The 144,179-nt window shown below is 37.2% G+C and overlaps 1 protein-coding gene across 1 annotated transcript; it reads right to left on the bottom strand.

Moving 5' to 3' along the window:
- Positions 1-74,938: 74,938 nt before the first annotated feature.
- On the bottom strand, positions 74,939-141,701 carry LOC150081305 (dehydrodolichyl diphosphate synthase complex subunit DHDDS-like). Its single transcript, XM_090379103.1, has 6 exons — positions 141,520-141,701; positions 126,580-126,722; positions 96,877-96,993; positions 85,659-85,760; positions 82,053-82,275; positions 74,939-75,323 (listed from the first exon to the last, which is right to left on the bottom strand). The coding sequence occupies exons 1-6, from the start codon at positions 141,697-141,699 to the stop codon at positions 75,117-75,119; spliced, it is 972 nt and encodes a 323-aa protein (XP_090235229.1). The 5' UTR covers positions 141,700-141,701; the 3' UTR covers positions 74,939-75,116.
- Positions 141,702-144,179: the final 2,478 nt, after the last annotated feature.

The raw sequence follows: 144,179 nt of genomic DNA, 5'->3' as shown, positions 1-144,179 counted from the left end.
TTTTTTGATTTGGTAGTTGTTGGCGCATCGGCTTCTGTGGCCATATTGCACCTCCCAAGGTTTTTGCAGTACTTTGATCCAAGCCCGAGGCGGGAATTGAACCCGCGACCTTTTGGTTGCCGGGCAGGTACTTTACCCACTCGGCTAGCCCGGTCGGCTTTTATGTAGCTGAATTTATTTGCTAGGTTATAGATGAAATCGAAAAGCGCAGTATGGAGAATGATATTGTTATTCAAGAATTCTTCCCGGAATAAAAGAATATGAAAAAGAAAGACTATATCTGGGTTGTTGTAAGGGTTTAGGTCCATGAGTCCTGACTGTTTTTAAGAAAGGCCTCATCTGAAAAACCAGACTACATTGTAGAATTCTAAAAAAACCAGAAATTGAAATTATTTAATATTAGGGCAGTATCATGAACAGTTAATATAAAGTCCATTACTACTTAACTAGTACTAGTTAAAGTGACCATATAAAAATATATATATTTTTTTTTTAACGTAAACAGAAAACTTTTTTTTTGGGATTATAAGAATGCATGTCAAAATTCATGTGTAACTACAAAAACTATACAGCTCATAGTGAGTGAGAACTATTGAATGCACAACCAAACAAAGGGATTAGGTGTTAATCAAATATTTTATCTCAGTTCACATCAATCAACAACTTGAATAATGCACTCTTCTAATTATTATCTAAACGGTATATTTTAATTTTATCTCTAATTTTATAATGCATTCTTCTAATTACTATCTAAACAGTTCTTTCCTATATACATATTGTGATCACAATCATTATAGTTGTACATGTTGGCACTAATAATATTAAGAGTAGGAGACCGGCAGAATTACTTAACAAGTACAGGTCACTGTTGAACAAAAGCCGTGAATTAGGGTTGAATTTGAAAGTGTCTGCAATTCTGGCCAGACACGATAGGAGGGAGTATATGATGACAACCTTTATCAATTCGGCCCTGGAAAGATTGTGCAAGGCTCAATGGGTAGAATTTTTTTCAGCCTGGTCTGTACTTGTTAACAGGAGAGATTGCCTCTACAGGGATGGGATACACTTAAATAGAAAGGGTGCAAGAATATTTGCTGATGCTATCGAGGCAGTTTTAGGTGGGTCGAAAAACTGCTAGCTTGGGGGGATACAAGGACTAATAGTTTAACAGTAGCCGCAGGCAGAGGTGAAGGTGATTCTTGCACAACTTCTATTAGAATAAGTAGAAGTAGAATAAGCGACCTGGGGTGTTGGAAGTTTCAGGGGCGGATGGCAGTGATCATGAAACAGGTGGGTATATGGGATGTGTTAGGGTAACTAGGAACAGGAATAGGTGCATGTATGCTTGCATGTATACCAATGCACGAAGTATAGAAAATAAATTTGATGAATTTGAAGTGTTGGTCAAGACATCAAAGGCAGATATTGTTGGGATAGCAGAGACGTGGTGTCACCCAGATATAAGGAATGCAGAACTGGAATTTAGGGTGCACCCAGTTGATATAGATGAACAATGCACTGTTGAGTCAGTTTGGTGTGACATATGTGCTGTGAAAGCAAAAATAAGAGTAGGAGTGTGTTATAGGCCTAATGACTCGAATGAGTACAGTGAACAATTGTACAGAGAAATAGAGTGGGCTAGTAAATCACAATGTCTTATAATGGGGGATTTTAACTTCCCAGATATTGACTGGAACTTGTGGGTTGGTCACTCACACACTAGTCACACTTTTGTGGATTTATTGGATGATTGTTTTTTGCAGAAGCATGTTCGAGAGGCAACCAGAGAGAGAGTAATACTCTTCATCTGGTTATCAGCAGTGATCATTTGTGTATTAAGAATTTGCAGATAAAGGAACCACTAGGTGGCAGTGATCACAGTGTACTGATGTGGGATTTACTTAAAGATTTAATTACCATCAGGGGTAAAAGAAAGCGTTTCTGCTTCCGTAAACGTGACTACAGTGCTCTCAGACAGTTTTTCAATTCTGTACAGTGGGATCAACTGACGATGTTACCAACAGTAAATTCTAAGTGGGAAGCATTCAAGGAATTAATCGTGGATGCTACTAAAAGTGTCATACCCATTAAGAAATATTTTTCAAGGTTTAGGCCTAAATGGTTATCAAATGAACTAATGAGACTTGTAACAGAAAAGAAAAATGCACGGAATGCATATAAATTATCAAGCAACTCAGAAGCCTATGGCAGATATAAGCTAGTCTGTAATCAGGTCACAAAGGAGGTTGGGCAGGCGAATGCAGATTACGAGAAATCTTTGGCAAAAGATGCTAACAAAAACAGTAAATATATCTTTACTTATATAAACTCTAAAGGGAAGGTATTGAATCTGATTTGTCCACTTGACATTGATCTTTCGACTGTTCATGATCCTGCTCAGATAGCAAACAAACTGAATGAGTATTTTGCATCTACATTCACACGTGAGGAATTATTAAGGTTTGAAAATGGCAGAAGGTTATCAAATTGTAGCAGGGTGCTTAATGATTTTGTAATAACTGAGAGCAAAGTGGAGAAGAAATTGTTGAAGTTAAACATAAGCAAAGCACCTGGGGTGGACGGGATCTATCCAGTTATATTAAAGGAGGTGGGAAAGCAACTAAGCAAACCTTTAGCCATAATTATGAGAGCATCCTTGGACTCAGGGGAGGTCCCCACGGACTGGAGATGTGCAAATGTATCCCCAATTCACAAAGGGGGATCGAAGGGTGACACGAGTAATTACAGACCAGTTAGTTTAACTTCTGTTCCGGGTAAAATAATGGAGTCACTGGTTAAAGATGCATTGCAGGTTTGATAGGTGGAACAGGACCAGGGTATGTCTGCCAGGGGCAAAGGTTGATGAACATAAGCAAAGCACCTGGGGTGGACGGGATTTATCCAGTTATATTAAAGGAGGTGGGAAAGCAACTAAGCAAACCCTTAGCCATAATTATGAGAGCATCCTTGGACTCAGGGGAGGTCCCCACGGACTGGAGATGTGCAAATGTATCCCCAATTCACAAAGGGGGATCGAAGGGTGACACGAGTAATTACAGACCAGTTAGTTTAACTTCTGTTCCGGGTAAAATAATGGAGTCACTGGTTAAAGATGCATTGCAGGTTTGATAGGTGGAACAGGACCAGGGTATGTCTGCCAGGGGCAAAGGTTGATGACGTTGTAGAGCGAATATCATCTTTTAAGGGCACAAAAGGTGATATAGTTGTACACGTTGGCACTAATAATATTAAGAGTAGGAGACCGGCAGAATTACTTAACAAGTACAGGTCACTGTTGAACAAAAGCCGAGAATTAGGGTTGAATTCGAAAGTGTCTGCAATTCTGCCCAGACACGATAGGAGGGAGTATATGATGAGAGCCTTGTCGATCAATTCGGCCCTGGAAAGATTGTGCAAGGCTCAAGGGGTAGAATTTTTTTCAGCCTGGACTGTACTTGTTAACAGGAGAGATTGCTTCTACAGGGATGGGATACACTTAAATAGAAAGGGTGCAAGAATATTTGCTGATGCTATCGAGGCAGTGTTAGGTGGGTCGGAAAACTGCTAGCTTGGGGGGAGACAAAGACCAATAGATTGACAGTAGCCACTGGCAGAGGTGAAAGAGATTCTTGCACTGCTTCTATTAGAATGAGCAGAAGAATGAAAAACAAGATGCATGGTATTTCAGAGACTGCTGGAGCCATTGCGGTACAAGTAAACACATGGGTTGTGTTTGGGTAGCTAAGAATAGAAACAGGTGCAGGTATACTTGCGTGTACACCAATGCTAGGAGTTTAGTAAATAAATTTGATGAATTTGAGGTACTGCTCAAAACATCAAAGGCAGATATTGTTGGGATATCAGAGACGTGGTGTCACACAGATATAAGGGATGCAGAACTGCAATTTGGGGAGTACAACGTCTACAGAAAGGATAGACAGGATAGGAAGGGGGGAGGGGTTATGCTGTTAGTTAAGAAACACATAAAAACCAAGGAAGTGAAGCCAGTCGACATCGCTGGACAGTGCAGTGTTGAGTCAGTTTGGTGTGACATAAGAATTGGGAGATCAAAATTGAGAGTAGGAGTGTGCTATAGGCCTAATGACTCTGATGAGTATAATAAGGAACTGTACAGGGAAATAGAGTGGGCCAGTAAATCAGAGAGTCTTATAATGGGAGATTTTAATTTCCCAGATATTGACTGGAATTTGGGGGCTGGTTACTCACACACTAGCAGGGCTTTTGTGGATTTATTGGATGATTGTTTTCTACATCAGCATGTTCGGGAGGCAACTAGAGGGAGTAATACTCTTGATTTGATTATCAGCAGTGATTCTTCATGCATTAAGAATCTGCAGATAAATGAACCACTAGGTGGCAGTGATCACAGTGTGCTGAAGTGGGAGTTACTCAAAGAGGTAACTACCATTAGTGGTAAAGGGAAGGGTTATTGCTTCGGTAAAGGTGACTACGATGGACTGAGACAGTATTTAAATTCTATACAGTGGGACCAACTGATGATGTTACCAACAGCAAATTCAAAATGGGAAGCATTCAAAGAACTTATCTTGGAAGCTACTAGGCTTTACATACCAACTAAGAAATATTGTTCAAGGTTTAGCCCAAAATGGATGTCAGATGAACTAATGAGGCATATGGCAGAGAAGAAAAATGCATGGGATACTTACAAATTAACACATGACACAGAAGCCTATGATAGATACAAGTTGATATGCAACCAAGTTACAAAGGAGGTTAGGCAGGCGAAGGCAGATTACGAGAAATCCTTGGCAAGGGATGCAAAGAAAAACAGCAAACAGTTCTTTACTTATGTAAACTCTAGAAGGAAGGGGATGAATCAGATTGGTCCACTTGATATTGATGGGTCAACTGTTGATGATCCTGCTCAGGTAGTCACAAACTAAATGAATATTTTGCATTGACATTCACACATGAGGAGTTATTCAGCAAGGGGAATGCCAGAGGTGTATTCAACTCTAGCAGTAAGCTACAGAACCTTGAAATAACTGGGAGTAAAGTGGAGGAGAAATTGTTGAAGATAAACACAAGAAAGGCACCCGGGGTGGATGGGATCTATCCAGTTATATTAAAGGAGGCAGCAAAGGAAGTAAGCAAACCCTTAGCCATAATTATGAGAGCTTCCTTGGACTCAGGGGAGGTACCCATAGACTGGAAATGTGCAAATGTGACCCCAATTCACAAAGGAGGATCAAAGGCTGACACAAGTAATTATAGACCTGTGAGCTTAACTTCTGTTCCAGGAAAATTAATGGAGGCACTGGTTAAAGAAGCACTGCAGGATCATTTAGACAAGACTTCAGTTATAGCTGAGACACAGCATGGTTTTGTTAAGGGGAAGTCTTGCCTGACCAACTTGATTGGATACTATGATGCAGTCACAAAAGAACTGGATGCAGGGAATAACTTTGATATTATATACTTGGATCTTAAAAAGGCTTTTGATACTGTTGCACATGGAAGACTGCTACACAAATTGGAGCAGTGTGACATTGGAGGCAAATTGCTGCTATGGATAAAGGGGTGGTTGAGGGGGAGAAGACAGAGAGTGGTAATCAATGGACACTGCTCATCGTGGACTAATGTTATTAGTGGAGTCCCTCAGGGCTCAGTGTTGGGTCCATTATTGTTTTCTGTATTTATAAATGATATTGATGATGGTATATCAAGCTTAATGTCCAAGTTTGCAGACGATACAAAGGTTGGCAGGGTTGTCAAGGATACTACTGACACTATGCTGCTGCAACAGGATCTGGAAAGGTTGAGCAGATGGGCTGAGAGGTGGCAAATGAAGTTTAACATTGACAAATGTAAAGTACTACACATGGGAAACAGCAACCCCAGAGCAACGTATCAACTCTGTGGTACTACACTGACAGTGGTAGAGAATGAAAGGGACTTGGGGGTGGTTGTGCAGGCAGATATGAAGTTCTCTGAGCAGTGCAGACGGGCTGCAAGAGTAGCTCATGGAGTATTGTCAATGATATACAGGAATTTTTCCAGCAGGGATAAGGAGGTGATTATTCCCTTGTATAAGGCAATGGTCAGGCCACACTTAGAGTACTGTATACAGGTCTGGAGGCCTCATTTCAAGAAGGATGTAGAGCTGCTGGAACGAGTACAGAGAAGGGTAACAAGATTAGTGAATGGAACAAAGGGGTGCTCTTACGAAGAAAGGCTTAAGTTTTGCAAATTACAGTGTCTGGAGACTAGGCACCAGTGAGGTGATCTGATAGAGGTGTATAAAGCCTTGAATGGTTTAAGCATGCTCAATGCTGATGGGATTCTTCCTCTAGCTCAGAAAAATCACCTGAGAGGGCATAAATTCAAATTGAGGAAAGACAGATGTAGGATAGACGTGCGGAAATTTGCCTATAGCCAGCGGGTGGTTGGTTGGTGAAACAGACTTCCATCCCTTGTGGTGGAGGTTGATAGCCTAAATAAGTTTAAGGCTCAGCTGGACAGGTATTTTGAACGAACAGAGGGGTGAAGTGGAAGTGGGTTTTTTTTTTTTTTTTTTTGGCTGATGCTGCATAAGCTTGCTTTCTTGCATCAAATGCCTCTACTAATGCTAATGTTAATTATTTAGCCAAGACTGCAGCAATAATTCAGACACAGCATGGGTTTGTTAAGGGAAAGTCTTGTCTGACAAATTTGATTGGTTATTATGATGTGGTTACAAAGGCACTGGATTCAAAAAATAATTTGGTATCATATATTTGGATTTCAGGAAAGCTTTTGACACTGTTGCGCATGGAAGACTATTGTACAAATTGGAGCAGAATGGTATTAAGGGTAAGTTGCTACAATGGATAAAAGGATGGTTAAGTGCGAGAAGACAGAGGGTAGTAATCAATGTTTGCTGCTCTTCGTGGACTAATGTTATTAGTGGAGTCCCACAGGATTTGGTGTTGGGTCCACTGTTGTTTAGTATATTTATCAATGATATTGATGAAGGTATATCAGGCTTAGTGTTGAAGTTTGCAGATGATACAAAGGTTGGCAGGGTTGTTAATGGCAGTGCTACTGCAACAGGATCTAGATAACTGAAGTTTAACCTTGACAAATGCAAAGTACTGCATATGGGTAGAAGTAACCCGAGAGAAAAGTACCAAATGTGTGGTACTACACTTAAGGTGGTAGAAAATGAAAAAACCTGGGAGTAATTGTACAGTCAGATATGAAGTTTTCTGAACAATGCAGACAGGCTGCCAAGGCAGGTCATGGGGTTTTGTCAATGATATATAGGAATTTTGCTAGCAGGGAAAAGGAGGTGATTGTCCCTCTGTATAAGGAAATGGTCTGGCCACACTTTGAGTACTGCGTACAGGTCTGGAGCCCTCATTTTAGGAACGATGTCGTTTTGCTTGGGCGTTTACAGAGAAGGGCAACAAGATTGGTGAGGGGAATGAAGGGATCCTCTTACCAAGAGAGGCTTATGTTCTGCAAATTCCAGTGGCTCGAGGCACCTGCGTGGTGATCTGATTGAGGTGTATAAGGCCTTGAATGGGTTTAGCACCCTGTATTCTGATGGGATTCTTCCACTTGTTCAGATTACGAACCTAAGGGGACATTAATTTAAATTAAGGAAAGATAGATCTAGAATAGATGTGCAGAAATTTGCCTTATGCAGTGGGTGGTTAATTGCTAGAAAAAACTTCCATCTGTGGTTGTGGAAGTTGATAGGTTGAATAAATTTAAGGGGGAACTGGACAGGCATTTGGAGGGAATGGTGTGTTTTTTTTTTTTTTTTTTTTTGGCTGATGCTGTATAAGCTCATACACTTGCTTTCTTCCTCACATGCCACTACTACTACTACTACTATTATTATGGTTATCGATGGTCATATATTTGCTTACTATAAACTTCCTAGTTCTTTAATGCCCTAAACTAAAAATAAAATTTAGTGTATTAAGAAGAAAGTTGTTTTCATGTACACTAACATTTTGAACATAGATTTTGATGCCATTTGCTTAAAATCGCTACTAACCCTGTTGAAGGACTTTTATAAACATATCTGAAAATATTGAAAATATTTTGTGGTCCAAGATCCTTGTTACTTCTGTCCATAATGTTAAGATATCCTTCATTATTTCAATAGGCATTACTGGACATGGTACATTATCTATTTTATTTTTTTTTTTTTTTCTTAGTCTTACTGCAACCACTTCTTTGATTTTATAAGAATGTTCTTTTCCCGGGCAGTTGGCATGAAGATTATCAAAGGTCTGGTTCACTTTACATCTGAAGCATCTCAAAATTTTCTGTAACAGACTTGGAGGGTTCCTCATCTGTCTTAAATCATTTAATCCCTTAACTAACCCTTCTAAATCTCAGCTCACCTATAAACCAGTTCTTTTTTAAATTTCAGCCTCTATGGATTCCCATATGATTCCTATAACTTCTCGTAATAAAGAGTTAGGAATTTTTTATGACTCTAAATTTACTTTTGCACCAGTGCAAATATTTGGTCAGTAAATTCACCAAAGCTACTTTCTCTCTAAAACAAGTGCTGCTACATATTTACTGCTCTAATCATTAAATACTTCAGCAAAATGCTTAAATCTAACATTTTATGTCTTCTCCCAATCTGGTTTGGTGTGGTCCTACTTAAAAGTACTGTAGCATACCTTTCTTTTTGAGTGGGCAGTGATTCAAGTCTGTGACTGCTAAATATGATTAATGACTGTATTCATTATTTATTGAAAATTCCTCTAACCTGGTGGTCGTGCTAAGTGTAAAACAAGAACATTTTAGTCCTGATGTAGTCGAATGGTCAGGAGCAAGGGTCCAGTAGCAGCTCATCGACTGGACCGTGGTTCATGCTGTGACTGTTTGAACCAAGGTAAACTTGTAAACTCCTCTCTCCTGTTGGTCATGCTGGAATATAAACAAGAATGTTTTTTTTTTTTAAAAAAAGATTTTTTCTCTAGAATATTAGTTTTTTACACAGTAAATTAGACACAGTTGAATGCTTTTATTGTATGAATTCTGCATTTCCATTATAATGAACAATTTGATCTGTTTAGCCAAAATCTATTATTTGAACATAGATTGACCAGAGCTGTGAATCATCACAGAATGGAAAATTCCTCACAAATCGATTATAATAAAACCTTTCCTAATGCTCATTAATAATAGACTTTGGATACTGAAACACCATCAACATGAAGATTATTTTTGATAATTTTAATGTTAATTTAACCAGTCCAATGGCTAAACAAAAAAACTCTTAGCTGAGTATGCCAAGAAAATCTTTTTATTATTATTATTATTATTATTAGCCATATGGTGCAAGGAAGCCTGAGGCTTATGCTGCACCAGGCAAGAAAAAAAAAATTTCCCTATTACCCTGAGAGAGAGAGAGAGAGAGAGAGAGAGAGAGAGAGAATGTAGAAAGGAATCACCAAGAAAGAGAAGAATGATGATATCCAGCTCAGGACCCTGGGTGTGCCAAGCCCATACTCACCAGATGTGAGCCCCTGGGGGTAGTACAAAGGCATAAATAGTTTTCACTAAGCTAGGAAAACTCCACTTCACTTTTTCTACATACATCTATTCATGTTAAAAAAAGAAGAAGCAAAACTGTGCTTTTTTGTTTTCTGAATTAGTTTTTTTTTTTTTATTATGATGTGTTTTCTCCTTAGTTAGATGAAGAACCTGGAAATACAATTTCAAACATCAACCAAATCTACACACAGATTGTAGTCTAGAAATTAAAAGCTTTTATTTTACTCAGGATCAAGAAAAATTTTTAAGTTCATAAATCACCTGAGCAATAATTCAAAAGAATTTATTAATGTCAAAATACCTATATTAAATTTCAACTTACAACAGGGTATACAGTACACTGTTGAAAGTTTAAATTCATAAGTTCTTACATTTCATAAGGATATAAATAACATTTAAGCAATACACATAAAAACCCTTACCTCTAACATAGGTAACTTATGCTGATAATAAAGAATAGCATAAGCCAACTTCCAAAATGAAAACTCTGGCCAAAAGTCTTTTAAAAACAACAGTATAGAATGACTACTTTGCCAAAGGAGAAAATCACTAAGTCTTACTTCACCAGAAGTTCTAATCATCAAATCTACCTTTGGAGATTGTGAAGTATATAGACACTGATCCATCAGATCTTCTGAAATGTCACTATCATGAAAAAAAACCAAAAAAAACCCACCGAATGAAATAAAAGAAAAGCATATATTTCATCACTGCTGCTTCTGAATAGATACAAGAAAAATTTAAATCAAACATATTATTTATCATATCTGAAATTCTACCGGAGATATTTCTCTGTATTGGGAATATATTATCCTCCATGATAGTATAACTGGTTTGCCACTTGTCAGTTGTTTGGAGAGATCTGGATCTAACTCCCATCAGAGAATGGGAGAATTCTTAAAGACCTCTTCACTAAAAAAAAAAATAAAATAAAAAAAAAATAAAAGGTAAATTGCTGCCATTATCAATCCACTGCATAATGAAAGCCTACTCAATGATTCATGTTGAGGGAAATGGATCATAATCTGCCATGCTGGTCCAGTGCAGGTTGGCAGGTCAGCAGTATTTATCAGCCAGGGGCTTGAACTCCGGTCTACTCAAAGAGCATGTGCTGCGGCACTCTCCCTCCTGACCACTCAGTCACGGAGGCTAGTACCTCTTCACTATAGGCATAACAAACCAATCTGAGACAGAGGAAGTAGAGTTACCAGTGTCATTTCAGGTTTTAAAACTCAAACAACATTTAACTGCTTCATGAACACTCATCTGTATATATATATATAATACACAAAAAGCCATATGAACCAGTATACTGTGACCAAAGTAGTTGATGCACTTAAAAAGTCCCCAAACAAACAAAAAACTATAAATATGTATATTATTAAATCAGCATTTATTTATTTTAATCTAATGATCAAGAGGATTGATAGTGGTTACAGATCACATTAGTGTTGATGACTAATGAAGTTAACAGCAACATTACACAAATCAGAAATGGGGAAAGATGAATAAAAAATAATAATAATAGTAATTACACTGAAGAAACATTGAAATACTACAAACTGCTGTAATGGCAGCAAATGGCATATATTATGTGAATGAAAACTTGGTGAGGTGAATGCAGACAACAATTGCATAGGTGTGAGTACAGTTTGTACGTAGCACTACATGTGACCAAGCACGTAAAGAGACTGTGATATGATGGATGTTCAAAGAGGCACGATTATGGGTGAAAAGGAGGGTTGGTATATCCTTCTCTGAGATGTGTTCTACAGACTGTATCCAACATACCAATGTGCTTGCATATGATTTAGAAGACAAGGGAGAAAACAACCAGTTTCCATATAGTGTGAAATCAATGGTGGAAGAATGAGGTGCAAAAAGACTACAGCAACTTGTGCCAACTAGCAGGATGATCTCTGTAGCTCAAATGACCAGAATACAATGGAAGGCTCCAGAGAATATTTCAGAAAGGCTATTCAACATACTGCAAACTCGCCATTTCCTTGTGATTGCATTTCTCAGATGTCTGCATCAAATTAATGGAAAAAGATGTTGTGGTTAGAAAAACTGTTTCCTTTCACATCATGCCAACTGAAAGGTGTGTGTTTGTGCGAGCACGTGCGTGTGGCAACAATTACCAAAGTCATGCACTGTCTACATCTCATACATGATGTAGAATAGTCACAGGCAGTTTATGATGGTGAATGGGGAATATTTTGCTGGGATAGTTGGCTCCTCTGACAGTTTGTGGTGGGGAATGTATTTGGGAAGAGCAAATATCTATCATGCCATCATTCCTGATCGTATATGTGCACTGATTGCTCCCTGGTGGTAATGGAGTCTTCTGGCAGGATAATGAACTGTGTCACTGGATCTGTGCAGGAATGATAATCCTGGCTTGAGCTTCTATTGAACATCTGAGGAAAGAAGTCCAAAGGGTAGTTAGTAGTTAGATGTGTTTGAATAGTTTGTAACATTCATTCTGTGACATGTACAACCTGTTCTGTGAGCTCATGGAGTCCAACTTGATAATACAAGTAGCAATGTGGTCCTATTTCAATGTCATTTCAGTGTACAACAAAAAGGACAGAACAAAAAAAAAAATATATATATATATATATTATTCATGAGGTTTCTGTAATTGTATATTTAACTTGCTTACTTACATAATTTTGCCTCTTGTTAGCTAAACTTCTATACAATTGCCTATGACCACAAAACATAACACGTACACAAATATTGTCAAAAAAATATCTATTGTTTCATATTATAAATTTTTTTATATTCTATTCTATTTTATGTTACCAACATTTTTCTGAAAATTTAAGCATAACCTTAAGAAACTTTTTTTTATTATAACTGAGTATTTTAGTGATCAAAAAAACATTTGCAAAATTTTCAATTATTATTAAAAAAAATAATGAAGAAATAAAATTAATAACCATTGAAATGTACTGGTAAAAGAACAAGCATTGGTACATTCCAAGCAGAATTCAAAAAATGAAATATGATCTAGAACATTGAGAGGCACTTAATTTGTTTTGGGGTTGTTTTTTATTTTCAAGTTTATCCTTAGTCATTTTTAGTTCATTATTTCATTTAAATATTCATAATATGCACTGAAATAATCATTCAAGCAGTTCTATGCAGTTTACACAGGTGAGTGCATCATAAAGAGAAAAGGTTATATTATTTCTTTAGATATATCCAATAACAACAAAAAAAAAGTTCTGTTAATAATCCAACATGACCACATTAGGTCACAAATTTAAAACTTAAGTTTAATTTAATTAAATTTAAATTTAAAATTTAAGCATTTAACAAGAATATTACCGTTAACCATATTTTGTGGTTATGTGGATTCAAACCACAGTCAAATAAAATGCACATATCACTGTACTGAAGATTGACCACTCAGCCACGTCAGGCCAACTAGTAAAATGCAAATCACCACAAAATGCATGCAGTTTGCCGACATGAGACAGTTTGATACATTAGTGAAAATTCATAACATAAACAATTTTTTTTTTAACTTTTTTATTATTAACCTTCTTTTAAATAGGAAAGCATAATTTCCATTTTGCTTTCCTACTTACTGTTATTTTTGTATTTTTCATTGCAATTGCTGTACATAACAGCCAACAGTGCTAACATAGTTTGTAACTGACTGTGAGACCATTAGATTCATATAATTAATTATATCTTAACAAACCTTTTTGAATTCTTATTTCTAAAAGCCAATTTAATAATATTAGTTCATTGTTAAATTAGTGACTACTGCATAATTTTTTAAATAGGAAAATATATTTGAAAGCATAAAATGAATTATTTATTTCTGTATATATATTAAATGGATGTAAAAAGTATGCAAAATATTCAAAAATATTGTTTTATACCTTGGACGTAGAAGACCACACTGAACACCTTCTGCCATATTCCTTACTGCACTACACATTTCATCTCTAGAGGTATAGGCAGTACATATATTCACGTGAATCCTAAAAGAAACACAAATGTAAAGAACAAAAAATAATGAGTAATAAAATAATCCTATTCCATCCAAATTATAATTTTTTTGTCTAAAAGATTTTGGACTAATTTAATAATAATTAATGAATCAGAATTAATTTCATTGAAACATGATATGTTAATGCCATATACATGGCCATCAAATCCAAAATTCAACTTAAACAGAGTTTACACACTCTGACTAAGAACCAAATTTAGACCACAATAAGGGACTAAGAAAAAGCATGGGAGAAGGCCCCATATATGTAATTATAGTAATTACATAACAGCAAGGCCCCCCTCTGAGCAGTGAGACCTCAAATAATAACTTACTTAAACATAAATCTAACAGTGCTCTGAATCTGAACATAATAGTTAAACCAGTTTTACTGCTGGGATATTGCTCATTTCTGTTGGATGTATCTGCAATTATAGCATCAGCAAGTTTTCAAGTAATGGTCAACTTTGTATAATTGGAAGTTTAAATTACCTAGTTTTAATTCTGACTTGGAATATTCATGAGAAAATTGAGCATAAACATTTTAAATTCTCTCATGAAATGAAACACCAATATGATATCTTTGATCAAATATTTGATCACTAATTCATCTCACCCATTTTAACATGATACACAGGTTGGTAATGAGAGTAACAATGGTTTGTGGCTACAACAGTATCTAGAAAAGTTCAGCAGATGGGCTGAGAAGTGGAAACTGAAATTTAACATAGACAAATCAAAGTACTGCATATGGGTAGCAGTAACCCCTGAGGCTCACATCTGGCGAGTATGGGCTTGGCACACCTAGGGTCCTGAGCTGGATATCATCATTCTTCTCTTTCTTGGTGATTTCCTTCTACTTTTCTCTCTCTCTCTCTCTCTCTCTCTCTCTCTCTCTCTCTCTCTCTCTCTCTCTCTCTCTCTCTAAGGGTAACTCAGGAATTTTTTTTTTTTTTTTTTGATGGTGCAGCATAAGCTTCAGGCTTCTTTGCACTACAGCTAATAATAAAAAAAAAATAATAATAGTAATGTATCAACCGTGTGGTACAACAGTCAGGGTAGTGGTGAATGAAAAATATATGGGGGTAATTGTGCCATCAGATATGAAATTTTCAGAGCAGTGTAGACACGCTGCCAGAGCAGTTCGTGGGGTCTTGTCAGTGATATACAGGAACTCTGTATCTCATTTCCTTATACAAAGGGTGGTTATCCCATTGTATAAGGTAATGGTCAGGCCATATCTTGAGTCGTGCGTACAGGCCAGAAGCCTAATTTTAGAAAGGATGTAGAGCTACTGGAACATGTATAGAGAAGTGCAACCATCACTGCCTTCTCTGGGGTGCGGTTTAGTCTGGTTAGGCCAAGATCCAAGCCCTTGGCAACCGAGGGTATTTATAAAGACCTGTTTACTGCAGCTTTGGATTGCGTTGTGAATTGAATTGAGTGACACTTGGTGTTACTTAACCCCACATAACCCTTTTAATTTCTACTGGTTACTTTTGGTGTGTATTAGAATATTGGCAGTGAGAATGAGACATGTAATAACACATAAGGTTTATTAAAGAAAAACATATACAGTACACTTGAATCTTTCTAATTATTAATGTAATATAGTAAAAAAATCTATTGCTTCCAAGTTAAAGCTTATAATAATAGTACTAATTTAATCAGGGTTATAATACTGTATAATCAATATCTTCGTAATATTGTATTCTGAAACTATTCACTCATTGACTTTGTTGATTTATTAAATTATCATAAACTGAATAAACTATGATATTCATAACACACTTGTATCCAACAGATTTTGAGTAAAAGAGAAATTAGACAAATATACTTTAGGCTTTCTGTCGCCTTTTTTCCCTCTATTCTCATTGTAATTAAATGAGTAACAACTGTCCATTTTTGATTATTCTTTCTCATATTGATTCCTTGTTTTAACATTTAGTTTACTGGAAAGGCCTTCCGTGACTTTTAGACAATCAAAGTTATTTCATATATTATTGGATTTACACAGATTTAAGTTTATTGTAGGAAGGAAGCATTCGGTTTACTCTATTCTCGCAATCTCAATCATTTTCATTTACACAGAAGAAATGGTTCGCTTACCAGATTCGGTTGTTCTCCACCAGAGCAGGTTATCGGCTTTCCCTCCCTCAGTGGCATACTTGGGCATTGTCTCTAGACCTCTGGATGTCTTCTCAATTTCTCTTTCTCTGTTTCACCTTCAGCTACTGCGACCCACTGGAACAAAGCCGACCACGAACTCTCCCCTACACCTACACCACAAAAGCGTGTGCCCACCACTTCCTCTCTTGGAGCTCCTTCAAACCTTTGTATACTCTGGCTATCTCATCCTATGTCACAGAGACAGAGTAACCAAAAATGCGCACCTGCTCTCAAGCACTAACATTTTTGGTATGCAACTGCAAAAACATAGTGGCATTCCGTCTCCACTAGAGCAATAAAAGCCCTTTAAGCTCCTTTTTGTAGGCTTGAGAACCCAGGGACTCTTCTTTCCTTCCGCTCATGTTGTTGTCCATTTTGAATCAACACTTCCTGTGATTCTCAGAGCTAGTGTGACTTTGGCTTACTCTCCCCCTCCGTAGGTTGCAGAGAGGCACGCGACAGTGAGTTAGAGCAAGAAGTTCCACCATTTCCGCACACCCATGCCTTCTCCCTGGAAAATAAGTATAAGTTTCTCTTCAATTCTCTTATTAAACAATAAGAGTTCCAAATGAGTATAGTTTTGTAACTTATTCTAAATACTCCAAGATACTGTATTAGCCATTTAATAGTTACTTAGTTCTGCCTGATTATCGAGATGTGTGAAAATTCTCAGTCTAATAAAACAAAATTGGTGAGGGGAACAGAGGATTGCTCTTATCAAGAAAAGCTTCAGTTCTGCAAATTGCAGTGTCTTCAGTCTAGGTGTCTGCAAGGTGATCTTTTGAGGTGTTTAAGGCTTTGAATAGCTTGAGCAAATTCAATGTTGATGGGACTCTTCCTCATGCTCAGATTATGCACATAACGGGGTATAAATTTAAAATGCAGAAGGATGGTTACAGAATTGATGTGTGGTAGTTTGCCTTCAGCCAATGGGTGGTTGATTGCTGGAACAAACTTCCATCTGTCGTTGTAGAAATTGATAGTTTAAATAAATTCAAGGAAGAACTGGACAAACTTTTGAATCAAATAAATAAGTGAAATGCATGTAAATAAACATGTCATAGGTTTTTTTCCTCCCACCTAATTTTTCCTATTTGTTCTTACATAAGTTAGTAACCATGGTCACATATTAGTACTATTCTATAATACTCGACTTACACAAATTCGACTTTATGTAAGTTTTTGCCGGCCAAGTGCAAACTGAAAAAAATTATGGAAACATATTTTGCACCTGTAAGGATAAATGGAGGTAATTGTGACAATATCCTAATGTGAACCCAATAACATATTGGTTTTTTTTTTTTTTTTTTATTTATTTTGTAATTCGTTCCAAGTCCTTGGAAGTTAAATTTTGCTATATTATTAAGCTATTTATCTCCGTAAAAGGTCATATTTATAATGAAAATTGCACTTTCATTGTTAGCATATATTCCGGTTATAAGAATCAATTTTGAACAACTTTGGGATATTTTTCTAAAGCACGTTTCTGGAGGTCACGACCAAAAAACAATAAAACCAATTTGCACTTTCTGGTTTATTGAGCTTTTCTGTTAGCACAATCTATTATAAATGGGTAGTAGACTCTCTATCTTACTGCATTTGCGATAATACTGATAACTAGAATTCTGTGGGTTTTTATGTTACGCTATTATGGTGAAATCAGTTCCCCTTCACTGAAATCTTCAATCATATAAAAAACAAATTTTCAGAAACTTCTCTTCATCCCTATTTACATATTACAATGATGAAGGGAAAATGACCAACGGAAAGTGTAAGTGTTGGCAGTTCTAGGAAACAAAGCAAAATTGAATTAGAAATGAAGATGAAAATGAAGTTCGAAGATGAAGTTCGAAGCAGAACAAAGTTTGTCATCTACTGCAAGGGAATTAGGTCTCACTGCTTCAACAGTGAATACTGTTTTGAAGAACAATGCACCTATAAAAGAACATGAAAAAGTATCGAATGACAATGGATCGAACATACATTGCCAAAGAGGAAAAGACAATGCCAGGGTTCAAGGCTTCAAAAGATAATGCCACACTCTTGCTTGGGTCTAATGCAGTGGGAGATTACAGATTAAAACTACTACTTGTGTACTATTCTGGAAATCCTCGTGCATTTAAGGGCATCAATAAAGCCACCATACCCGTGCATTTCCGATCGAACCAGAGAGCATGGATAACAATATCTCTGTTTTGAGGATTGGTTTAAATGCTGCTTCATTCTAATATTTCTTTACAGTACTTTTAATTGAAAAATATTGTAAAGACAATGGCTTTCCTTTCACGATTTTCCTCCTATTAGATAATGCTTCTGGACATCCTATAGACATCTAGATGATTTCAAATCGATAATGCTTCTGGACATCTAGATGATTTCAAATCGATAATGCTTCTGGACATCTAGATGATTTCAAATCGAATGTTGAGAGTCATATTTCTACTGCCAAACACGACTTCACTCAACCAACCTATGGATCGGGGTGTTATTTCAAATTTAAAAGCCTACTATTTATGCACAACATTTGCTCATGCATTGTCTGCAGTAGATGGTGAGAAAAATTTTAAGTTAAGAGATTTTGGAAATCAATATTTATCGTGCCATCTTAAACATTAATAAGGCCCATGCAGAAATTACTAAAAATTGTTTAAATGGCGCATTGAAGAAAATATGCCCACAGTACATAAAAGGCTTCGAAGGTTTTGAAAAAGATGAATCATATGAAGAGGTTGCAAATAAGGTTGTAATGGTTGCAGAGCTACTTCAGTTGAAGGTTGTTGCCAAAGACGTGGAGGAGTTAACAGAGGAAGAAGAGAAGGACTTATCTAATGAAGAATGTATTGACTTGCAGGCAGCAATAGTGAAAGAAGAAAATGCTAATGAAACTCAAGATGAATCAAATGAGGAGTCAAGACGCTTCATTACCAGAGAGATGACAATGGCATTTTGTGAAATTGCATCAGCAATGGCGAGGTTTGAGAAGATGGATCCTGACAGCAAACGATTCTTATAAGGTAACAGAGGGGGTGAATGATATGCTTGCTTGCTACAATGAAATCTACGATGAAAAGAAAAAAGCCACCATCCAGTCATCCATTAATATGTTCTTTCATAAGGTTGAGCGGCCGACCCCTTTTAAATCTCTACAGCCGTCAACCTCGCATGAGATAAAAAATTGAATAACCACAATTAATAATTCTATTTACATGTTTGCAAACATTTCTTTTTTGATTCAATCAATTCAGCAAGCACAGTTGTGAGTACTGCACAAACATGGGGGAAATTCCAACTTACATAAATTCAGATTTGTGTAGAGTTCCACGGAATGCAATCCTTACATTAATCGGCAAGTGGCTGTATATACTATTACTTTTCTCAGTAAATCTCTCTTTTCTTTTAAGAAATGATTACAAATTATGATTTTGCCAGTTCCTTAGTCATATGCACGACTCATTTCAGCTAACCGGAATGGCCAGAAAGGTAATAAAAGGGAGTGACATCATAAGATGTCACTCCCTTTACAGAAAAACCCGTTACAGAAAAACTCAGTAACCCACCCTAACATTTAAACATCAGTTCTCTTGTAAGTATATACACTGATTTACTGGGAGATTAAAATCAATGTATCAAATGATTACAAGAGGAACTGCTCTTTAGAAGGATAGGCTGGGATTACCGGCTTCTTGGGGAGCAAATGAACCCTGATTGTTCAATGAGGAATCAGTCGTCCCTTATGATATCATCTTGCTTCTTTTACTTTCTTAGTAATCCTGATCACATAGGAGTGGTGCATGTGACCAATAAACTGGTAGAAGTTCTAGAAGATGATGCTATTAACAAAGGTAATAATCGTGGAATGAGTGTAATAATTTGTAGTAATCTCTTAATGGAAATAACCTGCAAAGTAAAATAGCTCTTTTAAAAATCATGCTTAGGGACTCTCTTTTCTGTTTATCTGCTGAGATCATTTCCCATTTATATTTCTTCTCCCATCTTTTCACCAAAATGACTTCTCAACGAAGTGTTATTAGAAGAACTGTAACTGCTGTGTGTAACCTGTCACTTGAAGTCAACCAATATAAGAGAGAATAAACTCGAGATGATTTCTCTCATAATGAGAGACAGAGTTCAATCAAGCTGAAACTTCATTCTTCCACTAGTTAAATTTTGAGCCATAATTCCAGTTTTCTTTTTACTGACCTGAAGTATATGAATATACATTGATATACAATGCAAATTAAACTTAAGATAAGCAGCAGAGCAGTGTAATGAAAATCTGCAAATATAAACTGCAACTTGTGATGCGAGAAATAAAAACTATGATATTAATAAATATTGTACTATTAACTTTGTGGCAATGTCTAGTACCTTAACCCTCAATTAGAGATATACTGTCAAATACAGAAGAATTGTTTTATACACTAATTGAACTCTTCACATTTTTATATTTTATTGTTTACACAAGATTGAGCATTAAAAACTAATTTATCTCTGTTTAATACCTACCTGCTAGACACAGTAATATTTTTAGTAAATAAGTCAAAAAGAGGACAAAATTTAAAATTAGTAATATGCATTAAGTAGCAGTCCTTGGGTTATAAATAATATCAGTACTAAATTGGTTGGCATCAATTTATTTGGCATCATTTTCAAAGTCATTAGAGAAATGAACAGTATAAAACTTGACATTCTGATTTTTGTATTATGATTATATTTTAAAAATCTTCTGTAATGGGTGAAACTGCATGAATTTCATGAGACTAGTGCATAGCCCTTGGAAACTTTCTGACTACAGTAAAGGAAATCTAATCAGGATTAGGATTAGTATTAGTATAAATAATGATAAATGATGCAAGAAAGCAATTTTCAGAATTTGCAACTTTTTGGATTGTCCAATAGTTTGTCTAGTTCTTCCTTGAATTTATTTAGACTATCCACTTCAACAACAATCTATGGAAGCTTGTTCCAGCAATGAGCCACCCATTGGCTGAAGCAAACTCCTATTCTGCAACCATCTTTCTGCAATTTAAATTTATGCCCCCATATGTACTTATCTGAGCATGAGGAAGAATCCCATCAGCATTGTGTTTGCTCAAGCAATTCAAAGCCTTAAATACAACCTCAGTCAGATCATTTCACAAGTGTATAGTCTGAAGACGCTGCAATTTACAGAAATGAAGCCTTTCTTAGTAAGAACAACCCTTTGCTGTTTCAAAACCCCTCACCAATCTCGTTTCTCATTGCCAATCTTGTTGCACTTCTCTGTACTTGTTCCAACAGCTCTACATCCTTCCTAAAATGAGGCTTCCAGACCTGTATGCAGGACTCAAGATGTGGCCTGACATGAATCCTAATCACCTGCTTATCCCTGCTAGCAAAATTCCTGTATATCATTGACAGAATCCCATGAGCTGTCCTGGCAATCTGTCAGCAGTGCTCAGAGAACTTCATATCAGACTAAACAATTACCCCAAGATCCTTTTCATTTTTAACTATCCTAAGTGTAATATCACACAGTTGATATGTTACTCTGAATTACTGCTACCCATAAGCAGCAGCTTGCATTTGTCAACATTAAACATCAATTGCCATTTCTCAGCCTAATTTTTTAGATCTTGTTGCAGCAGTATACCCTCATTATTGTCATTAACCACCCTGCCAGACTTTGTATCATATGAAAACTTAGATTAAGCCTGATATATCCTCAACATTAACATTAAATAAATAGAGAAAACCACATTGGGCCAAGCACCGAAACTTGTGGGACTCCACTAATATCATTAGTCCACTAAGAGCAGTGTCCACTGATAACCACTCTCTGTCTTCTCTCACTCAATCATTCTTTTATTCACAGAAGTAACTTTCCCTTAATGCCACACTGCTCCAATTTGTACAGCAGTATCAAAAGCTTTCCTGAAATCCAAGTTTATATTATATCAAAATTATTTTTTACATCCAGTTCCTCTGTTACTGCATCATAGTATCCAATCAAATTGATCAGATCAGACAAGATCACCTCATAACAAATCCTTACAGCGACCCCTGTAATTGCATTCCTGTCAAGATGGTCCTGTATTATTTATTAGAATATTATTGGAGACTTTAATCAGAGATTCTAATACAGTCCTTGGAACAGAAGTTATGCTAACAGGCCTGTAATTATTCATGTCACCTTTTGTGAACCCCCTTTGTGAACTGGGGATATATTTGCACATCCATAGAGACCTCTCCTGAATCTAAAGATGCTCTCATAATTATGGCTAAGAGTTTGCTTCCCCCATTTGCAGCCCCCTCAATATAAATGGATATATTCCATCCATGCCAGGTGCCTTTTTTATGTTTCACTTCAACAATATCTCTTTTACTTTCTTTTACTTTTACTTTCAGTTATCACAAAATAATTCAACTCCCTGTTAGAGTTTGATAAACTTATGGCATTCTTGAGTTGTTGCAGGGCAGTGGAGACCAGTCTCCATGTAATGCTCCACTGTCAATATTACACTGCCTACATCACCACCTTTAGCATGAGGCTTTTAATCTAGACTTGGAAACTCTGTCTGGTCTCTTTTATGATTAGATATGTTTTAGATTATTTTGTGATTTTACTGATAAGGTTTTTAAAAGAAGAATGAAAGAGATCCATAGTGGGAGCACTCTTCTATGAGATACAAAAATGATTACTGAAGCACTGGATAATACAAGGTACTATTCGATAAATTTGAAGTTAATGTTATTAATGCTTCACTTTGGATATATGATCAATTTTAAGGTTTAATTCTTTAAAGTTTTGAATTTAGTTCTGATGTTTCATTTTATAATTAATTTATATGGTCTGTTTATATTATACAAACTTTATTTTGTTCTGTTTGTTGATTGTTTGTTATGGATTGAAATACATGTAAAGTTTTTAGAATTAGTGCATATGCACTTTGGCGCTCAGGGCTGGACCAAAGTATTTCAGCATCCCGGACAGAAATATTTTTTTGACACCCTTTACTAATGATATATAGGCAACTCCAATTTAACACGGTACTTCTACAATACGGTTTCGTTCTAACACGATTAATAAATTGCGGCAATCCTCACAACACGGTAACAATAACTCTAACACGGTTTGAGAATTGCAGGAAATCTTGCATAACATGGTATTTTTGAGATTTTGTGCTGGGAAAACCCTGTTATTATGTTAGATGTAATTTTCAACTTTCCATTTCTTTTTGTGAATCCCTATTGTTGATTCGCTAGTCGTTATCACCTTCAAGGTATTTTTCTACAGCACATTTCTGGAGGTTACTACCATAAAACAATAAAAACAATTTGCACTTTCCGGTTTATTGGTCTTTTCTGTTAGTGTAATCAATTATAAATGGGTAGTAAATTCGATCTTCTTGCATTTGCAAAAGAACCAATAGCTGGAATTCTGTGGGTTTTCACATTATTATGGTGAAATGTGGTTTCCCTTCCACGAAATATTCAATCATATAAAAAACATAAATAAATTTTCAGAAACTCATTACTCCGTATCATGTTTGTTGCAACTTGTGCGTGCCATGTTCTTTGTTATTAATTGCTTATTATTTTTACTCTGTTAAATTTTACAACAAAAAAAAAGTCAGTGAACAAAAATATCAATTAGTATGTACATATTACAGTATGTATTAATTAAGCTATGTATGTAAGCGTAAAGTTATTTTTATTTTGCTGACTGAAAAATATTCTTCCGATTTTCACATATCATTTAAAGTGGTGGTCCACAGTATTTTGTTTGGAGATCCCTAGGTTAGGTTGTGCTATTGAACTTGTGCTTGCTTGAGACCATAAAAAATAATTGTGACTTCGAAGAGTGCAGTTCGTGACTTTTAAAGAGAGCAGAAGGCACAGAGTAGTAACTTACTTCTCTGTGGCAGAAGGTACACGAAATCTAGATGCTGCAGAAGAGATTGTGCTTAGCAGTGATGAAGAGGAATAAAATTAAATGAATGTACATTATCTGACATATAAGTATCACAGTTTGTAAAGTAAGATGTTTGTTCAGTTATATTATACTACTATTATAAAAATAAAGTTAAAATAGTAAGTTATTACTACTATAAAAATTAATTTTCCGATAGTTATAAAAAAAATGGCGTATTTTTGTTAGAGTTTGAAACGTAACCCCCCTTTTTGTACTGGTTCTTAGTCCCATATAACACAGTTTCGCATTACATGAGATTTTGTAGGAACCAAACCACCGTGTTATACGAGGGCAACACGTATCTATTTTTTTCATGATTTGTAAAATTTGGTGCCCCTTAAAGAATGGTGCCCAAGGCAATAGCCCTGTTAGCCCGTGCCTTGATCCAGCACTGATGGCACTACCAGGCAATGTAAATAAAATAAATTAAAATAAAAACTTCTAGCATTCCCCTCCCTAAAGAATTCCTCATGTGTAAATGTAGATACAAAATACCTATTCAGCTTGGTTATGATTATCTGGGTGTTTTTTTTTTTTTTTTTTTGATTTGGTAGTTGTTGGCGCATCGGCTTCTGTGGCCATATTGCACCTCCCGAGGTTTTTGCAGTACTTTGATCCAAGCCCGAGGCGGGAATCGAACCCGCGACCTTTGGGTTGCCGGGCAGGTACTTTTATCTGGGTGTATTGCATTCCAATTTGAAAATCCTGGTTGAGAACCCATTTAACCAATCACTTGTAGTGTGAAGGATTGTTCTTCCTCTATGCATGTCAGGTCACTTCAACCTCGTGCATGTCATTTGAAAAATCAGCAAAAAATAATTTTAAATTGTTCACTTTTTTTGATGCCACCTTTATTTTCAATCTTTTTCTGAATGCAACTGTGAAAAATAAATTTTTTTAATTAAAATTATATATTTTTAATTAATTTTTAAAATTAAAACTCTCTTTGGACTTTTCAGTGAGCAAAATGCTAATCGAAAAACCTGCACATTTCAAGAATGTGCGCAATTGGACACCAGCCTGTTAATAAAAGGAATACCTGCTATATGAAACAAGCATATGTCAACAGTTTGATTCCAGATGACACTCCAATGTCATGAAGCCAGAAGGTATTACTGATTGGAGGAAAGCATGTGTCGATAACGCCAGCTCGCTGTCAAAAATTGTATGTGATAGTTGCCACTCAACATGTGCGTATAATTAGGTTTAACTTAATTCTGGAATTTTTCCTAAATGTGTAATAATTAAGAGAGATTTTTGGAATTTTCAGTAAAGAAATCAAAGAAAACATTTTCAAAAGCAGTTATTAGGAGTGTCAGATGTGTGGGTGGAGTAGAGAAAGAGCATGAATTGCTGAAATATTTTCGGGTCTCATCAATCCAGCACAAAGGATTCAGGGTTAGATGCAGGGTTAAAAAAAGAGGTACAAAACGTTCCTTGCCACAGACAAGTCTAATAAACTTGTTTATGAGATTAAATAAACTGATTTATAGCTGAACACTTGTATAACCTGTGTGACACCACAACAAGTGACTGGAAACATATTTGAAGATACTAAGGTAGTTAAGGATAGTTAAGAGTTAGTGAGATTCAAATGCAGAATTCTCTAGTTACAATAGTAAAAAGAGATACAACAGTATCTAATATTTTATTCTTATTTACATTTGTATTGTTTCAGAAATTAAGAAAGTGACTTTTGTAAATTACTAAAGTACTTTTTTTTTTTTTTTACTGATGCTGTGATACAGACAGTTTACCTCACAGACTCAAGGCAATGTTAAGAATGGAGTCCTATCATCTTTGAGCGGTTCGAGCCCGTCACCACCAAATATGGAGGATGCGGAAAGGTCAGGGAATGACCACCGCATATCTCGGAGCAATATGGCCTTAGTTGCTAATGCTCCTAAAAAAAAAAATTAAAAAAAAAACAAATAACAGAAATAACAGTCATCTTTGAGCTACCTTGTATTAAGCAGTAATACACTAGATATATTTTCATATAAACGACTATTATTACTATACTTCATTAACCTTTTTTTGGTAATTCTATACAATGTCTTCTGTAATAGAGAAATAATGACATTCACACATGAGGAGTTATTCAGCGAGGGGAATGCCAGAGGTGTATTCAACTCTAGCAGTAAGCTACAGAATCTTGAAATAACTGGGAGTAAAGTGGAGAAGAAATTGTTGAAGATAAACACAAGAAAGGCACCCGGGGTGGATGGGATCTATCCAGTTATATAAAAGGAGGCAGCAAAGGAAGTAAGCAAACGCTTAGCCATAATTATGAGAGCTTCCTTGGACTCAGGGGAGGTATCCATAGACTGGAAATATGCAAATGTGACCCGAATTCACAAAGGAGGATCAAAGGCTGACACAAGTAATTATAGACCTGTGAGCATAACTTCTGTTCCAGGAAAATTAATGGAGGCACTGGTTAAAGAAGCTCTGCAGGATCATTTAGACAAGACTTCAGTTATAGCTCGGACACAGCATGGTTTTGTTAAGGGGAAGTCTTGCCTCACCAATTTGATTGGATTCTATGATGCAGTCACAAAAGAAATGGATGCAGGGAATAGCTTTGATATTATATACTTGGATCTTAGAAAGGCTTTTGATACTGTTGCACATGGAAGGCTGCTACAAATTGGAGCAGTGTGACACTGGAGGCAAATTGCTGCTATGGATAAAGGGGTGGTTGAGGGGGAGAAGACAGAGAGTGGTAATCAATGGACACTGCTCATCGTGGACTAATGTTATTAGTGGAGTCCCTCAGGGTTCAGTGTTGTGTCCATTGTTGTTTTCTGTATTTATAAATGATATTGATGATGGTATATCAAGCTTAATGTCCAAGTTTGCAGACGATACAACGGTTGGCAGGGTTGTCAAGGACACTACTGACACTATGCTGCTGCAACAGGATCTGGAAAGGTTGAGCAGATGGGCTGAGAGGTGGCAAATGAAGTTTAACATTGACAAATGTAAAGTACTACACATGGGAAACAGCAACCCCAGAGCAACGTATCAACTCTGTGGTACTACACTGACAGTGGTAGAGAATGAAAGGGATTTGGGGGTGGTTGTGCAGGCAGATATGAAGTTCTCTGAGCAGTGCAGACGGGCGGCAAGAGTAGCTCATGGAGTATTGTCAATGATATACAGGAATTTTTCCCGCAGGGATAAGGAGGTGATTATTCCCTTGTATAAGGCAATGGTCAGGCCACACTTAGAGTACTGTATACAGGTCTGGAGGCCTCATTTCAAGAAGGATGTAGAGCTGCTGGAACGAGTACAGAGAAGGGCAACAAGATTAGTGAATGGAACAAAGGGGTGCTCTTACGAAGAAAGGCTTAAGTTTTGCAAATTACAGTGTCTGGAGACCAGGCACCAGCAAGGTGATCTGATAGAGGTGTATAAAGCCTTGAATGGTTTGAGCATGCTCAATGCTGATGGGATTCTTCCTCTAGCTCAGAATAATCACCTGAGAGGGCATAAATTCAAATTGAGGAAAGACAGATGTAGGATAGACGTGCGGAAATTTGCCTTTAGCCAGCGGGTGGTTGGTTGGTGGAACAGACTTCCATCCCTTGTCATGGAGGTTGATAGCCTAAATAAGTTTAAGGCTCAGCTGGACAGGTATTTTGAACGAACAGAGGGGTGAAGTGGAAGTGGGAGTTTTTTTTTTTTTTTTTGGCTGATGCTGCATAAGCTTGCTTTCTTGCATCAAATGCCTCTACTAATGCTAATGCTAATCTTTTTTTGGTGAATAATTCTATACAATGTCTTCTGTAATAGAGAAATAATGAACTAACCTATTATAAGATTTGGTGTATACCATCAATTCTGCAGCACGTTTCTGTATTTTAAGTGGAAGGAGCGATAGGTCACCCACAACTTTCACATTTATGCCTAATTTATCGAGGGTTTCCCTAAATGAAAACACAAAAGGAAAAATGATAGCATAGATTAATGAAACAAATTTCAAAAAGCCACTTTGGTTAAATATTAGACACTTTGGTCACAATATTATTATTTGGTCACAGTGTTAAGACACTTTAGTCACAATATTATACTTAAATACAAGATATAATTATAAAACTGTAGAAAATTCTGAAATACTATTTCCTGATGTTATTTTAGAGATAAAAAAAATAACATCTATTAGTAACAAAAGTGCAAATTGAAAATCTAAAATATATTTGTATACTGTAGCACCCTGGAGGTTATTTGAAAATTTAGGTTAGGTTAGAGACAATTATTTGGGCTAAAGCCTCAAACTATGGAAAGATTCACTAAATGGATAAGTTAGTGCAATTGCATCTTATTGGTATGTAGTGAGTAGTAGTTTAAGTAGGTGAAATGGCATCATGTTTGTTATATCTCATATTATGAAAACCTTCAGAGTGAGAGCCCTGATATTGCACTACCTTGAATAAGCAACCTTCACTCACCAGTGGAGAAGACTAATGTTACTTATTCTCAGCAGATACCACCACCTAGGTGGCACCATTTCAACGATCATTGAATATGTATGGGGCAATAACTGTATTATCCACTTGTCCCTATTAGACTTAGAAAAGTAAAATATGATTTTGTTTCTTTCTGGATGATGCAATCAAAGCAGCGTGTGTACCTGGTATGTACGAAAGATGTTTTATTTCATGTGAAAACATCTGTGGTGGCACTAGAGTAAAACCTTTTAAATTTTTGAATGGTTTGATCGAAACTTACTTTTTTACGCTACTTAGAAGGTTGATGTTTATCAAACTCTTGAGAAGCAGATTTTATTAAAGTCTGCATTTTATTCTTGCATAATACTACTACCCACTGCTTACTTTACCAAACCAACATTAGTGACTTGGCATCATTTAGGAAGTAACATCATTTCCATATCTTAGCATTAGCATTAGTAGAGGCATATGATGCAAGAATGCAAGCTTATGCAGCATCAGCCAAAAAAAAAAAAAAAAATTGCTCCCTATTTCACCCCTCCATTTGTTCCAAATGCCTGTCCAGCTCAGCTTTAAATTTATTTAGACTATTAGCTTCCACAACAACATATGGAAGCCTGTTCCACAAATCAACTACCTGCTGACTAAAGGCAAATTTCTGCTCATCTAATCTACAACTGTCTTTTCTCAGTTTGAAACTGTGCCCCTTCAGGTTCTTAGTCTGGGCAAGAGGAAGAATCCCATCCACATTCAGCTTGCTCAACCCATTCAAGGCCTTATATACCTCAATCAGATCACCTCGGAGGTGCCTACAGTTTGCAGAACTTAAGCTTTTCTTGGTAAGAGCATCCCTTTGTTCCCCTGACCAAACTTGTTGCCTTTCTTTGTACTCGTTCTAGCAACTCTACATCCTTCCTAAAATGAGGCCTCCAGACTTGTACACAGTACTCTAAGTGTGGCCTGACTATTGCCTTGTATAATAGGATAATCACCTCCCTCTGCCTGCTAGCAAAATCCCTATATATCATTAACAAGGGCTCCATGACTCGCCCTGGCCGCCCGTCTGCACTGCTCAGCAAACTTCATATCTGACTGCACAATTACTCTCAGGTCTTTTTCATTTTCTACCACCTTAAGTGTAGTACCACACAGTTGGTACGTTTCTCTGGGGTTACTTCTACCCATATGCAGTACTTTGCATTTGTCAATGTTAAACTTCAGTTGCCACTTCTCAGCCCATTTTCCCAACTTATCTAGATCCAGTTGGAGTATCATACTGTCTTTATTCTTGTTACCAACCCTGCCTGTGGGACATACAGTGTTTATTCAGATTTACTCAGAGGCCCTGGGGGGGGGGGAGGTGATTACCCCTAACAGATCTGTCACTGCTGAAAATTGGCATGCATTTTAAATAAATAGCAACTTATGCTCAGTGATTATTAAATTATTACCCTCATTCATAATGAACTATGCTACATAGTTTGCAGTATAAAAAGCCAAAAAGCTTTTTAAGGGTGCAAGAATATTTGCCAATGCTATCGAGGCAGTGTTAAGTGGGTTCGAAAACTACTAGCTTAGAGGGGGGAAGATTCACAGACTAATAGATTAAAAGTAGCCGCAAGTACAAGTGAAAGTGATTCTTGCACTGCTTCTATTGGAATGAGCAGGAGCCTGGAAATCAAGGTTTGTTTGTTTGTTATTTGATTTTTAGGAGCATTAGCAACTAAGGCCATATTGCTCCGGGGATATGCGCTGGTCATTCCCTGACCTTTCTGCATCCTCTGTATTTGGTGGTCACGGGCTCGAATCTCGGTCTAATCAAGAAGTGTGTGCTATGCACTGCTGCTCCTGCCCACCTGGCTACTGAGGTGCCATAAATCAAGGTGCTGGGGATTTCAAGGACTGCTGGGAGTCATCAGAGAAGCAAAGGCAGATTACCAGAAACCTTTGGCAAAGGATGCAAAGAAAAATAGTAAAGACTTCTTTACTTATGTAAACTCTAGAAGAAAAGGGATGAATCAGATTGGTCCATTTGATATCAATGGCTCGATTATTGATGATTCTGCTCAGATAGCGGACAAATTAAATGAGTATTTTGGATCTACATTCACATGTGAGGCATGCTGTAGGGAAGTGGAGGCCAGAAGCTTATCAAACTCTTACAGGGAGTCAAATGATTTTGTAATAACTGAGAACAAAGTGGAGAAGAAATTGTTGAAGTTAAACATAAGAAAGCCTCCTGGGGTGGATAGGATCTATCCAGTTATATTAAAGGAAGCAGAAAAGGAAGTAAGCAGGCCCTCAGCCATGATTATGAGGACATCCTTGGACTAAGAGGCAGTTCACATTAACTGGAGATGTGCAAATTTATCCCCAATTGACAAAGGGGGGGATCAAAAGGTGACAGGAGTAATTACAGACCTGTTAGTTTATCTTTTGTTAAACTTCTGTTTAACTTCTGTCTGTGCAGTTATTTTTCAGACACAGCATGGGTTTGTTAAGGAGAAGTCTTATCTGACCAATGTGATTGGATACTATGATGTGGTCACAAAGGAACTGGATGCAGAAAATAATTTTGATATCATATACTTGGATTTCCGAAAAGCTTTTGATAGTTTTGCACATGGAAGACTACTGTACAAGTTGGATCACTATGGCATTGAGGGCAAGTTGCTGCTATTGGTAAAGGGATGGGTGAGTGGCAGAAGACAGAGAGTAGTAATCAATGGACAATGCTCTTTGTGGACTCATGTTATTAGTGGTGTCCCGCTTGGCTCCGTGTTGGGTCCATTGTTGTTTTCTGTATTTATCAGTGATATTGATGAAGACATATCAGGCTTAATGTCCAAGTTGGCATGGTTAATGACAGTAAAGACGATATGTTACTGCAACAGGATCTGGAAAAGTTAAGCAGATGGGCTGAGATTGTTATTGTTATTTGTTTGTTTGTTATTTGGTTTTTAGGAGCATAAGCAACTAAGGCCATATTGCTCCGGGATATGCGGTGGTCATTTGCTGACCTTTCCGCATCCTCCGTATTTGGTGGTGACGGGCTCGAACCCCGGTCTAATCAAGAAGTGTGTGCTACGCACTGCGGCTCCTTCCCACCTGGCTACGGAGGTGCCTTGATGGGCTGAGAGGTTGCAACTGAAGTTTAACATTGACAAATGTAAATTGCTGCATATTGATAGCAGTAATCCCAGAGTAACATTCCAACATTCTGATACTACACTCAGAATAGTGAAGAATAAAAAAGATCTGGGGGTAATTGTGCAGTTAGATATGAAGTTTTCTGAGCAGTGCAAATAGGCTGCCAGAGCAGCTCATAGGGTCTTGTCTTTGATATATAGGAATTTTGCTAGCAGGGATAAGGAGGTGATTATCCCCTTATATAAGGCAATGGTCAGGCCACAACTTGAGCACTGCATACAGGTCTGAAGGCCTCATTTCAGGAAAGATGTAGAGCTGCTGGATTGAGTACAGAGAAGAGCAACGAGGTGTGTGGAACAAAGGGGTCCTCTTACCAAAAAAGGCTTAAGTTCTGAAAATTGCAGCAGTTGGAAACTAGGCACCTGCGAAGTAATCTGATTGAGGTTTATAAGGCCTTGAATGGGTTGAGCAAGCTCAATGCTTGATGCTCATTCTTCCTATTGCTCAGATTCCACACCTGAAGGGGCATTAATTGTAATTGAGGAAAGACTAATTTGTAGAACAGATGTGCAGAAATTTGACTCCACCCAGTAAGTGGTTAATTGTTGGAACAAATTTCCATCTGTCTTTGTGGAAGTTGATATTAGACTCAAGCGTTTAGGGCATAAGCCTCAAGCTATGAAGGAGTCTAGACTATGTATAAATATAGTGCAAATGCATCAGGAATACATAGCTATATCTGAATAAATCAGATTATTAATAATAAAACGGAATCGTTTTAAGTTATATCTCATATTGTGAATACCTTCACAACGAGTTGCCATGATATTGCACTACTTCGAATAAGTAACGCTTCACCTAAGGAGAAGACTAATGTTACTTATTCTGAATAAGTAACATTAATCTTCTCCTTAGGTGAAGCGTTACTTATTCGAAGTAGTGCAATATCATGGCAACTCGTTGTGAAGGTATTCACAATATGAGATATAACTTAAAACGATGCCGTTTTATTATTAATAATCTGATTTATTCAGGAAGTTGATATCTTAAATAAATTGAAGGCTGAACTAGTCAAATGTTTGGAGTGTATGCATGGGTTTAACAGGACGGTTTTTTTTTTTTTTTTTTTTGGCAGATGCTATATTAGCTTGCTTTCTTGAATCATATGCCTCTACTAATGTTAATGTATGCTAGAGTAGTGGTAATTTATATCTGGTCATTCAAATCCAATTGATAGAGTAGCAGTTATGGGACACAGCAAAGATATCACGGTGTTTCACAGGGGCATGATTGTGGGAGCTTGTGTGTCGGGTAATTCCATATCAGATATGGCAATATAGCATGCCTTCTCGATGGCCAATGACCCACTTTGCTTAAGGTATACAAAGAATGGTGTTGAACAGGTCGAGCCACCTCATGTCAACAAAGCTGTAAAGGATTACTCAAGGTGGATGATCGTTGTGAGTGAAGGGTGCAGCACATTGTAGTACAGGCTCAATACAACATGGTCACTATATGATAGTTGACATTGCAATACAATATGGAGAATGCAAGAATAATATCCAAAATGATGATATGCCATGCACAGCGTGGGTTTTGATGCAGCAGATAACCCAAGAGACACCCTCTTCTCACCACTGATCATTGTTGATGGTTAAAGCTGTGGTGTGAACAATAAGCCAGTTGCACACTGGAGGACTGGAAATGAGTGTACTGGTCAGATGAGTCCAAATACCTGGTGCAACATGTCAACAGTCATCATCATGTGTAACACAAGCAACACAAGTCCATGGACCATCGTGCATGGTGTCTACTATCCAGTCCTACTTCTCCTGGTGCATATGAACCAACATTTAACTGGTGAGACCTACCAGAAGCTCTTAGGAGACCATGTGCACCCTGCCATGTTGCATTTTTTCCTTTACAGAAACAGAATCTTCAAAGACGATAATACACCATGTCATCAGGCCTGCACTGTGTTCGAGTGGTTCAAGGACACAGTGAAGATATCACCCATCTATATTGGTCTCCAAATTCACCTGACCTCAGTTGAACTGAACTCTTGTGGGATATTTTAGGATGGGAAGTGAGGCATACAGACATGCACCTGTCATCTATATCAACATCTATATCAAAACCTTGTAGGCAGCATGGCTGCAGATCCCTACAAACTTCTTCATATATCTTGTGGAATCAATACCTAGACGAATAACAGCTGTTATCTGTGCATGTGGCCAACACTGTATTAAGTATATGATCATAATTTGATGATCGCTGAGTGTACCTCTCCATACGGACAAGCACCGTTCATTTAACGATGTGAGGTTAATGCATTTGTACAAACTGATTTTGCCTTTATCTACATACATAACTAAGGCTTTTGTTGTTGTTGTTGTTGTTTTGGTTTTTAGGAGCATTAGCAACTAAGGCCATATTGCTCCGGGAATATGCGGTGGTCATTCCCTGAACTTTCCGCATCCTCCGTATTTGGTGGTCACGGGCTCGAACCCAGGTCTAATCAAGAAGCGTGTGCTACGCACTGCTGCTCCTGCCCACCTGGCTATGGAGGCGCCAAGGCTTTTGCCAACTCATGTACAATTAAATATTTTTTTATTATTATTATTATTATTAGCCGTATGGTGCAAGGAAGCTTGAGGCTTATGTTGCACCAGCCAAAAAAAAATGTCTAAACTACCCCGAGAGAGAGAGAGAGAGAGAGAGAGAGAGAGAGAGAGAGAGAGAGAGAGAGAGAGAGATAAAAGGGAATCACCAAGGAAGAGAAGAATGATGATATCCAGCTCAGTACCCTGGGTGTGCCAAGCCGATACCAGATGTGAGCCCCTGTTATTTTGACTAGCAAGTAGATTCGATTTTTGATTTTTTTTGATCTGTACATCATTTAATGAAGTATAGTTTTAAAAATGTCTTTATTAAATAACTAACTTTTTCTTATATAGAATGCAAGAATTGGGCATTAACAACTAAGGGTTTTGTCTACAATAAGAACAAGGATGAAGGTCTTTATAAGCAGAAGAAAAAAAAAACTTCTTATGATGACAATAAAGTTGAAACTTACTTATCCTCAAATAGTTGTGTTAAATAAGACAGAAATAAATTCATCAACCCAGCAACTTCTTCCTCAGACCGCTTGAAGTTTTCTGTACTAAATGCATACAGTGATATTGTTTTAATTCCCACTTCACGACACCAAAGGATTATCTGAAATTAAAAGATAAACACAAAACAGCATTTATATCACTCATTTCACACAAAGGAAAAAATTAACAATTATTGTACGATGAAATAGTCTCTCTCTCTCTCTCTCTCTCTCTCTCTCTCTCTCTCTCTCTCTCTCTCTCTCTCTGTCTGTCTGTCTTGCTGCTTTTAGTATTTTTTAAAAATATTTTTATGCTAAACTAGAAAAACTGAACTGGATATGTGTGATGGGAGAGAGTTTGGGAAAATAATGGGCAAAAAGTCTGAAGGGGAAAATAATGGGGAAAATTCAAGAAGGAGAAGGAAAAATCAAATGTTGAATGATCTGATATAGGCTGATAGGTATTGTGTGCTGAAGAAGACAAGAAGAGATGAGTTATGATGGAGTGCTGGCTCTTATGGACCTGCCACATGGCAAAGAATTTATGGCAATGATTATGATAGTATTTTGTGTTGCATATTTGCATATGCTGGCTGGGTTCGACATGGAAATTTACATTATGTCTGATTAGTTGTGTCATTCGGCAATTTGCAATTAAGATGTTTTCTTTTCAATATGGAAAAGAAAAATAACCATCCATGGTCATTTTTCCAATTTATCGGTTAATGCAGGTTTCAAACTTTTTTTTTTTTTTTGTTATTTCCTTCCTTCGTAGGTATATACATCCACTCAAGAGTGTGATGTGAGACAGAGGGGTTCTCTTTAGTTATTTCAGGCAGCAGTCACACTATACTAAAACAAAAGCTCATGCCATTGGGTTTCTCTGGGTGAGTGACAGTTCTTGCTTGTTAACTATAGCATTTTTATTTCTTTCTTTTTTTTTTCTTTCTTTTTTTCATTATGGAGTTTTAATTTGTTTTTTGTGTTTGTGTGTAGGTTGCAAGGCCTAAGTAACTCATCATTTCAGTTACATCTCTCCAACATAAGGAGGTAATTGTCCCTCTGTATAAGGCAATGGTCAGGCCACGCCTTGAGTACTGCGTACAGGTCTGGAGGCCTCATTTTAGGAAGGATGTAGATTTGCTTGAGCGTGTACAGAGAAGAGCAACACAATTGGTGAGGGGAATGAAGGGATTCTCTTACCAAGAGAGGCTTAAGTTCTGCAAATTGCAGTGGCTGGAGACTAGGCACCTGCACGGTGATCTGATTGAGGTCTATAAGGCCTTGAATGGGTTGAGCACGCTGAATTCTGATGGGATCCTTCCACTTGTTCAGATTACCAACCTACGGGGACATAAGTTCAAATTAAGAAAGGACAGATGTAGAATAGATGTGCGGAAATTTGCCTTTAGCCAGTGGGTGGTTAATTGCTGGAACAAACTTCCATCTGTCGTTGTGGAAGTTGATAGGTTAAATAAATTTAAGGAGGAACTGGACAGGCATTTGGAGGGAATGGTGTGATTTTTTTTTTTTTTTTTTTTGGCTGATGCTGCATAAGCTCCTACACTTGCTTTCTTGCATCATGTGCCACTACTACTACTACTACTACATTATTTGTTGTGTTTGACAATAATTTTTAAATATGGTAATAGCCTTTAATTTTGCTGCATCATTAATTGCTTACACCACGTTTAATTTATATATTTTTAGAAAACCTATTTTCTCAACTTGCAGTGCATTTTTAGTAAACAGATCTGAAAAAATAAAAGCTGAATGAGAAAATATACCCCAGGCGCTCACATCTGGTGAGTATGGGGTTGGCACACCCAGGGTCCTGAGCTGGATATCATTATTTTTCTCTTCTTGGTGATTCCCTTCTACTTCTCTCTCTCTCTGAGTAACTTGGAAATTTTTTTTTTAGCTGGTGCAGCATAAGCCTCAGGCTTCCTTGTACGATATGGCTAGTAATAATAATAATAATAATAATAAATGAATTCATATATATTAGCATTAGTAAAGGCACATGATGCAAGAAAGCAAGCTTACACAGGATCAGCAAAAAAAAAAAACCTTTCAATTTCATTGATCCATTCATTCCAAATTATTATTATTATCATTAGCCATATGGTACAAGGAAGCCTGAGGCTTTTGCCGCACCAGCCAAAAAAAAAAAAAAAAAAAAATTGAGTTACCCTCAGAGAGAGAGAGAGAGTAAGCGAACAAGACTAAGAAATAGAAGGGAATCACCAAGAAAGAGAAGAATAATGATATCCAGCTTGGGACCCTGGGTGTGCCAAGCCCATACTCACCAGATGTGAGCCCCTGGGATTTGTCTAGTCCTGCCTTGAATTTATTTAAGCTATCAAAGTAGTGTAACGGCATCATTTGATTTAATCTTGTATTGTGGCTACCTTCACAACAAGATACCAGGTTTGCACTACTTCGAATAAATAACGCTTCTCTAGTAGAGGAGACTGCTATCATTTATTCTCTCTCATTGTGAAGGTAGCTACAATATGAGATACAATCAAACAATGCCATTACATTACTTATGTAGTTAAATTTATGGGTAAACTATGGTGTATTTATACCAATATTATATAATTAATTTCACCCATAACATATTATGCCTTGTGTATTTAGTCTTCAAAATATTATCATTATCTTCACCATTTGGCATCTCTCATATTGTGGAATTAACTTCGCAATGTGATGGCATGTCTACATTATCAGGGTACCTGCCCGCCCACTGATGAGTGAGCCAACAAGCTCCGAAAAGCATCTGCATGGTTGTGCCGACTGAGAATAAATAACAGTAGTCTCCTCTACTAGAGAAGCATTATTTATTCGAAGTAGTGCAATACCTGGTATCTCGTTATGAAGGTAGCAACAATATGAGATAAAATTAAACTATGCCATTACTCTACTTATGTAGTTAAATTTATGGGTAAACTATGGTGTATTTACACCAATATTATTTATTCACATTTTACAAATTGAACTGTTATTTACATTTGTAACTACTAACACTCCCATTTAGTCATTATAAATGTTTACATATGTAATGAAGTTTAGTTATTAATACCAGTGGCATAGCCAGGGTAGAGTCCAGCAGGTACATTGTAACCCCAACACTGAAATCTGGTATTGTGGAATTTTTTTAGAAAGCAAGTGGCCCTGTTTTTGTGAATTGCAATTGCCCCCCCCCCCCCTTTTTTTTGTCAATGTACCTGCTAAAAAAATCCTCACTACGCTACTGGTTATTACTAAACATTCGTTGAAATATGGCTCTCGAAAACTGCTGAGCCACTATGTATACCTCTCTAAAAGTCAAAAATATATTTAAAATCCAACCCCTCCCAATCTCCAATGGTACTAATTTTAAAGAATTTACTGCAATAATATTTTTAAAAAGAAGCATAGATTAAACTAAGTGGCTTACTGATTTGGCTTTTTCAACACCTTGAGTGTGCCCTTCAATTTTTTTAAGGTTATGTTTCTCTGCAAATCTTCTATTTCCATCCATTATAAAAGCCGTGTGCTGAGGAACTGGACCACATTGCAAGATCTTTATCAAAAATAATTGTATCCATGTTATTCTTGATTTCTGAAACAGAAACATATCTGAAATAAAATATAATTTTTAATTATATAAACAGTTAACTTAAATACAAGCTGATACAAGCTGATTTGAAAGAGAAGAAAAGAAAAAAAAATGGATTCATCATCCGTAATTTGGAATCAGTGATATAAACCACCAAGAACTACATTAAAAATTACTTTTTGTTCCACTCATTACACGTGGATGTATCAGATGCACAGAAAAAAACAATGACTAACATCACTACATTTTTTTTCACTATAAAACAGTATTAATGAAAGAATAACGTGCGTGCCACTTTTGGCACTCCAAACTGCTTGCTGAGGCTTCATCATCACCATTAGCCATGTTAGCAAGGCTGTACTGAGTGGAGTGTGCAGGGTTCGAGACCAGCTGTCAATAGTCGTGGATTTCCTACTCAGTATCTTGAGTTAGTCAGCCTCAAGGCCAATTGCTATTAGCAAGTCAAATCCAAGGATCCTGACTAGAAATGCATTCGAAACAAATAAATCATTACCTTCAATCCAGTCTACTGCTAGACGCGGCGCCTCCGTAGTCATATGGGAAGGAGCAGCAGTGCGTAGCACACGCTTCTTGATTAGACGGGGGTTCGAGCCCATCGCCACCAAATACGGAGGATGCAGAAAGGTCAGGGAATGACCACCGCATATTCCCGGAGCAATATGGCCTTAGTTGCTAATGTTCCTAAAAACCAAATAACAACAACCGCTAGACATTCTCTTAAGCAGAGTTTCATATTTTTCTATGGAAATAGAATTTGCCAGAGAGGCAATGTTCTTCCAATTCTCCTCCATCTGGCATTGATGTTTCAGAATTCTCTGTAACTGTATCGTCTCTGTTTTTTTTTCTGATTTATTTTTTTTTGCATCATGCATGTTATTCTTGATTCCTGAAACAAAGGCATATTTGAAATAAAATATTGTTATTAATTTTATAAACAGTTAACTAAAATATAACCTGATTAGTTGTACTAAACCACATTAGCAACTTAGGCTGTATTGTGCCGTATATAATGTCTGTAATATGAGTGTGTTCTGTCATTGATTTGCTGTTTATCACCACAACTGACATATTTGGGGACTGAGAAAATACAAGAATTCTGGGATTCTTGTATTCTGGAAAGGGATTCCCCTAAAGTCAATATCTGGTATAGTGTGGAGAAAACCTGCATAATTGGTACTTTCTTTTTTTGAAGGAATAGTGGTCAATGATGGATGATAGTTATCTTGCATTGTTTTTTTATTATTATTCCTGGACTAAGACAATTAGGAATTGGAGTTAGTGTGGCTTTCTAGCAAGACTGAGGAGCTTTCCCCCTTGTCTGGAATGTTTGACAATTTTTAAACAGAAGCTTCCCAAACAGATGATCAGCAGAGGTGGGCCAAATGCTTGGCTAGCTTGCTCAGCCAATTTATCCCATTGGACTTTTTTCTATGAGGGAATGTTAAAAGTGTGGCTGTGTTAAAAGTTCTCAAAAATCTCGCTGTTTAAATGATCTTTATATCAATAATGATGGAGGTTATGTTGAATCTTAATCTTATGATTACACCCTAAAATCTAATATATATATATATACTGTGTTATATATATATATATATATACCATGCCCCTTGTCATCTAAACAGCACCACACGTGCTCGACTCTCTTGAGCTTGGAGCCATTCCAGCTCAGAGGTAGCTAGGCACACTGAGGTTTTCAGAGTAAAAGCTGACCTACCAACTGTGGATGTCCAGCCTGTGTGTTAGACAGGTGCCTGCTACAAGCACAAGAGTTTGCAACTCACCAGAGGCCCTCGTCGCCTCACGACAGTATACCTACTGCCTATTTTTCATATTATCCGGGCACCTCAGACCAGATTTCTAAGATCCGCTTGGGTGACACTGAGCACTCCTCAAGCACGGAATATTTTTGGTCAACTCATGACCTCAACCGGAGATGCGATTGTGAGGTGATCAACCAATCTTGGCACTACCATCACCGCCTATGGTTAGGATCGTTAAATATATCCAGCTGTCCAAAAGTCTTAATTCGCTGCAGAGGTACAACTCTACACCCTATTTTAGAGTCAATAGTTTGGAAGCACGACAAACGTTGGCAGCAATCCCATATATACCCCGTGCACCAACAATAAGCACCTCATCTAATGAATGAATGTCTGTACAATCTTGCATTCATATGTGTGCTCTCCAAGTCATCTGAGCATGCACTCCCTATTTAGTATTCATTATATTCTTAACGTTTATATGTTTGCATTTCTTTATGTATTTTTACTTTTACTTGCTGAAGAAGGGGTTCGTCACCCTGAAAGCTTCTTGTATTAATTTTAACTTATCAAATTATTTTAGATACTACCTCCACTGGCCCTGCTGTATTATTCTTCACTTAAACTATGGAAATCAGTGCCACAGACCCATTCTCTTTTATTATTATACTAGATATATACACATGATTATATTGTCATACATTGTACAATCCTAGTGTCATTTTGTGATTTTCAAGTGTCAACCACCAGAATTGCCCAAAAAGACGACAATATAGTGTCCTCTGTTTCTAACATAAAGTACATGCCATGACAAAATAGAATTACATGAAAATATATTATTTGGAGAGGGGGAAAAAATAAAAATATATTAAATATAAAATGTAAGATATAAGAATGGATTTAAAGACTGCCAGAATGTAAGTTAAGGTTGTCACAGCAAAGGACCTGAAAATAGTTTTAAATATAAACATACCATGAAACTAAAGCTAAAAGAAAAATGAACAAAGAAAAAAATGCTACAATATAAGCAGGTTTTTATATATTCATATGGAACTCCAGAACTCCAGCCTTTGTCTACTCTCAATAATGCTTCCTGTTTTAGTTTCTTTGTTCATTTTTGTTGTAGCTTTAGTTTCATTTTTCATATATGTTTATAACTATTTTCGAGTGTTTTGTGGTGTCAACATTAAATTACATGCTAGCAATCTTTATATCCTCACTTATAGCTTAAATTTTATATCATTTCATATATTTTTTTTCCCTCCCAGTTATATATTTTGATGTAATTCTATTTTTCCATTGCATGTACTTCATGTTAGAAACAGAGTATGTTATAGAGTCATCTTTTCGGGCAATTCTGGTGATTGACATTTGAAAAACGACACCAGGATCGCGCGATATACAATATAATAATGTATATAATTATTAGTATAAAGTGACCGGATCTTTAGTATTCCAATTCAGGACATTTATTTTACATTTTTTTTTTTAAATTAGCTATAATAATGTAAAGTTTAATATAAAAAGCACACTATAAAGTATTTTAAATTTTTTATTAAGCATTGAAAAATTTATAGCAAAAATATTAAAATGTTTAATATTAAACACAATGTTTATTTTTCATCAAAATATCCTCCAGGATTAATTTTATAATAGTCTTTACAAACATTCCAAACGATATGCAAGATTTTCCATAAATTTTGGGAATATGGAGAGATTTCACTTCAGGAATTTGACGGGCTAAACTAGTGCTTCTCAAACTTTTTTTTTGGATCACTGCTCCCCTAAAAAAAAACCCTCGCCAGCGCTTTTTTTTTAGCCCACCGATATAAAGTGAAGCTAAATAACTGAAATGAATATTTGTCTGTTTGCCTCCAAAAACGTAAATGCAGCCCTGCATGTATGTGTGTGAATTATAAAGAAAACTATTTACTGCACTTTATTCCTTCTTCGTAAAAAATTACAACTACATAAATAAAGTCAGTTATAGTCACTTAAATTAAGTCATAAAAATTAAAGTTAATTACATAAATAAGTTAGGATATTAAACGTGGCGATTTACGACTTCTACATACAGATATTAAACCTAATATTGATAAGCTAATAAATTTCCACCAAGCTCATCCATCGCATTAAATATTAATGGAGACAGAATAGGAAGGGAGGAGGGGTTATGCTATTAGTTAAGAAACACATAAAATCCAAGGAAGTGAAGCCAGTTGACATCGCTGGACAGCGCAGTGTCGAGTCAGTTTGGTGTGACATGAGCATTGGGAGATCAAAATTGAGAGTAAGAATATGCTATAGGCCTAATGACTCCGATGAGTATAATAAGAAACTGTACAGGGAAATAGAGTGGGCCAGTAAATCAGAGAGTCTTATAATGGGGGATTTTAATTTCCCAGATACTGACTGGAATTTGTGGGTTGGTCACTCAAACACTAGCAAGGTTTTTGTGGATTTATTGGATGATTTTTTTCTAAATCAGCATGATCGGGAGGCAAGTAGAGGGGGGCAATACTCTTGATTTGATTATCAGTAGTGATTCTTCATGCATTAAGAATCTGCAGATACAGGAACTACTAGGTGGCAGTGATCATAGTGTGCTGAAGTGGGATTTACTCAAGGAGGTAACTACCATCAGGGGTAAAGGGAAAGGTTATTGCTTTTGTAAAGGCGACTACGGTGGTCTGAGACAGTATTTAAATGCTACACAGTTGAACCAACTGATGATGTTACCAACAGCAAACTCAAAATGGGAAGCATTCAAAGAACTTATCTTGGAAGCTACTAGGCTTTACATACCAAATAAGAAATATTGTGCAAGGTTCAGGCCTAAATGGATGTCAGATGAACTAATGAGACATATGGCAGAGAAGAAAAATGCATGGGAAACATATAAATTAAGATGTGACACAGAAGCCTATGATAGATATAAGTTGATCTGTAACCAAGTTACAAAGGAGGTTAGGCAGGCGAAGGCAGATTACGAGAAATATCTTTGGCAGTGGGATGCAAAGAAAAACAGCAAGGAGTTCTTTACTTATGTAAACTCCAGAAGGAAGGGGATGAATCAGATTGGTCCACTTGATATCGATGGGTCAACTGTGGATGATCCTGCTCAGGTAGCTAACAAACTAAATCAATATTTTGCATCTACATTCACACATGAAGAGTTATTCAGGGAGGGGAATGCCAGAGGTGTATTCAGCTCTGGCAGTAAGCTAGGGTATCTTGTAATAACTGAGAGTAATGTGGAGGAGAAATTGTTGAAGATAAACACAAGAAAGGCACCGGGGGGGGGGGATCTATATAGTTACATTAAAGGAGGCAGCAAAGGAAGTAAGCAATCCGTTAGCCATAATTATGAGAGTTTCCTTCGACTCAGGGGAAGTACCCACAGACTGGAGATGTGCAAATGTAACCCCAATTCACAAAGGAGGATCAAAGGCTGACACGAGTAATTATAGTTCTGTGAGTTTAACTTCTGTTCCAGGAAAATTAATGGAAGCACTGGTTAAAGAAGCACTGCAGGATCATCTTGACAAGAATTCAGTTATAGCATGGACACAGCATGGTTTTAGCATTAGCATTAGTAGAGGCATTTGATGCAAGAAAGCAAGCTTATGCAGCATCAGCCAAAAAAAAAAAAAAAAAAAACCCTTCCACTTCACCCCTCTGTTCGTTCAAAATACCTGTCCAGCTGAGCCTTAAACTTATTTAGGCTATCAACCTCCACCACAAGGGGTGACAGTGTTCCACCAACCAACCACCCGCTGGCTAAAGGCAAATTTCCGCACTTCTATCCTACATCTGTCTTTCCTCAATTTCAATTTATGCCCTCTCAGGTGATTTTTCTGAGCTAGAGGAAGAAGCCCATCAGCATTGAGCATGCTTAAACCATTCAAGGCTTTATACACCTCTATCAGATCACATCGCTGGTGCCTAGTCTCCAGACACTGTAATTTGCAAAACCTAAGCCTTTCTTCGTAAGAGCACCCCTTTGTTCCATTCACTAATCTTGTTGCCCTTCTCTGTACTCGTTCCAGCAGCTCTACATCCTTCTTGAAATGAGGCCTCCAGACCTGTATACAGTACTCTAGGTGTGGCCTGACCATTGCCTTATACAATGGAATAATCACCTCCTTATACCTGCTGGAAAAATTCCTGTATAGTTAAGGGGAATTCTTCCCTGACCAATTTGATTGGATACTATGATGCAGTCGAAAGAACTGGATGCAGCGAATAACTTTGATATTATATATTTGGATCTTAGAAAGGCTTTTGATACTGTTGCACATGAAAGACTGCTGCACAAATTGATGCGTGTGGCATTGGTGGCAAATTGTTGCTATGGATAAAGGGATGGTTTAGTGGCAGAAGACAGAGAGTGGTAATTAATGGACACTGCTCATCGTGGACTAATGTTTTTAGTGGAGTCACTCAGGGTTCAGTGTTGTGTCCATTGTTGTTTTCTGTATTTATAAATAATATTGATGATGGTATATCAAGCTTAATGTCCAAGTTTGCAGACGATACGAAGGTTGGCAGGTTTATTAAGGATGCTACTGACGCGATGCTGCTGCAACAGGATCTGGAAAGGTTGAGCAGATGGGCTGAGAGGTGGCAAATGAAGTTTAACATTGACAAATGTAAAGTACTACATATGGGAAACAGCAACCCCAGAGCAACGTATCAACTCTGTGCTACTACACTGACAGTGGCAGAGAATGAGAAGGACCTGGGGATAATTGTGGAGGCAGATATGAAGTTCTCTGATCAGTGCAGACGGTTTGCAAGAGTAGCTCATAGTGTCTTATCAATGATATACAGGAATTTTTCTAGCAGGGATAGGGAGGTGATTATTTCCTTGTATAAGGCAATGGTTAGGCTGCACCATGAGTACTGTATACAGGTCTGGAGGCCTCATTTCAAGAAGGATGTGGAGCTGCTGGAACGAGTACAGAGAAGGGCAAGAAGGTTAGTGAACGGAACGAAGGATTGCTCTTACGAAGAAAGGCTTAAGTTTTGCAAATTGCAGTGTCTGGAGACTAGGCACTGGGGATGTGATCTGATAGAGGTGCACAAAGCCTTGAATGGTTTGATCATGCTCAATTCTGATGGGATACTGCCTTTTGCTGCTCAGAATAATCAACTGAGAGGCCATAAATTCAAATTGAGGAAAGACAGATGTAGGATAGATGTGCGGAAATTTGACTATAGCGAGCGGGTAGTTGGCTGGTGGAACAGACTTCCATTTCTTGTTGTGGAAGTTGATAGCCTAAATAAATTTAAGGCTCAGCTGGACAGGTATTTCGAACGAACGGAGGGGTGAAGTGGAAGGGTTTATTTATTTATTTTTTTTTTGGCTGATGCTGCATAAGCTTGCTTTCTTGCATCATATGCCTCTACTAATGCTAACGCACATGGAAGGCTGCTACACAAATTGGAGCAGTGTGACATTGGTGGCAAATTGCTGCTATGGATAAAGGGGAGGTTGAGGGGGAGAAGACAGAGAGTGATCAATTGACAATGCTCATGGTGGACTAATGTTATTAGTGGAGTCCCTCAGGGTTCAGTGTTTGGTCCATTATTGTTTTCTATATTTGTAAATGAAATTGATGATGGTATATCAAGCTTAATGTCCAAGTTTGCAGACGATACAAAGGTTGGCAGGGTTGTCAAGGACACTACTGACACTATGCTGCTGCAAAAGGATCTGGAAAGGTTGAGCAGATGGGCTGAGAGGTGGCAAATGAAGTTTAACATTGACAAATGTAAAGTACTACACATGAGAAACAGCAACCCCAGAGCAACGTATCAACTATGTGGTACTACACTGACAGTGGTAGAGAATGAAAGGGACTTGGGGGTGGTTGTGCAGGCAGATGTGAAGTTCTCTGAGCAGTGCAGACGGGCTGCAAGAGTAGCTCATGGAGTATTGTCAATGATATACTGGAATTTTTCCAGCAGGGATAAGGAGGTGATTATTCCCTTGTATAAGGCAATGGTCAGGCCACACCTAGAGTACTGTATACAGGTCTGGAGGCCTCATTTCAAGAAGGATGTAGAGCTGCTGGAACGAGTACAGAGAAGGGCAACAAGATTAGTGAATGGAACAAAGGGGTGCTCTTACGAAGAAAGGCTTAAGTTTTGCAAATTACAGTGTCTAGAGACTAGGCATCAGCGAGGTGATCTGATAGAGGTATAAAGCCTTGAATGGTTTGAGCATGCTCAATGCTGATGGGATTCTTCCTCTAGCTCAGAATGATCACCTGAGAGGGCATAAATTCAAATTGAGGAAAGACAGTAGTAGGATAGACGTGCGGAAATTTGCCTTTAGCCAGCGGGTGGTTGGTTGGTGGAACAGATTTCCATCCCTTGTCGTGGAGGTTGATAGCCTAAATAAGTTTAAGGCTGAGCTGGACAGGTATTTTGAACGAAAAGAGGGGTGAAGTGGAAGTGGGTTTTTTTTTTTTTTTGGCTGATGCTGCATAAGCTTGCTTTCTTGCATCAAATGCCTCTACTAATGCTAATGCTAATGCTAATGCTAATACTCCTGAATTTATATTATTGCAAAACAGTCTAGAATCATCTACAACAGAGGTTCCTAACCTTTATAAGCCCGCGTACTGGTCAATCGCATTGTATCTTTTTACGTACCGATAGGTACATAAGTCTGTTTTGAAAAGTCACATGAATAATTAGTTAAGCAAAACCGAGCTATTCTACTAAAATCAGAAAAAACATTTATTAATTAGAAAATACAAATTATAAATGAGGTTTTTATATTTTCACATTATATGTGGTTTAAACATTATCCTCTTTACTTGAATTTTTTTGTTTCTGTTTAGAATTTGAATCTGTTTCGGTTTTACTAGCGAATCTGGATTGATTCGTGTCAGTTTCAGTCGAAGATCTGATTCAATATTCATCGAAGTTCAATATTTATTTATTTTTCATTGCAGTCATCGCTGAAAATCCAGCCTCACACAAGTTAGTAGAATTAAATAGCATTAAAACTTTCAATGTCTGCTCAGAAAGTAGGGAATATGCTTGGCGGATAGATAGCCAAAATTTTGTTAAGTTTGAACTCTTAAATTTTAACATTTAGCCCCCGTCAGACACTAAAGCTATGAATGAGTCCTTGTACATCACATCTTCTGGGATCTTATTCGACAATGCGAAATGATTCCTAATCTAATTCTGTGATGTAAAATCTTCCTGGAAATATTTTTCAAAACTTGTGTGCAAAGATTTTAAATGTTCGTGGATGATGCCAGTTATATTTTTGGTAACAAATATGTTATTTTCTTGGATAAAATCACGAAGAGAAGAGAACATGCTCATATTGTTTTTTAATACCTGTTCTTTCATTAGTTTTAATTTTCTTTTAAAAACATTAATTTTATCACTGGAATAAAAATAATAATTAGGACAGCAGTATGTCGTAATGTCGAATGATTTAATTTCAAATTACCTGTGAAATCACTACAACTGCAAACATTACTTTTAATGTTCACTAACAAACCTCTGAAGGAAGATTTACGGTATAAAATAATAAGGAAAAAATTAAGAAGTACAAGAAGGAAAAGAGGTGTATTTCCAAGAAGAAAGACTGAAATACTCTCATAGATTCGAACTGTGAAAAATAAAGAGAAGTTTTGGCTTTATTAAGATATATTAAAATTTAAAATGTTTACCCTCCCATGAGGGAAATTGCAGTGGTTTCATTCACACCTCGAGTACCGGTGGTTGGAAACCTCTGATCTACAATCTTCTATATTGATGAAACAATAGTCCCACTTTCTTAGGACATACTACAATCTACAACTTTCAGCAATCTTTTACACCTTTCTGGAATATATTCTCCAATATTCTAGAAATTTCTTAAATATTATTTAGTTTTTTTTTTTTTTTGGACAAAATAGAAAATATTTTAATAAAAGTGGTAAAGAAGTTGGTCCTATTTTAATAAAAACTTTGAAAATGAAACATGATTGAAAACATTAGGCGAGGATGTATATACATACATTATTCCTATATTTTTTACAGAACAACGTTCCAATGAATAATAAAATAAATAACTGCAGAGCTTTTCTCACTCATTTAATGCTGGTTGCTGAGAACCATTCTTAAAAAATAAATAAATAAAAACGCAATACTGAAAAAAGAGTAGCATGCTTTAGTACCGGTGAATGTAATGCTATGAAACATCAGCATGTTATAATTGTAATAGCATGATATTTCGGTCAGTTTACTTTTGCTAAACGAAAAATCAGTTTCCGTGAGGTAAACTCATGTAACTGTCCCAAGATCGAGTAATTCGGCTACATTATAACAGTTCCTTCTATCTAGATGGAATTCGAAGCTGTGCCCAGGACTTTTTATTTTTTATTTATTTTATTTTATTTTATTCATTACTTTTTTTTAAAATTCCTTAACATTAAGTTAATGTGGAAATAAATTACATTTTCTATACCATGTGCACTGAACACAAATATGGATTCGAATGGAAATCTCCACATCAAAACGATATTTCAAACATGGATTACAAATCCATTTGTTACAAAATTTTTAACTTCGTTGTAAAACAGAAAATTTTAAAAACAAATAGGATCCGCTCAGTGTAGTTATTCATAAACAGATAATTCTAGTTTTCAATAGGTTTACCTGGTATTCTCTAAAATGTATTTTGAGTTTTGAGTTTCTACATTTAACGATTTATATAACATGATAATAGTAGTAGTAGTAGTAGTAGTGGCATGTGATGCAAGAAAGCAAGTGTATGAGCTGATGCAGCATCAGCCAAAAAAAAAAAAAAAACACACCATTCCCTCCAAATGCCTGTCCAGTTCCTCCTTATCAACTTCCACAATGACAGATGGAAGTTTGTTCCAGCAATTAACCACCCGCTGGCTAAAGGCAAATTTCCGCACATCTATTCAACATCTGTCTTTTCTTAATTTGAATTTATGCCCCCTTAGGTTCGTAATCTGAACAAGTGGAAGGATCCCATCAGAATTTAGCGTGCTGAACCCATTCAAGGCCTTATACACCTCAATCAGTTCACCGCGCAGGTGCCTAGTCTCCAGCCACTGCCATTTGCAGAACTTAAGCCTCTCTTGATAAGAGGATCCCTTCATTCCCCTCACCAATCTTGTTGCCCTTCTCTGTACACGCTCAAGTAAATCTACATCCTTCCTAAAATGAGGCCTCCAGACCTGTACGCAGAACTCAAGGCGTGGCCTGACCATTGCCTTAAACAGAGGGATAATCACCTCCTTTTCCCTGCTAGGAAAATTCCTATATATCATTGACAAAACCCCATGACCTGCCCTGGCAACCTGTCCGCATTGCTCAGAAAACTTCATATCTGCCTGCACAATAATTGCAGTGTATTTCGATTTTGTGGTTCTGCAGTTAACTGATTGAAACATCGTTTGTGCAAAACTTAAGGACCACTATTTCTAAAGGTTACAACCACAAAATCTTTACTTAAGGTACTCTTTACTGATGAGAGTAGATTCAGTCTCAGCAGCGATTCTGGACGTCAGCTAATCTGGCGAGAGTTTGGCACACGGTATCACCCCGCAAACATCACTGAAAGGGATCGATATGGCTGTCGAGGTCTTCTCGTCTGGCGAGGCGTTGTCTTGGATAGACGTACACATCTCCAGATACTGGAAGGCGGTACTGTAACTGGTGCAAGCTACTGTACTGAGGTAATCCTTCCCCATGTGCGACTGTTCCGAGGTGCCATTGGCCACGAGTTCGTGTTTATCGATGATAACGCACACCCCATCGACTGCAGCTGTTGATGTACTTTTGTAAAGTGAGAACATTGTTCGTATGGATTGGCCTGCCCGTTCAAACGATCTAAATCCCATCGAACACATATGGGCCGCTCTGGGGAGATGCCTAGTGGCACGTCCACATCCACCAGAAAATGTTCATCAGCTGCAGATGGGGCTGACAAAGGAATGGACACTGTTACTGCAAAAACTTATCAACAACATTGTTCTAAGTATGGACAGGCGGTGCAAAACCTGCACCGACATTAGGCGGTAGCCATATCTCCTACTGAGGACCACCTCTTCCCTTTGTTCCATCTTTGGCAGTGATGCTTCTGTATCATGGCAGCCAGTGCTAAGTTGTCATTTTTGAATAAAGTCCCTCTGTACCGTTTTGTTTCCGTTGTTGTGTCGGTGTTGTTTTCTTCATCATTTCTGTACTCACGAGGTTCCTTTAGTATGCGTTTCCCATATCTAGGCCAATTCTATGAGAAGCTACAGGTGAAAACCTGACTGGTCTTTAAATTTTGCACATCAGTGTAATTTTACATGACTTTGACTCAATCATTTTGAGCACTGTTTTATAAAATAATATTGCAGTTACCAACATTAGATTATCCTGGAAAAGCCAGGGAAGTGAGATTTGCACCACATTTTAGGAATGCATACTGAAAATCTGGTCATCTAACTCATTCAACTTTTAATAAATGCAGATTTTTTTCTTTTTTCGGTGCGATTAGGTTAATGAATTGAACCATAATTTTAGTGTTCATATGAATTACAAGATTAATTGTACGAAGAGTTAATTGTATAATTTAAATTCTATAAATCTTATTTATCAAAACTGAGTATTTCAAGTAGTAGCATAACTAGGGTTGATGGAGCCCACGGCAAATAAAAAAAACTGGCTCCCCTTGTAAACTATTCTTTTGGAATTTTTGCATTTTTTAACCTCCCCAATTTGGCGGCCTGGGGCACGTGACTCACATGCCTCATTCTAGTTAGCCACTAATTTCAAGTGCTCATTATTCAAATTGTTATATAAGTAAGTACATGTATTATTAAAAGTTACTTCGGCTATAATCCAGAACATGGTGCATCTTCAGCCTGCCGTGGTCTTGGGGTGTTTATTTCCCCTCTTCCAGCTGTTTTAAAACCCTAACTAACGCTAACCATAGCAGGTTAGGTTTTTTTCAGAGGGGCACCGTGTTCTGTAGTTTTACTGTTACTTCTTTTAATAACGCGATTTCAATTTACTTTTTAATCATAACATTAAAGGAGCATTTGTACCATATTTATAAAAAAAACACTTTTTTTTTTAACAGAAAATATTAAAACAAAGTATTAAAAACTGGGCTCGCTTTATTTTTATAAGAAACGCATACAAGCGGTTTTTAGTAATAGTAATAGAAGAATCAGATGCAAGAAAGCAAGCGTATTATGTAGCATCAGCCAAAAAAAAAAAAAAAAAAAAAAATTCACACAACCATTCCCTCTAAAATTTTGTCCATTTCCTCCTTGAATTTATTTAAGCGATTAACGTCCACAACGACAGATGGAAGTTTGTTCCAGGGATTAGCCACCCACTGGCTAAAGCCAAATTTCTGCACATCTATTCTAACAACTGTCTTTCCTCAGTTTGAATTTATGCACCCTGAGGTGCGGAATCTGAGCAATTGGAAGAATTCAGTATCCCATCAGAATTCAGCGTACTTAACCTATTCAAGACCGTATACACCTCAATCAGATAACCTCGCAGGTGCCTAGTCTCCAGCCGCTGCAATTTGCAGAACTTAAGCCTCTCTTGGTAGGAGGATTATTTCATTACCCTTACCAATCTTGTTGCCCTTCTCTGTAAACGCTTAAGAAAACCTACATCCTTCATAAAATGAGGCCTCTAGACTTGTACGCAGTACTCAAGGCGTGGCCTGACCCTTAAACAAAGGGATAATCCCTCCTTTTCCCTGCTAGCAAAATTCCTCTATATTATTTACAAAACCCCATGACCTGCTCTTGCAGCTTGTCTGCATTTCTCAGAAAACTGATAATTATAAATAATTAGGCGTATAACCAGTAAAATAAAATATCTTTAATCACAAATAGATACCTGTATCTTTCGAGACTAAACGTGCCTCTTTGTCAACCGTAAATGGAAACTTTAGAGATAAAATTATTCTAACGGACACAGTTGTCCGTGCAGTGAGGCGTGCGAGGACACGAGGTAGTTCATTCAATCATTAAACTGATGTTCATTATTGCTGCATGGACGTGCGTCTAATTATTTATATATACGCCTAATTATTTATAATCCTATGGATTCCAGTGCAGCAGGCCCATTTATTCTCAAAACTGATGATGTATTTTTGCTACATTTCTTTGACAAACGTGGGACTTCAAAGCCTCGAAGTTTAACGTCTACTGTACTTGCTTATGTACAATGATACTAACAAAAAGGAAGTTCTTACCTGCAGTAACAGTAGCTTCGTTGCAAAAGCAATACTAGCTTAGAAGAAATGAATTATGTATTTCAAATGGTACTTACCCAATAATATTTTCGGCTAACTGATTGGTGTTAATATTAAATGAGTAGTTTTTTTTTTTTTTTTTTTTTGATATTGTTACCAGTAATACGTAAAAGGAAAACCGTCACGCTACTGAACTTCTTTTGTTTTCGTAAAAGTAGTTTAAAAAATAAAATAATGTTCAGTCTTTTTATTCGGAAAACTGCCGTTGGTAGATAATGGCACATTATTTTTAACACGACTATTATTATTATTATTGTTGGTTGATTATTTCTTCCTGATGAAGGATTCCACCACGTACGGGTACACGTACGAAGTGCACAGGGTGGTTGTTGTCTGGTGTCACTATTGGTCGAGGCCCAGAGTAATAACATATCTTTCTTCTCTGTGGGTCGAGGAATTCTCTCCCTATCCTACAGGCACAGAGTAGTAAGATACAGAGTGGACACTCTCATAGGCGATAATGTTAATTCCTTTTTCATGTTAAAATGCATAGAAAATGGAGCCATCACCCCCAGGGGCTCATATCTGGTGAGTATGGGCTCGACACACCCAGGGGTCCTTAGCTGGATATCATCATTCTTCCTTTTCTTGGTGATTCCCTTTGACTTTTGACTCTCTCTCTCTCTCTCTCAGGGTAACTCGGGATTTTTTTTTTTTTTTTTTGGCTGGTGCAGCATAAGTCTCAGGCTTCCTTGCACCATGTAGCTAAAGGTCGCGGGTTCAATTCCCGCCTCGGGCTTGGATCAAAGTACTGCAAAAACCTTGGGAGGTGCAATATGGCCACAGAAGCCGATGCGCCAACAACTACCAAATCAATCAAATCAAACCATGTAGCTAATAATAATAATAATAATAATTGCATGAACATGGAAACAAGCAAGAACATTGCGAAGTGTTCCTTGGAGAATTTTCTACAGTTTTGTAGTTGCGATGGACACTATATCGATTCACTGATTATTAGTATCAGATATTCATAATTAATTATTATTTCGATGCGAAAAAAGACGTTATGAAAGACGGCAGCATAGCAATATCTAAACATAAGTAAATATTTTGGGAAGTGAAAATTAAGTGTTATGATAGCTGTGTGAAAACGCTTGAAGCAGCTGTTTTCACTTTCCCTGGTTCAAATGTGTTTGTTTTCGCCCTTACCTTTTTCTTCCCCTCAACTTTTCTTCTTATTATTCTTTAAATTCATTTCTTCAGTGTAACATGTTAATTTACTTATGTTTTCACACACATATATATATATATATATAATTTTATAAGCAATATTTTTAATAGTTTTTAATACAATTATTATTATTATATATCTATATATTAAAAAATTTTTCCTCCTAGTGATTCAGCCAATAGGAGAAGAGGGCGAGGTAATTATGTCACTCCAAATGCAATTAATTATTGACAACTGCCTCCATAACGTTCACCAACCTCGTGCACCTGATTCACTGTCTAACATTTGATGATCCATTGTAACATTTTTTTTTTTTTATATTAATGAATATTTCAAAACACTAAACTGTATTTTAGTATTTTGTAAATATTTTCAATATTTGTATAGTTTGTAAATATTTCAGTTCTACTCCTTCGGATGCAACAATATCCCTCATATATTAATGAACCCAAAGCAAAAGGCCTTTTCCTATGTGACCTATGTAAATGCAGGGAAATAATTATATAGTGATATTGGTTGAAGTCCAGTACAGTATACACCGGCAGGTGATTCGTATAGCAGGTACTGAAACCTGCTATGATTATCCGTAATTTTATATACAGTAGTAATGACTAATGTTACAGCTGAAAGCTTGAAGTACTGTTGATTATCTATTAATATTCTTAGCAAAGCTTATTATCTTAGTATTCACCTCTAGATCAGTATTGGTTAGGGTTAAATTTACATAAAGGAAAGTAAAGAGAGTAAAAGTTTCCAATTATATTAAAATAGATTAAATAAATTAAAACATATCTCTGAGAAGAGAAAGTGCACCACTTTTTCCTGGTTGTCATTTATAAAATTATATGAAGAAGATTCGCTTGTTTGAAACACGAGAATATACGTATATACAGTATATAATATACTGTAGGAAGCAAAGCTTCCTTTGCTAATACAAATATCAGTATCTTTCTTACAACTCTAGCATCAAAATTCAAATAATTTTGATATTGGAGTTGTAAGAAAGGTACTGATAAAGACTGAAACATGCTTATGACTTTCTTGTGGACAGTTCACTACACTAAAAAAACTGGGAACTGTTATCTAGAAATATCTAGATTTAAATTATTTAATCATTCGCTAAACCATTATTTCGATTATCAATACATTATTCATATTAATGTAATAAGTTATGAATTAGTTATTCAGTAGGGTTTTTTTTTTTTTTTTTTTTTAACATTTCATTATATATTTCCCAGTTTATCCCCAGGGCTCACATCTGATGAGTATGGGCTTGGCTCACCCAGTGTCCTCAGCCGGATATCATCATTCTTCTCTTTTTTGGAGATTCCTTTCTCTCTCTCTCTCGATTTTTACGATAGGTAATTACGATAAATTATCTTAAATGTTCTTTCCGAAATCGGGGGAATGGCACTCCAGCTTTGTTACGAAAGAAACACTTTCTGTCCACGATATTTTTGTGTAGACAACTACACAAATAATTATCATTATAATTATGATTATAATAACGAAAAAGCAACGTAAATCGAACTTGCTACGCTCAACTAACACTAATCAAATCCAAATACAGTAAACGCTTTATTAGCTTTGGGCATACGTGTTAGTACTCTCTGGGTTGTGATGGCTGAGTTAGTTCTATGTTCATACAATATGGCGCTGGAAGTAATTGAGGAAGTGACCACTCTGTATCTTACTACTCTGTGCCTACAGGTGCTCAGGATAGCGAGTTATTATTATTATATATAATTTCTCCCTGATGGGGTTCCACCTCGAGACGTGTATTGTTTCCAAGTGCACAGGGTGGTTGTTATCTCTGGGGCTACTGTTGGTCGAGGAACTCTCTGACCATCCTACAGGTGTTCAAAATTCCTACTTTCTGGAGTTCCTAGTAGGTGTTCGCTGGGAGACCTATTGCTGTAAGGTACGGTCTTATGTACGGTCTTTGGCACCATACCGTTTGTTGACAGGATGATCGGGATGGTCGTTACTTTTTGCACATGCCACATCTCTTTGATCCCCTGTCTTAGGTTCGTATACGTCCTGATTTTTCCCCCATAGGTCTTCTGCAGGTTGCCAGTGTTGGGTGTCACTATGTCAGTCAGGTGTAGACATGTAGATATGTATAGTATCTTCCGTACAGCGGCTACAGGAACATATAGTTCATCTCCACCAAGTTACTCTGTGATGAAACAACACTCTGTACAACGTCCAGAAACGTGTAGTGTTATGCTTACCGGTTAGCTGCCAGCATCTGTCGAGCTTCAAGGCAATTTATTCGAAGATAGATTGTAGTCTCGTGCCCTGCAGCGATTCAAGTTTCTTGAATTGATATGTTTAACGATTGTAGACAAAGGCGGTGGTGGAAATCCCGGGATTGGTCGATCACTTCGTAATCGCGTTTAGGGTTAAGGTCATGGTGGGTCGACCAAAAATGTTCTGCGATTGTGGAGTGGTCAGTGTTACCAAGGCGAATCGCTCTGTCATGGTCTTCAAGGCGGCCTTGAAGGAGTCTCGAACTCTCCCCTATATAGCAACTGTCACAATCTTTGCAAGTTATGCAGTATACTACTCCGCTACGCAAAAGAGGGACAATTGGAGTTTTCACATTAACAGAGAGCGTAAGCTCCTACCAGTTAGTTGTACGCATTTTATGCGGTATTTCCAGAGGATTTTTGAAATGTGGTGTGACGTGCCTGGATAGTAGGGAATATAGGCGATAGGCATATTGTCATGTGGGGACGACGGTCTCGGGCGGGTCGTAAGCTCTTGTGCTTGTAACAAGCACTTGTCTAATGTATGGGTTCGGTAACCACAATTTACCAGGTCAGTTTTTACTCTGGAAATCTCGGTGGATCTAGCTTCCTTTCAGCTGGAATGGCTCCAAGCTCAGGAGAATATGGTGCAGGCAGTGCTGTTTAGATGACAAGAGGCATGGTCCGATCTGTAGTTATTATTTTTTTTATTATTATTATTATTAAAATCAGTTTATTTCCCAAGAAACCTTGGGTCACCCCGGGACGGCTCTGTGCCAGAAGGGTGTGAATACAGACTAAGGTGCGAGGAACACAATGTACAATAAACAAGGGTACATTCGTGCTCGACCCGAGACTTTTACAGGGTTAAATAAACAATAATGTACAAAATATACAGTAATATACATGATTACATGAAAACAGCAGAAATGAAGCTAAAGTAACTACAGAAGTGCCTACTTACACTTTTCCCCTGATGACAAGGCACAGAGTCGTCCTGAAAGATGCAGTTATTTCGCAGCTTGAAATGGTCTCTAATCGTTGGCAGCAATTTGCCTTCCGATTCAGCCAGGTATTCATTGGTATTTACGGAACCTTTTATAAACTGCAGGTGTCCTACTCCGCGATACGAAATGCAACCCCATATCACTTGACTGGTAGAGAATTTCACTGTAGACACCGTACAGTCTGGATGGTATTCTTCACCACGTCTGCGGCGAATCGTTTGTCTCCCATCAGAGCCATGCAGGTTGAATTTCTTTCCATCCGAGAAAATAACTGACTTCCACTGCATGGGGTCCATTTGACATGCTCCTCATACCAAATTAATCAGCCCTTTTTCATTTTTTGTGTGTGAGGAGGGGCTTCTTCTTAGGACAACGGGCTACAAGTCCATTTTGGAAGAGGCGTCTTCTGACCGTTTCTGCACTTGCTACCACTCCTGTATGTGCTTCCCATTCTCCTTTCAGCTCAGAAGAAGAAGCTTTACGGTTTTTAATGCATAAGCGCTTCAAAACGCGGTCCTGTTTTGGCCTAGAGACTCGTTTGCGTCCGGTTCCTTTTTTCCTATCAGCAGAACCAGTATTCTTGAGTTTGGAAAAAAATCTGCTCACTGTCGACTGATTACAAGACATTCTATAAGCAATATGACAGGAAGAACATCCTTCCTCACGTAAAGCAACAATGGCACTGTTTCTTCGTGGTGTCAACTGCATGTAACTCGCTATCTTGACACAACAAGGAATGACTGCAACTCTTGCAGAGCGTGCTTTATGTAGCTGAAAGTAACAGCTGGTGCAATATTACATCTTCACCTATGCGCGTAAATCTTATCTGATGCAATCTGTCAGAAATATTGCCATATTCTTACATTAGTTGGACGACAATTACAATTTTAAGGGGTGATGCTCTTTCTTTGAACACCAGTGTATATATCATTTTATGCAAGGTGCTCGTAAAGATTTTTACTACTGAACGCATGCTCGTGTTCGACCGACAACTGTCACAGATGTGAATCAATATAATATTGGACACAATGGGGATTTGATCGCTAAGAATTATGGGTGAAAATTTTATCTCTTTTGTGTTTCTAAATTAATCCCTTTAAGCTACACTGGTGGTGAAATTTCTAACTGCTTTTTATTGTTAAGAATTAGAGTTCACGTATACTGTCTGTTTTATTAAGTAAGGTAATTAATTTGCTATGTGTAAGATTCACTAGTGAACGGGTTAGTACCATTAAAACGGTGCATTCTGCGTGGTGGTATCATCCGAGAATAAATAACATTAGGCGTCTCCATTGGTGAAACGTTAATTATCCTAGGTAGTCCAATACCAAGGTAACTCGTTGTGAAGGTATTCACAATATGAGATACAATTAAAACGATTCCATTTATCTACTTCGGCAGTTCACTACGAACAAAACACGGTGCAATGGGACTAACCCGTTTACTGTTTGTTTTATGAATTAGTCGGTAAAACCTTTGTAAATTGCGTGCATTGTGTAGTTGGTTGGCCTGTTGACTTGATGAAAACCAAGTTTCCGGGAGAAAAGCCATGTAACATTGCCTGAAACCAACTTACGCGGATAGGGTGCTTGGCCGTGGAAAAAGCCCATAACAATTTTCGGGTCATTGATGGGATTCGAACTCGAACTTATTCTCCCGAGGTTGTTTTTGTTGTATAGTTTTAGGAGCATTGGCGACTAAGGCCATGATGTTCCATGTATATTGTCTGTAAATTGCCTTTGTTCTGAGGTCGGATTTCTGTTTGCTGAACGCAATATCAGAGTTTCTGGGAGAAAAAACAATTCCACCTTCGCCTGAGACCGTCTAACTCAGCGACGTTGTGAAAAAGACCCATAAAAATTCCTCCCGTCATCGGTAGCGTTCCGAAACACCAGTAATTTGCTTATCTGATACCAGTCAGATAAACACTGTGATTGTGATCATATCATGTAACAACTGATATTTGCATACCGTATGTTTAATTATCAGTTGACGCCAAGAAAAATGTTCCTAATATTTTGGCCAGATAGTTTAGTTTAGGAAGATAAATAAATTAGAGTTTATTCAAGATAAATGCAATAGAGAAAATCAGAAGCTTAGTCGTAAAATGGAAAGGTTATTGGGTTAGGTAAGTGTGTTAAGTGCCAAAGCAACTAAGGCTCTTCCACTTCCACTTCACCCCTCTGTTCGTTCAAAATACCTGTCCAGCTGAGCCTTAAACTTATTTAGGCTATCAACCTCCACCACAAGGGATGGAAGTCTGTTCCACCAACCAACCACGCGCTGGCTAAAGGCAAAGTTCCGCACGTCTATCCTACATCTGTCTTTCCTCAATTTGAATTTATGCCCTCTCAGGTGATTTTTCTGAGCTAGAGGAAGAATCCCATCAGCATTGAGCATGCTTAAACCATTCAAGGCTTTATACACCTCTATCAGATCACCTCGCTGGTGCCTAGTCTCCAGACACTGTAATTTGCAAAACTTAAGCCTTTCTTCGTAAGAGCACCCCTTTGTTCCATTCACTAATCTTGTTGCCCTTCTCTGTACTCGTTCCAGCAGCTCTACATCCTTCTTGAAATGAGGCCTCCAGACCTGTATACAGTACTCTAGGTGTGGCCTGACCATCGCCTTATACAATGGAATAATCACCTCCTTATCCCTGCTGGAAAAATTCCTGTATATCATTGACAATACTCCATGAGCTACTCTTGCAGCCCGTCTGCACTGCTCAGAGAACTTCATATCTGCCTGCACAACCACCCCCAAGTCCCTTTCATTCTCTACTAATATTGTAAACTGCGCACAAGGTGGAAGTGCAGAATAACTCATCCACAGTAACTCTTCGGGCAGATGCTTGCTTCTGTGACATCATTATGCAAATTATCTGCTCAACTAGTCTTAGCTGTTCCTTCAACGAACTAATGTGCTTTCATGAGGCAAATTTTACCTCGACAGTAGTTTTATTACATATTTGTTTCTAGTTATCATTGAAGATGCACGATATTCTATAACTCATTCCGTTTCTTTACTTTTTTTTTTTTTTTTTTTCATAACTGTTTTCATCATATACTGGTTGCACCGCAAAAAACCAAGAAAACAAACCAAGGTTATTACGAAGGAACATACTGCGTTATAACTATATCATTAGTCATGGATCTCGTGAGAAAACCTTCCCTGACAACGTTCGTTACTTTCAAGTGGACTTGATATTCCTGCACAATTATCTGACGAAAACTTCCTCTAACCTTCTTCTTTGTTAAACATGATTATTTTGTTCCTTAAGATTTCCAAATACAATTTCCTTATATATAAGTTTAAGCAACGTGCATTACTTGTATATGAAAACTTGTTGACGTAGTACACAGTGCACTATAAGGAGGCTAAGGCCACTCTTCACAGCGCTTTTTCTTTTTTTTTTTTTTGAAATTATAAGTTAGTTTGGGTAAAAAAAACAAATGCTATTCTCGCGTGAAACCAACTCAACTACGAAGTGAAAGAAGGCCAGAAGTTCCGCTCGTTATTGATAGAATTCGAATCTGCGTCTTTTCCACCCCGTGTGGGGAGGATGGTGATTATGACCATTCTGCTACCCACGCAAACAGCCAGTTTGAGTGGAAGGAAATCGGTCCCTTTGGCGGGGAAGGGTTCGCCAACTGGGACAATGGCGATCCACACAAAGATTGGAATGTGGGGGAAGAACGCAGTTTCTTTGGATTAGTTGTAACAGCCTATACACTTTTTTTTTAGGAGTTCGGTCTCCTTAAAATTAGCATGCACCAATCCTCAAGAGTAAATTAAGTGTCCCACTTTTTCTTTCAATATTTATGAAATAAAAAGGCATTTCCACTCGTGCAAGATCGTACCTGCTTCCTTTCCAAGTTTCATTAAGGATTAAACTGGGTTTAAACTGCAGTCAATTCAGATGTTGATTGCTGGCGTGTGGCCTGTCCTAGACTTGTGGACAGGTCTTATGCAGGGGGACACTAATGGGGAAATTGGGTAATTTCGATGCTGGGAAATTTCCCGGTGGGAGGTGGCTTATGTGAACTGGTGCAACAGCAGGTAGGAGGTTGTTTTAGGAGCATCAGCGACTAAGGCTCCGTGTATACTGTCTGTAAATTGCGTGTGTTCTATGGTCGAATTTCTGTGTGCTGCAGTGGCGGCTCGTGACTCTGATGTTTGGGGATGCTGAGTCTTAAAGTTACATTAAATTGCCTTGGTTATAAGACATGTAGACATACACAGTAATAATAATAAGCGAGTTAAAAATACTACAAAACATTAACTAGACATTTACCATTAACAGACTTGAACTTTTATTTAAAAACATAATCCATTCTTCAGTTTTTATATGTTGAAAATTGATTAATAACTTTTTCATTCAAGTTTGGTGCACTGTTGACCTAGCTTTTCTCAATTGAAAGCATTGCTTGAGCATTTAGCCGTTTCTGATTCATAGTGCTCCTTAAAAATGTTTTTATTCTTTTTAATGTGGAATGGCAGCGTTCGGTCTCTGAAGTATTCATCGGAATGATCAAAAGAGCTTTTATGAGTTTTGTAAGTTCACCATGAACTTCAGCTAGATTATTTTCTTAGATAAATTTCAGCGAGTCAGTTAATTTGCAAGAATTGTGTAGATCATGTCTGCTATAGCAAACTTGTAATTCCGTAAGAAATTTTTCTCTTTCAATCGTGGGATATGCCTCAGTAGTGTCCCGTACCTCTGCATGGGCATTTTCCTACAAAGAATAACAAAGTTATCCCTGTTACACAATTTGGCAGCAATTAATTGCTTTGTAAAAGAATATGTCTCACCTATGCCAACACCTATATAGTCGCATACTTCCTTCGCTTCAATCATGAGTGTTTTTGAAGGATTTTCGCTGTACTGTACATTGAATTCCTGATTTTTCGAATGGCATTCTTAAAGTTTCCTATATATTCATGTGCTTTAACTGACTCAATTTCTCGAAATTGCATTTGATTATAAATAACTTCACGTGAGGCATTATCTGATGCAAAAGTTCTAACGAGAACTGGAATTTTTCATCACTCAAAATGTGCAAATTCCAGTTGCTTCTGAAATCGTCTTATCTGCGTTTGCTGTCGCTTGTAGTTCCTTCGTGCACTTTTTTTTAAGGATTCAAAATTTTCATAAACACTGTTCACGGTGGGTATATTGAAGTTCCATCTTGTACGGGAAGGTCGGGCAACACGGCTGTCCATATGCCTTCTGAGAACAGAGAGACGCTGTGGTGATCTCAAAAAAAATGTTGGTATCGACATGAGGTTCAAAAAGAATATTCTTGAATCTCGGGTACAACTTGCTGCATTTCTCATCATCAGATTCAGTTGGTGTGCATAGCAGTGAATAAAAAATGCATTTTTGTACACTTCTTTTATTTTAGCTTGAACTCCCCCTTGCTTGCCTTTCATCACGCTTGCGCCATCAAATGTCTGAGCAACCAGTTTTTGATTATTTCCTTGAGTACATATTATGTCTAACTGATCTAGAATGCACTTCGATATTCCCTCTGCCGTTTGGTTTTTTGGAGTGAAAAAAACCCCAAACACGCTCAAAAATGTCTCCATTCAGTTTATATCTCAGAACAGTTACCATTTGTATATGTTCTGAAACATCTGTTGTGTCATCAGCCATGACAACTACGAACGAAGCTTCTTTAATTTCTCTTTTTATTTCATCCCGGCATATTTGCAGCAAACAGTCAAGAATATCATTCTGAATAGTTTTGAAATGCCTTTAAATGCTGCATTACTTTCTAAATGTTTCTTTAAATTGGAATCTAATGTATAGGGTAAATATATTAATCCTCTGAATACTCCTGGATTTTTAGAATCGTCTTTTTCGTCATGTCCACTTAAAGGAATTTCAAACTGTCCACAAAATTTAATGCAGTCTATTATTTTAGATAATACCTCACGATCCTTGGTAACTTCTGTTATGTTTGCAGATCGAAAGTCTGTAGGCCTCATTAAGCTGTTCTTTAATATTTACGGTTCGTAAAAGCGATAGTGAAATCACATTATCAATATGTTTCTTCGAACTCTCATGTTTTAGAGTTTTTTTTTTCTTTCATTCTGTATATGTTTGTAAAGCCAATTTTTGTACAAGTTAAGTCACCTACGAACACTAAACATGGAAAACAAAACAATGTATTTTTAACTTCACAACTACAAAGGCAACTTTTCCTTTGGTACCATTTAGTTTTAAAATTGCTAATATAATTCTTATTATTACTTATTCCCCGCTGAGAAATTTGAATCTTTGGTGTGGGACAGTCTTCTTTTTTAATCGCATTTTTTTTTTTTTTTTTTGGAGAGTTAATTGTGAAAAATAAGCTGCTGAAGTTTATTCACTGTCACGCCATTTCCTTCATGGGGAAGCATGGAGATCATGATCGAATAAAATTCACATCACCTCATAATATAACTACAACTTACCAAGTTCAAGCTCAATTCACAATTAGCCGACCGGGCTGGCCGGGTGAGTAAAGTGCCTGCCTGGCAACCCAAAGGTCGCGGGTTCGATTCTCGCCTCGGGCTTGGATCAATGTACTGCAAAAACCTTGGGAGGTGCATTATGGCCACAGAAGCCTATGCGCCAACAACTACCAAGAAAAAAAAAAAAAAATTCGCAATTAAGCTGTAATCACATAATTACACTGTTGAATATTGACTTAACGCTGCTATTATTTAGTTACTTAATGGGAATTCGGGCGAATAACAAAAAGACCGGCATTGTGGCTACACACCCATCATGGTCAACGATGAAGTCTGCACTGCACGCTATACAGTGACTGATTCATTTCACCTATAAAATATGTATATATAAATATAGGGTGCGCCTACTATATTTTCATCAACCGGTGAAATACCACCACTTTGCTTATTGGAGGCTTGAAGTGGTGAAACCCATGTTTAGTCTCTAGAGCAAAGTTTCCGGCACCCCCGCTCCCTCCATACTTCTCCTTCAACCCATGCACGGTACTAAGTACTATAGGTTTTGATACCTTTCGTGTTTGGGGTTTTCATAAAAAAAAAAAAAAAAAACTATATGCGATTGCTGTTAATAAAAATATTCATTGTGTTGCATTGTTCTTCACAAAATTTCATATAACTCCATTCACTGTATATCTAGATTTAAATAGCTCGGAATGCTGCAGTGACTATGGACGAGCCGCCCCTGGTTTGCCGGACTAAAAATCCGAGTTTCCAGTATGAAAAATCATGCTAATCTCGCATGAGACCGACTATCTCATCCATGTTGTGAAAAAGACCCGTAAAAATTCCTCACGTCATCGACGGGATGCAAACTCAGGTCTTTTCCACCCGATGTGGAGGGGACGGCAATTTTACCAACTGTGCTACACATAAGGGCCCCAATATTGCTTGGCGCATGTTTTTGGTAATGTAGGAAATAAAGGGAGTTCGGGAACTATATAAGCTCGCATGCGAGGACTAATGAGGTGAGTTTTATTTGTATTTCCGTATACGGCTAGGCAATCAAGTAGAATTACTGCTGCCATTAGAACTGACGTGATAGAGATCTTCAGTAAAATGGAGACAGTGGTCCAAAAATTGCACGTCGACCACGAGAGGCTGAAAGCAAAAATCGAAGTTCTCACACAGGAGGGGGAAAAACAAATGCAACAACGCCCCCACTCCTTTTCAGAGGCGTTGAGGAATGCAGCTCAATATGTGCCTAACCAACCAGGAAAAGTACAAAACCGAAAGGCGGTAAGAAAGCCTGAATCACATGTTATTTTGGTTAAACCAGTGGAAGACGCACATTTAGATACCAGTGAAGCGGTCAAGGAAGCACTCACAAAAAACTTCAAGGAGCAGATGAAAACTGTAAAAATAAAGAGTATTAGAAAGACCAGGCATCCAGGAGTCTTAATAGAAACAGACACCAGGGAGGAGGCACAAACCATCCTGAATAATGCCGACATGACAAATTTCGGGCTTAGGGCAGAAGCCCCAAAGAAAAAAGGGCCTTCAGTTGTGATCTTTGATGTGGACGAGAGCTTAACACCAGAGGAGCTCAAAGCCGAGATCTTTAATAAAAATCTGAGTATATACCTGCAAGATGAGGCTAGCGTGGATGATATTATTCCGAAATACAAAACGAAGACCAAGTCACCTACAAACGTAAACTGGGTAATCGAACTATCAACCAGAGCATGGCAAATTCTGGGAGCTCAAAACAGAATATTCATTGGATGGGGCAGCCATAGATTCAAAGAATATATTCCTGTCCGCAGATGTTACAGGTGTCTCCGCTTTGGCCATACCTCACATACTTGCAATCAGCGTGAATCCACATGTGGCCACTGTGCCCAAAAGGGACACGGCTATAAGGATTGTCCTGTCAGAGATCAGCCGCCAAGCTGCGCAAATTGCAAGGCTGCAAAGGCTCCACACCAACATTCCATCCGAGATACCAACTGCCCTGTCTATCTAAAAGTAAAGAGTCTTTACCAAATGCGAATAAATTATGGATAGAATTCTTTCTCCCAATTACCAACTAGAGATAAGAATTGTACAATTAAATGCACAGAGAGCAAGAGTTGTTGCAGACCAGCTGAAGATAAAGGCTGAGGAAAAACAAATAGATCTAATCCTGCTACAGGAGCCCTATGTTCGCTCTGGGGTGGTTATGGGCTACCCCTCATCATATAAAATTATCCACTGTACAAATGACCAACCATGGGCTGCGATTGTCATCAGAAACCCTGATATCACAGCAACCAAGATCACACCACTATGCACTTCTATCAGTGCCTGTGCCCAAATCATGACATCTCTTGGATCACTGTTCATCCTCTCTCTCTACAGCCATCCAGGTGAAGACATCACTGCTGCTATCTCTCTGATTGAAATGGCACTCCAGCTCCTCCCGGGTGGGCATCTACTGATAGGCATGGACTCAAACTGTCGCTCGCCACTCTGGCACAGTCAGGCACCAGATAGGAATGCCCTAGGAAATGGCTCAAGACTGGAGGACCTTATCCTCACATCAGGCTTACAAATCTTAAACCGCCCAGGACATCTACCCACTTACAGTGGCCCACTCTGGGAGAGCGAAATTGATATCACAATGGCTACGCCTGACTTAGCCAACAAACTTTCCGGCTGGACGGTCCAGGAGTCCTGGACCACTTCAGACCACAGAGCGATCACATTCTCCCTTGTTCGCTCGGTGGAACGCGTCGCATCGATTCCAAAGGACATTGTGCGTTATAACACCAAAAAAGCGGATTGGCAACGCTTCTTTGTGGAACTGTCCAGAAGGCTACCGGATGATGTTCCTCTACCGGCTTCACTCTCCCCAGATCACTGTGTACGCAATATTACTGCCATCATCAAAAGTGCCTGTGATCTGTCCATTCCGCGTAGGAGGCCATACCGCTATGCTGTCCCCTGGTGGAATACAGACCTTCGGGACTTAAGAAAGAGGGCACAACAAGCCAGGAAAACTTACCAACGTGCACGTGCCCATCTTCCCCCACATGAGGTTGAAGCTGCCCGGGAGGCATATCGGGTAGTTAGAAACATGTACACCAAGGAAATTCGTAAGTGTAAGAAGGAATCATGGCACACCCTGGTCTCTACTATTGGCAATGAAGACCCATGGGGCATCGTGTTCCGTATCGTCACCAATAGGCTGCCTAGAGGTGAGGTTCTTAGTACAACTCTCAAACCGGATGGCTCTTCAACCTTTACCTGGTCTGACTCAATAAACAATATTCTTGATTCCATTTACCCTACTGAATTTACAGCGATGTCACTGGAGCAACAGCAGTTCATCGACAGTAATCAAGCTTATCAGCCAGTGGCTACGGAACCGCCCTTCACTATGTTAGAGATGAATATGGCTCTGGCTAAAATGAAAGATGGCAAAACGCCAGGTGCTGACTTACTCGAAGTCGACGTAGTTAAGAAATTCGCTGAAGTCTATCCCACCACACTCTTGAGCCTCCTCAACAGGTGCCTTGCTGAAGGAACTTTCCCTGTACCCTGGAAGACTGCTACTCTCAAGCTGATCCTGAAAAATCCAGATAAACCGCCCCAACTTCCTGCTTCCTACCGACCAATTGCACTGCTCTCCGTTTTGGCCAAGCTTCTAGAACGACTTCTGCTGTATCGCCTTTCCATCTGCTATACCAATAAGCAACTCACCTCACCATGTCAGTTTGGATTCAAGACAGGCTCCAGCACTGAAGACGCTATACATAACTTGATTACCCAGGCCACACATACAACTTCAAAGTATACTCTAGCCATCATGGTGGACTTTGCTGGTGCCTTCGATCGACTGTGGTGGCCCAGTGTCCTTCGGAGGCTTCGGCAGGCAAACACGTCCAAAAACCTATACAATAGTCTAAAATCCTATCTCAGCAATAGAAAATTACAAATTGTAAACAAATACCAGACTATGACAAGATGCGTTCACCGGGGTTGCCCCCAGGGCTCTGTGCTTGGGCCATTCCTCTGGTCCATTGTTCTGGACGAGTTCCTGGGGTTTGACCTGGGTGGAGCCAGACCCTTAGCCTTCGCTGATGATCTTGTTCTGGTGGTGCAAGGTGACACAAGAGCGGCACTGGAAGCAAAAGCAAATACAGCTCTAGAAAAGCTCCAAAACTGGGCAGCACTCCACAACCTCTCAATTTCTGGTGAGAAAACAAAATCGATTCTCCTCAAAGGAAAGCTACAAATACGCAGGCCTCCAACAATGAAGTTAAATAACATCCCTATACGTCTCTACACAGAAGTCAAATACCTGGGAATCTACATTGACACCGGTCTTACCTTTCACTCTCATCTGAAGTACTTATCCACAAAAATCCGAAAGTATACGGCTATGATAAGAAGAGTCAGCAGAGCGGACTGGGGTTTGAAGCATAAAGCTTTGTCTCTCATCTATAAAGTGGCGTTTCTCCCAATTGTGTGTTATGGAGCCTCAGTTTGGTGTACAAAGGCTATCCTGGAAAAGAACAAGCGTAAACTTGACTCAATACAAAGATTCATGATGTTATCTATCTGCAGGGCATGTCGCACTGTCAGCACCCCTGCCCTACAGGTTATTACTGGATGCTTGCCACTCTATCTTGAGGTGATTAAAAGGGGACTTTACCATCGATTAAAGAAGGGAATTCCGACACAGTTGTTAAATCTTCAACTGCAGCTTACCAATGACCTGAAACAAGAAAGAAAACGTATCTTCACACACCTTCAAGGAATTTGGCAGCATTCATGGGAAACCACGCCCAAAGGAGAAATTACCAGAAGATTCCTCCCATCCATTGACATGACTTTCCCGAAGTCTCCTTCCTGGTTTTCACCTGGTCTGCAAGTTACATTCCTGATCACAGGACATGGGCCCTTTCAACAAAAATTGACAGCAATGGGAATTGAAAGCAATCCATTCTGCCACTGTGGCGAAGAGGAGTCATGGGGGCATCTCATGTATGAGTGCCCTGCTTACGATGATTGTAGGCTCAAATTTTTTACTGAAATCCAGGAGAACCCTCGTAACCATGAAACATACCTGCTTCAGAATGAAACAACATACAAAGCCTTAACGAGTTACGCACAAGCTGTCTTTACCATCAGACGGGCAAAGTTTGCTGAACTTAGAGCTGCTCAGAACAACGACCCTCATGTACAAACACAAACTGGGGTCGGATAGCATTTTCCCAACTGATAAAAGAGTAAGACTGAAGATTAAAATACTATGCTGGCATCATCATGGTTGGCACTACTTGAAAAGCTGACTCCCAGAGAGTGCTTGGCCTTTGGCACTCGCACAGTGGCGCCTGCCCCTGTGACTTTTGATCCCTCTACCCATCCCCTATTTCTCCTTACTCGGGTGGACTGCCTTCTCTATCTGTCCACTTTAGCTTGTTCCTCACATTCAGACCCCCCTTCCTCTTGTTCCCCAGGCCTTCTCTTCTCTTCTCTTTCTCTCTTTTTTTTTTTTTTTTTTTTTTTTTTTAACTTGGTCTTCGTCCAGGACGCTCAGGCGACCCTGGCGGAGACTAGCCAGAGAATAATGGGCAGCCTGGCTACCTCCTAGCGGTGTGTGCGGGCAACGTGAGGTCCCACCAGGGGCCCTGCGGCCAAATGCCAGGACACCCAACAGAACCTAACGCAATATGTCATATACAACAGACAACACTTTTCTGGCATTTACAGTAGTTCTGTATTCTTCACAGTGTACATATGGCGCAGATGTGAGAAATCACAGGTGGCGCCTGACCCTAACACTATGACCCTAACACTATGTATTTCCGTATACCGGGATTCCACTTGTTGGAATCCCACTAAGTGTTATTTAGATAGTTCCTGGAGCGCCTCCACGTGGCTAGGGATGGGAGTCGGGACGCAGATAGCTTGCTCCCTACCTCCCGGCTGCTAAGACTCCAGGGCCGGCAAACAACAATCATCACAACACACATATATACTTACACACACACACTTATGCACACTTGCCGGCTATAAATAACCTACAGATGCTACAGCGGTATATAGGGGTAAACCTGGAGGCCGCAATCATTACAAGAATACCTTGTCTCTTGTATTTCCGTATTCCGGCGAATAGGGGGAACTCTAGAGCCCGCCAAAAAAATAATAAAATACTTTGACTTTTGTATTTCTGTATTCTTTTCCTATTTCCAAGTCCAATCTTTCGAGAGTACCCTTGTGCAGGTGAAGTTTTTACTGCTCCTGGAATAGAGAAGTTTTTTCTGTTTTATTAGCTTAAATTGGCATAGAGTATTAACTTGTTTTCTAGAGTAGCTTTATATTCCTAGTTACAATATTTAGTTTAAAGTTTAACTTAGATAGAGATTTTGTAGGTCTTACTTAGTATCGGTAAGGGTATCAAATCCTCGTGTTACAAGTTGCAGCTCCACTGAACGAGAGGTTTTTTAGCCATATTTAGCCGCTTTATTGACCAATTGTTATATTAAATTGTTATATTAAATTATTTTCTATAAATAGATTATAGACCTAGCCAGAATCCTTAGTTTATTCTGAATTGAAACAGCGAGATTTGGAAGTTAATTAATACCTCAATGTCCATAGATTTACCGTTCGTAACTTGCCGACATTGTTATACGATACGTTATATCCAAAAAAAAAAAAAAATATTGGCATATTGTGCATATACAAAGAGCAATGTTATTGATAATTGCACGTGTTATTGTCCTGCGGTGAAAAAAAGCGGGGGTTTGGAGGCGGCACAAAAAAAAAAAAACGTCGTTGTGGAAGTTGATAGCTTAAATAAATTCAAGGAACTCGACAAACTTTTAGAGGGAATGGTTGTATGAAATTGTTTGTTTGTTTGCTTTTTTTGGCTGATGCTACATAAGCTCGCTTTCTTGCGTCACATGCCTCTATTACTAATATTGTACTACATTTATTTTTATATATTGTGCATTTTCAAAGAGCAATTTAATTGTTAATGCACATGCAATCATTTTGTTCTGTTTGGCCGAGAAGAATCACCTATTGCATGTGGTGTGAGTGAAAAAAGGTTATGTTTTTACCCGACTTCCGGAGAGACCTGGTGAGTATGGGCTTGGCACACCCAGGGGCCTCAGCTGGATACCATCATTCTTCTCTTTCTTCGTGATTTCCTTCTACTTTTCTCTCTCTCTCTCACACACACACACACCCACAAGGTAACTCAGAAATTTTTTTTGGCTGGTGCAGCATAAGCCTCAGGCTTCCTTGCACCATATGGCTAATAATAATAATAATAAAAACCGGTGGGAAAAACAATTATAAGAGTGGTCATGTTTCAATTGTGTTTAGTTAAAAAAGATTAGGTTTTTACGCAACTTATTATTATTATTAACTTATGGTGCAAGAAAGCCTGAGGCTTATGCTGTACCTACCAAAAAAAAAAAAATAAAAAAATCCTCAGTTACCCTGAGAGAGAGAGTCAGAAGCAGAAAGGAATCACCAAGAAATTCAAGAATGATTCGGGAGAGATTCAAGCAAAAACCGATGGTTGAAAAAAAAAATTATAAGTGGGTCATATTTTTAATCGACTTTCATTTGTGTTTAGTGAAAAATGGTTATGTTTCTATGCGACTTCAGGAAGGATTCAAGCAAAAACTGGTCATTGGCCACACGTGGTATTACGTTTTGTTTCTTGTTTTGAAAAAACAAATTGCTGTTTTCTGTTAAATTTTCTTGATTTTTAACTCTGCAATGTTGTTATTTTATGTGGCATTTTGTCTTCCCCGAATAATGTGTATTTCTGTTGCTTGCTGCTCCTAAAAAATTGCCGTTTTTCCATTCCTTTTTTACTCTTTCAGCTGGGACATAGTGTTATGTCACGGGACCACCGCTACGTGCAGTCTCGTGAAGAAGAGGGGGAACGCAGTGAGTGGATGGAGTTACAAACCATATGTCACTGCTTTCCCCCTCTTCTTCTCGACGCCGTTTTGTAACGGGTACCGCTCTCTGGAGTTTTACCATATTCTATTCTGATGTCATGACAGTTTTAAAATAATGGTAGCTAACAGGAAAGTTCTCTTTATAATCTTTTTCATCTGTGCTGAAATAACTCCAAATTGACATAAAAACTTAAGCAGTTTTCGAAAACCGAAAATGCATTATCGTTTCTGTACTTCTCCTAATAGCTATACTCACTGCCCGTGAGCTACGGCGAGCGGATTTTGTGTTAAAAATCTGATAAGGAAGACAGGGAATGGAGTGAGTAAGACAGGTTTTTCTACATGAGATTATTTTAGCAACGAAGCTTAGGAGAAGATCGAGTGAGCAATTAGATTATGTAGGAACTTAGGAAGCATACCCAAAACCATGAAGTGTTGAAAGTGTCACCTCTAGCAGATGACATATGTAGAAGGGATGGTGCGAAAAACTTTTTCCAACGAACAGGAAAATTCCAATTCTATGTCTTTTGCTTGTAATCCTTTCTTTGGGACAAAAGGTATAAATAAGAGTGCGCTTCTTTGCACGGGAATCCAGTTCTGAGTTGGTCACAGTTCAGAGTTAGTGTGAGCCAGTTCAGAGTCGACCAGACACGACTGAAGAAGTTGCAGGACTTCGTTAGGCATCACAGGCGATTTCCCCCCTTTCAGTATATGGTATGCTTTAGGAAGGTGCACTAATTAGCTTTTAAAATCGCAAAACTCAAATCTCTTAAAATGTGCATCTCGTTTTTCATCGTTGGGAATAGCCATGAGATAAAAGCTCCATTGGAGAAGAGACAATCACCAAGTTGTGATCTGAGGTTCCTAAAGGACCACTCAATTTGACCATGTACTTAGAAGGGTTGTTTGTGAGAAAAAGATCAAGCATTTTGGCTGTATGGTTCGATTGTCCTACAAGAATATTACAGTATTCTTGTAGGTAAATGAACAATCTGTGCAAGGTCATTAGTAATTGCAAAAGCCTCAGCATCTTGACCAGCTGGGTCAGTGTGACTAGGAAACGGAAGCCAGCTGGAGTTGTGAACATTAAAATCAGCAAGAAAAATTACCTCCCTGTTAAGAAAGTTGGACTGGAGAAAGTCAAGTTGCAAAGTGAAGTAGTCAAAGAGCCCCAAGTGATTAGTAGCGTTGTGAGAACGATAGTGACAACAGATGAATTTGACACAATGAGGTAGAGAGATTTTAAGCCAGAGAAGATCGAAAAAAGGAGATTCCGAATTACCAAGTCTCTCACAGGGAATATCGGAACGGACATATGCACAAGTACCACCTCAGAGGTGAAAGGAATCATACAGCAAAAAATTTGGGCAAGTGGGATGAGCAGTAGTTGAATCAACCGATAACTGAGATTCTGTCAGAAAAAGTACAATGGGTTTGGCAGACTGCAAGTGGATATGGACATCGTTGAGATTAGAATTGAGACCACGTATATTTGTGAAATGAATTAGGAAGTGTTTAGGAGGTTTAGATAAGCTTACTCTATTAGTTTCCAGGAAAAAAAAATCCATGCTACGCTACAGTGTCCAACCAGCACGTTGTTAATACCAGGGCATTTGTTGTTGACGATGATCGGTGATGGACATCTCTTGGGTCATCTCCTGTGAAACCCCCATATGTCTGAGTATGCAGTACATTGTCATTTGGGATGTTCTTGCATTCCCTATATCAGTTGTCACATAGTAACCTGCCAGTGAGCCCAAACAATGCACTGCAACCTTTTCTTAGCATAAGCATCTACCTTGCATAATCTTTTAGTTCTGTAAAGTGGGGAGGGGGAGTGGTTTGACCTGTTCTACACCATTCTTTGTACATCTTGACCAGAGTAGGCCATGAGAAACCGACAAGACATATTATTTCCAATATGAAAGCACCCTAAGCACAAGCTCCCAGAATCATGGGACCTCCAGCAGGCCTTGAAATCTCTCACAGTTTGAATTTTAGGCTACTGCATATTCCAATATAAGCGGCACAAGACTCACTTTCACCTCTGCTTGCAGTTGTTAATCTATTAGTCTGTGTATCTCCACTAGTGTAGCAGTTTTCCAAACTACCTAATGCTGCTTTATTATTATTATTAGCCATATAGTGCAAGGAAGCCTGAAGCCTATGCTGCACCAGCCAAAAAAAAAAAAAAAAAAATTCTGAATTACCCCAAGAGAGAGAGAGAGAAAGTCAGAAGTAAAAGGGATTCACCAAAATAGGGAAAAATGATAATATCCAGCTCAGGACCCTGGGTGTGCCAAGCCCATACTCACCAGATGTGAACCCCTGGGGTTAACGGTGTTCAGAAAATATTCTTGCACCCTTTCAGTTTAAATGTGTCCTATCCCTGTAGAAACAGTACTTCCTGTTAACAAGCACAGACTACACTGAGAAAAATTCTACTGCATGAGCTTTACAGTCTCTCCAAGGCTGAATTGTTTGACAAGGTTCTTATTATGGATACCCCCCACCCAAAAGAATTGCAGACACTTTCAAATTTAACCCAAACTTATGACTTTTTCTGAACATTGCCCTGTCCTTGTTAAATAAGTCCTCAGATCTGCCACTCTTAATATTATTAATGCCTATGTGTATATCATCACCTTTTGTGTCCTTAAAAGATACCTGCATTTCAATGTCAGAGAATAGGCAAAACTGCAACTCCTGAACAGCTACCTGAAGCTGAAAGTAGTTGTGAATCTTCAAATACCATGACTCAACCTCAAATATGTATCGGTTAGCCAGTGTTGTAACTAGAAAAGGTGAGCCCCAATACAAAGTTTAGTGTGGGGCCCTTCTGTGAAAATATTTGTTTTGGTAAAAATAAAAAACCCTTAAAGCAAATCCTTAAAAATTGCCCTGCAAGCAGCAGCTATGAAAAAAATTATTGTTCGTAGACACAGTAAATTTTATCATAAATATACCTAAAAAATTTACATTTTTATTCAGTTAAATTATTCCTGTTTTGGGAAGGAGGGCAGTGGGCCCCTATGCACTACACTGGCTGCATGGCATAGTTACTCCACTGGGATGAGCACTGATTGTAAATAACAAACAATACACACACTCCATGAGAGCCTTGGATTCAATGTTTTGTGTATCTAGAATAGTGCGATGGGATTTCTCAATAATCAATCTACCAGAAGAGATATTACCTTTGCAGTTTCAGCAGATATTATTGAATTATTGGTATAAAGTTAAAAAAAATGATATGTTTAGGAAATTATCACCTACTCATCCAGAGGGGCAAGTCCGAACAGATGTATATCTTTTCAACAAAATTATATCTGTTCAGATGTAATTTTATGCTGTTCTTATGATGCAATTATATTTCTGTTTAGGTAATCTTTATTGCAACAATAGTACCTTTTGTATATTGCAGTGCATGTCTTCATGGCCATAAGGCCAGTAGTTAATATGACATGAATTATGACAACCTTAATGGAGGGAGCCCACATCGAGATAGGGTGTTCCATGTCAGGAGGAGAGATGTACATAAATAGTAAATTAATTAAACAATGATTAAATAAAATCACACACACTCGTTGTGTGTGTTAAAAGGCAATGGGTTTTTGTTGTTTTTTTCAATTATTTATAGGATCAGGCCATTGGACACCTGGATATTTTTGTCATATGTAGCGTAAACTTTTAATGAATATTTTGAGAATTCAATGTTAAAATTGGATTATTATTATTCCAATTTTATGATTTCTAAATTTACATTTTGCCTAATGAACTGCTAATTTCTCAGTGGGAAGATTTACCTGTCCTCGGTTTCATTTATAAATGTCATTGGCATACTGAAGGTTGCTGCAAGTAAATGTGCACAGCAATTCTTAAAGTCACATTTTAGAGCTCTTCATAATTACATGAAAGAGCCTTAACAAAGTCTACAAAAATATATATATTTATTTTTTTATGTTCCTTTCTGTAACATATGCTGGCCATAACAAACTTTATATCAACTGGTTAATTGATAATTCTGGACTAAAAGTCCAGCATTGTTTAATATGGGACTTTTTTACACATAAATAATCTTCAGTATGCAAGATTTTATATGTTCTGTGCACTTTTCTTTAAAAACATTTTAAAGAGCTCAGCTAATGTTCTTTAGTTCAAAACACTAGCAAAGTAATTTCTCCAAATCTTTCTGTTGTTTTTCCTGTAGTATCTTCAAGAATTTTTTTATTCTTTCTTGCTTACTTGAAAAATTAAAAGATTTTGAATCATCACTTTCATGTCTGCTATCATTCTGATATGATGTTTTAGATGCATGTAACGTTTCTTCACTTTTCAGTTGATTCTGCCTGTAAATCTTGCTCTGAACTTTCTGCAATTAAAATGATACAATAATCAATTCTCAATACACCACCTGAAAATTCACTAAAATTTTCTGAACCGAGGAGATAAAAGGGGTTGGGAGCCTCTTTTGAAAACAAGAAAAGGTAAATTTTAGGAGCTGCAATATATTATATAGGATTATTCAAAAAGAAGTAAAAAGAGCACAATGCAACTGAAGAAAACTGGTGTATCTTTTGATGTGTTGTTTGTGCTTAACCCTCTATCTGGCACAATAAAAATATAACAATAAGAAGCATCAAAAATTATAACATTAGCAGGATTGATCCTTTTAATGAAGGTATGAAATAATTCAAAACTATTCACTTTTTAAAGCCAACTTCATTTTCAATATAAACATACAACTGTAAAAAATCCATTTCTTATATTAAAAATGTATACTTTTAATTAATTTTTTAAAATAAACTCCCATCTGACGTACTTTACACATTTTTTTATAAAATATTTATTCAATGCCTGCATGTGGGAGTTATCTTCACTGTTGGCAAGCAAAACTTAAAATAAACAAGAATAAAAAAAACACATGCACTCCATAGTTCAATAACAGTATTAAATGTGAACATTTGGCCTAAGAGAAGTGTTGGCATTATGAGATGCTATGATCAGTTGTAGTGGGGCCAGTGCACTCAATGACTGGACAATAAAACAACCACTAATCTTAAATTCATGTTTTAGAGCTCTTCATATTTATATAAAAGAAGAGCCTTAACAAAACCTAAAAAAAATATTCTTTTTTGTGGTAAATCTTCTTCAATAACAAACAATTAATGATAAAGATTGAAAATACTAGCGAACACAATTTTTACCTCCACGAACTTAAATGCTGTTTTTAACCAATTTTATGTGTAGATTTCGAAAATCACCATGATAATTTCATATCACATCACAGTTATTAAATATAGAGGGGGTTACGTTTTACCAAAATATGCCAATTTTGCATATTCTAGCCAGTAATGTATGACATACTGATTTATTTTAGCAGATATAAGCTAATTCTCTTATTTTTAGCAATCAGTTCTGGCCTCAAGTTTTTTGTGATAAACATAATCAGACTTCTGCCTATGGTTCTTAGGTTAAAATTCCAATGCAATAAATTACAATTTGAAGAGGTTTAGTTTTCCTTCATTATTGGTTTGATTGCTTAGTGTTTTTGGTGAGGATTTTTGTAGGCTGTGCAAAGGTTTTCCTAGTATTAACTGATTGTGACATGTTCTCGGGGTTGTAAATCTATCCTCCAAACAAAAACAGCCCCTCGAGAGTAGGAGTGTGCATATAATTCAAACTTGAATTATACATATATAAGATATCTCTTTATGTACCAGTGTTTAACATTAAACGTTGGTACATCTTTTGATGTAAATGAGATAGACTTTTTGTGCTGATTTTCAGAATCAGTGCATTTATTTCCTCCAGAATCACGTTTTCATTGCGGAGGGATCAAAAAAATATTTTTTGTTGGCTAGTAAAATCAAGCCAATAATGAAGGAAAACTATATTTCACATTGAAAATGAATACACATTTTCAAATTTAAGTTGTTTTGGTGGACATTCACCATCAATATAATCCTAGAAGATGGTTAATTATATCAGTGAGATTGAGAGAATTTTTTTTTATAATTTACTCTGAGTACACAAAACTGTGGCTCTCATTTTATGTAACTGAATTTATTTGCTAGGTTATAGATGAAATCGAAAAGTGCAGTATGGAGAATGATATTGTTATTCAAGAATTCTTCCCAGAATAAAAGAATACGAAAAAGAAAGGCTATATCTGGGTTGTTGTAAGGGTTTAGGTCCATGAGTCCCAACTGTTTTTAAGAAAGACCTCATCTGAAAAACCAGACTACATTTTAGAATTCTAAACAAACCAGAAATTGAAATTATTTAATATTAGGGCAGTATTATGAACAGTTAATATCAAGTCCATTACTACTTAAGTAGTACTAGTTAAAGTGGCCATATAAAAAAAAAAAAAAGAATTTTTTTAACATAAACAGAAAACTTTTCTTGGGATTATAAGAATGCATGTCAAAATTCATGTGTAACTACAAAAACTATACAGCTCATAGTGACTGAGAACTATTGAATGCACAACCAAACAAAGGGATTGGGTGTTAATCAAATATTTTATCTCAGTTCACATTAATCAACAAACTTGAATAATGTACTCAGGTTGTTGATTAAAGAACTATCTAAACAGTTCTTTCCTATATTGTGATCACAATCATTATGGTTATCCATGGTCACATACAGGGTGTTTCAGTTAAACGTTTCAGAACTTCTAAGAGGGATAGGGTACATCCTGACAACTCGAAATCATATAGCAATGTAGGGTCGGAAATGCTTTCCTGAAGCGGTGTTGTACACAGAAGCACCATAAAGAAAAGAGACCGTAAGTGAGAAATCGTTTTAATAATACATGAAAAGAAGCAAAAGGTACGTGGATTAAAGTAAGTGTTCGAAGTTTCTTCCCCGGGCTACAATGCACGCCACACATCTCCGACGCATGGACATCCGAACATTCTGGAATACTCCAGGCGAATTTCGAATTTCTTGAACAAGAACGCCAAGTTAGTAGGATGGATGATTACACGAACGCAGAGCTAGCCGATATGCATTTGGCGTACGGGGCTGCAAATTGTAGTGGGCCAGCCGCACAGCGTTTGTACGCGGAACGATATCCGACGAGGCGTATTCCCAGTCATAATTTCTTTGCAAGACTGCACCAGAGGTTAGCTGAGAGAGGTTCATTTGAAAGAGCTGACAGGGACAGGGTAAGAACAGCATGGACTCCAGCCGTCAAACAGAATGTGCTGCAGCATGTACAGGGGAATCCAAGAACGAGTACACGAAGTCTAGCAAACGCAGTCGGGGTTTCCCATTGCAGCGTCTGGAGCATTCTCCGAGAACAAGACATGCATCCGTTTCACGTGCAGCGTGTCCAGACACAGCAACCGGAGGATTATGCACCTCGTATTGCTTTCGCACAGTGGTACCTTGGAAAATGTGCTACAAATCCCCTTTTTCCTGCTGAAGTGTTCTTTTCCGATGAGGCTTCCTTCACAAGGGAAGGAATTTTCAACACGCATAACGACCATATCTGGGCGGTCGAGAACCCGCATGCAATACGACGTCGTGCAGCACAGATTCGATTTTCGGTCAATGTATGGGCCGGTATTATGGGAGATCACCTCATCGGACCTTACCTGTTACCATGTCGTCTAACCGGACCTATCTACTTGATCTTTCTGCAGCAAGTATTGCCACAACTTTTGAGAGATGAACAGATTTCTGCATCGACGCAACAGACAATGTGGTTCCAACATGATGGAGCCCCTGCCCATTATAGCGGAGATGTTCGTAACTACCTGGATGTCACATTTGGTCAACAGTGGATCGGACGTGGTGGTCCCGTGCGTTGGCCTGCTCGGTCACCCAACCTATCATGTCTTGATTTTTATTTCTGGGGTCATATGAAATCACTAGTTTATGACACCCCTGTTGACAATGCTGAGGAGCTAGTTGCAAGAATCGCAGTAGCTGCCGAAGAAATTCGAAATTCGCCTGGAGTATTCCAGAATGTTCGGATGTCCATGCGTCGGAGATGTGAGGCGTGCATTGTAGCCCGTGGAAGAAACTTCGAACACTTACTTTAATCCATGTACCTTTTGCTTCTTTTCATGTATTATTAAAACGATTTCTCACTTACGGTCTCTTTTCTTTATGGTGCTTCTGTGTACAACACCGCTTCAGGAAAGCATTTCCGACCCCACATTGCTATATGATTTCGAGTTGTCAGGATGTACCCTACCCCTCTTAGAAGTTCTGAAACGTTTAACTGAAACACCCTGTATTTGCTTACTATAAACTTCCTAGTTCTTTAATACCCTAAACTAAAAAAAACAATTTAGTGTATTAAGAAGAAGAAAGTTGTTTTCATGTACACTAACATTTTGAACATAGTTTGATGCCATTTGCTTAAAATCACTACTAACCCTGTAGGACTTTTATAACATATCTGTAAATATTGAAATTATTCTGTGGATGAATATTTTCATGAATCCAAGATCCATGTTACTTCTATCCATAATGTTACGATATCCTTCATTATTTCAATAGGCATTTCTGGACATGGTACATTATCTTTTTTTTTATTAGTCTTACTGCAACCTCTTCTTTGATTTTATAAGAATGTTGGTTTCCCTAGCAGTTGGCATCAAGAATATCAAAGGTCTGGTTCACTTTATACATCTGAAGCATCCCAAAATTTTCTGTAACATACTTGAAGAGTTCCTCATCTGTCTTAAATCATTTAATCTCTTAATTAACCCTTATAAATCTCAGCTCACCTATAAACCAGTTCCTTTTTAAATTTCAGCCTCTTTGGATTCTCATATGATTCCTGTAACTTCTCATAATAAAGAGTTAGGAATTTATTATGACTCTAAATTTAATTTTGCACCAGTGCAAATATTTGGTCAGTAAATTCACTAAAGCTACTCTAAAACAAGTGGTGTTACATGTTTACTCCTCTAATCATTAAATACTTCAGCAAAATGTTTAAATCTAACATTTTATGTCTTCCCCCATCTGGTTTGGTGTGGTCCTACTCAAAAGTACTGTAGCATACCTGACTCTAAATTTAATTTTGCACCAGTGCAAATATTTGGTCAGTAAATTCACTAAAGCTACTCTAAAACAAGTGGTGTTACATGTTTACTCCTCTAATCATTAAATACTTCAGCAAAATGTTTAAATCTAACATTTTATGTCTTCCCCCATCTGGTTTGGTGTGGTCCTACTCAAAAGTACTGTAGCATACCTTTTTTTTTTGAGTGGACAGTGATTCAAGCCTGTGACTGCTAAATATGATTAATGTCTGTATTCATGATTTATTGAAAATTCCTCTAACCTGGTGGTCGTGCTAAGTGTAAAACAAGAACATTTTAGTCCTGATGTAGTTGAATGGTCAGGAGCGAGGGTCAAGTAGCAGCTCATTGACAGGACCGTGGTTCAAGCTGTGACTGCTAAATACATTTAACGATTGTATTCGTAATTTATTGTAAACTCCTCTTTCTCCTGTTGGTCATGCTGGAGTATAAACAAGAAATTTTTTCTCTGGAATATTGGTTTTTTACACATTAAATTAGACACAGTTGAATGCTTTTATTATATGAATTCTGCATTTCCATTATAATGAACGATTTGATCTGTTTAGCTCAAATCTATAATTTCAACATAGATTGCCCAGAGCTGTGAATCATCACAGAATGGAAAATTCCTCACAAATCGTTTGGAATAAAATATTTCCTAATGCTCATTAATAAAAGACTGTGGACAGTGAAAGACCATCAACATTAAGATTATTTTTGATAATTTTAATGTTGATTTAACCAGTCCAACGGCTAAACAAAAAACTCTTAGCTGAGTATGCCAAGAAAATCTTTTTACAAAGACATAAATAGTTTTCACTAAGCTAGGAAAAGTCTGCTTCATTTTTGCTACATATATTTATTCATGTTATGTTTTACATTAAGGTTAGACTTGTTTATCATTCAGAGATATGAAAATTTCAAAACTTTAGTGGATCAATAAATTTAAAAATTACTACTGAAGTATATATTGTCCATAAGTGGCAAAAGACTTACACCTTGTACTGACGGGTCACCACTAGAGATCCTTTTCAGCAAAATTTATTCAAAAAGGTAATTGAACTGGGTTTCAGTTCTAAACAAATTTACAGTGCTGACAAGATTTTGAAGAGCTTTGACAAAGAAAATTTTAATTCATAAAAACAATAATTCTGCACCAGGCTGGAAAATCAACAAAAAGTAAACTGTATGACTATATTGATCACTGTTGGCAAAACATAATGTTAAATAACAACTTACAACGTGAGAAGATTAAAGGGAAGCTTAAAAGCAGGGGCTCAGAAGCTTAAAGCAGAGCTCAGGAAGAAAAAAAAAGTAGTATCAGAAAGAAATTCTCTCTCTCTCTCTCTCTCTCTCACATACACACATAGGCACCATCGTAGCCGGGTGGGCAGGAGCAGCAGTGCATAGCATACACTTCTTGATTAGACCAGGGTTCGAGCCCATGACCTCTCTCTCCTTTCCACAACACCACTATCACCACCTAAGAGCTGTTGATGATGAAGTGTTTGATAAGCACAAGTCAAGGCTTGTGCTTTTGATAAGCACAAGCCTTGACTTGTGCTTATCAAACTATTATGCCTTACTACTTTTGTGCTTTCTAAAAAAAAAAAAAGAAGCAAAACTGTGCTTTTTTGTTTTCTAAATTATTATTTTTTTTATTATGATGTATTTTCTCCTTAGTTAGATGAAGAACCTGGAAATATAATTTGAAACATCAACCAAATCTACACACAGATTGTAGTCTACAAATTAAAAGCTTTTATTTTACACAGGATCTGCTTAATTCTAAAGTATAAGCATCTACATAATGCCTTTCAAAAATAGGCATACTTAAATAATTTTACTCTGGGTTTTACTCTGCAAAATTTTAAGTTCATAAATCACCTGAGCAATAATTCAAAAGAATTTATTAATGTCAAAATACCTATATTAAATTGCAACTTACAACAGGGTATACAGTACACTGTTGTAAGTTGAAATTCACAAGTTCTTACATTTCATAAGGATATAACTAACATTTAAGCAATACACATAAAAACCCTTACCTCTAGCATAGGTAACTTATGCTGATAATAAAGAATAGCATAAGCTAACTTCCAAAATGAAAACTCTGGCCATAAATCTTTTAAAAACAACAGTATAGAATGACTACTTTGCCAAAGGAGAAAATCACTAAGTCTTACTTCACCAGAAGTTCTAATCATCAAATCTACCTTTGGAGATTGTGAAGTATACAGACATTGATCCATCAGATCTTCTGAAATGTCACTATCATGAAAAAAAAAAAAAAAAAAAAAAACCAAATAAAAGAAAAGTATATATTTCATCACTGCTGCTGCTGAATAGGTACACGAAAATTTTAAATCAAACATATTATTTATCATATCTGAAATTCTACCTGAGACATTTCTCTGTATTGGAATATATTATCCTCCATGATAGTATAACTTGTGACTTGTTTGGAGAGATCTGGATCCAAATCCCATCAGAGAATGGAGGAATTCTTAAAGACCTCTTCACTAAAAAAAAAAAAAAAGGTAAATTGCTACCATTATCAATCCACTGCATAATGGAAGCCTCCTCAATGATTCATGTTGAGGGAAATGGATCATAATCTGCCACGCTGGTCCAGTGCAGGTTGGCAGGTTAGCTGTATTTAATAGTCGGGGGCTTGAACCCCGCTCTACTCAAAGAGCATGTGCTACAGCAGTCCCGCTCTTGACCACTCAGCCACGGAGGCTGGTACCTCTTCACTATAGGCATAATAAACCAATCTGAGACAGAGGAAGTACAGTTACCAGTGTCATTTCAGGTTTTTCAACTCAAACAACATTTAACTGCTTCCTGAACACTCACCTGTATATATATATATATATAATACACAAAAAGCCACATGAACCAGTATACTGGAATCAAAGTAGTTGACGCACTTAAAGTCCCCAAACAAACAAAAAGAAATAACTATAAATATGTATATTATTAAATCAACATTTATATATTTTAATATGATCAAGAGGATTGATAGTGGTTAAAGACCACATTAATGTTGATGACTAATGAAGTTTGTTGTTTGTTATTTGGTTTTTAGGAGCATTAGCAACTAAGGCCATATTGCTCCAGGGATATGCAGTGGTCATTCCCTAACCTTTCCGCATTCTCCGTATTTGGTGGGCACGGGCTCAAACCCCAGTCTAATCAAGAAGCGTGTGCTACGCACTGCTGCTCCTGGCTACGGAGGCGCCTGACTAATGAAGTTAACAGCAACATTACGCAAATCAGAAATGGGGAAAGATGAATAAAGAATGATAATAATAATAATTACACTGAAGAAACATTGAAATACTACAAACTGCTGTAATGGGAGCAAATGGCATACATTATGTGAATGAAAACTTTGTGAGGTGAATGCAGACAACAACTGCATAGGTGTGAGTACAGTTTGTACATAGCACTACATGTGACCAAGCACAGAAAGAGACTGTGATATGATGGATGTTCAAAGAGGCACGATTATGGGTGAAAAGGAGGGTTGGTATATCCTTCTCTGAGATGTGTTCTACAGACTGTATCCAACATACCAATGTGCTTGCATATCATGTAGAAGAAAAGGGACAAAACAACAGTTTCCATATAGTGTGAAATCAATGGTGGAAGAATGAGGTCCAAAAAGACTACAGCAACTTGTGCTAATTAGCAGGATGATCTCTGTAGCTCAAATGACCAGAGTACAATGGAGTATGATCCAGAGAATCTTTCAAAAAGACTATTTAACATACTGCAAACTCACCATTCCGTTGTGATTGCATTTCCCAGATGTCTGCATCAAATGAATAGAAAAAGGTGTGGTGGTTAGAAAAACTGTTTCCTTTCACATCATGCCAACTGAAAGGTGTGTGTGTGTGTGTGGCAACAATTACCAAAGTCATGCACTGTCTACATCTCATACATGATGTAGAATAGTCGCAGGCTGTTTATGATGGTGAATGGGGAATATTTTGCTGGGATAGTTGGCTCCTCTGACATTTGTATAAGGATGTTTCATGGCAGGCGGTTTGTGGTGGGGAATGTTTTTGGGAAGAACAAATATCTATCATGCCATCATTGCTGATCGTATATGTGCACTGATTGCTCCCTGGTGGTAATAGAGTCTTCTGGCAGGATAATGAACTGTATCACTGGATCTGTGCAGGAATGATAATCCTGACTTGAGCTTCTATTGAATATCTGGGGAAAGATGTCCAATGGGTAGTTAGTTTGAATAGTTTGTAACATTGATTCTGTGACAGGTACAACCTGTTCTATGAGCTCATGGAGTCCAACTTGATAATACAAATAGCAATGTGGTCCTATTTCAATGTGATTTCAGTGTACAACAAAAAAATATATATAGGTATATATTATTTATAAGGTTTCTGTAATTGTGTATTTAACTTGTTTACTTACATAATTTTGCCTCCTGTTAGCTAAACTGCTATACAATTGCCTATGACCACAAAACATAACATGTACACAAAAATTTTCAAAAAATATCTATTGTTTCATATTATAATTTTTTTTATATTCTATTCTATTTTATGTTACCAACATTTTTCTGAAAATTTAAGCATAATCTTAAGAAACTTTTTTTATTATAACTGAGTATTTTAGTGACCAAAAAAACATTTGCAAAATTTTCAATTATTATTAAAAAAAATAATGAAGAAATAAATTAATAACCATTGAAATGTACTGGAAAAAGAACAAGCATTAGTACATTCCAAGCAGAATTCAAAAAATGAAATATGATCTAGAACATTGAGAGGCACTTAATTTGTTTTGGGGTTATTTTTTATTTTCAAGTTTATCCTTAGTCATTTTTAGTTCATTATTTCATTTAAATATTCATAATGTGCACTGAAATAATCATTCAAGCAGTTCTATGCAGTTTACACAGGTGAGTGCATCATAAAGAGAAAAGGTTATATTATTTCTTTAGATATATCCAACAACAACAAAAAAAAGTTCTGTTAATAATCCAACATGACCACATTAGGTCACAAATTTAAAACTTAAGTTTAATTTAATTAAATGTAAATTTAAAATTTAAGCATTTAACACCATTAACTATATTTTGTGGTTATGTGGATTAAAACCACAGTCAAATAAAATGCATGTATTACTGTACTGAAGATTGACCACTCAGCCATGTCAGGCCAACTAGTAAAATGCAAATCACCACAAAATGCATGCAGTTTGCAGACATGATACATTAGTGAAAATTCATAATACAAACAATTTTTTTCAACTTTTTTTATTATTAACCTTCTTTTAAATTTGTTGTAATTATAATTTCCATTTTGCTTTCCTACTTACTGTTATTTTTGTATTTTTCATTGCAATTGCTGTACATAACAGCCAACAGTGCTAACATGGTTTGTAACTGACTGTGAGACCATTAGATTCATATAATTAATTATATCTTAACAAACCTTTTTAAATTCTTATTTCTAAAAGTCAATTTAATAATATTACTTCATTGTTAAATTAGTGACTATTGCATAATTTTTTAAATAGGAAAATATATTTGAAAGCATAAAATGAATTATTCATTTCTGTATATATATTAAATGGATCTAAAAAGTATGCAAAATATTCAAAAATATTGTTTTTACCTTTGACGTAGAAGACCACACTGAACACCTTCTGCCATATTTCTTACTGCACTACACATTTCATCTCTAGAGGTATAGGCAATACATATATTCACGTGAATCCTAAAAGAAACACAAATGTAAAGAACAACAAAAATTGATGAGTAATAAAATAATCCTGTTCCATCCAAATTATAATTTTTTTGTCTAAAAGATTTTGGACTAATTTAATAATAATTAATGAATCAGAATTAATTTCATCTGAAACATGATATGTTAATGCCATATACATGGCCATCAAATCCAAAATTCAACTTAAACAGAGTTTATACACTCTGACTAAACCAAATTTAGACACAATAAGGGACTAAGAAAAAGCATGAGAAGGCCCCAGCGTATGTAATTATAGTAATTACATAACAGCAAGGCCCGCTCTGGGCAGTGAGACCTCAAATAATAACTTACTTAAACATAAATCTAACAGTGCTCTGAATCTAAACATAATAGTTAAATCAGTTTTACTGCTGGGATATTGCTCATTTCTGTTGGATGTATCTGCAATTATAGCATCAACAAGTTTTTCAAGTAATGGTAAACTTTGTATAATTGGAAGTTTAAATTACCTAGTTTTAATTCTGTTCTTGGAATATTCATGAGGAAATTGATCATAAACATTTTAAATCCTCTCATGAAATGAAACACCAAGTATGCCATCTTTGATCAAATATTTGATCACTAATTCATCTCACCCATTTTAACATGATACACAGGTTGGTAAGGTTGTTAATGAGAGTAACAATGGTTTGTGGTTACAACAGTATCTAGAAAAGTTCAGTAGATGGGCTGAGAAGTGAAAACTCAAATTTAATATTGACAAATGCAAAGTACTACATATGGGTAGCAGTAACCCCTGAGGCCTACATCTGGCGAGTATGTGCTTGGCACACCCAGTGTCCTGAGCTGGATATCATCATTCTTCTCTTTCTTGGTGATTCCCTTCCACTTTTATCTCTCTCTCTCTCTAAGGGTAACTCAGGAATTTTTTTTTTTTTGGATGGTGTAGCATAAGCCTCAGGCTTCCTTGCATCATATAGCTAATAATAATAATAATGTATCAACCGTGCGGTACTACAGTCAGGGCAGTGCTGGAACAAACTTCCATCTGTCGTTGTAGAAGTTGATAGTTTAAATAAATTCAAGGAAGAACTGGACAAACTTTTGAATCAAATAAATAAGTGAATGGGAGAGTTTTTTTGACTATTTTTCGAGATGCTGTATAAGCTTGCTTTCTTGTATCATATGCCACTACTAATGCTAATGTTCTCACAATGAGAATTAGAGGAGTACTCAAAAGCAATTCTGAACATGTTTAAAAATGCATGTAAATAAACATGTCATAGGTTTTTTTGCTCCCACCTAATTTTTCCTATTTGTTCTTACATAAGTTGGTAACCATGGTCACATATTAGTACTATTCTATAACTAGTACAGGAACTCGCCGACTTACGTAATACTCGACTTACACAAATTCGACTTTACGTAAATTTTTGCCTGCCGGTGCAAACTGAAAAAAAATATGGAAACATATTTTGCATCTGTAAGGATAAATGGAGGTATTTTAACAATATCGTAATGTGAACCCAGTAGCATATTGTTTTTTTTTTTTTTTTTTTGTAATTTGTTCTAAGTCCTTGGAAGTTGAAAATTTTGCTATATTATTAAGCTATTTATCTCTCTAAAAGGTCATATTTATAATGGAAATTGTACTACACTTTCATCATTATCATATGTTCTGGTTATAAGAATCAATTTTGAACGACTTTGGGATATTTTTCTAAAGCACGTTTCTGGAGGTCACGACCAAAAAACAATAAAAACAATTTGCACTTTCTGGTTTATTGGGCTTTTCTGTTAGTGCAATCTATTCTAAACGGGTAGTAGACGCTATCTTATTGCATTTGCGATAATACTGATAACCGGAATGCTGTGGGTTTTTATGTTACGCTATTATGGTGAATTGAGTTCCCCTTCACTGAAATCTTCATTCATATAAAAAACAAATTTTCAGAAAATTCTCTTCATCCCTATTTACATATTACAATGATGAAGGGAAAATGACCAACGGAAAGTGTAAGTGTTGGCAGTGCTAGGAAACGAAGCAAAATTGATTTAGAAATGAAGATGAAAATGATTAAGAAGTTCGAAGCAGGACAAAGTTTATCATCTATTGCAAGGCAATTAGGTCTCACTGCTTCAACAGTGAATACTATTTTAACAATGCACGTATAAAAGAACATGACAAAGGATCAACGCACTTAAGATCACAAAACAGCGTTCAGATGCTATATCGAAAATAGAACAGCTATTAATAATATGAATGGAAAATCAAATTCAGAAGCTAATGACCATTCAAGCAAAAGGCAAGAAATATTTATGAAGATATTAAGGATAAGTACGGCAAGCAATGGGTGGTTTAATAGGTTCAAGCATTGCGCTGGTTTCCACAACGTTAAAGTCCCCAGTGCCAATTCTGCAGCTGCAGAGAAATTTTGTGATGTGTTGGAAAAAATTATTGATGCAGAATTATTGATGATGATTCAATGCAGCAAATTTTTAATGTTGATGAGAGTGCTCTGTACTGGAAAAAAATGTTGGATCGAACATACATTGCCAAAGAGGAAAAGACAATGCCAGGTTTCAAGGTTTCAAAAGATAATGCCACACTCTTGCTTGGGTCTAATGCCGTGGGAGATTACAGATTAAAACTACTACTTGTGTACTATTCTGGAAATCCTTGTGCATTTAAGGGCATCAATAAAGCCACCATACCTGTGCATTTCCGATCGAACCAGAGAGCATGGATAACAGTATCTCTGTTTTGAGGATTGGTTTAAATGCTGCTTCATTCCAATATTTACAATATTTTTCATTGAAAAATATTGTAAAGACAACGACTTTCCTTTCACAATTTTCCTTCTATTAGATAATGCTTCTGGACATCCTATGCATCTAGATGATTTCAAATCGAATGTTGAGAGTCATATTTCTACTGCCAAACACCACTTCACTCAACCAACCTATGGATCAGGGTGTTATTTCGAATTTAAAAGCCTACTATTTATGCACAACATTTGCTCAAGCATTGTCTGCAGAAGATGGTGAAAAAAATTTTACGTTAAGAAAGTTTTGGAAATCAATATTTACCATGCCATCTTAAACATTAATAAGGCCCAGGCGGAAATTACTAAAAATTGTTTAAATGGCGCATGGAAGAAAATATACCCACAGTACATAAAAGGCTTGGAAGGGTTTGAAAAAGATGAATCATATGAAGGGGTTGCAGATAAGGTTGTAAAGGTTGCAGAGCTACTTCAGTTGAAGGTTGTTGCCAAAGACATGGAGGAGTTAACAGAGGAAGAACAGAAGGAATTATCTAACGAAGAACTTATTGACTTACAGGCAGCAATAGTGAAAGAAGAAAATGCTAATGAAACTTGAGATGAACCAAATGAGGAGCCAAGACGCTTCATCACCAGAGAGATGACAATGGCATTTTGTGAAATTGCATCGGCAATGTCAAGGTTTGAGAAGATGGATCCTGACAGCAAACGATTCTTAAAAGTTAACAGAGGGGTGAATGATATGCTTGCTTGCTACAATGAAATCTACGATGAAAAGAAAAAAGCCACCATCCAGTCATCCATTAATGTTCTTTCGTAAGGTTGAGCGGCCGACCCCTTCTAAATCTCCCCAGCCCTCAACCTCCGTAGCGGCGTACTTATCAGCTGAAGACGTCGATTCTGGAAACGATGGTCGAGAGGTAAACATTATGCCTGTCTCATCTCTTTTTTTGTAATTTTATAATTTTGAAATATTTTTAAATTGTATACTTTTGTAATTTTTCCTGCGCATGAGATAAAGAATTGAATACAGTAACTACAATTAATAATTCTATTTACATGTTTGTGAACATTTCTTTTTTGATTCAATCAATTCAGCAAGCACAGTTGTGAGTACTGCACAAGCATGGGGGAAATTCCAACTTACGTAAATTCAGATTTATGTAGAGTTCCACGGAATGCAATCCTTACATTAATTGGCGAGTGGCTGTATATACTATTACTTTTCTCAGGAAATCTCCCTTTTCTTTTAAAAAATGATTACAAATTATGATTTTTCCAGTTCCTTAGTCATATGCATGACTCATTTCAGCTAACCGTAATGGCCAGAAAAGTAACAAAAGGGAGCATACATCATAAGAGAATGGTTTACCCAACACTGGTCATTCAGAAAAACTCAGTAACCCACCCTAACATTTAAACATCAGTTCTCTCTCTTGTAAGTATATACACTGATTTATTGGGAGATTAAAATCAATGTATCAAATGATTACATGAGGAACTGCTCTTTAGAAGGACAGGCTAGGATTACTGGCTTCTTGGGGAGCAATTGAACCTTGATTGTTCAATCAGGAATCAGTGGCGCCTCCGTAGCCAGGTGGGAAGGAGCAGCAGTGCGTAGTACACGCTTCTTGATTAGACCGGGGTTCGAGGCCCGTCACTACCAAATACGGAGGATGCGGAAAGGTCAGGGAATGACCACTGCATATCTCGGAGCAATATGGCCTTAGTTGCTAATGCTCCTAAAAACCAAATAACAATAACAAATAACAGGAATCAGTCGCCCCTTATGATATCATCTTGCTTCTTTTACTTTCTTAGAAATCCTGATCACATGGGAGTGGTGCATGTGTCCAATAAACTGGCAGAAGTTCTAGAAGACGATGCTATTAACAAATGTAATAATCGTGGAATGAGTGTAATAATTTGTAGTTATCTCTTAATGGAAATAACCTTCAAAGTAAAATAGCTCTTTTAAAAATCATGCTTAGGGACCCTCTTTTCTGTTTCTCTGCTGAGATCATTTCCCATTTATAGTTCTTCCCCCATCTTTTCACAATAATGACTTCTCAACAAAGTGTTATTAGAAGAACTGCAACTGGTGTGTGTAACCTGTCACTTGAAGTCAACCAATATAAGAGAGAATAAACTCGAGATGATTTCTCTTATAATGAGAGACAGAGTTCAATCAAGCTGAAACTTCATTCTTCCACTAGTTAAAATTTGAGCCATAATTCCAGTTTTCTTTTTACTGACCTGAAGTATATGAATATACATTGATATACAATGCAAATTAAACTTAAGATAAGCAGCAGAGCAGTGTAATGAAAAGCTGCAAATATAAACTGCAACTTGTGATGTGAAAAATAAAAACTGATATGATATTAATAAATATTGTACTATTAACTTTGTGGCAAGTGTCTAGTACCTTAACCCTCAATTAGAGATATACTGACAAATACAAAAGAATTGTTTTATACACTAATTGAACTCTTCACATTTTTATATCTTATTGTTTACACAAGCTTGAGCATTAAAAACTAATTTATCTCTGTTTAATACCTACCTGCTAGACACAGTAATATTTTTAGTAAATAAGTCAAAAGAGGACAAAATTTAAGATTAGTAATATGCATTAAGAAGCAGTCGTTGGGCTATAATTAATATCAGTACTAAACTGGTTGGCATCAATTTATTTGGCATCATTTTCATAGTCATTACAGAAATGAACAGTATAAAATTTGACATTCTGATTTTTGTATTATGATTATATTTTAAAAATCTTCTGTAATGGGTGAAACTGCATGAATTTCATGAGACTAGTGCACAGCCCTCGGAAACTTTCTGACTACAGTAAAGGAAATCTAATCAGGATTAGTATTAGTATAAATAATGATAAATGATGCAAGAAAGCAATTTTCAGAATTTGCAATTTTTGCAATTTTTGGATCGTCCAATAGTTTGTCTAGTCCTTCCATGAATTTATTTAGACTATCCACTTCAACAACAATAGAAAGCTTGTTCCAGCAATGAGCACCCATTGGTTGAAGCAAACTCCTATTCTGTAACCATCCTTCTGCAATTTAAATTTATGCCCCCATATGTACATATCTGAGCAGGAGGAAGAATCCCATCAGCATTGTGTTTGCTCAAGTGATTCAAAGCCTTAAACAACCTCAGTCAGATCATTTTGCAAGTGCCTAGTCTGAAGACGCTGCAATTTACAGAACTGAAGCCTTTCTTAGTAAGAGCAACCCTTTGCTGTTTCAAAACTCTCACCAATCTCCTTTCTCCTTGCCAGTCTTGTTGCACTTCTCTGTACTTGTTCCAACAGCTCTACATATTTCCTAAAATGAGGCTTCCAGACCTGTATGCAGGACTCAAGATGTGGCCTGATACGACTCCTAATCACCTGCTTATCCCTGCTAGCAAAATTCCTGTATATCATTGACAGAATGCCATGAGCTGTCCTGTCAGCAGTGCTCAGAGAACTTCATATCAAACTACACAATTACCCCAAGATCCTTTTCATTTTCAACTACCCTAAGTGTAATATTGCACAGTTGATATGTTACTCTGAATTACTGCTTCCCATAAGCAGTAGCTTGCATTTGTCAACATTAAACATCAATTGCCATTTCTCAGCCTAATTTTTTAGATCTTGTTGCAGCAGCAGTATATCTTCATTATTGTCATTAACCACCCTGCCATCTTAGATTAAGCATGATATATCCTCAACAATAACATTAAATAAATACAGAAAACCACATTGGGCCAAGCACCTAAACTTGTGGGACTACTAATAACATTAGTACACTGAGAGCAGTGTCCATTGATAACCACTCTCTGTCTTCTCTCACTCAATCATTCTTTTATTCACAGAAGTAACTTTCCCTTAATGCCTCACTGCTCCAATTTGTACAGCAGTATCAAAAGCTTTCCTGAAATCCAAGTTTATATTATATCAAAATTATTATTTTTTGCATCCAGTTCCTTTGTTACTGCATCATAGTATCCAATAAAATTGATCAGATCAGACAAGATCACCTCATAACAAATCCATGCAGTGAACCCTGTAATTGCATTCCTGTCAAGATGGTCCTGTATTACTTATTAGAATATTATTAGAGACTCTTTAATCAGAGACTCTAATACATTCCTTTGAATAGAAGTTATGCTAACAGGCCTGTCATTATTCATGTCACCTTTTGAAACCCCTTTGAGATCTGGGGATATATTTTCACATCCATAGGGACCTCTCCTGAATCTAAAGATTCTCTCATAATTATGGCTAAGGGTTTGCTTACCTCCCCCCCCCCCTTTACAACCTCCCTTAATATAAAGGATATATTCCATCCATGACAGGTGCCTTTTTTATGTTTAACTTCAACGATATCTTTTTTACTTTCTTATCAGTTATCACAAAATAATTCAACTCCCTGTTAGAGTTTGATAAACTTATGGCATTCTTGTGTTTTTGTAGAGCAGTGGAGACCAGTCTCCATGTAATGCTCCACTGTCCATATTACACTGCCTACATCACCACCTTTAGCACGAGGCTTTTAATCTAGACTTGGAAACTCTGTCTGGTCTCTTTTCTGATTAGATATGTTTTAGATTGTTTTGTGATTTTACTGATAAGGTTTTTAAAAGAAGAATGAAAGAGATCCATGGTGGAAGCACTTCTATGAGATATAGAGATGATTACTGAAGCACTGGATAATACAAGGTACTATTCAGTAAATTTGAAGTTAATGTTATTAATGCTTCACTTTGGATATATGATCAATTTTAAGGTTTAATTATTTAAAGTTTTGAATTTAAGTCTGATGTTTCATTTTATAATTAATTTATATGGTCTGTTTATATTAGCATTAGCATTAGTAGAGGCATATGATGCAAGAAAGCAAGCTTATTCAGCCTCAGCCAAAAAAAAAAAAAAAAACACACACACACCACTCCCATTTCACCCCTCCGTTCGTTCGAAATACCTGTCCAGTTGAGCTTTAAATTTGTTTAGGCTATCAACTTCAACAACAAGTGATGGAAGTCGGTTCCACCAACCAACCACCCGCTGGCCAAAGGCAAATTTCCGCACATCTATCCGACATCCGTCCTTCCTCAATTTGAATTTATGCCCTCTGAGGTGATTATTCTGAGCAAGATGAAGAATCCCATTGGCATTGAGCATGCTCAAAACATTCAAAGCCTTATACACCTCTATCAGATCACCTCACCGGTGCCTAGTCTCCAGACTCTGTAATTTGCAAAACTTAAGCCTTTCTTCGTAAGAGCAACCCTTTGTTCCATTCACTAATCTTGTTGCCCTTCTCTGTACCCGTACCAGCAGCTCTACATCCTTCTTGAAATGAGGCCTCCAGACCTGTATACGGTACTCAAGATGTGGCCTAACCATTGCCTTATACAAGGGAATAATCACCTCCTTATCCCTGCTAGAAAAATTCCTGTATATCATTGACAAGACACCATGAGCTACTCTTGCAGCTCATCTGCACTGCTCAGAGAACTTCATATCTGCCTGCACAATTACCCCCAGGTCCTTTTCATTCTCCACCACTGTCAATGTAGTACCGCAGAGTTGATATGTTGCTCTGGGGTTACTGTTTCCCATATGTAGTACTTTACATTTGTCAATGTTAAACTTCATTTGTATTATACAAACTTTATTTTGTTCTGTTTGTTGATTGTTTGTTATGGATTGAAACACATCTAAAGTTTTTAGAATTGGTGCACATGTACTTTGGCACTCAGGGCTGGACCAAGGTATTTCAACATCCCGGGCAGAAATATTTTTTGACACCCCTTTACTAATGATATACAGGCAACTCCAGTATAACACGGTAATTCTACAATACGATTTCGTTCTAACACGATTGATAAATTGCGACAATCCTCACACAACACAGTATTTCTACAACAAGGTTTCGCTCTAACAGGTTTGAGAATTGCAGAAAATCTTGCATAACATGGTATTTTTGAGATTTTGTGCTGGGAAAACTCTGTTATTATGTAAAATGTAATTTTCAACGTTTCCATTCCTTTTTGTGAATCCCTACTGTTGATTCACTAGTCGTTATCACCTTCAAGGTATTTTTCTAAAGCACATTTCTGGAGGTTACTACCATAAAACAATAAAAGCAATTTGCACTTTCCAGTTTATTGGTCTTTTCTGTTAGTGTAATCAATTATAAATGGGTAGTAAACTCGATCTTCTTGTATTTGCAAAAGAACCGATAGCTGGAATTCTGTGAAATGTGGTTCCCCTTCCACGAAATATTCAATCATATAAAAAACGTAAATAAATTTTCAGAAACTCATTACTCCGTATCATGTTTGTTGCAACTTGTGCTTGCCATGTTCTTTGTTATTAATTGCTTATCATTTTTACTGTTTTAAATTTTACAACAAAAAAAAAAAAGTCAGTGAACAAAAATATCAATTAGTATGTACATATTACAGTATGTATTAATTAAGCTATGTATGTAAGCGTAAAGTTATTTTTATTTTGCTAACTGGAAAATATTCTTCTGATTTCACATATCATTTAAAGTGGTGGTCCACAGTATTTTGTTTTGAGATCCCTAGGTTAGGTTGTGCTATTGAACTTGTGCTTGCTTGAGACCATAAAAAATAATTGTGACTTCGAAGAGTGAAGTTCGTGACTTTTAAAGAGAGAAGAAGGCACAGAGTAGTAACTTACTTCTCTGTGGCAGAAGGTACACGAAATCTAGATGCTGCAGAAGAGATTGGGCTTAGCAGTGATGAAGAGGAAGAAAATTAAATGAACATACATTATCTGACATATAAGTATCACAGTTTGATGTAAAAGACGTTTTTTCAGTTATATTATACTACTATTATAAAAATAAAGTTAAAATAGTAAGTTATTACTACTATAAAAATTAATTTTCCGATAGTTATAAAAAAATGGCGTATTTTTGTTAGAGTTTGAAACGTAACCCCCCCTTTTTGTACTGGTTCTGAGTCCCATATAACACGGTTTCACATTACATGAGATTTTGTAGGAACCAAACCACCGTGTTATACGAGGGCAACACGTATCTATTTTTTTCATGATTTGTAAAATTTGGTGCCCCTTAAAGAATGGTGCCCAAGGCAAGAGCCCTGCTAGCCCATGCATTAATCTGGCACTTTCAACACTACCAGGTGAAGTAAATAAAATAAAATAAAAACTTCTAGCATTCCCCTCCCTAAAGAATTCGTCATATGTGAATGTAGATACAAAATACCTATTCAGCTTGGTTATGATTATCTGGGTGTATTGCATTCCAATTTGAAAATCCTGGTTGAGAACCCATTTAACCAATCACTTGTAGTGTGAAAGATTGTTCTTCCTCTATGCATGTGGGGTCACTTCAACCTCATGCATGTCAATTGAAAAATCAGCAAAAAATAATTTTAAATTGTTCACTTTTTTTTGATGCCACCTTTATTTTCAATCTTTTTCTGAATGCAACTGTGAAAAATAATTTTTTTTAATTAAAATTATATATTTTTAATTAATTTTTTAAATTAAAACTCCCTTTGGACTTTTCAGTGAGCAAAATGCTAATCGAAAAACCTGCACACTTCAAGAATGTGCACAATTGGACATCAGCCTGTTAATAAAAGGAATACCTGCTATGTGAAACAAGCATATGTCAACAGTTTGATTCCAGATGACACTGCAATGTCATGAAACCAGAGGGTATTACTGATTGGAGGAAAGCATGTGTCGATAATGCCAGCCCACTGTTAAAAATTGTATGTGACAGTTGCCACTCCATATGTACGTATAATTAGGTTTAACTTAATTCTGGAATTTTTCCTAAATGTGTGATAATTAAGAGAGATTTTTGGAATTTTCAGTGAAGAAATCAAAGAAAACATTTTCAAAAGCAGTTATTAGGAGTGTCAGATGTGTGGGTGGGTAGAGAAAGAGCACAAATTGCTGAACTATTTTTGGGTCTCATCAATCCAGTACAACAGATTCAGGGTTAGATGCAGGTTTAAAATTTCGTTCTTATTTACATTTGTATTGTTTCAGAAATTAAGAAAGTGACTTTTGTAAATTACTAAAGTACTTTTTTTTTTTTTTTTTTTTTTTTACAGATGCTGTGATACAGACAGTTTACCTCACTTACAGACTCAGGCCAATGTTAAGAATGGAGTTCTATCATCATTGAGCTACCTTGCATTAAGCAGTAATACACTAGACATATTTTCATATAAACAACTATTATTACTATACTTCATTATCGTTTTTTGGTAAATAATTCTATACAATGTCTTCTGTAATAGAGAAATAATGAACTAACCCATTATAAGATTTGGTGTATAACATCAATTCTGCAGCACGTTTCTGTATTTTAAGTGGAAGGAGTGATAGCTCACCCAGAACTTTCACATTTATGCTGAATTTATCAAGGGTTTCCCTAAATGAAAACACAAAAGTAAAAATGATAGCACAGATTAATGAAAAAAACTTCAAAAAGGCAAGGCACTTTGGTTAAATATTAGACAGTTTGGTCACAATATTATTTGGTCACAATATTAAGACACTTTAGTCACAATATTATACTTAAAGACAAGATATAATTCTTAAAAAACTGTTGAAAATTCTGAAATACTATTTCCTGATTTTATTTTAGAGATAAAAAATAACATCTATGAGTAACAAAAGTACAAATTGAAAATCAACAATATGTTTGTATACTGTAGCACCCTGAAGGTAATTTGAAAAGTTATGTTAAGTTAGAGACTTTTTTTTGGATTAAAGCCTCACACTATGGAAAGATTCACCAAACGGATAAGTTAGTGCAATTGCATCATATTAGTATGTAGTGAGTAGTAGTTGAAGTAGGTGAAATGGCATCGTGTTTCTTATATCTCATATTGTGAAAACCTTCACATTATGAGATATAACATCTATGAGTGCCCTGATATTGCACTACCTTGAATAAGCAATGCAGCAGATATTCTCAGCAGATACCATCACCTATATGGCACCATTTCAAGGCTTATTGAATATATGTGTGGGATAATAACTCTATTATCCACTTGTCTCTATTAGACTTAAAAAAGTAAAATATGATTTTGTTTCTTTCTGGATGATGCAATCGAAGCAGTGTGTATACCCTGTATGCATGAAAGATGTTTTATTTTATGTGAAAACTGTAGTGGCACTAGAGTAAACCGTTTAAATTTTTGAATGGTTTGATCGAAACTTACTTATTTTTGCTACTTAGAAGGTTGACATGGAATAAAATCTTGAGAAGCAGATTTTATTAAAGTCTGCATTTTATTCTTGCATATTACTACCCGCTGCCTACTCTGCCGAATCAACGTTAGTGACTTAGTTGTCATCATTTAGGAAGTAACGTCATTTCCATATCTTAGTATGAACTTACTCTACTGATTCAACTACTTACTCTACTGAATCAATATTAGTGACTGAGTTAACATCATTAACGCCATTTAGGAAGTGACATCATTTGCATCATTTAAAATCTAACAGCCACCTAATAGGAAGTGACGTCGATTGCATCATTTCCGTAAAAAATTTCATTAACAATCAATTGCATCATTTCCATTACCATAAGAAAATTTCGTTACCAATCGATTTTAATCTAGTGTCGCCATAGCTGTTTTCACATCAAAAGTAGAGGAAAGTGACAGCAGGAGAGAAAGAAGAAGAAATGCCGTCAAAAAATGAAAGGGGGCAGTAACTCCTCAAACTCACACAACTTATAAATTCCTTGAATAGGCAATTCTTCCCCAGTAGGGATGACTGTTGATGATACCTATTCTGGTAACTCCCCCAGACATTACTGTTTCAAGACATATTGAATATGTTTGGGATAATAACTGTATTATTCACTTCTCCCTATTAGACTTAGATAAGCAAAAAAGTAAAGGAGAGTGATAGTAGGAGAGGAAGAAGAAGAAATGTCATTGAAAAATGATAGGGGCAGTAGCTCCTCAAACTTTAAATCACTTACACTCACTCAACTCAAACTCCTCAAATAGGCAATACTGCCCCATTAGAGAAGACAATTGTTATCTATTCTCGGTAACTCAGGCAGCAACAAACTCACCCAGACAGCACTGTTTGCAAAAGGGTATGGAATAAAAACCGTGTTATCCATATCTCTGTCCCTATTAAACTTAGGAGAGCAAAAAGGTAGAGGAAAGTGATAGTAGGAACGAAGAAAGGCTTAAGTTTTGCAAATTACAGTGTCTGGAGACTAGGCACCAGCGAGGTGATCTGATAGAGGTGTATAAAGCCTTGAATGGTTTGAGCATGCTCAATGCTGATGGGATTCTTCCTCTAGCTCAGAATAATCACCTGAGAGGGCATAAATTCAAATTGAGGAAAGACAGATGTAGGATAGACGTGCGGAAATTTGCCTTTAGCCAGCGGGTGATTGGTTGGTGGAACAGACTTCCATCCCTTGTAGTGGAGGTTGATAGCCTAAATAAGTTTAAGGCTCAGCTGGACAGGTATTTTGAACGAACAGAGGGGTGAAGTGGAAGCGGGGTTTTTTTTTTTTTTTTTTTTTTTTGGCTGATGCTGCATAAGCTTGCTTTCTTGCATCAAATGCCTCTACTAATGCTAATGCTAAAGAGGCAGTTACTCTTCACTCATAAATCCCTCAAATAGGCAATGCTTCCCCATTAGTGAAGACTGTTGTCATCTATTCTTGATAACTTGGGCAGCATAAAGTTCCCCCAGCTGGCACCGTTTCGAGGCTTATTGGCCGCTCTTCACTGGGTGGCCCACGTGTACTTCACAACTCCACAATATGGGCGATACCAGATGGTGGGCAATAGTATAGACCAGGGGTGGGCGACCTCCGGCCCGCGAACCAACTCCAGCCTGCAAACGTGAGTAATCAAGTCCACAGTCATTTTTAAAATATATTTATTATTATATATATTTTTTGAATTGATGGAATTTCTGATGAAAATTTTGAAAATATTCTGTGGTGCATTGCCACAACAAATATATATCAATCCAGATATTGATTCACTGATAAAAAATAAACATCAAATCTCTTATTAAATATTATAAAAATAAAATATTGAAGTTTTTGTTGCTATAATTATTTTTATCTTGAATTTGTATTTCATTTTTCTTATTAATAAAATTAATTATACGTATGTGTATATATAAATATTACAATAAATAACATAAAACTGTTTATGACAATTTTTTCATTATACAGCATTTTAATAATACTAAAAATAATCCTAAGAATCGTGGAAAACAAAAAAAAAATTTGGCCCACGTATACTTCAGACATTTTATTTTCCCCGGCATTTACAAAGGTTGCCCACCCCTGGCATAGACTAAGACAATTTTTTGAGCTAAAGCCTGAAACTACGTAAAGGTTCACTAAATGGACAAGTTAGTGCAATTGCATCATATTAGTATGTAGTGAAGTGCCGAAGTAGGTGAAATGGCATCATTTTTGTTATATCTCATATTGTGAAAACCTTCATAATGAGTTGCCGTGATATTTCACTACATCAAATAAGCAATGTTTCACCAGTGAGGAAGACTAATTATTCTCGGCTTCTCAGCCAATACCACCACCACCCAGACATCACTGGCATTATAGCCAAAGTAGCTTATGCATCATCAAACCTCCATATCAACAACCAGACATCACCATTTCAAGGCTTATTGGCCTCTCTTCGGTAGGCAGGTAGGTTATCACTTATTGTAAAACCAGGGTACATACCTGCCCATTGAAGCGTGGCCAATGAGCCTTGAAACAGCCATCAGGGGAAGCCTGATGTTTCCCGGAGTTACCAAGAATAAGTAACAACAATCTTCCCTACTGAGGAACTGTTGCCTATTCAAGGAAAGTATGAGTTGAGTGAGTGTGAGTTTGAGGAGTTACTGTCCCTTTAATTTTCCTACTATCACTTTCTTCTACTCCTTTGCTTTTCTAGGTCTAATAGGGACACAGGTGTGAATAAAAGAATTATCCCATACACATATACATAATAAGCCTGAAATGATGCTGTCTGGGTGGTAGTATCTGCCAAGAATAAATACCATTAGTCTTCTCCCTAGTGAAGCGTTGCTTATTTGAGGTAGTGAAATATCGGGGCAACTTGTTTTGATGGTTTTCGCAATATGAGATATAACAAAAATAATGCCATTTCACCTACTTTGGTGGTTCACTATGTACTAATACAATGGAATTGCACTAATTTGTCCAGTTAGGTTAGAGAATATTAGCTTGAAATCTATTCAAATTCAAAGACCGGCAGAATTACTTAACAAGTACAGGTCACTGTTGAACAAAAGCCGAGAATTAGGGTTGAATTTGAAAGTGTCTGCAATTCTGCCCAGACATGATAGGAGGGAGTATATGATGAGAGCCTTGTCGATCAATTCGGCCCTGGAAAGATTGTGCAAGGCTCAAGGGGTAGAATTTTTTTCAGCCTGGACTTTACTTGTTAACAGGAGAGATTGCTTCTACAGGGATGGGATACACTTAAATAGAAAGGGTGCAAGAATATTTGCTGATGCTATCGAGGCAGTGTTAGGAGGGTCGGAAAACTGCTAGCTTGGGGGAAGACAAAGACCAATAGACTGACAGTAGCCACTGGCAGAGGTGAAAGAGATTCTTGCACTGCTTATATTAGAATGAGCAGAAGCCTAAAAAACAAGATGCTTGATATTTCAGAGACTGCTGGGAGCCATTGCAGTACAAGTAAACACATGGGTTGTGTTAGGGTAGCTAAGAATAGAAACAGGTGCAGGTATACTTCTGTGTACACCAATGCTAGGAGTTTAGTAAACAAATTTGATGAATTTGAGGTATTGCTCAAAACATCAAAGGCAGATATTGTTGGGATATCAGAGACGTGGTGTCACACAGATATAAGGGATGCAGAACTGGAATTTGGGGAGTACAACGTCTACAGAAAGGATAGACAGGATAGTAAGGGGGGAGGGGTTATGCTATTAGTTAAGAAACACATAAAAACCAAGGAAGTGAAGCCAGTCGACATCGCTGGACAGTGCAGTGTTAAGTCAGTTTGGTGTGACATAAGCATTGGGAGATCAAAATTGAGAGTAGGAGTGTGCTATAGGCCTAATGACTCTGATGAGTATAATAAGAAACTGGACAGGGAAATAGAGTGGGCCAGTAAATCAGAGAGTCTTATAATGGGAGATTTTAATTTCCCAGATATTGACTGGAATTTGGGTGCTGGTCACTCACACACTAGCAGGGCTTTTGTGGATTTATTGGATGATTGTTTTCTGCATCAGCATGTTCGGGAGGCAACTAGAGGGAGTAATACTCTTGATCTGATTATCAGCAGTGATTCTTCATGCATTAAGAATCTGCAGATAAATGAACCACTAGGTGGCAGTAATCACAGTGTGCTGAAGTGGGATTTACTCAAAGAGGTAACTACCATTAGGGGTAAAGGGAAGGGTTATTGCTTCCGTAAAGGCGACTACGATGGACTGCGACAGTATTTAAATTCTATACAGTGGGACCAACTGATGATGTTACCAACAGCAAATTCAAAATGGGAAGCATTCAAAGAACTTATCTTGGAAGCTACTAGTCTTTACATACCAACTAAGAAATATTGTTCAAGGTTTAGGCCAAAATGGATGTCAGATGAACTAATGAGGCATATGGCAGAGAAGAAAAATGCATGGGATACTTACAAATTAACACATGACACAGAAGCCTCTGATAGATACAAGTTGATATGCAACCAAGTTACAAAGGAGGTTAGGCAGGCAAAGGCAGATTACGAGAAATCCTTGGCAAGGGATGCAAAGAAAAACAGCAAAGAGTTCTTTACTTATGTAAACTCTAGAAGGAAGGGGATGAATCAGATTGGTCCACTTGATATTGAGGGGTCGACTGTTGATGATCCTGCTCAGGTAGCTAACAAACTAAATGAATATTTTGCATCGACATTCACACATGAGGAGTTATTCAGCGAGGGGAATGCCAGAGGTGTATTCAACTCTAGCAGTAAGCTACAGACTCTTGAAATAACTGGGAGTAAAGTGGAGGAGAAATTGTTGAAGATAAACACAAGAAAGGCACCCGGGGTGGATGGGATCTATCCAGTTATATTAAAGGAGGCAGCAAAGGAAGTAAGCAAACCCTTAGCCATAATTATGAGAGCTTCCTTGGACTCAGGGGAGGTACCCATAGACTGGAAATGTGCAAATGTGACCCCAGTTCACAAAGGAGGATCAAAGGCTGACACAAGTAATTATAGACCTGTGAGCTTAACTTCTGTTCCAGGAAAATTAATGGAGGCACTGGTTAAAGAAGCACTGCAGGATCATTTAGACAAGACTTCAGTTATAGCTCGGACACAGCATGGTTTTGTTAAGGCGAAGTCTTGCCTGACCAATTTGATTGGCTACTATGATGCAGTCACAAAAGAACTGGATGCAGGGAAGAGCTTTGATATTATATACTTGGATCTTAGAAAGGCTTTTGATACTGTTGCACATGGAAGACTGCTACACAAATTGGAGCAGTGTGACATTGGAGGCAAATTGCTGCTATGGATAAAGGGGTGGTTGAGGGGGAGAAGACAGAGAGTGGTAATCAATGGACACTGCTCATCGTGGACTAATGTTATTAGTGGAGTCCCTCAGGGCTCAGTGTTGGGTCCATTATTGTTTTCTGTATTTATAAATGATATTGATGATGGTATATCAAGCTTAATGTCCAAGTTTGTAGACGATACAAAGGTTGGCAGGGTTGTCAAGGACACTACTGACACTATGCTGCTGCAACAGGATCTGGAAAGGTTGAGCAGATGGGCTGAGAGGTGGCAAATGAAGTTTAACATTGACAAATGTAAAGTACTACATATGGGAAACAGCAACCCCAGAGCAACGTTTCAACTCTGTGGTACTGCACTGACAGTGGTAGAGAATGAAAGGGACTTGGGGGTGGTTGTGCAGGCGGATATGAAGTCCTCTGAGCAGTGCAGACGGGCTGCAAGAGTAGCTCATGGAGTATTGTCAATGATATACAGGAATTTTTCCAGCAGGGATAAGGAGGTGATTATTCCCTTGTATAAGGCAATGGTCAGGCCACACCTAGAATACTGTATACAGGTCTGGAGGCCTCATTTCAAGAAGGATGTAGAGCTGCTGGAACGAGTACAGAGAAGGGCAACAAGATTAGTGAATGGAACAAAGGGGTGCTCTTACGAAGAAAGGCTTAAGTTTTGCAAATTACAGTGTCTGGAGACTAGGCACGAGCGAGGTAATCTGATAGAGGTGTATAAAGCCTTGAATGGGTTGAGCATGCTCAATGCTGATGGGAGTCTTCCTCTAGCTCAGAATAATCACCCGAGAGGGCATAAATTCAAATTGAGGAAAGACAGATGTAGAATAGAAGTGCGGAAATTTGCCTTTAGCCAGCGGTTGGTTGGTTGGTGGAACAGACTTCCATCCCTTGTCGTGGAGGTTGATAGCCTAAATAAGTTTAAGGCTGAGCTGGACAGGTATTTTGAACGAACAGAGGGGTGAAGTGGAAGTGGGGTTTTTTTTTTTTTTTTTGGCTGAAGCTGCATAAGCTTGCTTTCTTGCATCAAATGCCTCTACTAATACTAATACTAATTATAAAATTTATAAAATTAGCTTGAAGCCTATTCAAGTTATAAATATTAGAAAGTTGAGCTTCAAGCCTCAAGTGTTAAAAATGAAAAATTAGTAGTACAGTAGAGTGTCAGTTATCTGGAATAATTGATGTTAGACCTCTTCCGGATAGCTAAATTTTCTGGGTAAACATAGGACACCGGAAAATTTTCCAGATAATTTTTCTGGTAAGATTATATAAATTTAAGGTAAGGTTTATTTAATCGATTTATTTAATCGTAAGGTATGATTAAATAAATTTAATCTTACCTTACGATTAAATTAAATAAGATTAATTAAATAAAAAAAATTATAAACCAAATAATTACGAACACAATCTGTGTGTCCCAGTGGCATTTGTACACATAGCAAATATAACTCGCTCTTTTTTCATCTTAACACTTGGTGCAAGCATTTCTCTTTTAGTGGCTAGGGATTTTCTTGGTAATGCTTTCCATTATAAGCCCATCACATCAACAATATAAACATTTTCTTTCTCATAATTTGCTATAACTGAAGCGAACTTACTTTTAAAGGACACCACTGCCAATTTGTCTGCAGAACGTTTCTGGCCTTGAATATCTAGTCAACTATACCGTATCTCAGTTTAAAGTTTTTCAGCCAACCTGTTTGCCTTAAAATCTTCATTACCTCTTAATTTTCGATTAAAATCCTATGCTTTTTCATACAACATCGGACCAGACACTGGTTCACCTAAACTTCGCTCTGAAGAAAACAAAAAAAATAAAGTGAGTGCACGCTCTAAAGCGGCATTTTCAGGTTTCGACATCATCTTTTTCCTGCGAGATCCTCCTTCACTATCCATAATTGACACAAATTCTGTTATAGCATTGGAATTTTTCTTGATGTCGTAAATTGTTGAAGTCCCCACATTAAACTTGGAGAGATTTCCTAAATTTTCACCTTTTCTTCTTCTTTAAGAGGAGTGTTTCCATTTACAATGGGTTTCCTCAGCCTACAAGTTATTTCTTGTCAGGAATTTTTTTCCGCCATAAAGTGCAGTTCAAGGTGTCTTGGTCGGTTAAGCCTCGGGCTGTCATGCACTCCCATACTCCATCCATCCCTGTCCTCCTAGGTCTTCCTCTTCTCCTTCTTCCAGGAGGTATCCATTCCAGGATAGCCTTTGGATATCTGTTTTCTTGCATCCGTTTTACATGTCCATACCATGTTAGATGCTTTTCTTTGATGGTGTCAATAATAGTCTTTCTCACTTCCATTTTTTCCCTTATGTCTTCATTCCGTTTTCTGTCTCTTCTAGAAGTTCCTGCTGAGCGTCTCCAAAAATTCATTTCTGTGGAGAGCAATTTGTTTTCCGCTCACCTATTCAATGTCCAGGTTTCCACTCCATGCAATAGAAGACTTTGTACAATCGTTTGAAATATAAGTTTCTTTGTTTTATTTAGGATATTTTTGCTCTACAGAACAGAGTTTAACATGCCAATAGCCTTTCTGCCGTCTGTAATTCTCTTATTGATCTCTGCTTGGGATGATCCATCACTTTGTAAGATTGATCCCAGATATTTGAATTTATCGACTTGTTTGATTTTAAAACCTGCAATATTTAGAAACGTGTCCTGGCCCTGAACACAACATTTCAGTCTTGCTAAAATTTATTCTTAGACCCCATTGTTTATATTCCTCAAACAATTGGTGACGTGCATACTTTGCATCTTCTAAGTCTTGTGCTATCACCACCTGATCATCTGCAAAAAGTAAATTGTGAATATATGTGTTCTTATTAATCAGCAATCCCATTTTATTACATTTTTTTTTGACCAGGATCTTAGGCAGATGTCAATATAAATTTTGAAAAGTGTTGGCGACATGCAACAACCTTGTAATAAGTCTTTTGAAGTGTGGAATTCAGGTGACAAAGCTGATCCCACTTTAATTCTGCATCTATTATTCCTGTAAATTGACTTAATAATGTTAATCAGTTGTCTATCAATATTTGCCTCTTTCAGTGCTTCCCATAAGAGTTTTCTTGGAACACTGTCATATGCCTTTTCAAAGTCAATGAAAATCATAAAGATTTTTTTCCTTTTTGATTGGCATTTTCAAGGATCTGTCGTACTGTTGAGATATGATCTATACATGACCACCCAGCTGAAAAACCACTTTGTTCTTCTGATACCTTGATTTGGGCTTCTAAATGGTTCCTGATCCATTTTCCAAGGATCTTTAACAGCGGGTTCAGGATGCATATTCCTCTGTAATTTGAACAGCTTTTCCGATCGCCCTTCTTATAAATTGATGTAATATATCCTGTTATCATTTCTTTCGGTATTTCTTCTCCTCTCAGTATACTATTTAACAGTTTTTGTATCAGAACAGCCACTCCTCTTCCTCCATATTTCAGAAGTTCCATGTAAACTCCTCCAGGTCCAGGTGATCTTTTTCACCTTTTCTAATTCTATTAATAATTTCTGTTTGTTGCAATGTTAAAACTATGCGTCTTCTTTTCATTCACAATTTATTGTTAAAAACTGAGAAAAATCATAAATTGCACAGTTTTGGGCCGATATTATTCGTACCGAATCTGGAGCTAAATTAATCTGAAATTCATTCATGGTTTCTGAGAAAACCCAGGTCTCTGTGATATTTTTCTAAAGCACATTTGTGAAGGCCACGTAGAATTCTATGGGGACGCAACCTTAAAAAAATAAAAACAATTTGCAGTTTTCGGTTTATTGGGCTTTCTGTTTTTATAATCTGTTATAAACAGGTAGTAAACTCGATCTTTCTCTTATAATTAAAATTCAACTTTCAAACGTCACCACTATAACCAGAGCTTACTGTACTACCATTAATAAAAAAAAAAAGAAAGATCGGCCTTTCGAATTATTCCGGATAACTGATGTTCTACTGTATTAGTCTTTTTTTTTTTTTTAATGAGAACTCCATGTATTCGAACCTACAGTGCTTAGTACCATGCATGGGTTGAAAGTTGAGAAGAAGAAAGAAGATACTTTGTTGACATTAGATTGAATTTCTGTAGATTGTAATTTTCAGGAAATACATATGAATGAAAGCTGTTCCCAAAAACGAAAGTTGAACGAATAAATTACGAAAAAGAAAATTTGGTTCTGTGAGTTTGGTATTGGACAGTAAAAGAATGCTGACTGGTTGTGGCACTTGTTTACACTGGTTTGGAAGAGAGAACGTGGAAATTATAAAAGACAATTCAGAAGAACCATGCCCATGGAAGTATCTATAGAAAAGGCATGCAGCAGAAACAGAACATCTATGAGACAGAGAATGGAGAGACTTCGTTAGAGAGGAGTCATTAGTTAACCTAACTACCCTCTTTTGAATGTAATTTAGAAGCCTGAGAGAGGGTTTGGGGGGGGCATCACCCCGTATGTGCGAACAATATTCCATAGCAGGGCAGATTTGTACAGAGCAAACAGCTGTTTGGAAGAAAAGTAATGACGAAAGAGAAGGCCCAGTTTTTAAGATGTAGATGAACCAATATTTGTAATGTGCTTAAGCCAAGAGAGATTAGAAGTCTTATATATGATCTTGCCTAGAAATCAGAGTTTCATGGAAGATAAGCATAGGAGAGAAGAATCCTTTTTGCGAGATATGACAGAACAGAGTTTTAGAAGGATTGAAATCAACTTAAGTTATCTTTGCCCCACTGGATAATTACCTGCAGATCAGCATTTAAGGAATTGGTAGCAGATATTCAAGTGGATATTTGAAACTGTTTGTGAAAGTCAAGCCTTCTCAAACTGGAAGGTGGAATGCAATTTGCTATCATCAGTAAAACTATGGATAGGATTTCTGGTCAATTGAAGAAGGTATTTATTTTTATATTCAAATGAGTACTTATATACAGTACATATTTGGCTGGCTGTGGCTGTAATTAGTGTATGATAGCATAAAAAATAAGCAACTTATCATTAAATGAGTGCTATGGGGTAAGGAAGAAAGGATGTTTATTTCTACTGAAATTTTTTGCTAATTGCATTTCTTTTTCCAACCAACTTTTTTTCATCTCACCTGTTTTGCAGAAACAACAGTTTCACTGCAGGTTTTTGCTTTACAGTTGCATTTATCCATCAGGATAGTTTTTCTAATCTCAAAAAACTTATTTATTTTAATCAGTAGTAATAATATAATTTTAGATATACATATTACTTTCAAAACAAAGTTCAAAGGATGATTTTTCTCTTCAAATTAATATCCACTTGAGCAGTAATGTGTTTTTTTTTTTTTTTTTTGGTAAATGATCATAAAGTTTTTTAAAACAGTCCAGGAAGCACTTTTATTGCAACAGTTTGCATTTTGTTGGTATCTGTAAAATAAGGGTGATGCTCTAACATCGTTATTCCATGGAGTACTGTCTAACTAAAATGGACCTGTGTATGTGTGCAGTACTTTGTCATCATGCAATAAAATGCAGTCTCCTCAAGTGCAGTTTTCTGGCTTTTTCTTCTAATTATACTTCTTGGACCTAAAAGTAACATAATGTACTTGATAAGAGAAAACTGTTAGGGTTTCTAATGAGGAAATGATTTATTGCCGCCTGATGATGAGGGGTTCAACTAATTGTTTTTTCTCAGCTTCAGAGAGAGAAGAGCATTTAATCCCCACAAGACATTCTGGAGTTACTGCAGAACATGCAAATCTATTCATAAACACACACACACACGCATAGGACACATACGAGAAGTAGCAATAAAGTTCCCAGACTGAGGTTAAGTTTCATGAGTTTGAAAATAAAAGTAAAGTAACTGGTATATTGTAGTTGAAACATCCTCTAACAGATGGTGGTACAGAGATTGCAAGTAGGCTGATAGGTTGCAAGTAACAACCAGTTTCATTTGTAGCATTATTGTTGGGTGTCACAATTTTGCAATGGAGCAACAAATGAATATCAGATTTTGGTTTAAACTGTGAAAACAGTATAAAGCAAAATCTGATATTCATTTTGTTGCAACAGAAATGTATGAAATTCATCTGCAACAAAACTGTATGAAATGTTAAAAACTAGTTATGGTGATGAAACATTAAGTTGTACCAGTGCATTTGAATGGTATAAGCAGTTCAAAGATGGATATGGGGATGTTCATAATGATCCAAATGGTGAGAATCTGTCAACCTGATAAATTGGATTTGAATAAGAGAGATAGAGAGAGAGAGAGAGATACCGTTATTGCAACAACATTTAATCGTAACTAGTTACAAGGTTAAATAGTGTTTCAATTTCTCTTTACAGCCAAAAGGCCAGGAGTTTACAGATAAGGGGTATTAAATAACATTAAAGAACAAAACAAGATGACATTAAATGATATAGGACTCTGTTAATTTCCATAAGACAGAACTGGCATTAAACAAATTTTAACAAACATTACAAAGATAGCATACTATAAGATTTATAAAATTAAACTTAAACTAAACGGCAACTGATATACATACGATCTACAGTAGTGACTATTGTCCTCACAGTTCATGGGAGAGAGCAGCAAGAGAAGTGCCAGGCTCATTTTCTGTTATTAGTCAAATTCTGCATGAAGATTTAGGGGGAAAGGAAGGTCTGTTCAAAATTTCTGTTAGACAGCCTCATGGATGAGCAGAAGCAGCAAAGAATGTCATCATAAAAGACCATCCAGTCTTTTCAAGGCAGTCCTTAATTCCTCGACTGTATTGTCACTGAAGATGAATGTTGGGTGTTTCAGTATGACTCAGAGACAAAGCGTCACAACATGCAGAACTTCAAAATCAACACCAAGGCCCAAAATGTTTTTTTTTTTACGGGAGTCCCAGGAGCAAGATGAAGCTGATTACATTTTTTGATAAATATGGTGTGATTGATTAGGAATTTGTACCTGAAGAGGAGAGAGTCAATGTTGCATTCTGAATACAAGTGCTTCAAAGACTACTGAAGTGCATTTCCCAGGTAAGGTCACAATGTCAAGAGAAAGGCAAGTGGTTCCTTCTGCAAAACAATGCTCCAGCCCCTTCTGCTCTTGATATGAAGACATTTCTGACAAAACATGGCATTGTGCAGGTCAACAACTCACCCTACTCTCCCAATCTAGCACCAGCAGGGTTCTTCCCCAGTGTTGAATATCCAGGGGGGTGACCTCTCACCCCAGTGTAATAAAATCCCCCCCACCACCATTAATAGTCATTTTTATTTTAATATTCGTTCCAACACCTGGGATGTTAAAATTTTGCCACATTTTTTTGTTTAATTTTTATTGAAATTTTCCTCTTATTGTGCTGCTTAGGGGCCATATTATCAATTTACACAATGTTGTTATTATAAAATGCGAATCACAGTGTTGTTATAATAACAACATTGTAATTTTTTGTGTTTATTTATTTGACATAAATTTGTGTTGTTTATTTATTTGATATAAATAAACAACACAATACAATTTGTGTTGTGTTTATTTATGTCAAATAAACACAACACATAAAATCACATCAACTAAAGGGGTGTTTACAAAAGTGTGGTACACGGAAGTTTTTAGGTAGTATGCAGTGAAAAAAAATCACTAAAATTCAAAAGACATGAAATTTTCAAAATAATTAAATGGACAATATTTCTGGCTGCACATATTGTAACTAAAAGCCACTATTTCAAGTGTTGACATTTTCGTTTTATGGTTTTCAGGTTCTATTTATTTTCACACAAACCATCTACTTATGACTTAACCCCAGGGGCTCACATCTGGTGAGTATGGGCTTGGCACACCCAGGGTCCTAACCTGGATATCATCATTCTTCTTTTTTTTGGTGATTCCCTTCTACTTCTCTCTCTCTCTCTCTCTCTCTCTCTCTCTCTCTCTCTCTCTCTCTCTCTCTCTCTCTCTCTCTCTCTCTCTCTCTCTCTCTCTTGGGGTACTCAAATTGTTTTTTGCTGATGCAGCATAAGGCTTCCTTGCACCATATGGCTAATGATAATAATAATAATAATTCTTGTTTGTACATCACAAACAAGATGATGACTGGAGTGCAGGCCATGAATAGATTTGCCTGAATTGGTTCCTCAGTGATGGATGCTTTTTGTAATTAGTGTCCCGTAGCTTTCAGGGAAAGGGCTATTCATAGTGAACCGTATTTTATTATGGAGAGAGAGAGTCCATCATAAAGTGATTTTATTGTGAACCAATCGTAAAGTGGGGTCCACTGCAGCTCATCAGGGCAAATGTCAACTTCGTGTAAGTTAGAGGATGCAGAAGTGGAGTTGACTTTTTGTGTTGTGCATGGCATTACATAGTTTTTTAGGTATGAAGTTTAAATATTTTTAATGCTGTATGTTTTGTATCACTTAGAACTTTAACAGGTTTCATTTATAATAACAAATAGAATTATTCCTCGATTATGGCCAAAAAATCAGTAAAAAAAGACTACTTTCATTTTTTTCTAAAAAGTAAAAATGTAGTTCTGAAGTAGAAGCAAAAAATAAAGCTGTAATTATTATTATATAAACCATATGGTACAAGGAAGCCTGAGACTTTTGCTGCACTAGCCAAAAAAATATATATATATATTCTAAGTTACCCAGAGAGAGAGAGAGAGAACGAGAACTTGAAAGGAATCACCAAGAAAGAGAAGAATGATGATATCCAGCTCAGAACCCTGGGTGTGGCAAACCCACACTCACCAAATGTGAGCCCCTGAAGTTAATATCAAGGAAAAAGAAGAGAATGAAGAAACATGGCATCAGCGAGAGAATAGTAACATAGGCACCAATCCTGACACAGATGAAGTGGAAATTGTTGCAGAAAAAGTTAGGCAACTAGATAACATGAAGAAAAATATAAATTATAGAAAAATTGGGAAACCAAGTAAAACTTGTTATACTTTTACAAATCTCATGGTGGAGCATTTGGTAAGTTTTGTGAGGTTTTTCTAAGAAATGACTTGAACCCACTCCAAAAAACTGGCAGCATATTTATTACCGCATACTTTCAATAATTTCCGGAAGGCAAGTGGAAAAACTGTAAGCTTGAAAAACATAATGATTCTGAGAAGCATGTATACAGTCTTTCAATGGGGAAAATTTGTTCACTAATTTTGCATAAACCAATTCATTCTGTGCTAATTGATGAAAGCAAAAAACAGAAATGTGATAACTGAAAATCTCTGTGTGCTTTAATTGGGGGTGTGTATTTTTTGGCTAAAGAAGAAATACTTCACACAAAAAAATATGAAAATTTAATTAAACAAATAATACTTAAATGTGATGAAGCTTTAAACGCTTGGTTAGAAGGGCAAAGCAGCTGTTCAACATATATCAGTAAAGCAACTGGATCCAAATTTCTTTCATGTATTCCCAAAGTACTCGATAAGCATGATGTAAAGAACATTAAAGGTAAATACTTATCTTTAATGGCCGATGAAATAACAAATATCAATAATATAACTGAAATTGCCATCTTAACACATTTTGTGGATGACTGCAGTAATGTCAGTGAAATATTTCAGTGTTTGGTCAAACTTGGCAGTACAGATGTGGAAACGATAACTCAATCTATCGTGATAGAATTTAAACAGAGACATTGACTTAAAATATTCAGTAACCTGTGCCTTTGATGATGCTGTAAATTTTTCGGGGAATATTAATGGAGGAAAATCCAAAAAAGGAAGAAACTTTCTGAAATGGCACAAAGAGATATACTGCACGTTCATTGTCGATCATGCATACTTTCATTAGCATTAACTAGTTCAAAAAATAAACATCCAACCATCAAACCCGAGTTACATATTACAAAAGACATCTACAACTTGTTTCATAAAACATCAAAACATGAGAGAATATTACATGATGTACAATCAATTCTGGAAGAGCCACTATTAAAAATTCCCGAAACGATTGAAGTTTATTGACAGCAATTTCTGATCGATTAGTGCATTATAGTAGCATCATGCTGACGTGAACATATTCACAAAGATGGAGCAAATCTTGCATCACTGGCAGGTAGATTGGAATTAGAAAAATCTAGCTTTTTATTTAATCTCTGCATCTTGCATGAAGCTTTATTCACTGTTTAAAATTCGAGTACAGTTTTACAAAAGGAAGAGCTCTACTTACCTTCACTGTTGCTGCTTATCAACTTGACAATACAACATTTAGAAAATATATCATCAGATTGAATCGAACAAAACCCAGATAGTACAATTTGTAAAAATTATCATAAAATGCTTCAAACTATTCACCATATTCGGCCAGTTGTTCTAAATGAACAGCAAAAAAATTTGTTGATACCATAGTCAAATGAAGGATTGTCAAAGCAATGTCAATCATCAACGTTACTGCAAAGTTTGAATCATCGAAATCGTTCTGTGAACTAACAGAAAATAATATAATGTTGTTTTGTCTAAACTTGAACTTTGATCCTTTGTGGAATGACATTCTCTCATTTAAATATGTGACAAAAACAGAAATTCAACAACAATCTTATACATTCAGTTTTGGAATCAAATATTGGATATGTTCAGCTAAAGACATTTTTTGTATCAAGCTATGCTGTATTCCTGTTTCAACTGCTAGTGCTGGACATTCTTTCAGCACAATGAATTGATTGATGACAAAATTAAGAAACCAAATGGGATTTAGTTTGCAAGACTGTACGAAGATAATTGTAGAAAAGCTCAAATGAGTTAACTTGCATGTACGATTATAATTTGTATGTTTTTTTTTGCAAATTTTAATCTGTGATTTTCATATTATTAAACTGTGATTATTGTCAGTAGTGTGGTTTTTGTGAACTGACTATTAGAATTTAGATGTTAAGTAATAAATAGTTTCTTTTGTTTCCTATTTTTTTTTCTCTTATTCTCTTATTATAACATTCATAAATATACAGATTTGTTTTTAACATATCTTGTAAATATTAAATAATAATAAAAAATATACACATATACTACATGTAACTCTGAAGTTTACATTCTCCCCTTCCCCAGTGCAAACACTCTGGATTTAACACTGTTCTTCCCATTTCCTAAGATGAAAACTGTCCTCAGAGGAAAGAGATTTAAGGATGTTGAGAACAAAGAAAAATGTAACTGCTGAACTGAACAGCATCTCTTTGGATGCCTTTGCTGACTCGTGTGATAAGTGCATTCAATCAGATGGTAATTACTTTTAATAAAAATAAAACCATTTTTGAGCACCTTCACATTGTTTCCAATACAGTTTCCAACCTATCTTGTCAGCCATGCTGACAAGATAGGTTGGAAACTGTATAACCAATATCCTCATGTAGTATGGGGTGGAAAAGTCAGGAGTCCAGCATTAGCATTAGCATTAGTAGAGGCATATGATGCAAGAAAGCAAGCTTATTCAGCATCAGCCAAGAAAAAAAAAAAAAAACCAACCACTACTCCCATTTCACCCCTCAATTCGTTCAAAATACCTGTCCAGCTGAGCCTTAAATTTGTTTAGGCTATCAACTTCAACAACAAGCGATGGAAGTCTATTCCACAAACCAACTGCCCGCTGGCTAAAGGCGAATTTCCGCACATCTTTCCGACATCCGTCCTTCCTCAATTTGAATTTATGCCCTCTCAGGTGATTATTCTGAGCAAGAGGAAGAATCCCATCGGCATTGAGCATGCTCAAGCCATTCAAAGCCTTGTACACCTCTATCAGATCACCTCGGCAATGCCTAGTCTCCAGGCTCTGTAATTTGCAAAACTTAAGCCTTTCTTCGTAAGAGCAACCCTTTGTTCCATTCACTAATCTTGTTGCCCTTCTCTGTACTCGTTCCAGCAGCTCTACATCCTTCTTGAAATGAGGCCTCCAGACCTGTATACAGTACTCAAGGTGTGGCCTGACCAATGCCTTATACAAGGGAATAATCACATCCCTGTCCCTGCTAGAAAAATTCCTGTATATCATTGACAAGACACCATGAGCTACTCTTGCAGCTCGTCTGCACTGCTCAGAGAACTTCATATCTGCCTGCACAATTACCCCCAGGTCCTTTTCATTCTCTACCACTGTCAGCGTAGTACCACAGAGTTGATACGTTGATCTGGGGTTACTGTTTCCCATATGTAGTACTTTACATTTGTCAATGTTAAACTTCATTTGCCACCTCTCAGCCCATCTGCTCAACCTTTCCAGATCCTGTTGCAGCAGCATAGTATCAGTAGTGTCCTTAACAACCCTGCCAACCTTTGTATCGTCTGCAAACTTGGACATTAAGCCTGATACACCATCATCAATATCATTTATAAATACAGAAAACAACAATGGACCCAACATTGAACCCTGAGGAACTCCACTAATAACATTAGTCCACGTTGAGCAGTGTCCATTGATTACCACTCTCTGTCTTCTGCCACTCAACCATCCCTTTATCCATAGCAGCAATTTGCCTCGAATGCCACACTTCTCCAATTTGTGCAGCAGTCTTCCATGCGCAACAGTATCAAAAGCCTTTCTAAGATCCAAATATATAATATCAAAGTTATTCCCTGCATCCAGTTCTTTTGTGACTACATCATAGTATCCAATCAAATTGGTCAGACAAGACCTGCCCTTAACAAACCCATGCTGTGTCTGAGCTATAACTGAATTCTTGTCCAGATGATCCTGCAGTGCTTCTTTAACCAGTGCCTCCATTAATTTTCCTGGAACCGAAGTTAAACTAACAGGTCTATAATTACCTGTGTCAGCCTTTGATCCTCCTTTGTGAATTGGGGTTACATTTGCACATCTCCAGTCCATGGGTACCTCCCCTGAGTCCAAAGAAGCTCTCTTAATTATGGCTAGGGGTTTGCTTACTTCCTTTGCTGCCTCCTTTAATATAACTGGATAGATCCCATCCACCCCGGGTGCCTTTTTTATGTTTATCCTCAACAATTTCTCCTCCACTTTCCTCTCAGTTATTAGAAAATCATCTAGCTCACTGCCAATGTTTACTTCACCTACGACATTCCCCTTCCTGAATAACTCCTCATGTGTGAATGTAGATGCAAAATACTCGTTTAGATTGTTAGCCACCTGAGCTGGATCCTCAACTGTTGAACCATCAACATCCAGTGGACCAATCTGATTCATCCCTTTCCTTCTTGAGTTTAAATAGGTAAAGAACTCTTTTCTGTTTTTTCTTTGCATCCTTTGCCAAGGATTTCTCATAATCTGCCTTTGCCTGCCTAATCTCCTTTGTGACTTGGTTACAGACCAACTTATATCTATCATAGGCTTCCACGTCACCCATTAATTTGTATGTATCCCATGCATTTTTCTTCTCTGCCATATGTCTCATTAGTTCATCTGACAACCATTTAGGCCTGAACCTTGAACAATATTTCTTGGTTGGTATGTAAAGCCTGGTAGCGTCCAAGATTGGTTCCTTGAATGCTTCCCATTTTGAATTTGCTGTTGGTAACATCATCAGTTGGTCCCACTGTATAGAATTTAAATACTGTCTCAGACCAGCATAGTCGCCTTTACGAAAACAAAAACCCTTCCCTTTACCTCTGATGGTAGTTACCTCCTTGAGTAAATCCCACTTCAGCACACTATGATCACTGCCACCCAGTGGTTCATTTATCTGCAGATTCCTAATGCATGAAGAATCACTACTGATAATCAGATCAAGAGTATTACTCCCTCTAGTTGCCTCCCGAACATGCTGGTGTAGAAAACAATCATCCAGTAAATCCACAAAAGCCTTGCTAGTGTGTGAGTGACCAACCCACAAATTCCAGTCAATATCTGGGAAATTGAAATCCCCCATTATAAGACTCTCTGATTTACTGGCCCATTCTATTTCCCTGTACAGTATCTTATTATACTCATCAGAGTCATTAGGCCTATAGCACACTCCTACTCTCAATTTTGATTTACCTATGCTTACGACCAGCATCTGACCAGAAAATGTCGATGATGAAGAATGATGTTATTTTTAAACTCAACTAATCTCGGGTATCCCATTCACATACTGTGGAAATATATCATCAATGGTTTAACAGATTCAATACCAATGATAGCTCGTTAACTCAATATGAGGATTATAATCTCAAACAAGGCCATCTTGGTAACAGCATCAGATTCAGACTATTTTTCTCGGGGAGAAGGGGAAAGAAGAAGTAATAATAATAATGACATAACAACATAGGGATATAACAATAATGAATTAATATCATAAAATATACAGTATTTATTCAGATTTACTCAGAGGCTCTTGGGGGGGGTATTACCCCTAACAGATCTGTCACTGCTGAAAATTGGCATGCATTATAAATAAATAGCAACATACACCAGTGATTATTAAATTATTACCATCACATTCATAGTGAACTATGCTACATAGTTTGCAGTATAAAAAGCCAAAAAGCTTTGTAAGGGTGCAAGAATATTTGCCAATGCTATTGAGGCAGTGTTAAGTGGGTCAGAAAACTACTAGTTTGGGGGGGGGGGATTCACAGACATAAATTAAAAGTAGCCACAAGCACAGGTGAAAGTGATTCTTGCACTGTTATTGGAATCAGCAGGTGCCTGGAAATCGAGGTGCTGGGAATTTCAAGGACTGCTGGGAGTCATCAGAGAACAAGTAAATACACAGGCTGTGTTAGGGTACCTAAGAGAACGAATAGGTGCATGTATACCAATGCTAGGAGTATAGTAAATAAGTTTGATGAATTTCAGGTGCTGGTCAAGACAACAAAGGCAGATATTGTTCAGATATCATAGACTTGGTATGACACAGATATAAGGGTGGCAGAATTGGAATTTGGGGAGTACAGTGTGTATAGAAAGGAAGGACGGGTCATGCTGTTAGTTAAAAACACATAAAATCTAAGGAAGTGCATCTAGTTGACATAGATGGACTGTGCAGTTTTGAGTCAGTTTGTTGTGACATAAGCACTGGGACAGCCAAAATTGAGAATAGAAGTGTGTTATAGGCCTAATGATGACTCTGATGAGTACAGCAAACAACTGTACAGAGAAACTGCGTGGGCAACTACATCAGATTGTCTTATTATGGGGGATTTTAACTTCCCAGATATAGAGTGAAACTTGTGAGTTGGTCACTCACACACTAGCAAGACTTTTGTGGATTTATTCGATGTTGTTTTCTACAGCAGCATGTTCAAGAGGCAACCAGAGGAAGTAATACTCTTTCTCTGATTATCAGCAGTGATTATTCATGCATTAAGAATCTGCAGATAAAGAAACCACTAGGTGGTAGTGATCACAGTGTACTGATGTGAGATTTACTCAAAGATTTAACTACCATCAAGGGTAAAGGGAAGGGTTTTTTGCTGTTGTAAAGATGAATACAATAGTCTCAGACAGTTTTTAAATTATGTACAGTGGAACCGACTGATGATGTTACCAACAGCAAATTCTAAATGGGAAGCATTCAAGGAATTAATCTTGAAAGCTAAGTTGGCTTTTCATGCCAACTAAGAAATACTGTTCAAAGTTTAGAGCTAAATGGATGCCAGAAGAACTAATGAGACTCGTGGCAGAGAAGAAAAATGCATGGGATACACATAAATTGTCAAGAGACACAGATGCCTATGATAGATATAAGATAGTCTTTAATTAAGTGACAAAGGAGGTTAGGCAAGCAAAGGCAGATTACCAGAAATCTTTGACAAAGGATGCAAAGAAAAGCAGTAAACACTTCTTTACTTATGTAAACTCTAGAAGAAAGAGGATGAATCAGATTGGTCCACTTGATATCAATGGTTCGATTATTGATGATTCTGCTCAGATAGTGGACAAATTGAATTAGTATTTTGCCTGTAAATTCATGTGAGGAATGCTGTAGGGAAGTGGAGGCCAGAAGCTTATAAAACTTATAGTTTTATAGCTTATAAGTTTTATAAGCTATTATAAGTTTATAAGCTATTACAAAAAACAAATGATTTTGTAATAACTGAGAGCAAAGTGGAGGAGACATTGTTGAAGATAAACATAAGAAAGGCACCTGGGGCAGATAGGATCTATCCAGTTATATTAAAGGAGGTAGCAAAGGAAGTAAGCAAGCCCTCAGCCATGATTATGAGGGCATCCTTGGACTAAGAGGAGGTTCACATTAACTGGAGACGTGCAAATTTATCCCCAATTGACAAAGGGGATCGAAAGTTGACAGGAGTAATTGCAGACCAGTTATTTTAACTTCTGTTCCGGGGAAAAATGGAGTCAGGATAAAGAAGCACTGCAGGGTCATCTAGACAACACTGCAATTATTGTTCAGACACAGCATGGGTTTGTTAAGGGGAAGTCTTGTCTGACCAATTTGACTGGATAATACGATGTGGTCACAGAGGAACTGGAGGCAAAAAATAATTTTGATATCATATACTTGGATTTTCAAAAAAGCTTTTGATTCTGTTGCACATGGAAGACTACTGTACAAGTTGGACCACTATGGCACTAAGGGCAAATTGCTGCTATTGGTAAAGGGATGGGTGAGTGGCAGAAGACAAAGAGTGGTAATCAATGGACAGTGCTCTTTGTGGATTAATATTATTAGTGGTGTCCCCCAGGGGTCACATGTTGAGCCCATTGTTGTTTTCTGTATTTATCAGTGATATCGATGAAGACATATCAGGCTTAATGTCCAATCTGCAGATGATACGAACGTTAGCATGGTTAATGACAGTAAGGACGGTATGTTACTGCAACAGGATCTGGAAAAGTTGAGCAGATGGGCTGAGAGGTGGCAACTGAAGTTTAACATTGACAAATGTAAATTGCTGCATATTGATAGCAGTAAATCCAGAGTAACATACCAACATTCCGATACTCAGGATAGTGGAGAATAAAAAAGATCTGGGGGTAATTGTGCAGTTATATATGAAGTTTTCTGAGCAGTGCAAATAGGCTGCCAGAGCAGCTCATGGGGTCTTGTCATTGATATATAGGAATTTTGCTAGCAGGGATAAGGAGGTGATTATACCCTTATATAAGGCAATGGTCAGGCCACAACTTGAGTTCTGCGTACAGGTCTGGAGGCCTCATTTCAGGAAAGACGTAGAGCTGCTGGAATGAGTACAGAGAAGAGCAACGAGGTGTGTGGAACAAAGGGATCCTCTTACCAAGAAAGGCTTAAGTTCTGCAAATTGTAGCGGCTGGAAACTAGTCACCTGCGAAGTGATCTGAGTGAGGTGTATAAGGCCTTGAATGGGTTGAGCAAGCTCAATTCTTGATGCTTGTTCTTCCTATTGCTCAGATTCCACACCTGAGGGGGCATAAATTCAAATTGAGGAAAGACAGTTGTAGAATAGATGTGCAAAAATTTGCATTTAGCCAGTAGGTGGTTGATTGCTGGAACAAATTTCCATCTGTCTTTGTGGAAGTTGACAGCTTAAATAAATTGAAGGCTGACCTGGGCAAACATTTGTAGCATATGCATGGGTTTAACGGGAACGTTTTTTTTTTTTTTTTTAGCAGATGCTATATAAGCCTGCTTTCTTGAATCAAATGCCTCTACTAATGCTAATGTTAATGTATGCTAGAGCAGTGGTCATGCAAATCAAATTTATAGAATAGCAGTTATGGGACACAGTAAAGATATCACGGTGTTTCAAAGGGGGCATGATTGTGGGAGCTTGTGTGTCGGGTAATTCTATATCAGATATGGCAATATAGCACGTCTTATTGGTGGCCCATGACCCACTTTGCTTAAGGTATACAAAGAATGGTGTCGAACAAGTTGAGCCACCTCATGTCAGCAAACTGCAAAGGATGTTCGTGGTGAGTGAAGGGTGCAGCGCATTGTAGTACAGGCTCAACACAACATGGTCTGTACATGACAGTTCACATTGCCATACAATACGGTGAGTGCAAGAATAATATCCAAAATGACGATATGCCCAGCGCAATGTGGGTTTTGATATGGGGTTAACACAGCAGATAACCCAAGAAACACCCTCTCCTCACCACTGATCATTATTGATGATTAAAGCTGTGGTGTGAACAATAAGCCAGTTGCACACTGGAGGACTGGAAATGAGTGTACTGGTCAGATGAGTCCAAATACCTGGGGCAACATGTCAACAGGCATCATCATGTGTGACATAAGCAACACAAGTCCATATATCCATTGTGCATTGTTGTTGTTATTGTTATTTGGTTTTTAGGAGCATTAGCAACTAAGGCCATATTGCTCCGGGGATATGTGGTGGTCATTCCCTAACCTTTCCGCATCTTCCGTATTTGGTATCGTGCATGGTGTCTACTATCCAGTCCTTGTTCTAGTTCTCCTGGTGCATATGAACCAACATTTCAGTGGTGAGACCTACTAGAAGCTCTTAGGAGACCATATGCAACCTGCCATGTTGCATTTTTATGATAACACACCATGTCATCAGGCCTGCACTGTGTTCAAGTGGTTCGAGGACACAGTGAAGATATCATCCATCTATATTGGTCTCCAAATTCACCTGATCTCAATTGAACTGAACTCTTGTGGGATATTTTGGAATGGGAAGTGAGGCATACGGACATGCAGCTGTCGTCTATATCAACATCATGTCATCTATATCAACATCTATATGAAAACCTTGCAAGTTTTGATATAGATGTTGATACAGATGACATGGTGGCAGGAAGACAGCATAGCTGCTGATCCCTACAAACATCTTCACATATCTTGTGAAGGCAGCATAGCTGCTGTTATCTGTGCACGTGGCCAACACGGTATTAAGTATATGATCATAATTCATTGATCGCCGAGTGTACCTCTTCATAGGGACAAGCATTGTGTATTTGATGATATGAGGTTAATGCATTTGTACAAGCTTATTTTGCCTTTATCTACATATATAACTGGGACTTTAGCATTAGCATTTAGCATTAGTAGAGGCATTTGATGCAAGAAAGCAAGTTTATGCAGCATCAGCCAAAAAAAAAAAATAAATAAATAAAATAAAAAAATTAAAAAATAAAAAAATAAAATAAATAAAAAAAAAAATAAAATAAAATAAATAGTTAAATAAATAAATAAAAAATAACCACTTCCACTTCACCCCTCTTTTCGTTCGAAATACCAGTCCAGCTGTGCCTTAAACTTATTTAGGCTATCAACTTCCATGACAAGGGATGGAAGTCTGTTCCACCCACCAACCACCCGCTGGCTAAAGGCAAATTTCCTCACGTCTATCCTACATCTGTCTTTCCTCAATTTGAATTTATGCCCTCTCAGGTGATTATTCTGAGCAAGAGGAAGAATCCCATCAGCATTGAGCATGCTTAAACCATTCAAGGCTTTATACACCTCTATCAGATCACCTCGCTGGTGCCTAGTCTCCAGACACTGTAATTTGCAAAACTTAAGCCTTTCTTCGTAAGAGCACCCCTTTGTTCCATTCACTACTCTTGTTGCCCTTCTCTGTACTCGTTCCAGCAGCTCTACATCCTTCTTGAAATGAGGCCTCCAGACCTGTATACAGTACTCTAGGTGTGGCCTGACCATCGCCTTATACAATGGAATAATCACCTCCTTATCCCTGCTGGAAAAATTCCTGTATATCATTGACAATACTCCATGAGTTACTCTTGAAGCCCGTCTGCACTGCTCAGAGAACTTCATATCTGCCTGCACAACAACCCCCAAGTCCCTTTCATTCTCTACCACTGTCAGTGTAGTACCACAGAGTTGATACGTTGCTCTGGGGTTGCTGTTTCCCATATGTAGTACTTTACATTTGTCAATGTTAAACTTCATTTGCCACCTCTCAGCCCATCTGCTCAACCTTTCCAGATCCTGTTGCAGTAGCATAGTGTCAGTAGTGTCCTTGACAACCCTGCCAACCTTCGTATCGTCTGCAAACTTGGACATTAAGCTTGATATACCATCATCAATATCATTTATAAATACAGAAAACAATAATGGACCCAATACTGAACCCTGAGGGACTCCACTAATAACATTAGTCCACGATGAGCTGTGTCCATTGATTACCACTCTCTGTCTTCTACCCCTCAACCACCCCTTTATCCATAGCAGCAATTTGCCTCCAATGCCACACTGCTCCAATTTGTGCAGCAGTCTTCCATGCGCAACAGTATCAAAAGCCTTTCTAAGATCCAAGTATATAATATCAAAGTTATTCCCTGCATCCAGTTCTTTTGTGACTGCATCATAGTATCCAATCAAATTGGTCAGGCAAGACTTCCTCTTAACAAAGCCATGCTGTGTCTGAGCTATAACTGAAGTCTTGTCTAGATGATCCTGCAGTGCTTCTTTAACCAGTGCTTCCATTAATTTCCCTAGAACAGAAGTTAAACTAACAGGTCTATAATTACTTGTGTCGCCCTTTGATCCTCCTTTGTGAATTGGGGTCACATTTGCACATCTCCAGTCCATGGGTACTTCCCCTGAGTCCAAGGAAGCCCTCATAATTATGGCTAAGGGTTTGCTTACTTCCTTTGCTGCCTCCTTTAATATAACTGGATAGATCCCATTGACCCCGGGTGCCTTTCTTGTGTTTATCTTCAACAATTTCTCCTCCACTTTACTCCCAGTTATTTCAAGGTTCTGTAGCTTACTGCTAGAGTTGAATACACCTCTGGCATTCCCCTTGCTGAATAACTCCTCATGTGTGAATGTCGATGCAAAATATTCATTTAGTTTGTTGGCTACCTGAGCAGGATCATCAACAGTTGACCCGTCGATATCAAGTGGGCCAATCTGATTCATCTCCTTCCTTCTAGAGCTTACATAAGTAAAGAACTCTTTGCTGTTTTTCTTTGCATCCTTTGCCAAAGATTTCTCGTAATCTGCCTTCGCGTGCCTAACCTCCTTTGTAACTTGGTTACAGATTAACTTGTATCTATCATAGGCTTCTGTGTCACATGTTAATTTATATGTATCCCATGCATTTTTCTTTTCTGCCATATGTCTCATTAGTTCATCTGACATCCACTTAGGCCTAAACCTTGAACAATATTTCTTAGTTGGTATGTAAAGCCTAGTAGCTTCCAAGATAAGTTCTTTGAATGCTTCCCATTTTGAATTTGCTGTTGGTAACATCCTCAGTTGGTCCCACTGTATAGAAGTTAAATACTGTCTCAGTCCATCGTAGTCGCCTTTACGAAAGCAATAACCCTTCCCTTTACTCCTAATGGTAGTTACCTCTTTGAGTAAATCCCACTTCAGCACACTGTGATCACTGCCACCTAGTGGTTCATTTACCTGCAGATTCTTAATGCATGAAGAATCACTACTGATAATCAAATCAAGAGTATTACTCTCTCTAGTTGCCTCCCAAACATGCTGATGTAGAAAACAATCATCCAATAAATCCACAAAAGCCTTCCTAGTGAGTGAGTGACCAGCCCCCAAATTCCAGTCAATATCTGGGAAATTAAAATCCCCCATTATAAGACTCTCTGATTTACTGGCCCACTCTATTTCCCTGTACAATTTCTTATTATATTCATCAGAGTCATTAGGCCTATAGCACACTCCTATTCTCAATTTTGATCTCCCAATGCTTATGTCACACCAAACTGACTCGACACTGCACTGACCAGCAATGTCGACTGGCTTCACTTCCTTGGATTTTATGTATTTCTTAACTAATAGCATAACCCCTCCTCCCTTCCTATCCTGTCTATCCCTTCTGCAGACATTGTACTCCCCAAATTCCAGTTCTGCATTCCTTATATCTGTGTGACACCACGTCTCTGATATCCGAACAATATCTGCCTTTGATGTTTTGAGAAATACCTCAAATTCATCAAATTTATTTACTAAACTCCTAGCATTGGTGTACACGCAAGTATACATGCACCTGTTCTTTTTCTTAGCTACCCTAACACAACCCATGTGTTTACTTGTACCCCAATTAGCATTAGCATTAGCATTATTAGCATTAGCATTAGTAGAGGCATTTGATGCAAGAAAGCAAGCTTATGCAGCATCAGCCAAAAAAAAAAAAAAAAACCCACTTCCACTTCACCCCTCTGTTCGTTCAAAATACCTGTCCAGCTAAGCCTTAAACTTATTTAGGCTATCAACCTCCACTACAAGGGATGGAAGTCTGTTCCACCAACCAACCACCCGCTGGCTAAAGGCAAATTTCCGCACGTCTATCCTACATCTGTCTTTCCTCAATTTGAATTTATGCCCTCTCAGGTGATTTTTCTGAGCTAGAGGAAGAATCCCATCAGCATTGAGCATGCGTAAACCATTCAAGGCTTTATACACCTCTATCAGATCACCTCGCTGGTGCCTTGTCTCCAGACACTGTAATTTGCAAAACTTAAGCCTTTCTTCGTAAGAGCACCCCTTTGTTCCATTCACTAATCTTGTTGCCCTTCTCTGTACTCGTTCCAGCAGCTCTACATCCTTCTTGAAATGAGGCCTCCAGACCTGTATACAGTACTCTAGGTGTGGCCTGACCATTGCCTTATACAAGGAAATAATCACCTCCTTATCCCTGCTGGAAAAATTCCTCCAATGATTCCCAGCAGTCTCTGAAATATCCTGCATCTTATTTTCCAGGCTGCGGCTCATTACAATAGAAGCAGTGCAAGAATCACTTTCACCTCTGCCAGTGGCTACTGTTAATCTATTAGTCCTTGTATCCCCCCAATCTAACATTTTTCCGACCCACCTAACACTGCCTTGATAGCATCAGCAAACATTCTTGCACCCTTTCTATTTAAGTGTATCCCATCCCTGTAGAAGCAGTCTCTCCTGTTAACAAGTACAGACCAGGCTGAAAAAAATTCTACCCCTTGAGCCTTGCACAATCTTTCCAGGGCCAAATTGATCGACAGGGCTCTCATCATATACTCCCTCCTATTGTGTCTGGGCAGAATTGCAGACACTTTCAAATTCAACCCTAATTCACGGCTTTTTTTCAACAGTGACCTGTACTTGTTAAGTAATTCCGCCGGTCTCCTACTCTTAATATCATTAGTGCCACCGTGTACAACTATATCACCTTTTGTGCCCTTAAAAGATAATATCCGCTCTGCAACATCATCAACCTTTGCCCCTGGCAGACATACCCTGGTCCTGTTCCACCTATCCTTTTTACAAAGCATGTTTCCTGTTTCCCTGACAGTAGAGTCACCAACAACTACTAGTTCCTTTGGGACCAGCGCATTCTGCCTTTTGCCAACTCATGTACAATTAAATATTTTGACTAGCAAGTAGATTCGATTTTTGATTTTTTTTTTATCTGTACGTCATTTAGTGAAGTATAGTTTTGAAAATATCTTTATTAAATAACTTTTTCTTATATAAAATGCAAGAATTGGGCATTAACAACTAAGGGTTTGGTCTACAATTAGAACAAGGATGAAGGTCTTTATAAGCAGAAGAAAAAAAAATTAACTCTGTGCAGGTATACTGCTCCATGTTCCAGCACTTCTTATGATGACAATAAAGTTCAAACTTACTTATCCTCAAATAGTTGTGTTAAATAACACAGAAGTAAATCCATCAACCCAGCAACTTCTTCATCAGACCGCTTGAAGTTTTCTGTACTAAATGCATAGAGTGATATTGTTTTAATTCCCACTTCATGACACCAACGAATTATCTAAAATTAAAAGATAAACCACAAAACAATACTTACATCACTCATTTCACACAAAAAAAAAAAAATTAACAATTATTGTACGATGAAATAAACACTCTCTCTCTCTCTGAGAAGAAGAGAAATGAATAGTCATGTAATAACAAATGATATACACCGAAAGGACAGAATTCATGTGCATCCCAATGATCTCACCCCTTGCTAATGGACAAATCCACCGCTCAGCAGGTATATAGGTACACTACACTACATTCATGTAGACTGTAATTTGGAATTCAAAAGTATATCACCAAGGGTATCAAGATTAATACTCAAGATTTCTAAAAGGCACAAGCTAAAGGTTATAATGATTTATGCACCAATATCAGGTCATGATGATGAAGAGGTTGAAGAAATGTACACCGAAATTGAGAGCCTTCTAGATGAGCAGAAAACCCACTACACTATTATTATGGGGGACTTCAATGCTAAGGTTGGAAAAAGACAAAACAGCGCAGAAAGGGGAAATATAGGAAATTTTTGGAATTCGTGAAAGAAATGAAAGAGGTGAAAGACTTGTGGAATTTGCAGAATCTCAAGGATTGTCAGTCTTGAACACTTTTTTTCAAGAAAAGGGTGAACAGAAAGTGAACATGGAAGAACCCAAATGGATTAACAACTAATGGAATCGACTTCATCCTCACTAACAGAAGATATATTGTGAATGATGTTACCGTCCTGAATAAGGTAAATGTTGGAAATGATCACAGAATGGTAAGATGCACACTTGATATAGATGTAGGAAAGGAAAGGAAAAAACTTACTCGAGTAAATAATACGAAGGTCTTTGAGATAACAGAAGAGGAGATAGAGTAGTATGTCGTCAGTAGGTGGTACAACTTTCTGAATGTGATAAAGCCCAAGAAACCTATAGGGAAAAAGAAATCCAAAGAAAAAAAATTAGTCAAGAAATGATGAACCAAAGGTGACAAATGAAGAGCAAGATAAACACTGATAAGGAGAAAATTAAGTATACTGAGTTATGCAAAGCCATTAGAAAGAGGCTCAGAGAGGACATAAGAAGATTTAACACAAGAAAAGTAGAACAAGCATTAAGGGAAGACAAATGATACTGAAACTGAAGAATAGTGATGGTGTACTTATAAATAGCAGAGAAGGCATAATTCAAATAACAGAAGACTACTATAGAGAATTATACAAGGAGCGAGGGAATGATGCCAGCAGTGGGGAAGATGGATCGCAAATTAGCAACACATACAACATACCCGATATTCTTCCTGATGAGGTAGAACAGGCGTTGAAGAAAATGAAGAATCAGAAAGCACCAGGGGAAGATGAAGTTACTGTAGAGTTGTTAAAATTGGGAAGAAGAGACATAACACAAAAACTGGCAAGGCTCTTCACAAAATGCATTAGAAAAGGTGTGATGCCTAAGCAGTGGAATAATGCAATCATAGTTTTGCTGCACAGCATAAGAAAGGAGATAAATCAGAAATTGGAAATTATAGACCAATTAGCTTGTTATCCCACATCTACAAGTTGTTCACAAGGGTCATTACTGACAGATTAGAATGAATACTTGATGCGAATCAACCGAAAGAGCAAGTTGGGTTTAGGACGGGATTCTCAACTATGGATCACCTTCATGTAATATCACAGCAAATGGAGAAAGCAAACGAATATAAAATGCCATTATGCCTCGCATTTCTGGATTATGAAAAGGCATTTGACTCCATACAGCATAAGGCAATGTTTCGGGCATTGTAAAGACAAGGCATATATTATGATTTTGAATAAAATATATGAGAATGCTACCTCCTTTATTACATTAGACAAAGACAGTAGCAAATTTAAAATCAAGAAAGGAGTTCGACAAGGAGACAAAATATCCCTGAAGCTGTTTACTGCTGCCCTTGAGGAAGCTTTCAGAAGATTTGACTGGTCGAAGAAAGGAGTCAATGTGAATGGAGAGTACCTAAACCATTTACGATTTGCAGATGACATTGGGGTCATAAGCCATGATCCCAAAGAATTAGAGGAAAATCTTAATCAGTTATGCACAGTTAGTAAGGATTTTGGACTAAAGATGAATATGGCTAAAACAAAAGTAATGATGAACAAGTATGCCACAGAAAGGGAAATAATGATTGAAGAAGCAGTAATCGAAAAGGTGGAGTCATATACTTATCTGAGACAAGTTATTAGCTGTAATAATGATAAATGGCTGGAAGTCAAGAGAAGGATTTTGGATGGATAGCATTCAGGAAATATAGTCACATACTGAAGAGCAATATCCCAGTTTGTCTGAAACGTAAAATAATGAACCAAAGTGTACTCCCCACCATGACTTATGGAAGTGAAACTTGGGCACTCACCAAAAGAATGGAAGAGAAGCTGAGAACTACACAGCAAAGAATGGAACGAATTATAGTGGGAATCAGACTGTTAGATAAGAAGAATTTGGATTAGGCAGCAAACTCATGTAAAGGACATTCTTATCAAAACTAAAGAACTAAAATGGTCTTGGGCAGGACACATAGCTCAAAGACATGATGACAGATGGACTAAGAAAATAACAGAATGGTACCCAAGAGGAGCTAGAAGAAAACCTGGAAGACAATGGCGGAGATAGATAGATGAAATTCATGAGTTTGTGGGTAGTAAATGGATGGCCATTGCACAAAACAGAAGGAACTGGAAAGTTGCTGGAGAGGCCTTCATCCTGCAGTGGATTGAAAATGGCTGATGATGATGGATAAATGTTGCAAGTAGTAGTAGTGGCATGTGATGCAAGAAAGCAAGTGTATGAGCTTATGCAGCATCAGCTAAAAAAAAAAAAAAATTACAAAACAATCCCCTCTAAATGTTTGTCCAGTTCTTCCTTAAATTTATTTAACCTATCAACTTCCACAACAACAGATGGAAGTTTGTTCCAGCAATTAACCACCTCCTGGCTAAAGGCAAATTTCTGCACATCTATTCTACATCTGTCCTTTCTCAATTTCAATTTATGCCTCCTTAGGTTCGTAACTAAACAAGTGGAAGAATCCCATCAGAATTCAGCATGCTCAACCCATTCAAGGCCTTATACACCTCAATCAGATCCCCTTGCAGGTGCCTAGTCTCCAGCTGCTGCAATTTGCAGAACTTAAGCCTCTCCTGGTAAGAGGGTCCCTTCATTCCCCTCACCAATCTTGTTGCCCTTCTCTGTACACACTCAAGCAAATCTACATCCTTCCTAAAATGAGACCTTCAGACCTGCATGCAGTACTCAAGGTGTAGCCTGACCATTGCCTTATACGGAGGGACAGTCACCTCCTTTTTCCTGCTAGCAAAATTCCTGTATATCATTGACAACACCCCATGACCTGCCCTGGCAGCCTCTCTGCATTGCTCAGAAAACTTCATATCTGACTGTACAATTACTCCCAGGTCTTTTTCATTTTCTACCACCCTAAGTGTGGTACCACACAGTTGGTATGTTTCTCTGGGATTACTTCTACCCATAAATGTTAAACTTCAGTTGCCACTTCTCAGCCCATCTGCCCAAATTTTCTAGATCCTGTTGCAGTAACACACTGCCGTTACTGTCATTAACAACCCTGCCAACCTTTGTATCATCTGCAAACTTCAATACTAAGCCTGATATACCTTCATCAATATCATTGTTAAATATACAAAATAACAGGGGACCCAACACCAAACCCTGTGGGACTTCACTAATAACATTAGTCCATGAAGAGCAGCACCCATTGATTACTACCCTCTGTGTTCTCCTACTCAACCATCCTTTTATCCATTGTAGCAACTTACCCTTAATACCATTCTGCTCCAATTTGTACAGTAGTCTTCCATGTGCAGTGTCAAAAGCTTTCCTGAAATCCAAGTATATGATATCAAAATTATTTTTTGCATCCAGTTCCTTTGTAACCACATCATAATAACCAATCAAATTTGTCAGACAAGACTTACCCTTAACAAACCCATGCTGTGTCTGAATTATTTGCTGAAGTCTTGTCTAGATGATCCTGCAATGCATCTTTAACCAGTGACTCTATTATTTTACCCGGAACAGAAGTTAAACTAACTGGTCTGTAATTACACGTGTCACCCTTCAACCCCCCTTTGTGAATTGGGGACACATTTGCAAATCTCCAGTCCGTGGGGACCTCCCCCGAGTCCAAGGATGCTCTCATAATTATGGCTAAGGATTTGCTTATTTCCTTTTCTGCCTTCTTTAATATAACTGGATTGATCCCATCCACCCCAGGTGCCTTTCTTATGTTTAACTTCAACAATTTCTCCTCCACTTTGTTCTCAGTTATTACAAAATCATTAAGCACCCTCTTACAATTTGATATCCTTGTGGCATTTTCAAACCTTAATAACTCCTCATGTGTGAATGTAGATGCAAAATACTCATTCAGTTTGTTTGCTATCTGAGCAGGATCATCAACAGTCAAACCATCGATATCAAGTGGACCAATCAGAGTAAACTGACTTTGAAAGAGGGATGATAGTGGGTGCCCGACATATGGGTCACTCTATCACGGAGGTGGTACAGAAATTGCACCATCCCCATTTGACAATATCAAGAGTGTATCAAGAATATGCCATTTCCGGAATACCATCTGATCATGGACAGTGATGTGTGTGTGAAGAAAGGTAGTGGATGAACATGGCTGTCAAAGTCTGTCTCGCATTGTTTCAGCTAACCGGAGAGGGGCAATGGCACAAATCGCCACCGACTTCAACAAGGGAGATGGTGCCAGAAACATCTCCACCAAGATCATCGGGTGATGGTTTTGGTTTAGTTATTTCCCTTCAGTTATTTTAGGCAGCAGTCGCACTATACTAAAGCAAAAGTTCATGCCATTGGGTTTTCTAGGTGAGTACCAGTTCTTGCTTGTCAACTATGGCATTTTTATTTATTTTTATTTTTTTTTATTATTATGAAGTTTTTTAATTTGTTTTTTTTTTGTGTTTATATGTAGGTTGCAGGTCCCTAAGTAACTGCATCATTTCAGTTACACCTCTCCAACATTATTTTTTGTGGTTGGCAACAATTATTAAACATGGTAATACTGTTTAATTTTTCTGTGTCATTAGTTGATTAAACCACATTTAATTTATATATTTTTAGAAAACCCATTTTCTCAAATTGCAGTGCATTTTTAGTAAACAGATCTGATAGAACTGGAAAAATAAAACCTGAATGAGAAAATGAATTCATATATATATATATCTATATATACATTACATAGCCACAGTAGGTTATGGAAGCCACCGACCCATCATAGTCCCATTGCTAACTCCATGACATATATATATATGATATATATAGCCACAATAGGTTATGGTAGCAGCCAACCCACAGAGTCCCATTGTTAACATCATGACACAGGACTCTAAGCCTCAACTGGATGAAAAAATGTTGGCACTGGACCTTGGATGATTGGAGACAGATCTCCTGCTCTGATGAGTCCCATATCCAGTTATTTTGAGTGGACGGGAGGGTGCGTATCTGGTGGAAAACACACGAAGCTATACATCCATCGTTTCAACAAGGAACTGTTCAGGCAGGTGGACGGTCGGTAATGGTCTGGAGTGTATTCATCTGGCACATGTTGGGCCTCTGGTACGTCTAGATGCATCTCTGAACAGTCCAGATTACGTGTCCATCCTTGCAGACCATCTGCATCCCTTCATGGTCATCATGCACCCACAGGGCAATGGACTCTTTTAGCAGGATAATGCGCCTCCCCACAGAGCAGTGGTGACTAGAACATGGTTTGAAGAGCATTCCGCAGATTTTACCACCATGGCATAGCCTCCCTGTTCGCCAGACATGAACCCTGTGGAGCATCTTTGGGATACTGTGGAAAGGTCCGTTCGAACTTTGAATCCTCCATACAGGAATGCAATGGAATTATGGACAGCAGTGCAGCAAGCATGGATGGAAATACCTGTGGAATGCTTTCACGATACACATGCCTCACCGTGTGCTGCCCTTATCCAGGCGAAAGGTGGGCCTACCCATTACTAGGTAGGTATCCCATGATTTCTGTTCACTCAGTGTAATTTATAATTTGATATTTAACATTTAATTTAATATTTATAATTTACTACTGTATTTAATTTTTGTCTTTCTTTTTAAGATCGATGCCCTTAGTATTTTTTTTTTTTAATATTTTATGCTAGATAGAAAAACTGAACTGGAGATGCACTGAGAGGAGAGAGTTTGTTTAACAGATGTAATTGGAGGGAAAATAATGGGAAAAAGATAAAGAAGGAAAAATCAAATGTTGGGTGATCTGTTAAAGGCTGATGGGTATTGTGAGCCGAAGAAGAAAGGAAGACATTGAGTTGTGATGGGGTTCTGGGTTTCATGGATCTGTCACGTGGCAAAAAATTTATGGCAATGATTACGATAATAATTTATCTTGCATATTTGCACATTCATTAAGCGTGTTGACTGGCTGGGTCCGACATGGAAATTTACATTTTGTCTTCAGTTGCAATTTGCAGTTAAGATGTTTTCTTTCTAGTCTGAAAAGAAAAATAACCACCCATGCTCATTTTGCCAATTTATCTGGTCAAGAAAGAAATACGAGAATTTGGAATTTTTCTAGTGGGTGATGCTCCTGTGATGAAGTGGTTAATGCGGTTTGCAAACTTTTTTGTTTGTTTTGTTATTTTCTTCTTTCATAGGTATCTGCATCCACTTTAGGGTTTGATGTGGGACAGAGGGGTTCCCTTGAGTTATTTTAGGCATCAGTCACACTATACTAAAGCAAGAGCTCATGCCATTAGGTTTTTCTGGGTGAGTGCCAGTTCATGCTTGTCAACTATGGCATTTTTATTTTATTTATTTTTTTTTATTATGAAGTTTTAATTTGTTTTTTGTGTTTATGTGTAAATTGCAGCTCTTAAATAACTCCATCATTTCATTTACACCTCTCCAACATTATTTGTGGTGGTTGGAAACATATAAATTATATAAATTTATATATAATAATTTATATATAAATTTATATATAATAATTTATATTATATATAAATTATTAAACATGGTAATAGTGTTTAATTTTGCTGTATCATTAGTTGCTTACACCAAATTTAATTTATATATTTTTTGTATGGGAGGTACTGATGGATCTAAGAAATGGGGCCAAGTTGGCAAACCAAAATAGGGTTTCTTGTCTATAGTTTTATGTCAGGGTAGTAGATAATGAGGAATCAAATTGTCAACATATCAAAGAGTAGAAAATTATATTTCAGAATGCAATTTTACATTTATTAAAAGAACAAAAAAATAACATGTGGCAGGTTTGTTAAAATTCTTATAAGAATAAATTATGAATAATAACATAATTTATAACATAAATTATAAATTATGTTACATCTGCTTTCATTGTGTTAAAATAAAAAAATAGACAATTAGTAAAATTTACAACACTTTTTAAACATTATGCACTTGATGATCCATATTAATTATGCAATTTTAAAAGGTTTATTGAGTAACTGAAACCCCCAGGGGCTCACATCTGTGAGGGACTTGGAAAACTCAGGGTCCTGAGTTGGATATCATAATTCTTCACTTTCTTGCTTTCTTTGTGATTCCCTTCTACTTCTGACTTTCTCTCTCTCTTGGGGTAATGTAGGAATTTTTTTTTTTTTTTTTTTGGCTGGTACAGCATAAGCCTCAGGTTTCCTTGAACCATATGGCTAATAATAATAATAATAATAATAATAATAATAATAGTAATAATAGAAATTATACAAGAGACAGAGTATTACCAGCCAAAAAAGCAAGCATAACATACTATATAACGTTGCAATCTTATGGATGTTTCAGATCCAGTTTTGGGGAATCAGTTAAAGACAAAGTTTGTTATTCTTCAATTGCAATTATTTTCATAGTTCATATTTAGATGGAGGATTTTTTTTACAAAGGCAATTAAACAAGCTTTGCCTTGATAATGAATGACCAGAGGTTGATCTGAAACTTCAATAACAATTCAGTAATATTTTAAATATGAACTTGGAGGTAGCTAAGTGTTCAAGCACAGAGCCGGAACTAGAGTGGGGCACCAGTCCCAGGTACAGCATTTTAAGGGCACATTCGACCAGTTATATTTTAAAATTGCTCCATTTTTGATTTAATTACAGTTGGACCTGTGTTTAACGACATTGTTCTTCTTGAAAGGGTCCAAAGACGGGTAACTCGCCTGGTGAGATCGGCAAAAGGGCGTCCATATGAGGAAAGACTTCAAATATGTGGGTTGCAGAGCTTGAAAACTAGGCACCTTAGAGGAGACGATTGAAGTGTTTAAGACCCCGAGAGGCATAAGCAAAATAAATAAAAATGAAATTTGCATGGGGATAAATGATTCTAGAACTACGGGCCATAATTTCAAGTTAGGGGGGGAGTTGTTTAGACTGGATTGCAGGAAGTTTTATTTTAGCCAGCGAGTTATAAATTACTGGAATGAGTTACCTACATGGGTGGTAGAGGCTGACAGTCTGGGGAAATTCAAAGGTCAGCTGGATAATTACATAAGGGAGGAGGGAAATGCATAGGTTGTCCATGTCCTTTACTCTTCTTAATTATTATTTTTTTTTAATTTTCTTATTATTATTATTAATTTGTTTTTATTCTTATTATTTTATTTCATGTATTTTTTTATTTTATTTTATTATTTATTTATTTGTTTTTTTTGGCTTGTGCAGCATAAGCCATAAGCTTCCTTGCACCAGGGTAAAGGGAAGGGTTTTTGCTTTCGTCAAGGTGATTACGGTGGCTTGAGATAGTATTTAAATTCTATATGGTGGGACCAACTGATGATGTTACCAACAGCAAATTCAAAATGGTAAGTATTCAAAAAATTAATCTTGGAAGCTACTAGGCTTTTCATACCAACAAAGAAATATTGTTCAATATTTAGGCCGAAATGGATGTCAGATGAACTAATTAGACATGTGACAGAGAAAAAAAATGCATGGGATACATATAAATTAACATGTGACACAGAATCCTATGATAGATATAAGCTGGTGTAACTAAGTTACAAAGGAGGTTAGGCAGGCGAAGGCAGATTACGAGAAATCTTTGCCAAAGGATGCAAATAAAAACAGCAAAGAGTTCTTTACTTATGTAAACTCTAGAAGGAAGGGGATGAATCAGATTGGTCCACTTGATATCAATTGTTCAACTGTTGATGGTCCTGCTTAGGTAGTTAACAAACTAAATGAATATTTTTCATCTACATTCACACAAGAGGATTCAGGGAGGGGAATGCCAGAGGTGTATTCAACTCTGGCAGTAAGCTAGATAATCTTGTAATAACTGAGAGTAAAGTGGAGGAGAAATTGTTGAAGATAAACATAAGAAAGGCATCTAGGGTGGATGGAATCTATCCAGTTATATTAAAGGAGGCGGCAAAGGAAGTAAGTAAACCCTTAGCCATAATTATGAGAGCTTCCCTGGACTCAGGGGAGGTATCCATGGACTGGAAATGTGCAAATGTGACCCCAATCCACAAAGGAGGATCAAAGGGCGACACAACGATACAAGTAATTATAAACCTGTTAGTTTAACTTCTGTTCCAGGGAAATTAATGGAGGCACTGGTTAGGTTAAAGAAGCATTGCAGGATCATCTAGACAAGACTTCAGTTATAGCTCGGACACAACATGGATTTGTTAAGGGGAAGTCTTGTCTGACTAATTTGATTGGATGTAGTCACAAAGGAACTGGATGCAAAGAATAACTTTGATATCATATATTTGGATCTTAGAAAGGCCTTTGATACTGTTATCATATGGAAGGCTGCTGCACACGAATTGGAGCAGTGTGGCATTGGAGGCAAATTGCTGCTATGGATGAAGGGATGGTTGAGTGGGAGAAGGCAGAGAGTGGTAATCAACGGACACTGCTCTTTGTGGACTAATGTTATTAGTGGATCCCTCAGGGTTCAGTGTTGGGTCGATTGTTGTTTTCTGTATTTATAGATGATATTGATGATGGTATATCAGGCTTAATGTCCAAGTTTGCAGATGATACGAAGGTTGGCAGGGTTGTTAATGGTACTAATGACAGTACACTGCTGCAACAGGATCTAGAAAAGTTGAGCAGATGGGCTGAGAGGTGGCAAATGAAGTTTAACATTGACAAATGTAAAGTACTACATATGGGAAGCAGTAATCCCAGAGTAACGTATCAACTCTGTGGTACCACACTGACAGTGGTAGAGAATGAAAAGGACTTGGGGGTTATTGTGCAGGCAGATATGAAGTTTTCTGAGCAGTGCAGATGGGCTGCAAGAGTAGCTCATGGTGTCTTGTCAATGATATACAGGAATTTTTCCAGCAGGGATAAGGAGGTGATTATCCCCTTGTATAAGGCAATGGTCAGGCCACATCCTGAGTACTGTGTACAGGTCTGAGGTCTTATTTTAAGAAGGATGTAGAGCTGTTGGAAGGAGTACAGAGAAGGGCAACAAGATTAGTGAACAGAACAAAGGGTTTCTCTTATGAAGAAAGGCTTAAGTTTAGCAAATTACAGTGTCTGGAGACCAGGCACCTGCGAGGTGATCTGATTGAGGTGTATAAACCCTTAAATGGTTTGAGCATGCTCAATGCTGATGGGATTCTTCCTCTTGCTCAGAATAATCACCTTAGAGGGCATAAATTTAATTGAGGAAAGACGGTTATAGGATAGATGTGCGGAAGTTTGCCTTTAGCCAGTGGGTGGTTGATTGTTGGAACAAACTTTCATCTGTCATTGTAGAAGTTGATAGCTTAAATAGATTCAAGGCAGAACTTGACAAACATTTGGAGCGAGTGGATGGGTGAAATCAGGGTTTGTTTTTTTTGGCTGATGCTATATAAGCTTGCTTTCTTGCATCATGTGCCCTTGCTAATGCTAATGTGGCCATTACTAATACTAATACTAGTAGTACTAATACTAACTTATTTATAGCGAATTTTTTGAATTCCTTTTGGTAATTCCATTTAAAAGTTTCTGCAGAATGAAGAAAATTTCCATATAATGAACAGATTATGAGAGACTTAACTTTGTATGCTTTGTCTCCACCTATGACCTTTATGCAATAAAGCGCAAATTAAGGGTAAAAGAGATTACCATTCCACAATGTAAGTGGAACATAAAACATGTGCAGCACCTATACTACATACCGAGAAGTCATGCTGGTCAACTGTTTTCTATAGCCAGTCAAAAGATTAAGGTGTATTCCCGACATGGATAATAGCTTCTGGTCAACTTGTGTTCTTTGTTTAACATAAAAATAAAAATTTTATTAAAAGAAACACTGCATTATCTTTGTACATGCTGCTTATGATTCCAGAAATTTTTTTGATTTTGTGAGAATTTTACAAATTTCAAAAATAACAGAGAAACTCCAATTACAAACTTCTATTAAGTATGGCCCATTTTGTTAAATCACACCTCTGAGCTTTTTGGTTTGTCCACCAGTACTAACCACTGGAGGACAAACAAAAATTTTCAAATATCTGTTGATATTTCAACAAATATTACAAATATTTGTAAGTTTCTTTTTTGATATTTTTGTTTTGTTATATTCTAATAAATATATGCAAATTATAGACCATTACAATAGTAATTTTTATAAATTCATAAAGATTGCAGGGGCATAGCAAGAGGTGCAGAGGGGGGAATTTCTCCCAGGTGCCAATCTTCAGGGAAGCAAAATGAAGGAATTATCTATCACAATGAGGGGTGCTAGGAAGACATATTGCCCCGGGGCATTGGCGACCCTAGCTATGCTACTGAAAGATTGACTACCTGCATATAATGGGGCGTACTTATAATACTTTTGCCCCAGGCATAGGATTGCCTAGTTCCAGCTCTGGTCAAGCATGAGAGTGCAGTAGCATACACATTTAATTCAACTGTGGTTCAAGCCTGCATGATGACTAATGACTATTTGTTGTTGAAATGACTAGTTCTAAACACTTCAGATTTAGTAGGTATGCTGGGATATAAACAGACATTTTTTTTAATATTGTGCTTGCCATTTTGTAGTAAATGAGCCTTGGCTAATTTCTGCTTCGGGATTCAATAAACAATTTAAAATTGGATAAATAACATGGAGTCAAGTGTATATTTTTAAACAATTTTTGAGTATTCTTCTCACATAATGCTTTTCATGTGGTTTACTTGAAAATTTATTCAAATTCATTCAAACACCTACTTATCAACCTTGCAAGACGAATCTACTACGGGGGGGGGAGTCAAACTATGACATTTTGTCTGCATCACACCAGAAAAATGCTGTAGTTTGCTGCATCATTATGGTCATCAGCTTCTCACGTACTGAGAAAGCCAAATGTTATACCCTGACACCATGTTATTTACACAGTTGTTTGTGGGGCAAATTTATCTTTCTGAAACAACATTTTACATTTTATGTTACAGTTTTTACAGTTTATTTTACAGTTCAGCAGATGAAACAACTGATGTGCAAGCATGTCAGTCTTGTGTGCTCATTTCAAATAAGTGTTAAAACTGGATATTGATTAATTAAAATACAGTTTCACTCAAATAGACTAACTCCTGGTTAGTCTATTAAATGCATATTTTTACTGTGGATGGATGCCCATTTATTGATAATTGAAAACTGATAATAATCTCTTGTACCATGCCACATGTAAGGCTGCATTGAATTTGTTTTTTAAAAATGCCATATGCCTCCCATTTTTTAAAAAATTAGTGATCAATACAAGAAACTGTAAAACCCAGCACTTCAAAATCTGATGTTCTTTAATATCTGGCACGTTCACTGAAACTACTATTAGTTATTTTTGAAAAGTTTTTCTTTATTTCTTCACTAAAAATTCTAAAAATCTCTGTTAATTATTGTACAGTTAAAAAAAAAATTCAGGAATTAAGTTAAACCTAATTATATGTATATGTTTTGTGGCATGTCACATTCCATTATTGATAGCAAGCTGGCTTTACTGGCATGCACTTTCCTCCAATCAATAATGCTCTCTGGCTTCCTGACATAGAAGCATTGTCTGGAATCAAATTGCTGACACACACACGCTTCATATTTCATGCAGTGGCACTCCTGTTATTGACAGGCTAATGTACAATTACACACATTCATTGAAGCACATGGGTGGAAGCAAATGTTTGTTTGTTATTTGGTTTTTAGGAGCATTAGCAACTAAGGCCATATTGCTCCGGGAATATGGGAATATGCGGTGGTTATTCCCTGACCTTTCTGCATCCTCCGTATTTGGTGGTGATGGGCTCGAACCCCTGTCTAATCAAGAAGCATGTGCTACACACTGTTGCTCCTTCCTACCTGGCTACAGAGGCGCCGGAAGCAAATGCATGAATTTTGCTCACTGACAGGTGCAAAGACAGTTTTAATTTCAAAAATTAATGAAAAATATATTTTTTTAATAAAAATGTATTTTTCATAACTGTGAAAATGTATTTTTCACAGTTATGTTCAGAAAAAATTAAAATAAAGCTGGCATCAAAATAGGTAAATGATTTTGAATTATTTTTTGCTGATTTTTCAAATGCATTCATATGGGGGTCAACGTGAACCAGCACACTTGGAAGAAGAACAATCCTTTTCGTGACTGCTGATTGGTTATTAAATATCTAAGCAAAAAAAAAGAATGCACTTCCTTGTTTTACTGCTATTTCTTATTCAGTAAACTTTGTAGCAGTGCAAATTGCTCTTTCAAATTAAAGCCACGTGGGTGGATATAAAACACTTGTGGGAGTTGGTGACTAATTTAATATTATATAATGCTGACAGCAAAGAGAGAAGAAAATTTTCAGTATAAATATGGCTGAAAAAATGTATGCTGCATTATATCCATTGTTAATAATTTCCATAAACAACAACTTACTGATATGCAAACAATGGGTTTAATTCTGCGCAACCAAGGTGTTTAATGCCATTTTGACTAGTTTTCAGCAAAGCAATACAACTTTTCAGCAGCATTACAAATTACAATGACAAAAATATTATTATTATTAGCCATATGGTTCACGGAAGCCTGAGGCTTATGCTGCGCCGGCCAAAAAAAATTTGGGTACCTGACAGAGAGAGAGAGAGAAATCACCAAGAAAGAGAAGAATGATGATATCCAGCTCAGAACCCTGGGTGTGCCAAGCCCATACTCACCAGATGTGAGCCCCTGAGGTTAATATATATATAACTTAGTGACTTTCACTTTCTCACACAATAACAAAGGTTACTGTGTGAGAAAGTGAATGAATTTTTCCACAGTACATTATTAAAATCAAAATGTCATGTCCATTGATAGACATTGCACATACCTCATTATAATCAATACTTAAGAATGAATAGTGTTTTTTTTTTCAATCCTCCAGTGCAAAAGTGCTTTTTCTCTGAAGCACATTCACTGATATTCTCTCTGATACTGTACTAGGCATGCATTTAAAATTGACATTGCAGTACACAACATTTGCTGTGACTTTGTTTATTGTTATTTATTCACATTTTACAAATTTAACAATTATTTACATTTATAACCACGCTCTCTTTTAGTCATTATAAATGTTTACAGATATAAATAAGTTCAGCTATTAGCACTAAATATTCGTTGAATTATGCCTCTTGAAAACTGCTGAGCCACTATGTATACCTCTCTAAAACTCAAAAATATATTTAAAATCCAGCACCTCTCAACCTCCAAGTACTAGATTTTAAAGAATTTACTATAATAATGTTTTTAAAAAGAAGCATTGATTAAATTAAGTGGCTTACTGATTTGACTTGTTTAGCACCTTGACTGTGCCCTTCAATTTTTTTAAGGTTATGTTTCTGTGCAAACCTTCTATTTCCATCCATTATAAAAGCCATGTGCTGAGGAACTGGACCACATTTCAAGATCTTTGATACAAATAAATGCATCCATGTTATTCTTGATTCCTGAAACAAAGGCATATCTGAAATAAAATATAGTTATTAATTATATAAACGGTTAACTCAAATATAAACTGATTAGTTGTACTTGAAAGTAAAAAAAAAAATAAATAAATAATTAGATTCATCATCCATAACTTGGAATCAGTGATACCAACCATCAAGAAGTACTACATTCAAAATTACATTTTGTTCCACTTATCACACGTGGATGTAGGGCTGGATTTTGGTGTTCGTAGGCCCTAGGCACTTTTATTCAAAAATGTGCTTAAAAAAAGGGTAAAATTTTTCTTTTATTTTAACACTTTGACTGCAAATTATGTCAATTAACATGACTCAAGTTTGAACTATAATAAATGATAAACCACCTCAATTGAAGGAGCAACCATCACTTTGATTCTTCTAGTTTCGAGAACAGTCGCTAGATAGTTATGCTTATTGAATTAAAGCTCCTAGAGTCGATTGCACATGTGTTTTCTCAGCTCATTTTTCATTAATCACAGTGAAAAGAGTGAAGCGTTGTTTTTTTTATTTATTTTTCCCTTCCTTCGTAGGCCCTAGGCACTGTGCCTATGGGACCTAATGGGAAATCCAGCCCTGTGTGGATGTGTCAGATGCACAGAAAAACAATGACTAACATAACTTCATTTTTTTTTTTCACTATAAAACAGTATTAATGAAAGAATAGCATGCATACCACTTTTGACACTCTATACTTCTTGCTGAGGCTTCATCATTACGTTGAATTCAATCTAGACATTCTCTTCAGCCGAGTTCCATATTTTTCTATGGAAACAGGATTTGCCAGGGAGGTAATGTTCTTTCAATCCTTCACCGTCTAGCATTGATGTTTCTGAATTCTCTGTAACTGTATTTTCTTCTCTCTTTTTTTCTGATAGCACTAGAACTCAGTGCAGTTGTAGCTGTAATACCACATCCATGACAAGGTATGACAATTTGTGCAATCTGAAAGGCTTCTTTCTGCAGCCAAAAGGACCACTAGGTGACAGTGATCACAGTATAGGAAGTAAGATTTACTTAAAGATGTAACTGCTATCAAGAACAAAGGAAAGGGCTTTTGCTTTTGTAAAGGTGACTACAGTGGTCTCAGGCAGTTTTTAAATTTTATGCGATGAAACCAACTAATCATATTATTATTATTAGCCATATGGTGCAAGGAAGCCTGAGGCTTATGCTGCACCAGCCAAAAAAAAAATTTCCGAACTACCCCAAGAGAGAGAGAGAGAGAGAGAGAGAGAGAGAGAGAGAGAGAGAGAGAGAGAGAAATAAAAGGAAATCGCCAAGGAAGAGAAGAATGATGATATTCAGCTCAGGCCCCTGGGTGTGCCAAGCCCATACTCACCAGATATGAGCTCATGTTACCAAATGCAAATTCGAAATGAGAAGCCTTGAGGGAAGTAATTGTAGAAGGTACCAGGGATTTTACACTAATTTTTACAATTTTACAATGGCAGATGAACTGATGAGACTCGAGGTGACAGAAGAAAATATAAACTAGTCTGCAATCAGTTCACAGAGGTTAGGCAAGCTAAGGCAGATTACGAAATGTCTCTGGCAAAGAACACAAAGATAAGCAGCAAAGACATCTTAACTTATGTAAACACTAGATGGAAGGGGATTAATCACATTGATCTACTTGATGTCATGGTTTAACCATTGATAATCCTACTCAGGTTGATGACAGACTTAGGTAGTTTGCATCTATGTTCATGCAAATTCTTTAGGGAGAAGAATTCTAGAAGTTCATCAAAATCTAACTGGGAATTATATGATTTTGTGATAACTGAGAGGAAAGTGGAAGAGAAATTGCTGAAGCTTAACATAAAAAAAAAGGTGCCTGGGGTAGATGGGATCTAAGCAATTATATTAAGGTAGGAAGCAAAGGAAGTAAGCAAACTTTAATCATAATTATGAGAGCATCAATGGATTCAGGAAAGGTTCCCATATTGTTGCACAACTTTGTCTGACCAATCTGATTGGATACTATGTGCAATAACGAAGAAACTGGAAGCAAAATATAATTCTGAATCACACACTTGGATTTTAAAAAAGCTTTTGATATTGTTGTACATAAAAGAATGGTGTACAAATCAGAGCAGAGTGGCATTAATAGTAAGTTATTGCTATGGATAAAGGGATAGCTGAGAAAATAGAGTGGTTTTCAATGGACACTGATCTTCTTGGACAGATGTTATTAGCAGAGTCCCTGGGATTCAGTCCTGGGACTATTGTTGTTTTCTATATTTATTAATGATACCGATGGAGGAAAATTAGGCTTAATACCTAAGTTTGCAGATGATACGAAGGTTAACAGAGCGCTTAATGTTAAGTAATCAGGGTATGCTACTGCAAAACGATCTACAAAACTTTGGCAGAAAACATACAGTATATGCCTCATAGCCCTAAAGCTCTAGTCTTAGTTAAAAAAAAAACACAATCAGATTTCCCTTTAGATATCTAATTGTTATACTTTGTAGTTT

This window comes from Mastigoproctus giganteus, chromosome 8 (genome assembly GCF_048544385.1).
Source record: "Mastigoproctus giganteus isolate SK-2022 chromosome 8, ASM4854438v1, whole genome shotgun sequence".
Lineage (NCBI taxonomy): Eukaryota > Metazoa > Arthropoda > Arachnida > Uropygi > Thelyphonidae > Mastigoproctus > Mastigoproctus giganteus.
This window is presented reverse-complemented; position numbering and strand designations above follow the sequence as displayed.

Excerpts from the sequence above, each read along its gene's own strand:
- LOC150081305 (XM_090379103.1), bottom strand. The coding sequence starts at position 141,699 with ATGCCTTTGTTTCAGGAATCAAGAATAACATGGATGCATTTATTTGTA. Across the intron at positions 126,723-141,519 it reads GTGCTAAACAAGTCAAATCA|ATAATTCGTTGGTGTCATGA; the intron begins GTAAGCCACTTA and ends TTTTAATTTTAG. Across the intron at positions 85,761-96,876 it reads TACACCAAATCTTATAATGG|GATTCACGTGAATATATGTA; the intron begins GTTAGTTCATTA and ends TGTTTCTTTTAG.